Below are 121896 nucleotides of genomic sequence, written 5' to 3'. Positions count from 1 at the left end.
GTGCAGGGGGAATCTGAAGTCTTCAGCTCCAGGGCACCTGGGTGGTTCAGTGGGTTAAGCATCTGCCATCAGCTCAGGTCATGATCCCAGGGTTCTGGGATCAAGTCCCACATCAGGCTCCTTGCTCAGCAGGGAACCTGCTTCTCCCCCTGCCCCTCCCCCTGCTTGTGTCCTCTCTCTCTCTATGTCTAAAAAAATAAATAAATAAAATTTAAAAAATTAAAGTCTTCAGCTTTAGTTCATCTCTGGAGATCCAGAGCTCAAGGCAGAAACAAAGAGGAAAGGGTGTGGGGGTGGCACGGGGAGTGACCTGGTTCCAGCACCAAGAGGGGCTCAGGCTGGTCTTCCTCCAGCCAGGTGGAGCCTGAACAGAAGGATGGAAGGTGGCCACAGGGATACCAGAGAGCAGATTCCAGAAGCCATGCCTGAAGGGTGTAGGGGAGGGAAAATAATTTTCCCTCTACCCTCCTAGGTTCTTGGCGGAGACACCCCTGTAACAGAGAGACCGATGAACAGGAGAAAAATCAACAAAAGTTTAATAACACATAAACCTCCTATACACCTGGGAGAGACCCAGACAAACTGAGTAGCTCTCAGAAGTGGCCTGAGCCATTCCCCAGAAGACCATCTTCAGCTAATGACAAAATGGGAGGTCACCAGGAAAGCACAGAAAACAAGGGAGTGGTAGTTATACAGACGTAAGTCATTGCCTTCTCCTTTGATAAGTTTCCAGAGATTTGGTTCATGCCCTTCTTCCTGGTACAGTGAGGGAGGCATCCTTACAGATAGAGATTTACCTACATTCATCAGTGTCTCATACAAAAGGGTAACTTCTAGGTTTTCGGAGCTGCTCCTATATCTACAGATTTTTTTTTAAAGATTTTATTTATTTGACAGAGAGAGAGATAGCGAGAGAGGGAATATAAGAAGAGAGAATGAAAGAGGGAGAAGCAGGCCCCCTGAGGAGCAGGGAGCCTGATGTGAGACTCAACCCCAGACCCTGGGATCATGACCTGAGCCAAAGGCAGATGCTTAACCACTGAGCCACCCAGGTGCTCCTGTCTATAGGCTCTTAAAAATAACCAGCTTAAAATCATCCTTATGCCCGAGAAGTATGTTTTGGGATGACAAATTCTGCTCCTCTTCAGGGGGCCCTGGTTTGAGCCTCATAGAGGCCAAATGCGAGACTTCATGGACAGAAGGGGCTTGGTGAGAAAGAGGACGGGCCAGCCCTGGGGATTGCATCAGCACAGGGTGCCCAGGGAGAGCACCTAGGTGGTTTGAGAGTCTAGCACCTGATACTAGCTGGGAAGGGAACTTCTTCTTCTTTTTTTTTTTTTTACTAGAATTTATTGAAGACAAAGATATATTTCTTTCCATACTTCTTCCTGTTAGTTCTTTTTATTTTTTATTTCTTTTCAGTGTTCCAGAATTCATTGTTTATGCACCACACCCAGTGCTCCATGCAATACGTGCCCTCCACAATACCCACTAGCAGGCTCCCCCAACCTCCCACCCCCATCCCCTCCAAAACCGTCAGTTTGTTTCTCAGACTCCACAGTCTCTCATGGTTTGTCTCCCCCTCCAATTTCCCCCAATTCACTTCTGTCCATCTCCCCATGTCCTCCGTGTTATTCCTTATTCTCCACAAATAAGTGAAACCATATGATAATTGACTCTCTCTGCTTGACTTATTTCACGCAACATAATTTCTCCCAGTCCCGTCCATGTTGATACAAGAGTTGCGTATTCATCCTTTCTGATGGAGGCGTAATACTCCATAGTGTATATGGACCACATCTTCCTTATCTATTTGTCTATTGAAGGGCATCTTGGTTCTTTCCACAGTTTGGCAACTGTGGCCATTGCTGCTATGAACATTGGGGTACAGATGGACCCTCTTTTCACTACCTCTGTATCTTTGGGGTAAATACCCAGTAGTGCGATTGCAGGCTCATAGGGAAGCTCTATTTTTAATTTCTTTTTTTTAAAGATTTTTTATTTATTTTATTTATTTGACAGACGGAGATCACAAGTAGGCAGAGAGAGAGTGTGGAGGAAGTAGGCTCCCCCCTGAGCAGAGAGCCGGATGTGGGGCTCGATCCCAGGACCCTGGAATCATGACCTGAGCTGAAGGCAGAGGCTTTAACCCACTGAGCCACTCAGGCGCCCCTATTTTTTTTTAATATTTTATTTATTTGACAGAGAGAAATCACAACTAGGCAGAGAGGCAGGCAGAGAGAGAGGAGGAAGCAGGCTCCCCACGGAGCAGAGAGCCCGATGTGGGGCTCGATCCCAGGACCCCGGGATTATGACCTGAGCCGAAGGCAGAGGCTTTAATCCACTGAGCCACCCAGGGGCCCCCAGGCGCCCCTATTTTTAATTTCTTAAGGACTCTCCACACTGTTTTCCAAAGTGGCTGCACCAACTTGCATTCCCACCAACAGTGTAAGAGGGTTGCCCTTTCTCCACATCCTCTCCAACACACGTTGTTTTCTGTCTTGTTGATTTTGGCCATTCTAACTGGTGTAATGTGGTATCTCAGTGTGGTTTTGATTTGAATCTCCCTGATGGCTAATGATGATGAACATTTTTTTCGTGTGTCTGTTAGCCATTTATATGTCTTCTATGGAGAAGTATCTGTTCATGTCTTCTGCCCATTTTTGTCTGTTTTGTGTGTGTTGAGTTTGAGGAGTTCTTTCTAGATCTTGGATATCAGCCCTTTGTCTGTAGTGTCATTTGCGAGTATCTTCTCCCATTCCATGGGTTGCCTCTTTGTTTTGTTGACTATTTCCTTTGCTGTGCAGAAGCTTTTGATCTTGATGAAGTCCCAAAAGTTCATTTTTGCTTTTGTTTCCTTTGCCTTTGGAGACATATCTTGAAAGAAGTTGCTGTGTCCAATGTTAAAGACGTTACTGCCTATGTTCTCCTCTAGGATTCTGATGGATTCCTGCCTCACGTTGAGTTCTTTTATCCACTTCGAGTTTATCTTTGTGTATGATGTAAGAAAATGGTTGAGTTTCATTCTTCTACACATAGCTGTCCAATTTTCCCAGCACCATTTATTAAAAATACTGTCTTTTTTTCCATTATATATTTTTCCCTGCTTTGTCGAAGATTATTTGACCATAAAGTTGAGGGTCCATACCTCGGCTCTCTACTCTGTTCCTCCGGTCTATGTGTCTCTTTTTGTGCCAGTACCACGCTGTCTTGGTGATCGCAGCTTTGTAGTAAAGCTTGAAATCAGGCAACGTGATGCCCCCAGTTTTGTTTTTCTTTTTCAACATTTCCTTAGCAATTCCGGGTCTTTTCTGTTTCCATACAAATTTTAGGATTGTTTGCTCCAGCTCTTTGAAAAATGCCAGTGGAATTTTGATTGGAATGGCATTGAAAGTATAGATTGCTCTAGGCAGTATAGACATTTTAACAATGTTTATTCTTCTGATCCATGAGCATGGAATGGTCTTCCACCTTTTTGTGTCTTCTTCATTTCTTTCATGAGTGTTCTGTAGTTCCTCGAGTACAGGTCATTTACCTCTTTGGTTAGGTTTATTCCCAGGTATCTTATGATTCTTGGTGCCATAGTAAATGGAATCAATTCTCTAATTTCCCTTTCTGTATTTTAATTGTTAGTGTATAAGAAAGCAACTGATTTCTGTACATTGATTTTGTATCCTGCCACGTTACTGAATTGCTGTATGAGTTCTAGTAGTTTGGGGGTGGAGTCTTTTGGATTTTCTATATAAAGTATCATGTCATCTGCAAAGAGAGAAAGTTTGACTTCTTCTTGCCAATTTGAATACCTTTTATTTCTCTTCGTTGTCTGATTGCTGTTGCTAGGACTTCTAGTACTATGTTGAAAAATAGAGGCGAGAGTGTACATCCTTGTCGTGTTCTTGTTCTCAAAGAGAAGGCCATCAGCTTTTCCCCATTGAGGATGACATGCACTGTGGGTTTTCATGGATTTTATGAAGTTGAGGAATGTTCCCTCTATCCCTATACTTTGAAGCATTTTAATCAGGAACGGATGCTGTATCTTGTCAAATGCTTTTTCTGCCTCAGTTGAGAGGACCATGTGGTTCTTCTCTCTTCTCTCATTGATTTGTTCTTTCACATTAATTGATTTGCGAATGTTGAACCACCCTTGCATCCCACGGATAAATCCCACCTGGTCATGGTCGATAATCCTTTTAATGTACTGTTGTATCCTATTGGCTAAGATCTTGTTGAGGACCTTGGCATCCATATTCATCAGGGATATTGGTCTGAAAAATCTCCTTTTTGGTGGGGTCTTTGCCTGGTTTGGGGATCAGGATAATGCTGGCTTCATAAAAAGAGTCTGGAAGTTTTCCTTCTGCTTCAATTTTTTTTAAACAGCTTCAGAAGAATAAGTATTATTTCTTCTTTGAATGTTCGGTAGAATTCCCCAAGGAATCTGTCAGGTCCCGGGCTCTTGTTTTTGGGAGGTTTTTGATCACTGCTTCAATCTCGTTACTAGGTATTGTTCTATTCAGGTTGTCAGTTTCTTCCTGATTCAGTTTTGGAAGTTTATAGGTTTCCAGGAAGGAAACTTCTTAACTGGTGAAGAGAAACAGGCCACTGCGCAGTATTTGGTTGCATGGCGCCCTCTTCTGGCGAGTGTCTGAATTGCATGCACCTGTTGGCCACCAAGAAAACTGGCCTCCGTTGATTCCTCCTTCAAGTTACCAGGCACGGAAGACATATCCCCAGTAACAAGTAGTCTGGGAGCTAAAGCTGGGGGTGATTTTTGGTGACACATTATCAAACTTCAATTCATTTTGCACAAACACTTCATTTAAAAAGTATTTAACAAACATATGTCATGCTTATTCCTTGCCAGGCACTATTTTAAATACTTTACAAATGTCACCTAATTTGTTATTCCAAGTAGTTCTGTGGGTAGGCTCTATTAGTGCACCCATTTTACAAATCGGAAAACTCGTGCCTGGGGCCACACACTGATATGCTTTGTGAGTGGCGAGCTGGGGTCAAATCCAAGCAACCTGACGTCAGTCTGTGCTCTTAACCATCACGTTACCGTAGAGAACAAGTTGGAGTCACTCGCGTCAAGCAGTGGCTCCTGTCAAGCAGTGATGCAAGCAGCCAACGGTGTTGCCACTAAAACCAGGTATTGCTGAAACCAGCCCAGGCTGATGACATCCAGATCCGATAACCAGTAGAACCAGAGAAGACCTGCAAAGCCCCAGACTGATTAAACCCCCTTTTAAAAAAAAGATTTTATTTATTTACTTATTACAGAGATCACAAGTAGGCAGAGAGGCAGGCAGAGAGAGAGGAGGAAGCAGGCTCCCCACCGAGCAGAGAGCCTGACGGGGGACTCGATCCCAGGACCCTGGGATCATGACCTGAGCCAAAGGCAGAGGCTTTAATCCACTGAACCACCCAGGCACCCCTGATTAAACCCCTTTTAAAGAGAGGACTTTGCAGCAAACTGTCAGACTCTCCAGATGCTGACCTTTCCCATCAAAAAGACAGCTGCCCCCAAAGGCTCTGCCCCCTTGATCTCAGAAACCTCCAACGCTAGACAGTCAAGCAGCAGGTGCCAAGAGATGCCCAGAACCAGCACCCCAACTGTGTGCCCTTCACCCCAGCTGCGTGTTCACAGACTGACTTCGCATTTGGCTCGTTAACTTCTTACCTCTTGTTGTATCACATTTGCTGGGTGACTTTGTCTTGTGCGTTGCTTTGTGTGACGTGTATGAAGCCAAATTAAACGTGTCGTGAAATGCCCTTGAACTTGGAATCCGGACGCTGCTTTACAATCAGGTTGACCTTGCTTTAGGATCAAAGCAAGTTGACATTGCAGAAAGACATGCTCGTGTGCATGCCTTCATAGCGTGCTTGCGACAGCTGGCACGGTCCGCAGGATTCCGTCTCACGAGCTCACGGCACGTTAGGCAATTTGTAAGAGTCAGAAAAGACTCCTAGAGCCTTGCTTGAACTGACTGTAGCAGAATTAAAAAGTAATAAATTGGGGAATAGATTCGTGTGAATACAGACTTTCCAGGCATCTCACTTGGGGTAAGATCCTAAGGTATCAGCAAAGGCTGGTGAAACCAAAACTGGTTCCGTGCAGGGTGCAGTCGGCAGTCGGCAGTGGAAGCTCCCTGGGGGGTTCACCCCTGTGCGAGCAGGGCCTGGGGCAGAACTAGCCAAAGCCAGACCCAGGGAAGACCATTTCAGGAAGGCACTTGGAGGGCTAAGAAAGGTCAAACCAGGAGTGCCTGGGTGGCTCAGTCGGTTAAACATCTGCCTTCAGTTCAGGTCATGATCTCCGAGTCCTGGGATGGAGCCCGGCCTAGGGCTCCCTGCTCAGCGGGGAGCCTGCTTCTCCCTCTGCCCGCCTTCCCCCCCCCCCCCCCCGCTCATACACGCTCTCTCTCTCTCTCTCTCTGGCTGTCTCTCAAGAAAATAAATAAAATCTTTTTAAAAAGAAAAATCAAACCATTTGGAAACATGACAAAGATATATGCCGCCAGTGACCAAAATAATCTATAACTTGGCAGAAAGGTGGGGAAATATGTATACATATCCCAGGTATAAGTGGGAAATTCTATATAGCAGCTGCTAGGGTACAAAAATGGAAGAAAAATGTGGGCACTCCGCAAATGCCTTAAAAAGGTGGGAAGAGGGGTGCCTGGGTCACTTGGTCAGTTAATCATCCGACTCTTGATTTTGGTTCAGGTCATGATCTCAGGGTCGTAAGATTGAGCCCTGCGTGGGGCTCCACTCATGGAGCCTGCGTAAGATTCTCTCTCCCTCTTCCTCTGCCCCTCCCTGCTCTCTCTCTCAAACAACCCGGGGCACCTGGGTGGTTCAGTGGGTTAAAGCCTCTGCCTTCAGCTCAGGTCGTGATCCCAGGGTCCTGGGATCGAGTCCCGCATCGGGCTCTCTGCTTGGCCGGGAGCCTGCTTCCCTTCCACTCTCTCTGCCTGTCTCTGCCTACTTGTGGTCTCTGTCTGTCAAATAAATGAATAAAATTAAAAAAAAAACACAAAAAAACAAACAACCCAATAAATGTGGGACAGGCCAAGAGACAGAACACCATATTTTGCTCCGTACCCACAGAGTTACTAGTCAGAAAGAAGCTCACTACCAGGACCTCAGGAGATGTAACCACGGATCTGAAGGATCCTAAAAATGTAAAGCCCTTATTGTCCTGAGCACCTCCTGCCATGCTTCCCATCGTACCAGTGAAAACCATTTTGAAGACAGACCAGGACCAACAAAGGGGCAAAGATAGGATTCCATCACTAATGAAATAATAAGGAAGAGCAAATGAAGGCTTTAAAAGACAAAACACCCTTGGGACCACCCATCCTGAGGACCCAGGAAACTATGATGGAGGGGGAGGGATTATCAAAGTAGACCTATAATTACAAGGAAGAGTGTTAATTTTTTTAAGGATTTATTTATTTTATTTTAGAGGTAGAGAGTGAGCACGAATGTTGTGGGTGAGCAGGGGAGGGGCAGAGGGAGAGAGTCTCAAGCAGACTCCCTGTTGAGTATGGAGTCACACACGGGGCTCAATCCCCCGACCCTGAGATCATGACCTGAGCCAAAACCAAGAGTCAGATGCTCAACCAACTGAGCCACCCAAGCACCCCAGGAGGAGTGTTTAATTAAATCATAGCAAGGACAGCCCATAGAAGTATCACAAGACAGAGAATGTACTTGTGCGGAGATTCAAAAGATTAGGACAGGTTTCTGCGAAAAAACATCTCTCTGCTGTAGACTGGCTGCTCCCCGTGCGGATAACGGAGCAAACACAAGAACGCTGGCAGTTACAGAGATGCTCTGGGCATGTGCTCTTAGGGGCAGCAGCCTGGGCTGCTTACAGCACTGCTTGATGAGTGACTCCTTCCTGCTCTCTCCATCACCAAATCGACTTTCTATGTCCCAAGATCCTTCCTGACTCCCGGAAGCTTGCTCGTGAAACTCAAGAACCAGTGGAGCTCCTTTCTCTCTGTTTTGTGCCAATCTCTCCATCCTTTCCTGGAGTGGAGAGTCCTGGAAAGCCAGCTGGATTTGGGAGAGGACAAAAGATAAAAGGGGATGCTGGACCCTGGGACACCAAAACTAGTGATGGTTAGCATTTACAGACTGTTAGCCCACCATGCCCCCTAGAGAGGGAACCCGGGGAACAGAGAACAGGGCCAAGCCCTATGGCTGACAGGTGTTCTCTGGTATCTCTAGGAGGCCAACTTCAGCCAGAGGGAAACCCTGAACAAAAGGCACCTTATGCATGTTTGCAGTCCTAGTGTCTAACACAGTGCCGGAGGTGCTCGGTGAATGCATGTGTGGAAGAAAGGAGACGGCAGAGGGCAGGAGATGGGGCCAAGGAGCCCCGAGGGAAGAGGAGAGGTGGGTGCGGGTGTGTACTGCCTTAGCTGCTGTGCCCATGTCCTCTATTCTTCAGACCACCTCTCCAACCTTCTTTGATGGCTCAGCCATCAGTAACGATTTATTTATTTATTTATTTTTAGAAGAATTTATTTATTTATTTGTCAGAGAGAGAGAGAGTGCGCACAAGCAGGCAGAGAGGCAGGCAGAGGCGGAGAGAGAAGCAGGCTCCCTGCCAAGCAAGGAGCGCGATGTGGGACTCAATCCTAGGACCCTGGGATCATGACCTGAGCCAAAGGCAGCGGCTTAACCCACCTCATGAGCCACCCAGGCATCCCAGTAACGATTTTTTAAAAAAGAGTTGAGCATCAAGCCCCATTTGTATATTTATGTATTTATGTCAGCCAATCCCCACCAATGTATTTCTCTACTATATGCCCATACTTCCAAAAAGGTCATCAAATTGGGGTATGCAGGCCGCTAGGGGTTGGAAATCTATTTCTTGTTCTACAGTCACCATGTGTTCTCTGTCCTAAAATTTGCTCTGTCCAAGACTGAACGTGCTTCACTGAAGCTCTCCCGCCTAACAGAAGAAAGCCACCCATGTCTCACTCTATCTTGGGCACAGGGTCTCACCCAGAAATGACTGGGAATGTGGCTTTGGGAAAGCTCCTTTGATGACTAAAATCAAGGCACGTATGTGCTCAGAACCTAGTGTTTTCCCATCCTTTCCATATTTCTGCAGGGGTGAAGCATTGGGAGGGAGGCATCACAGCCTATGTGTAGGTGTTCTGAATTCAGATACCAGGGACAGTGGCAACATGGGAGGGATGGCAATTCTCGTTTGGTAGCCTGTCTTCTTTCATAAAACACATAGACATAAAATTCATCACTGTTGATGGAGTGTCCCTGGAGAGTAAAGCAAGCGAACATTGGTAAGAGATCCTAAAGTTGAAAATAGATTTTTTAAAGTGTTGTCTAAATATTAGCAATTTTTTCAGCTAATCTCCATACTTGTCCTCAGGATGAAACATAACTTAGGGCAGCCAGAATCATATTAATTTATGATACTCTTCTCAGTATAATTACACTGTTTTCTGGGGCTACTCAATATTGCAGATGCTTTAAGTAAAATAAAAACCCAGAGATGAAATTTTAACATGGTTTCTTTCAGATTCAATATATGTTCTTCTATGAGGTTGTTGAAACCTGCTTACCTAGTCATACGAAATACTGATTCCAACCAGAGTCAGTCCTCATCTTGTTTTTCTTTTAAAATGTTTTATATTTTCTCCTTCCCACTTCCAAAATTATACGTGCCAGGAAGTTTCAAAAATTCACACATACACACATTTACCAAAGGAATGCCATACATTTTATCATAATCCTTGCTTCACAGAGAACTTCCATTCTTAGCTATGTTACACTGCATTATTAAAAATTAATTAAAGAGAAACAAAGATTAACTTATCTTGTTTTGTAACAAGATAAATGGTTATAAAATGGATACATTAATTCTTCCCATTTTATCTTAACTGTCTTTGATCATTCTTACCAGATCTATTCTGTAATTTATTTCTAAGGAGTTTTAGAAAACAATACCCTTTGCATTACATAATAAGAAGTTTATGTAGTTGGGGGCACCTGGGTGGCTCCGGAGGTTAAGCATCGGCCTTCGGCTCAGATCAGGAGCTCAGGGTCCTAGGATCGAGTCCTGCATCAGGCTTCTTGCTCAGCAGGAAATCTGCTTCTCTCTCTGCCCCTCGCTGCTGCTCTCCTACTCTCTCTCTCAGATAAATAAAACCTTTTTAAAATATAAGTAAATCAGGAGCCCCTGCCTGAAGGGGTAGTAGAGATCATGAATCACGTTTTGATATGTTTTGGTAAAGCATTTTGGGTGCTTTTCCCAGAAACTGAGAAGGGGAGTGAATTCCGTGACTGGATAACAGATCCTTTCGTACATGCCATGTTTTCTTTGCAACCGCCTGGAAGAAAGACTGAACACAAGCTACCACTGATAATCGCTTTTGCTAATGGGTCATTGTGTGATCTTTGGTATATGACACAAAAGGACTTAGAAGACTTGAGTGACATTTTCGTTACTAACTTCTTTCTTGTCCCATTTATGTGAAGAAGAGTTCTCAGCCCAAACACCTGTAGAAATGACAGATAAGAAATAGGATTGATGAGGCAACCCTCCCTCGTTCTATCAATGTCATCATCATCCACAGACAGACGATGTCAGGGGAGACGTGCCTGTCTGCTCTGTTCTACCAAAACTTCAGGAGCTCCTAACGTGTGCCCAGCTTGAAGACCTCTGGAGCCGCTTCCAATGCTGAAGGCTGTGATTCTAGGGTCGGACCCCTGACTGATCAGGGCCACTGCATCGGCCAGCGCCCAGCCAGGACATCAGACACCACTCCAAGCACTTGCAACAGAGACTTAATGCAGGTCTGAGAAGCTGCCACAGAGCAGGAGGCAGCTTGGAGATTCACAGCAATGGGAAGTCCCTGTCTCCCCTGGTGTGGGTGGACAAAGGGAGGTTTGAGACCCCGGGCCTGTCACTCTGTGGGAGCTGGAGCCATGTTTGTCCTGAGCAGTGAGCACCAGAGCCACAGTGGCTATGCGGCTGCTAACCCAAGCATGGAGGCCGAAATGCAGGGAGAAATACTCCTGCTTCCTCCATTTCTCGCCTCTGTTTTCTCACCAGAGCTGCTCATTAACCTAACCCGGCTGACACAGTGGCCTGGAGAGGGCAAGCAATGGATCAGATGTACCATTATTATCCTCTTGAACATATGGGGAAACTGAGGCAGAGAGCGGGAGGTGACACGCCAGTGTCTGAATAGCTGGTATGTTTGGCAGAGTAAGGATTCCACAAGATGTTCATATCCTAATCTCTGTAACCTGTGAGTATGGTAGGTTACAGGGTAAGGGGGACTAAGGTCACAGATGGAATTACGGGTACTAATCAATTGACTTAAAGATAGGGAGATTAGGTTAGATTATCTGGGTGGGCCTCATGTGATTGCCCAGAGTCCTTAAAAGTGAAAGAAGAAGGGGGTACCTGGGTGGCTCAGTTGGTAGAGTGTCCTATTCTGGATTTCAGCTCAGATCATGATCTCAGGGTCTTGGGATCAAGCCCCGCCTGGGGCTCCAGGCTCAGCGTGGAGTCTGTTTGTCCCTCTCCCTCCACTCCTCCTATCCCACCCTGCTCTCACTCTCTCAATAAATTAATTTTTAAAAAGTGAAAGAGGGAGGCAGAAGTGGAGTCAGAGAGAGATGTGAGGACAGAAGCAAAGCCAATGTTGCTAGCTTTAAGATGGAGAAGGGCTACAAGCCAGGGACTGTAGGTTCAAGAATGAAGCTAGAAAAACCAAGAGTATGGATTCTTCCTAGAGTTTTCAGAAAAGGCTACATTAAATTTGTGGTCATTTCTTACAGCAGCACTAGAAAACCAAGACAGCAATAAGTGATGGAGTCTAGATTCAGACCCGAAAGTTCTGATGCCCAAATCTGTGGCTCTCTTCCCTATCCGGTTAAGTTGCTTCTACTCTAATCCCTCCCTGAGCCTCTGTTGGGAGTAATATGTCTGTTTTTCACTTCTTCACCATATGGTGTCTCCAGTCTCCATCTCTAGCAGCTCTCACCTCAGGGCCTTTGCACTGGCTGTTCCCTCTGCCTGGAAAGTTTTTCCTCTAGATATCTGAATAGCTTTCTCTCTAGTTCCTTGAGTCTTTGTTCAGATATCATCTATTTAAAGTCAGAAGCACCTACCACATTGCTGCACAATCTCTATTCTTCCTCCCTACTTAATTTTTCCCAAAGCATTTATCATCACGTAGCATGCTTATTAACTTGTTTATTATAAAAGTCATTAGGAAAAAGATTTCTGTCTGTTCGCCGCAGTATCCTCAGACCCTGGAGGAGAGCCTGGCACATGGTGTGCTCAGAAGTTATTTGCTGAATGAATTGTGAGATGGGATGATGAGGTAGGAAATAGGTAGTGATGGGAAGAGAGGTGAGATGATGAAACATGACAGAGTCAAAGCAGCAAGACTTGACCACTGAGCTGGCTGGGGCTGGGAGAGGGGGAAGGGGAGGCTTCTGGCTTAGGTCTCTGAATGGTGTCATTAGCCAGGATAGAACATAGGAAGGGTGAGCAGGTCCTAGAGGAAGATGTTAAGTTTGGTTTGGGATAACTTGTAGGGCATCAATGCATGTGTGTGTTTGTGGGTGTACAGAGATAAAGAGAGGGGAATAGATATACACACATACTCAAATACAAGTAAAAATATAAATACATATGCAACTATATATAGTGTGAAATTCAATATTGTGTTTAAAAACCTGGATATTCTAAACACAGCCTAGTCTATTTATAAAATATTACTTCTACGTGTAAGCAAGACAAAAGTAACTAATATGACTCTTCACAATTTTCTGAGGGATTTAGCCATTCCAAATGACCTTCCCAGGTCCACCCTTTTTTTTCTAGGGCAAAAGGATATTCCCTGATTAGGCCCAGTTCTTCTGCCCCTTTTCTGCGAGAAATCCATGAAACTGGTAAACCATAGCTAAAACTAAGGAGAGTAGAGAAGTTTAGTTCATCTACATAATAAGTAGCTAAGAGGAAGCAGGAAGGAGATGGAAAGGTTGTTTGGAGAACTTGGTGCTTGGGGAGGTTGGAAGCTGCAAAAGTAGGGGTTGCAAAGCTGGCTGTCAATGGGGTGGAGAGTATTGACAGGGCCAGTGACAGGGAGAAAAGAGACAAATGTGTTTGTTGTGCATTCAGGCCCTTCTCAATGCAGGTCCTTCTGAATTTTGGTTTTCTTCCATATTGATTATCAGTCTGTGTTTGTTTGAATGTGACACCACCTCAGGAACTCTCCACTTCTTCAGGTATCCACAGTTGGCTTAGACATTCCATCCAGCTCTGGCATTTCTCTCAGCATTCATGAGGGAGAACTGTCCTGCCCCCCACGTGTCATACCATTTCATGTCTCATGTAAACACCACATTTGCTAGTGGAGGTCAAAAGCGTCAAGACTTTCTATAACAGTATTTTATTTTATTTAGATTTTATTTATTTGACAGAGAGAGATCACAAGTAGGCAGAGAGGCAGGCAGAGAGAGAGAGGAAGGGAAGCAGGCTCCCTGCTGAGCAGACAGCCGACATGGGGCTCAATCCCAGGACCCTGGTATCATGACCTGAGCTGAAGGCAGAGGCTTAACCCACTGAGCCACCTAGGCACCCCTATAACAGTATTTTAATGATGATGAAAAAGAAGAGTAATTTCCCATATTTTGTACCTGTTGGATACAAATGAATTAGTGAAATATTCTAATTTAAATTTTAATTAATCTAATTTAATAATTTTAATTTAATTATTTTTAAAATTAATTTTTTAAAAATATTAAATCTTAATTTAATAAATTTTTAATATAATAATTTTGTGAATTAGTGAAATTTTTTCGCATTTCACAACTAAAACCCCTAGATTAATTAGGAGTAGGGAAAACAACAAACAAACAAAAACAAAAATGAATTCATCTCTCCAGTTCAGCAACATGCAGCATTTCGAATACCTGTTATAGAAGTTTCCAGAGGCTAAAGGGATGCTTGCCGTCTTTCTAATGTCCTGGTGAATGTAGTAAGTGATGAATTTTACCAACTAGGCGCAAGATTAGTTTTTTGAGACAACATCTGGCGTCATCACAAGTCACAAATCAGCAAAGGAAAAAAAGAAAACATCTAGTTAACTCATTAGACGAGGAAATACTCTCAGATGATCACGTTTACTCCAGAGACCAAATAATAGCTTAAATATTGGTCCAAAAGTAATTGTCAACTTTGCAGTTCCAAATCCCATTCCAGTTCTTGGAACAGTAAGTGAAGTTCTCAGTTATGATTTTTGCATATTTTAAATACTTTATACTTTCACAATTGTCTTAGCTCTTTTTTAGTCTAGGTCCTTGTCTATAATTGTTGACAACAGACGAATAACTTCTACTTAATTTTTTTTTCCAAGTGAGATACTCACAAAATTCACATTCTGCTTGTAAGTTATACCGGTACCCCACCGATAGCAGCTCTGGGAGCGCGACTCCCTCAGCGAGGGATTTGGTTCCCGTCGGCTTCCGTAGAGTCTCTCGGCAACTTCCGCTTCTGGCGGTCGCCTCGGCAAATGCACTTCCGGTAGCGGTGGTTCGAGCGGCCGAAGCAAGATGGTGAGTGACTAAGGGTTTCAGCTGGTGGTCGCGGCGCGATAGCGTCGGAGCGGCCCGAGACGAGAGGACGAGGTGGCTGCCCGAGGCACTCGGTCCGCCTGCCCACCGGCCCGTCTTCTCTGGGGACGGAGGCTCCTGGAGACCGTGCTTGGGTCCGCCACGGCCTGGGACGAGAGGGCTCGGCGCGAAGGGTCCCCGGGGCTGTTAGAGCGGCATAGGGCCCCCGGCTTTGCTCCTCTGCCGACCTGGCCCTGCTGACTAGCGCGGGGAGTTTCTCCCGAAGCATCTGGAACGAGTGCTTTGGGAGCCGCTCAGGTGAATGGCCGCGAGACTAGAGGAGAGGGAGGGATTCGTTCCAGCTGCGGAGGGGAGAGCGCAGTCATGGAGGAGAGCTCCGAGTGGGGGCATTTGGAGGAAGCGTTGAAGACTGACGCTTTTATGACAAGTGGAGCTCGGAGGGGACGCTCCTGTGGTGCGTTAAGAATAATAAAAACAGCATTTATTCGTTGGTCCACCAAACAGGTATTCAATGAGCACCTGCAAATTGGGGTGAGGGGGCGCGGCAGGCTCTGCTCTAGACACTGAGCGCACAAGGGGTGAGTGTGACCGGTGGTCTCTGTCTAAATGGAACTTACATTCTAGACAAGGCCGACAGAACACCGAAAAAGAGACATGAATATGACGTGGAGCGGGATAGAGATGGGTGGGATGGCCATTGATGGGAGCGGTGGCTGTTTTACATAGGGTGTCAGCAAAAGTTCCTCTGAGGAGGTGACATTTGAGCAGCAGAGGCCTAAGCAGAATGAGAGAGTAGCCCATGCAAACATCTGAGGGAAACGTGGTCCGGGCGGACGGAAGGAATAGTAAGCGCAAAGGGCCGGAGGTGGGAATGTGTTGAGCCCGTTTCCTGAACACCAGAAACGCCTGAGCACATAGTGAGATAGGTCTCATAAGGACTTTGGGGTACTTTTCCGGCGTTATTATTGAAGTATACCTGACACGCAGCGTTACATTAGTTTCAGGTGGACAACACAGTGACTGGAGTAGGCTGTACTATGCCGTGCTCCCAAGGGTAGCTACCATTTGTCACTCTACAGTGCTGTCGCAGTATTATTGATGATATTCCCTGCACGTGCTGTACCTTTGTACCTTTTATCCCGTGACTTACACATTTTATACCTGGAAGCCTGCACCTTCCACTCCCCTTCACCCGTTTTGCCCATCCTCCACCCCCTTTTGTCTGGTGGCCACCAGTTCTCTGCGTTCATGGGTCTGTTTCTGCTTTTTTTTATGTTTTTGATTCCACCTATAAGTGAAATCATGTATTTATCTTTCTCCGTCTAATTTCAGTTAGCTTAATACCCTCTGTGTCCATTAATGTCGCAAATGGTGAGATCTGTTTTTTTTTTTTTTAAGATTTTATTTATTTATTTATTTGACAGAGAGAGGGAGATCACAAGTAGGCAGAGAGACAGGCAGAGGGAGAGGGAGAAGCAGGCTCCCCACTGAGCAGAGAGCCTGATGCGGAGCTCCATTCCAGGACCGTGAGATCATGACCTGAGCCAAAGGCAGAGCCTTAATCCACTGAGCCATCCAGGTACCCCTGGATTTTTTTTAATGGCTGAGTAATATCCATGTGTTGGATGTGCTGGTGTGCATTTACACACATCTTTATCCTTTCATTGTATCAGTGGGCACTTGGGTTGCTTCCATATCTTGGCTACTGTAAATAGTGCTGCAATAAATGCAAGGGTATTTTCCAGCATTTTCTTATTCTCACAGCAGTCCCTGTAGTAATTATTTTCTTCACTTTACCAAAGAGGACTGAGATACAGTAAGTGACTTTGCTATAACACAAACCCTGTTAGTGTTTTCTAGAGGACATGTAGTAGAGAAACACACAGATATTGGGGGTCTATTACACCTGAGTGTTTCCCAACGACATCTCTGACAAGCTCTGTGGTAATAGGCAAGTCACTTAACATTTCTGGGCCTTGGTTTCCTTATCCATAAACTAGAGGTAATGATAGTACCAACATCATGGTGTCTCTAAGAGTTAAATGAGATGATACTCTGAGAAGGTACACTGTTTACCATATAGTAAGGCCTTATAATGGGTATATTTCTTATTGGAGACTGAGAAACATCATGTAAAATTCCCCACACTTGAATAAGTTTGGGACCCATTCAGGAAAATGTCCTCCTGTGGGGCCAGACTTGCAGGATCACCAGTGAGGTAGATGAACGTGGGAAGGGTCAGTTGTAGCCAGTTTGGCAAGGACCAGAATGCCACTGTAAAAAGTTTGGTTGTTACACCATAAATGCTAGGGAACAGTTGAAGGTTTTTGAGCAGAATGAAAGGAACAGCTCTTTGTTTTAGAAGGTAACAGCTGTATTGGTGAGGAGAGAAACTGTTGTGGGAATCTCCATTGGGAGGCTGGCTAGAGTACTGGATAGAAACAGATGGCGGGGGGTGCCTGGGTGGCTCAGTGGGTTAAAGCCTCTGCCTTCGGCTCGGGTCATGATCCCAGGGTTCTGGGATCAAGCCCCACATTGGGCTCTCTGCTCAGCAGGGAGCCTGCTTCCTTGTCTCTCTCTCTCTGCCTACCTTTCTGCCTACTTGTGATCTGTCAAATAAATAAAATCTTTAAAAAAAAAAACAACAGAGATGGGATCAATAAGAGAGTGACGAACTAAACCAGATAGGTTTCAGAACCCAGATTTTGTAACCAGATTGATAATTAAAATCCTGACCCTAACATTTCTTTTTCACCAATAATATTGTATTACTAGTAGTTACTTTGAGTCATGCAAATGGGGAGTGGTTGTGTGCATTACCTCATTTTCAGTAACAGGAGCTAGTATCATCCCCACTTTCCACTTAAGGGCACCAAGGCTCAGGGAGGTGACCTGACTTACCTGAGGTCACATAGCCTATTAGTGCTGGAGTCAGAATTGAAACCTGGATGCATCTAATTCCATAGCCCATGTTCTTAGGCTTGTTTCAGTTCCTCATCTAGAAAATGGGAATAATGAACCTACCTTGGACGATGGTTTGAAATTAATGAGATAGTGAAGGAGAATGTCTGGTATAGACTTAATCACATAGTAAGAAACCCACAAACATTAGCTGCCCTGGCCAACAGCATATTTCTTTAGGAGGTAGAAGTAAGTGTTAAAGGCCTATTATTTGGGCTGCCTATTGCAGTATAACTAATTCTGTTAACCAAAATTTCTTAGAGCCCTTAAATAACTTCAGAATAAAGCACAAAATTTTAAGAGTCCTGCATGCAGGGAAATACATTTGACCCTAACTCTTTTAGGTAACCATGATGTATTTAGAGGCGTTTATTTAGAAATAGTTTGAGGGGAGAGGGTCCTTCTATTCAAGTAAGTTCATTATTACTTAAAATGCCATTATTTTTGAGATACTGTTCTGTGTTAAGCATTGCCCTGTAACTGAGTGGTCTGTTTTAAAGTCCAGAATCCCATGAGCTTATTAATACACTGTATTCTCGATACCTTAAAGTGATTCAGCTTTTCAGGTTGGCAAGAAAGACCTGCCCAAGAGCCCCAGGCTCTAGAGATGGGAGGTATATAAGTTGGTACTGAAAGGAAAATCTCCTGGGTCTCGGTGTGATCTTAGTAAGGAGTAAGTGATTGATAAATGATTGTTGACTAGGTAAAATGATTTAACTCTGATGGCCTAATTTCATGAAATATACTCAGTTGAGTAGTTTTATAATAAAGAATGTAAGCTCTCTATTTTCCCCTCAGAAAGGGGCAGTCTTAGAATCCCAGCCTCATCGTGACACAGAAGTTACATCAGTTTCTTAATAGAATTGTCCTTGTGTAAGATGCAGTCAGTTGCAAGGTGCAACTAACAGCTTTTCAGGAAAAAAAAAGAAATTCTACCATGCTAATGTATGTGTTGACTACAGGGGTACACCTTAAGTTCAGAAATGTTAAAATGAGGGGCAAGTCTTGGTGTCTTAGAATCACAGGAAAATAAAAAGGATGTTCTTTTGAAGTGATCATGTTCTGAATGTATACTTCTGATTTCTTTTTTCAGGGTCAGAGTCAGAGTGGTGGTCATGGCCCTGGAGGTGGCAAGAAGGATGACAAGGTAAATAAGCCAGATAGATCTGTGATACAGGTAGATCATGACATATCCTTGATCTCAGCTGAGAAGTTCTTTGGGGATTCATGACTTTGAAAATGCAAAATAAGTGATTCAGTAGTTATTACCTGCCTGGCCTACAGATTCAGTGCCCTCTTCCATGTTTTAGAGAAGATTACTGACCTGTCAAGTAAGTAGTTATGAATTAATGGTTTTTAAATGTATACTATAACATTACAGAGTTTAAATTACCTGTAGTTTTAGTGTTGAATATCTTCAGATGTGAAGAATTGTCTCAAATTATTTCAGCCCAAACTTCTGGCATATAATTCTGAATTCTGACCTTTAGTCCTTATTGAATAACCCATCACTGTATATTATCAAAAGAAAGATCAATTATGTTCACCAATTAAAATTGCATGAATGTAATATCTAGTTTTTTTTAAAGATTTTAGTTACTTGAGGGAGAGAGCAGGGGGAGGGGCAGAGGAGGAGAGAGAGAGAGAGAAACACTCCCCACTGAGCACGGAGCCCGATGTGGGGCTCTGTCTCATGATCCTGAGCCAAAACCAAGAGTCAGATGCTTAACTGACTGAGCCACCCAATTAACTTTATTTTTAAAAGGACAGTTTTTAATAGCATTCTGAAAGATAAGGAAAATTACAGCCACTAGAAATACATGATGGTACAACAGAAAGAAGTTTGTGTTTTGATATGATTTGTGTGGTTTTTGTTTTTCCTATTGTTCTAAAAATTCAAGGACAAGAAAAAGAAATATGAACCTCCTGTACCAACTCGGGTGGGGAAAAAGAAGAAGAAAACAAAGGGACCAGATGCTGCCAGCAAGCTGCCACTTGGTAATGACCTAGTCCCTCCTTGCTGTCTCTTGATTCATTGGGAACCGTCTGTGTGTATGTAGTTTAGGGGTCTGAATGTGGAGGCAGGAAATGGAGCTGAAGCTCTAGTTCTTATGTTTGGCAGAGTTGTGTACAAACAGTATACAGCTGTGTCTCACTTTAAGAAATTCCACTAATTTCCTTTAATGTAGCTCCTCTAATATATGAAAAGTGTAGTTTTGGGTTAGAAAACTCAGGTCGAGCTTGAATAACTTAGAAACACGTTTTGTTCTTGAAGAAATGGAATGCCAGCGTGTTGGAATTCACATCTTGTGATGCATGAACAAACTGTTTCAGTGACGGTACTGAACATAGACTAAGCTTCAGACCAGGTGACCTGACGCAGGCCACCTCTCCAATCTCAGCCCCTACTGTTCTCCTTGCTTCTTGTTCACACAGCCCTGCCTTGTGTTCTTTGACTCCTATGCACATTAGGACTTTTTTTTTTTTTTTTTGGAGAGAGCGCACTCATGTGCTTGGGTGGGGATGTGGAAGCAGGGTGGGGAGGGGCAGAGGGACAGAGAGAAAGAGAATCAGACAGGCTCCATGCCCATTGCAGAGCCTAATGTGGGGCTTGGTCTCATGACCCTGAGATGACCTGAGCCAAAATCAAGAGTTGGATGCCAGAGCAATTAAGCCACCCCAGGTAACCTACACATTAGGACTTTTGTCCTTTGCTTAAAAATATTCTTCCCTTGGGGCACCTGGGTGGTTCATTCGGTTAAGCATCCAACTCTTGATTTCAGGTCAGGTCATGATCTCAGGGTCATGGGATCAAGCCCCATGTTGGGCTCTGTGCTCAGCAGGGAATCTATTTCCTCTCTCTTTCCCTCTGCCCTTCTCCTCCCTCTTCCCCCTCCCCTATGCTCTCGCTCTAAAAATAAATAAATCTTTAAAAAAATGTTCTTCCCCCAGTCTTTCCCAAGGCTGGCGGCTTCTTACACTGCAGTTCACATACCTCCCCTACTCCCATCTAAACAAGTCTCTTCTTGCTTAGATGAAATAATTTTTAGAATATTGCTTGGTTATGGGATTGGGAGGGAGACAAACCATAAGTGACTCTTAATCTCACAAAACAAACTGAGGATTGCTGTGGGGAGGGAGGGTTGGGAGAGGGGAAGTGGGGTTATTGGACATTGGGGAGGGTATGTGCTATGGTGAGTGCTGTGAAGTGTGTAAACCTGGCGATTCACAGACCTGTACCCCTGGGGATAAAAATATATTATATGTTTATAAAAAATTAAAAATAATTTTAAAAAAAGAATATTGCTTGGTTAAGAATGAAGGGAGCTAGACAATGAAAAACATGCCATTAGTCTACCATAATGAATCAGTATGGTATTGGTAAAGAACAGATCATCAGATGGCCAGAAGAACATAGGAGTCCAAAAACAGTCAAGTTACATGGATAATGACTATATGGTAAAGGTGACTGAGTTCTGTGGGGAGAGGGTGAGTTGTTTAACAGAAATGGCTGGCATCTTTATTTGCTGTTGAGAGAAAATGAAATTAGACCCCTCGCTTTTTGCCAGATGGATTATAGATACGAAAATAAGTACATAAATGAAAAATCAGAAATATATTTAACCTTAGGGAAGGAGAGACATCTAGAAGAAAACCAGAAACCACAAAAGAAAAAATTGACATTTTTGTCTATATATGCTAAAATCCTATGTAGCATGAGACTTTAAACCAAAAGAAACAAAAGAATATGGAAAAAATGCTTGCCACATATGTTAATATCACTAATATTTCACAGTTCTCCAGGGCCGGGGGGGATTCCTCAGCTTGCCTGCAGCAGTGTATTCTGACTGGACAGCACTTTTACCTATTTTTATAAACACAGATGAGGAATAAAAAACCAAAGTAAATGATCTTTGAGTTCGTTCTTTTTTTCTTTTTGAGTTCACATAGCAGGTGTCATTCAGACCTCATCCCTTGTTTTTACCTGCTTGCTTACAACTGCCAAAATCCCTTTTCCTTTAGCATCTAGGCATCTGCTTACTTAGGGTCACCAGACCTTGAATTTTTCAGTCTGTTCAACTAAAGTAAGCTTATTTTAAGTCTTAACATTTTTTCCTTAAGAATGAATTAATTGCTAACTTCAAGCTCCAAATAGAATAAAACTTTCTTTGTAATTACAGTGACACCTCATACTCAGTGCCGGTTAAAATTACTGAAGTTAGAGAGAATTAAAGACTATCTTCTCATGGAGGAAGAATTCATTAGAAATCAGGAACAAATGAAGCCTTTAGAAGAAAAGCAAGAGGTAATTCAGAAATTACTATAACTTTTGTTTTCTAAATTAACAGTTTTTGGTACTAACTAGAATTGAGTGAATAAATAAAATTCAAGTAGTTGACCCATTCAGACTGGCTGCCTTTTAAAAGCATCACCTGCGTTGTAAATGTAGTAAAATTTGGTAACTAGTAAAACTATCAGCCTTGTCTGCTTTTTAGGTCTAATCTGCTTTTCCTTCATGGCATATTCTTACACAGGAGGAAAGGTCTAAGGTGGATGACCTGAGGGGGACCCCAATGTCAGTGGGAACCTTGGAAGAGATCATTGATGACAATCACGCCATCGTGTCTACATCTGTGGGCTCCGAACACTATGTCAGCATTCTTTCCTTTGTAGACAAGGATCTGCTGGAACCGGGCTGCTCCGTCCTGCTCAACCACAAGGCAAGTTGATGGTCTCTAAGCCCCTAGGAGTGCTTTCTCCTTCCTCTCAGATCTGTCCATTGGTGCGGCTCTGTGGTTGGCGTTGCGTTGCTAGAGTGGATTATGTGAACCTCACGTTTCTGCGTTAACTTAATGTTCTCTCTCAGGTGCATGCCGTCATAGGGGTGCTTATGGATGACACAGATCCCTTGGTCACAGTGATGAAGGTAGAAAAGGCGCCCCAGGAAACCTATGCTGACATTGGGGGGTTGGACAACCAAATCCAGGAAATTAAGGTAAGTCTAAGAGTCAGCTCTGGGTTTCTAGATTTCGGTTTCTTACTTCTACCTCATTTAGGGTACTTAGAGTTATTGTGCATGTTTTGTTTTTTCCTTAGTGATCAAACCAGTAACTGACTCAGAGCCAGTCGTGGAGTATTTTACTTGTTAATCCTGAGTTAGTTAATAGAAGCAACAAGTTGTATGATTGTTCCTGCAGCAGCTGCAGCTTCATCGTTCTTACATGCAATGTTCCCTTGTTATCTGGGTGGATATCTAATGTTTCCGTTTGTGTTGACTTCAGCCTTGGCTGTCTGGAAACCTCCAGTGATGTGTGGGGTAGTGCGAGTGGGGTGAAGGGAAGTGGTCATTCAGGTTGGCTGGGAGCCAGCCATCTCATCTGCAGGTGCTTCATCTGCAGGGGGGTCGTGCAGAGCTGTCACCGGTCACAACCGGTGACCTCGGAGACGGCTGGGAAGTAGCCATTATGTCCATTGGTATAACAGCAATCAGAAAATCTTGTCTCTGGTTTAATTGAAAACAGTGTATTTTCACTTTAAGTTCCTTTTGCTCTGGTAGAGCTTAAATGTTGCTTCAGGTTGATTTCTATGAGAAAGTGAGAGGGAAACTGGGTGCAGTAGGAAAGGGAACTCAGCGAGGACAGATGTCGTCTTCCATCTATCCCTGCTGCTAGACAAAGTCAGGCACACTGTCTCTAACAAGACTAAGTGACATTTTAGCTTACTGTTGAAAGTGAAATATATCCAGAATGCCAATTCGTGGATCTGATCATTTCAGTGAGAAAACATTTCATTTTTACCAAGTATTTGTTTTCTGTAGGAATCGGTGGAGCTTCCTCTCACTCATCCTGAGTATTACGAAGAGATGGGTATAAAGCCCCCGAAGGGGGTCATTCTCTATGGTCCACCTGGCACAGGTATGTATGCTCTGTGTTTGACACTTTCTGGGCACTCAGCTAATCTCTTGAGTTGTAGCATTAGTTTGCTATAATTATTTAATTTTTGAGTAAGGATGCCACAACTCCTTAGTTTAAAACAAGGTTTTCTAAACATTTTGTACATTTTCTGAGTAAATATGGAAATATATGTATTACATAAAAGTATATTTATCTGTATAGTTGATGCTAAAAAACTCAATTACCTTAGACTTAAAATTGTAGACCTAACAGATTTAATGTATTAAAAACAGTAGGAATTGCAACAAAAATAAGCACAGTAGGGAAACCCTCCCGCTCCAAAATGCCTGCTTAGTGTGAATGCATTTAGTTTCTTAGAACTCCTCTCTCCACTCAAATATATTAGATTTATGTGCTATAAAACATAAAACTTTAAAGTATTCACAAGAGTAATGTGAATCTATTAAAAAGTTCATAAGGGGCACCTGGGTGGCTCAGTGGGTTAAAGCCTCTGCCTTCGGCTCAGGTCATGATCCCAGGGTCCTGGGATTGAGCCCAGCATCGGGTTCTCTGCTCAGCAGGGAGCCTGCTTCCCCCCTCTCTGCCTGCCTCTCTGCCTGCTTGTGATCTCTGTCCGTCAAATAAATAAAATCTTTTAAAAAAAAAATTTATAAAACAAAATAAACTGGGATGCTTAACCTTGACTGTACCCTGGAATCACCCTGGAGCTTTGAAAAATACTGATGGTCCCATCCCTGAAAATTCTGATCTGATCTGTTCATCTGGAGTGTGGCCAGGTATCAGAGCCATGGTGGGAAACTACAGATTTAAAAGCTGTTCTATGCTGTTCAGATTGGGTTCACTCTCTGGTCCACTGTACTGAGTGAAGAGAATATTGGATGAATAGATGCATATACAGATACATATTTGGTTCACTGTGCACCTAGCTGACCTGAGTAAGTTGTACAATCCAGGACTTAGCAGTTCACTGCTGTGGAAGTTGCAGAGGAAGCACAGTTCTTTGAAGGGGTCACTGAGGGCTGCCCACAGTAGAGGCACCGGGAGACAACTGAGCTCAGAGGCATGGAGCTGTTGCAGTTCATCATCTTACAGCACAGGCAATTCAGAGAGGCGGGTGACTAGCCTGGGGTCGCGGGAGCCCTGAGAGTTGAGCAGGTAGCGAGGCTGGAGCTGGAAGGCAGGCCGCCTGACCAGCAGCTGTGGGCCGCCTTCGGTGCACGTGCACTGCCAGGGGCCGACATGAGGGGCTGGGCTGGAGCACAGAGTGGCAGGTCGTCAGGAGGTCAAGAGCCTGGCTTGGTTATCCCACTGGCCACCGAAGGGACCCAGTAGCTGGCCGAGGCTGCCTCTGGAGGGTCAGAGGCCATCTGCTTAGGTGGTCCTTTTTGTCTTCCATTCACCATCCTTCACTGGTACTCTCAGGGAGAAGTGCATGCTTCTAAGCCCTCACATCTGCCCCTCCGCCTATCTGGCCAAAAAGACATCATTGCCATGTCTTATTCTCAAGCTTGGTGCCTTGCCCCCCTTCCCACTTGAACTAAGTCTGTGCCACTCACCAGCAGCCTCCCCCTGCCCCCCTGCAGGCCTGAGCTTGGTCCTTTACTAGCTGCTCGTGTCCTAACGCCACTGCTTGGCCCTGTGCCCATGTTCTTACCATCAAAGGGGCCAAGGTCTTCCAGCCCTAAAGTTCAAAGGGTGGCTGCCACAGATGTTTTTTACCTGAAATAGAAATACCAAGGAACGGGACACTTGGGTGGCTCAGTCGGTTAAGCCACTGCCTTTGACTCAGGTCATGATCCCAGGGTCCTGGGATCAAGTCCCGAGTTGGGCTTCTAGCTCGGCAGGGAGCCTGCTTCTCTCTCAGCCTCTGCCTGCTTGTACGCGCACTCGCTCTCTGACAAGTAAATAAAACCTTTAAAAAAAAAAAATAAATATCAAGGAGTGGAGAATTGGAAATGTTTGAGATTGTCCCTGAGAGGAATGATCCTCACAAGGGTATACCAGAGACTGAGAAGTCTCTAGAGCTTTCAGCAGTTCTCTGTCATGGGCTTCACCGGGAGCTGGTCCTGTCTCAGCTGAGCCCTGGGCAGGCCCACCCAGCACAGCCCCAGGGATTGCAGGCCTGGTGCTCCAGGTCAGGTTCCTTAGGTCAGATCTAGGGTTTGCAGGCTGTTTCTCATCACGAATAGTTTCACAGGAGTTGAGTTTGGATCTCTAACCCTGGTTGCATGAGTTCGGTTAATAATCTATGCACCTTTGAATAACCCAGTAAAATGTACTTTCTGACATTGTAATGAAGAATTAGGAAGATAGTTAAAAATAATCAAAACGTTATTTAGGTTTTTCTCAATTTCCTCTTACCTGCCTTGGAGAGCAGAATGTTAAGACCCCGGAATGGGGGCATACCTCTTAGGGATCTGCTCATTTCTTTTTTTTTTTTCCTTTTAAAGATTTTATTTATTTATTTGAGAGAGAGAGATCACAGGTAGGCAGAGAGGCAGGCAGGCCCCCTGCTGAGCAGAGAGCCCGATGGGGGACTCGATTCCAGGACTCGGGGATCATGACCTGAGCCGAAGACAGAGGTTTAACCCACTGAGCCACCCCGGTGCCCTGGGATCTGCCCATTTCTGATGCCCATTTAAGTGACAGAGTTTTTAAGTTAAAATAGCACTTAAGGGGGTTTTTTCCTTTCTCTTTTTCTTTTTAAATCTAAAATAGGTAAAACCTTATTAGCCAAAGCAGTAGCAAACCAAACCTCAGCCACTTTCTTGAGAGTGGTTGGCTCGGAACTTATTCAGAAGTACCTAGGTGACGGGCCCAAACTCGTTCGGGAATTGTTTCGAGTTGCGGAAGAACACGCACCATCCATCGTGTTTATTGATGAAATTGATGCCATTGGAACAAAAAGGTACATTTCTCTTTTTGTGTTGAGCGGAGATAAAAACCCCAGAGCTCTTCTCTGAGAACGATCATTGAGTACCCCCTGGATGGCCTGCCCGTGGGTTTGCTACAGTTCCTACCGTCCCATGGTACTCTGGATGCTTTAGGCTCTGCTCTCCCAGGTGCCAGGTAACAATCACAAAGGAGTTGTGACTGCCTGGAGATTAGTCCGGGGCAGTGTCTCAAGCATTTGCTCGGAGCCAGGCATCATCTGGACTTTAGGCACACAGCCACTGTATGCAAGCCTCTGCCCTTGAGGAGCTCCCGGTGGGGTTGGCAGCTCAGATAGCAAACAGGGAGACTGAATTGATATCTCAGGCATGAAAACTTCTACAATTTAAACAACATGATAGGAGGGTGTGATTTTGTAGCTAGAATGGAGGGTGTCTAAGTTATCCTTCAGCAGATCAGTTAGGTTTTCATTCCTTCTCTTCTTTTTCAAAGATACGACTCAAATTCTGGTGGTGAGAGAGAAATTCAGCGAACAATGCTGGAGCTGCTGAACCAGTTGGATGGATTTGATTCGAGGGGTGACGTGAAAGTTATCATGGCCACAAACCGAATAGAGACTTTGGATCCAGCTCTTATCAGACCAGGTCAGTTTGCTTTTTCTACCAGGGACAGCTGTCGTGTCTATGTGTGACTGTGTTTAAGTGCATGGGCAGGGGATTTAAGAACGATGTGTATCAGGGCACCTGGGTGGCTCAGTGGTTTGAGCCTCTGCCTTCAGCTCAGGTCATGGTCTCAGGGTCCTGGGATCAGGCCCTGCATCAGGCTCTCTGCTCAGCGGGGAGCCTGCTTCTCCCTCCCACCCCACCCCGCCTTTTGCCTGCCTCTCTGCCTATTTGTGATCTCTCTGTCAAATAAATAAATAAAACCTTAAAAAAAATAATATGTATCAAGGCAAACACGTGACTGAAATGCAGAGTAACTTACTAAAGACCTCGTCCTCTGAGGTCGTGGTTAAGGACGTGGTGCAGTGGGTGTATCCCTTCTAATTCTAATCTTAAATTGTGATCCTTTCTTTCCCATAATGGATATTCTTCTTTCTGAAGGAATAATTCATATGTTAACTCAGGTTCATTTTTTTACATTCAGATCGCACCCGTGGCTAATTTGTTTATGCTTTCATAATGTTTTTAACACAGTCTGTCCTATTCCACTACGTAGGCCATTCAGGAGCCATTCCTTTATTTCTAAGGGTACCACAGTAGAGTGGATCTCTTTCAGATTGGATGAATTGAAATGCTGACATTTACAAACTACAAGAGGGATGTTCACCTGGACCCCCCCCCCCCCCAGGGTGCTGTCTGACTGAAACAGCGTGAGTGAGGACGTGGGCTCAGACTCTTCCTGAGCCAGAGCCGAATCTGGAGGCTGCGCAGCGCTGTGACTAGAAACCTTTTCTAACCACAGGTCGCATCGACAGGAAGATTGAGTTCCCCCTGCCCGACGAAAAGACTAAGAAGCGCATCTTTCAAATCCACACAAGCAGGATGACTCTGGCTGATGATGTGACCCTGGACGACTTGATCATGGCTAAAGATGACCTCTCGGGTGCTGATATCAAGGTGAGAACCTGGGCTGGGTCGTACCTCTCAGTTTCATGGGGCGGGGGTGGGGGGAGGCTGGCAGCGCCAGATCTGGGTCCAGTCTGCTCTTTAGGTGAGGACCTGGGTTTTTGTCAGGTGTAAGTGCCAGGGCAAGACGGCACATGTGGGGCCTTTTCACGCTGCTGCCTGCACTGAGCTGTGTATCCTTGGTCTCTGTAGAACTAGGTTAGTGTCTGTGTTGGTGAATAAAAAGCTCTTTTTAAAATTGAAATTATTTTAAAATTTTGTACCAACTTTGTATTTTGAAAAATTTGAAGTCTTCAGAGAAGTTGCAACAATAGTAAGTACTAGTATACCCATCACCTTGATTTATCCAATGTTACCATTTTACTGCTACGCTTTATCTTTTGTTCACAAATACACTTTATTTTCTGCTGAACCATCTGAAATATCCTGAGGGCCATAATCAGATAAAAACTTCAACGCCAGGATTGTGTTTCTATCACATCATGTTGAATGGGTTTTTGTTTTGCTTTTGGCAAGTGATGACTAAGGAAATACATGTATCATAGTAAATGCTGTCCTGAGACAGCTAGCCAGAATCCATGATACGTGTTCTCTTCTGACTGGGTACATGAACTGAATGGATGCTCTGTTGCCGCTAGTGTCCTGGTGTAATTGCATCTGGTGCCCAGGAAGGAATGTGGCTCCTGTAATGAGTGGAGCAGAGAACTTCCCCACCGGGCCATCCTGCTGGTTAGAACCCGAGCCAGGCCTCCTCCTCAAAGCCACCTCAGATCCTGAGAAAGTAATTAGAATGCGTAAAACATTGAAATGATCTACTCTTTCCCCAAACAGTTCAAGCACTTTCTTTAGTCTGAGGGTCTTATACCTGATTTCAGAGTAGCTCCCGAATGGATAGAGCACAAGTGAAAGTATTTCCCTTTCTGAACATACTGTTCGTTCTTACAGGCGATCTGTACAGAAGCTGGTCTCATGGCCTTGAGAGAACGCAGAATGAAAGTGACAAATGAAGACTTCAAGAAATCTAAAGAAAATGTTCTTTATAAAAAACAAGAAGGCACCCCTGAGGGACTATATCTCTAGCAGACCACAGCTGCCTTCAAGGAAGTGGTCAGGGTTGTTCCGACCCCTTGAAGGGACGAGGTTGGGGAAGTTGCCCAGAGGAACCCATGTTCCAGTTGATCTTTCTTATTAGCAAAACGTCCTTGTGTACTTTTCTGAGCGTGTAGGATGCCCCCCAGGCTGCCTTCACCTGTTGGTCCCGTGCAGTGCTCTGCCTCCAATAAAGCGTGTTCCTTCTCACACTTGTTTCTGGAGCATCCACACCTGGCGCTCAGCAGCGATAAGCAGGGGGCCCTGGGCGGTAGCGGGGCTTTGGCACCTCTGGCCCTGCCTCACCTGCCCAGAGCTGGTGGCAGAGCTGGACAGCAGCTAGTGGGAAGGCGTGACACAGAGCCAGTGGTCTCTGCAGTGGAAGAGTGTGGCTGTGGCTTTTGAGGGAAACAGCTTTCCGTTTTGGAAGGTGTGTGGAGCCTGCGGGTTTCTCAGCACTCAGGCAAGAAAGAAGCAGTGGTGTTCCTACTAGGAATCTCCACAGGCCTGGGCTGACGTCTGCCACTCACCACCCACGTCATCCCATGTTCTTCGGTTCGGAAACCTCATCTCTCTCCAGGATGTTCAAAACCATATCAAAGCTTCCCCTTCCCTGTCTGTCTGGCCCTTCTCTCCTTCTGGAGCAGGTCCATGTCCAAGTCCGTGTGTCCAAGCCCGGCAGGGTAAGTGTCCACTTGGCTGGCTGGTCAGCCACCTTCCTCAGGGGCTCTAACTTGTCACCCTTCTTTTCCAGCTCTTTCTAGCCCAAATTCTGTTCCACAACACTGGTTTTTCTGGATGGGATGAGAAGGAATGACAGCTTCAGCAATTATAGGCATCAGGGTTTTGGTTGTTTAAGAGCAGGGGCTCAGAGAAGATAAAGCAATTGCCTTCCAGTTAAATATTAACAGATAATAACTGCAGGCATGTCCTTTGCAGAAGAAAGTGGTCTGAACGTAGAGATGTCCATTTCATTTCATTCATAACCCTCAGGCACCTACTGGCCTCTGTCTCTACACCCGGACGAAGGCTGCCACAACCATCTTGTGGGCAGCGGCAGGGGGTGGTCTGGTAGGAAGCCGCAGGCTCCATTCTGCACTCTGCTCACATGGCTGCCGGCGTGCTTCCTGCAGTAGGGGTTCTTTCCACACTTGGGTGCTCGTAGGTCTCCAGGGGTCCTGTTATAGTGCAGCCAGACTCAGAAGGGCTGAGGTGGGCCCACAAGGCTGCATCTTTGCCAGGCACCCAGTTGGTGCTGCTGGTCCACAGCTGGGAGGCATCAAGAAGAGCTTAGGGACCCTGAGGAACTTAATGCACTTGATATAGGCCAGAACACCAAGTTTTAAATGACTCCACTGCTTGGCCTGAAGAGAAGGGCAAAATCTGCTCTCCTGCTAACCAGCCTGGGGAAGAGGTTCTAGAGTCACCAGACCTTTCCTGTCATGACTGCAAGACCCAGAAACCCTGGCAGGACCCCCAAGAATGCCAACCAACGGGGCACACTCACTCTGGGGGAGCTGGGTAGGGAGCAGAGGAAGAGCACAAACTCGCACACGCCAACCACGAGAGGTTTCCTTATCACTAGGTGTGATTCTTACCTACATATTCACACATGTAATGTGTAAACAACAGCTTCTGTGTCATTTGCACATCCAAAAAAATGTGCAAGAGATAAGAAACCGATGACCCAGGTACAAAGTACTAAGAAAGCTAGACTTCAAAAGCAGAGCTCCCGGAACACACGAACCCAGGCGTCACCAGTCTCGTGCATCCCAGCTCCGGCAGGGCAGGCGACGAAGCCTGGAAGGCAGGGCCCGTTCCCTCCTGGTCTCTAGTCCTCCAGCAGAAGGGCCAGCTCCTCCAGGGGCAGGCGCACCCGGAGCTCCTTCTCCGTCATCAGGTCCAGGACCTCCTGCATCTCTTCGGGGAAGTGCTCCATGGCATCCAGGTACAGCGCCTAGGACAAGAATCCCACATTAGCCAGCCTGCCCTCCCCGTCGCCGTCTGGACTTGGCAGCACCCGGGCACCAGGTTCCAGAAGGACACGGAACTCATAAAGTTGGGGCTGGAAGTAAGTGGACCCGAGCGAGGCCTTCTTTCTCTAAAGTGGGTCAGGACTTGGTGGATGGGACAGTCCCCAAATGCCGCCTGACCGGGCTCGGCAAGGCAGACTTGGGCCACGGGCCCCCACGCTGAGCACCTGGGCTGAACCCCGGCAGACGATGGAAACCCCTGCCTGCAGCCAGGCTCCCTTGAAACTCCAGCCCCAGCACAGGGCATGCACACGTGCCCTTAAGCCAAGCCTCCACTGAGGACAGGTTCCCTATGACGTGGTCCAGGATGTGCCCTGTCCCTAGAGACAGGGACAGGCGGGCCCCGAGGCTGGAAGGGCACTGGGCATGTGCAGGTCTCATGGTTTCTGGGACTTACCTTTGCCCAAGGACAATTCTGAAGTGCTTTGTAGAAAACGCCTTTGCTCCTTTCTTTGTTTCCCAAGGAAACCTGAGGCAGGAGAATTACAAAAAGGATTAACTGAGGCAGAGAGCCTAAGGCCACAGAAACCACCCTGTCCTGATCTGCATGGGGGCTCAGTGGTGGCCAACCAGCCCATGGAGGGGGGCAGCTGGCATCATCACGGTGGCCGCTGGGCAGGGGTCCAGGTGCCACGGGGCACTCTCAGGGCCACTGCTGCGCAGCATTTCCCCTGTACTGATGATGGACCCAGAGGAGACTGGGCCCTCTGACTTCTGACCAGTCTACCTCCTCCTCCACTGGGGACCACGGTGCCTTGTGTCAGAACGGTGCCTAGAGCGAGGCCGCGTGTGAGAGACAGGGCTGATGACTTTACACACACACAATGTCTGCCGTAACACTTGCCGTTTTCTAAAACCTTAGAGGAATGAGACAACCAGCATCACCGAGTCAGCACCTCACTAATAAAAATAAACTCCTGGTCAGGAATTTCAGTCTGACAGCCTGCAAGTACTCAGCATGTTCTCTTTCCAGGTGTAAAATCCTTGGTCTAGCCCCTAGACACACTGCTTCAGTTTCCAGTGGGCATGGAAAGAACACATGTGTCCCCACCATCCCCTGCCCCCGGCATGTCCCAGTCCCAGGAAGGGATCTGTCGCTCAGTAGCTCCTCGAAGGCACCACAGCCCCGGAGGGCCGTTCCCTTGGCCGGCAGGCACCAGCCGGGCTCATGGAGCTCAAGTCTGTTCCTGGGCTTTCTCCCCACCCAGCTCCTCCAGGTTCCCATTCCTAGAGGGAGAGCCTTCTAGTAGCCACTGGCTCTTCCTACCAGATGGCCAGTGCATGGCCGCTGGCACAGGACGGACTTGCAGAACCTGGGGGACGCATTTCGAGACTGTGGCTCAGGCTCTCTGTCCGCTGGGGACGGCTGCCCTTCCAGTTCCCTCAGGTTAACCCCCACAGAAACAGACTAACTTGGGCCACAGCCAGCACCTGGGACAACAGGGCTTTGCCACCCCCAGAGCCAGCCACCGGAGCCCAGGGGACTCCTGCCTTCCCTCCCCTCCAGCCCTCCTGAAGCTGGACTTCTCTGAATTCACACACAAGGAACCAGTACAAGCTGGCCTTCCTTCACATGCCAGAATACCTCAATATCCTCTCATAAACTTGGGACACTGTTTCCTTGTTCTTGAAAGAAGGAAAAATTGCACAACTGTCCATTCTCAGGCACTGTATCTGTGGGGCTCACTGATAACCCCAGAACCCAGCAAATTCAGCTACACCGGTTAGCAGGACTCGAATGCAAATTGCTCCCACGATTCCCTCCATCAGCCACTGGAGAAGGCCTAGGCTCTCAGGTTCGGGAGGGTTCGATGGCAGGCCATCGATGGCAAGCCAGCTTGGTGGTGACCCCTGGTTGTCTCCATGCAGGATCTCCTATTCTAAGACCCAGCCTTGTAGCCACCCGCTCCCTCTCACGAGCACAGAGCCCTGGGAACACAAGCCGCCCTGGCTGTCTGCGTCCTGCCTCACACTCTAGGTTTCCTTGTCTTGACAAACCATGACTTCTCGTAGTTCCCTAAGCCCAGGCTAAAACAAGGGTGATGGGCGACCCCAGCATCAGGACAGGAATCGAACACAGAACTGAAGGGGCCGCTCTCTACATGAGCACGACTGATCTGCAAAGGGAAGTGGGAGCCCGGGTTGCCCGCAGAGGCCGTTCTGGTAAGGAAGGGGGCCTCACATCCCCCGCCCCAGGAAGGGCTTGGCCAACATGACCCTGGTGAGCAGAGGACGCAAGTCCTTGCAAAGGTCTGGCATTGTGGGCCCACCACCCGGACCCCAGCACAGAGAGCAACACAGCCGTATGCGGGGGGGCCGCTGCCCCTACACCACCAAGTTGCGTGAGTCCCTATTCAGAGACGTGGCTGGCGCCCAGTGAACGCCTGTCTGGGCCCCTGGGTCCCCTCTTACGTGGTGCTGGCCACCTCCACCTGGCGGAGGTAACATCAGCGGCAAAGGGAAAAACCTGAGGGCATTTGGGCTTTGGTATGATTTGATTCTCTTTTCTTATCTGACTGTAGACCCACCCGAGCAAGCGGCTTTAGTGAATACAACTTTTTTAAAGTAATTTGACCTGGGGCCTCTGAGTGGCTCAGTGGGTTAAGCCTCTGCCTTCCACTCAGGTCACGATTCTGGGTTCCTGAGATCGAGCCCCACATCGGACTCCCTGCTCAGCGGGAAGCCTGCCTCTCCCTGCTTGTGTTCCCTCCCTCTCTCCCTGTGTCTCTCTCTGTCAAATAAATAAATAAAACACTTTAAAAAATAATTTGACCCAACTGATAACCCAATCCAAACAAAAAGCCATGTTTCCACAACACCCTGAGTGTTCCTAGGAGGAGAGGACAGTCCTGTGGAAGCTTCCGACCCCCACCCCACAACCAGCACGGTGAACTGAAGACAACTCTTCGCCCTCCCAGTGGCTCTTCTGAGTGCTGGCCTTTCCCTACAGGCTGACCCGCTGACTGCCAATCCTTTCCTTCTCCCATGTCCTCCGTGGCCAATGAGCAGCTCCAATCCCATCCATCACTTTTGCAGGAGAAAAAGCAAGTGTGGAAACAGGCTCAAGTGTGTGTAGATCTGCATGTATGTGCACGTGCGCAGAGAAGACACACACACACACACACACACACACACACACACACACAGCACAGCACCAGCTCTCCTCCGCGGAGCCGGCTCGCTTCGGATCTCTCCTCACCTTGCATTCTGGCCCTAACTGGAGTTGCTCACAGGGTCATCAAGGCCTTGGTGGCCAACCCAGATGCTTCAGGAGCTGCGAGAGGAAGTCCTGCTCAAACTTGTCCTCGCTCCAATGCTAACCTTTCCAGAAAGACAGAAATTCCTTAAGGGCCCCAATCTTTTCTCCCAAGTGAAGGAGAATTTTTCTATGACCCAACCAAATCTGGCTCTTGGAAGATTCTTTGTAAAAATACCACCAGTCCATCTTTGCCCTACCCGTCTCTACCGACAACCACAGGGGGAGTTAAACGGGCAAGTCCCTCCCTTTTCACATTTCAAGGTCTTGCACTTGCTAGAAAGACTCACACGATATCAGCACTGGGAATTTTAGGGAGCACCTGCTCCTAAAATGGGGCTGGGTGGCCCCAGCATAGGAACGGCAGTAATGCAGCAGAAGGCCGGTTCTCCTGACCGCTCTCTGCCAAGCTGCCCTCCCTTGCCCCGATTAACAGGTGGCGGCCACCGATGTGCTGTGACCACAGCAGCATCTGGACTTGCGAAGGTTTCCGTTTCGCACACAGACGCCAAAACCTAAAACCTGAGCCTTTGGGTCTGATGAATAAATGTTAGGGAAAAAACCACACACAAACTTCTGGGGCGTTTAGGTGGCTAAGTCGGTTAAGCATCTGCCTTCAGTTCGGGTCGTGATCCCTGAGTCCTGGGATCGAGCCCCGCATCGGTCTCTCTGCTCAGCTGGGAGCCTGCTTCTCCGTCTCCCTCTGCCTGCCGCTCCCCCTGCTTGTTCTCTCTCTGACAAATAAATAAATAAAATCTTATATATTAAAAAAACAAAAACCACAAAGACTTTTGGGTTAGTTCAACTCGATAATGCTTCAGTCCACAAGGCTGTGCGTCCTCGTCCTCAGTGTGCCAGTAAGCTGCTGTCCTGACATCCTGAGTCCTCCTTGTCACTCAGGCCTCTGAGAGCTCAGGGGAGGCCCAACAAGCCAAAGTCTGAAGTCTAAGATGGGGAAGGCCCAAAGCTCTCCTAACCTGTAGTTTACTTTCTCCACATCCCTTTATACCCAACTCTGTCATGTTTCTATTGGAATAGTTCAAATACTTTGACTGCCTTGAGAATTTATCCAGTGGAAATAATCAGAGAGACAAGGAAGGTCATTCCTGGCTTCTGAAAAGTACAGCATTCATCAGCGATCACTTGGACAGGATTTAGTAGCCTTTAGTTGAAACACTCGAGTGGCCTAGGAGACTACATTTCCAAAAAACCACACAACTTGGCAGATATATTCCAGGAAGTGAGGTCCATCCCAACGCCAGGTCCTTAACAAAAGACAAAGTTAACCCACAGACTCCACGAGGCCCAGGAAGCACCTTCCAACCTCCACACGCACATTAACACGATCAAACGGCATCTCTGCATCTTCAGTCACCAACTATGATATTTTAAAGCGAAAACAAAGCTCCTCCGTCAAAAGGAGAAAAAGACCCATTGTCAAAATTACATTCTAGGGTGAATCTCACGTTTAACGACAGAACAGAATCAGGGCCTTGGAATTCTTATGAACAGATGACAGAGAATGAAGGTCTCTTTCTAATGAAAACTCTTAGGCCACTTCCAAGTTGTTGACTCGAGGAAGTCAACCCCAAGAGAGCCACACTACGTTCTGCTGCAAACCGCCCAGCGATGATTCCCATCACTCTGCCAAAGCCCCCAGGAGCAATGCAGCCTGCGTCCCCCTCCCACGTCCAGAGCGACCTGACATGACTCCACCAGGGTCCTCGGAAGGGTTCAACAAGCTGACAAGGTGTGGGGGAAAAGTAGGCCCCTGCCAGCTTTCCTGGCTGGTGGTCACTGGACACCTGCATGTTCTCCCCTACACGGAGGAAGCAGTGGAACTCTACAGAAAAACAAAAACACTGAATATTTTCTTACCAAAAAGTTCAAATACATTCTCCACAGCAAGGGGCACAGGCGGCCATGGTCACTCTGCAACGCGCTTTCAAACAGGGCTCTGATCCGATGAGGCAAGCCGGTCTCAGGAATCGTGGCATGGACCTCTCTGCCATCCACCCTGCAAGACAAAGGCTCACGTGACTCCAAGACCAGTTTTCGTGCCCCCCACCGCTGGCGCCGGCGGAAGAGGCGCGTTAGTGACCGCCAATGTCCGCTCCGGCAGGATTGGGGGGGGGGGTCTGGGGGCACAGGCTGCAGACATGATGGGGCCCCTCCAAGGCAAGAAGGCCAAGGACTCTATGCCAGAGTCCACCTAGAACGCACACACGATCTCCCTGCATCTCCGCTCTCTAGAGCCAAGCCCACCCTTTACTCAGCAGAATGCGAATCCTACCTGATGGGAGGAAAGTCCTTTCGACTTAGGAGACATAGAGTGAATAAAATCCCAACGGAAGAAATAAAAAACAAAGCGACACACTCTTCAGAGGCAATGCTGAGTTGTCGGCTGATAAGAGGTCAGAGCGAAGCCACCGTGATAGTCACTTAACCTTCGGACACACACTCACCGGATCAAGAGACGACACATAGAACGCGATGCCGTCATCACCAGTGATATCAACAGAGACCGTAACTCTCTCACATTCCCTCTTGCTCAGCCCCTCCCTGCCTGGCCCCTCTGAGCAGTCCTCGCAGGAGGCTACCGTTCACCTTACAGAAGGGGAACCTATTCGAGGGGACGAGACTTGCCCAAGGCCACACAGCCGGGATGTGGGAGGGCTGGGATCTGAATCCACAGTCCGACTCTGGAGCCCCTGCTCTTGCCCATCGTGCTATCCCCACCACTGCTCAGACAGCAGAATGCCTGACCGGCCCCCCAACGTGCCATCAGCAACGTTCAGGAGCCCAAAACGCATGGCCCGGGTCACAAGAGCCCCTAACAAAGCCACTGCAGTCCTCTTCCAATAGGTCATCTTATGTCACCAGGACACCCACAGCAGCGCTCTGGGCACTGGCCCGTATTTGCTTCTGGATCCCGGAGGCCTCACAGGGCAGCGGGGTCACAGCAAACATACCACAAAGGCTTGTGGATACACGGACAAGACGTCCAAACCTACCTCTGAACGGTCTCCACCAGCCTCTTCCTCATTTTCTCAGCTTCAATCGCGAACAACCAAGGCTCCAAGGCTTTGGCGGACCTGGTAACGGCATTGAAGAACCTTCTGATCTTACTGGCTGCGTGAGACTTACTCTGAACCTGTACGTAGGCCCTCCAGAGAAGCTGGTTGTCTGGGTACAGCTGTATCGCCTCCGAGAGCGCCTGGCGTAGGGGAGCCAGGGGGTAAACGTGGACCCTGGTGTGGAACCGAAGCAGGCCCGTGTGCAGCAGTGTGATGGCCTCGAGAGCGCCGCCCGGGCACACCGAGCCCCGCAGCCCCGCACACACCTGCTCGTAGAGCCGCACGGCAGCCTCGATGCCTACAGTCACATACTGGAAGAGCAGGAAGCACTTGGCCAGGCTCGCGAGGCGGTGAGCGGGGCCGGCAGGAGCCGGAGCAGAGCCGTAGCTCTGCCCCAGGCAGTCCTGTAGCGCATGCTCGTAAGCCTTCCGGGCTTTCAGGACATGAACGGCTGAGACCGGCCCCGAGTAGGGCCCATAGGGACCATTCTCCGTCAGTCTGGTCAGTACGTGTACGGCCCGGGCCGCAGCAGCCCCCCTCACGTCGGCTGAGAGCTCCAGTTCCAGCTCCAGCTGCGCATAGAGGAGGCCGAGCTCCCAGAGCTCAGACCCCCTCGGTTCCTCACCGCCTGCCAGGCTGAGCGCCGAGTCGAACACCTTCCTGGCGTCCTCCGTGTTGCCGAGCAACCACTCCAGATGTGCATACTGCTTCCAGAGGCAGAAATCGTTGCGGTTTTCTGGCTCCTTAAGGAGATTTTTGGCGAGTTTTTTGCAGTTCTTTCCTTGTGACTTTAACCGCTTCTTGTTTTTAGTGTGCAGACACCAAATGACCTGGAAGTAAAAAGAAAAGGACTCCTGAGTGCTCTGTGATTTTCAAGCAACCCCTTTGTCCTGTCCGCTTCAGAAAGCCACACAGGTGTTTACACTTCCTGCATCCCATGGTTGCCAATCACTTGGGATCCCTGAGCTAGACAACAAATCAGGATTGAACCAAGGCTACCGGCACCCCCAAACAACCGCCTCCAGGCTTCCACTGGAAACCTCAGTAAACGAGGCTCATCTGGTCCAAGTATCCTTCTCCAGTGACAGGGGGCCACCAAATTTTCTCGCACATTATTTTCAGAACACGTCACGGTGTGTGCAATCTGTGTAGTTTAAGCACCAGAGCTCTCTGGGCGTTAAGATTCAATACTAACCGGTGGCCAGCAGAGGGCAGAAGAGTCCATCCTAGAAGAACACCTAACGGATCGCTATGAAGAACAAGGTAAGTAAGTAGCAGTTTTATCTTTTAATAAACCCGGAAGCCCCCAACCCCCGCCTAAGCTTGGTTCTTCACAGTAACTGCTCGTATAATCCCACACATCTGGCAGAAGAGCGAACACAACAAACAGCTCCAACCACTGGCGAGCAGCATACACAGGGCCCTTCCAGGCCCCTCAGCAGGGGCAGCCACATACTGGGACCTGGGGGGTCCCAGAACAAGGAGGGGCCGAAGCCCAGTGCTAAGGAACACCAAGAGCCCCGCGATCGTTTCTGAAGCCCCCGCACGGAGCAGGGGAGGCCGGAATTACCTTCGCCATCTCGTACCGTAGCCAGGAGAAGCAGAGCTGGGACCTCTCCTGGCCTGAAAACAGAGGCATCACAAGGTGAAAGACGTTGCGGATGAACTCCTCGCCCTCTCGACTATGACCACGGGTCCAGCGACGGCAGCCCAGGGGGTCTAAGCGGCCAACACAGCTGATGCCATTAAAGGACAGGTTGAGGAAAGTCAATGGCTTTTCATCATGAAGCCCGTTATCGAAGATGCTGTTCTCATCCATGGCCAAGTAGACACAGGAGGCCGGGGTGCTGAAGCCACAAGGCACACCCAGGAACTGCAGAAAGGCCGTGACCAGCTGGAACTGAAGATCCGGGCTAGAGAGCTGGATCAGAGACTGTGCGATGTCATCGAACAGCACCTGTAACAAAAGACGCGGTGAGGCAGCCCGCCCCTCACTGCCACGGACCAATGACAAGGCATCATGACTTTCCCTGGGGCCCTTTCGTGTGGGTGTGCTGATGATACAACATGATTCCTATTAAACTTTAAACAGACAAGAGCTAAGTTTCCTGCAAGATGCAAAAAAAGCTAGAGGCCTCACCAGGCCCCGGAGATGGGAGGGGAGCTGGCGGGGGGCTGGGTGGCACTGTCACGCTGCCCAGGCACCCTCAGGAGGAGGGAGTACCATGAACGGGCTTAAGTCAAAACCTTCCAAAGGAGGCTAACGAATTCATAGAAAATCTAGGATCATACTCACTCCTGAAAGCACACATAACTGCTTTTGTAGTTACTCTGATAAATTACAATCGCCAAAACTGTTTATTAAGATAGAAAATAAGAATTATTATTCGGGGGCACCTGGGTGGCACAGTGGGTTGAGAATCAAACCCTTGGTTTAGGCTCAGGTTCTGATCTCAGGGTTGTGAGATCGAGCCCTGCATCAGGCTCTGCGCTCAGCACAAAGTCTGCTTGAGATCCTCTCTCCCTCTCCCCCTCTACCCTTGCCCCCTTCTCTAAAAATAATAAATCTTTAAAAAAAAAAAGAATTCTATTATTTAGTGGCGTCTTCATACAAAATTTCTTTCAGAAACGAAAAATATGCTCATGGGGCGCCTGGGTGGCTCAGTGGGTTAAAGCCTCTGCCTTCCACTCAGGTCATGGTCTCAGGGTCCTGGGATTGAGCCCCACACTGGGCTCTCTGCTCAGCAGGGAGCCTGCTTCCCCCTCTCTCTCTGCCTGCCTCTCTGTCTACTTGTGATCTGTCAAATAAATAAAAATCTTCAAAAGAAAAAAAAGAAAGAAAAATATGCTCAAAGGTAGATAAGCAGCAGCAAGGCAGGAAGAAAACTCCAGCAGCCATCGGCCGTGGCAAGCGCAATTCTAAGGCCGAACGCTAACTGGACCCGGCCGCGGCTGATTTCAAGTGTGAGGCCGCGGAGGCCGGCCTGTCTCAGGGCACGGCTGACCTGCTTGGTCTCCAAGGCTCCCAGCAGAAAGGAAGCCAAACCGTGAGCACAGAAAAACTGGACTCCCTGGGGTCGGCCCCCTCAGAACTGTCAATTCATCGGTAAGCTTCTCTCCTCCAGGCTCTGATTAGAAAAAAAGCTAAGGAACAAGGAACTGCTCAGAGCGGAAGTTTGTTCCAGAAACGAGCTTGCAGAAAACCAGCAGCACTCTGAGCCTCAGACTAACTTCTGGCCAGGTGACCCTGAAGGCTAGAAAACCGTCGACCACCGCACACCTTGCTCTTCCTGACACGCGGTGCCGGCCAGGAAAGGGACGCCCTGTGCACACTCGCCGCAGGCCACGCGCCCAGCATCGCAAAGCTGAGCCGTGGCTTCCCTGGCATCGGCCCCTCCTTCCCACCCAGAGCTCCCCAGTTCCCTGGGTCCCAGCCATATGCACCACTCCTCAAACATTCCGGGCACTCGTGTTGATCGCTGTGCCTGGAGCAGAAGACCCGGCATCAAATAGTTATTCGACATCCGGGAACGTCAACTGAGCAGTCAGCACAGGAAAGACACGGTCCGTGCACCGGTGGTCCTGCAGGGAGGGAAAGGGGCAAAAATCCCCACCCTGGCAGCACATAAATTACAAGGAGGGTCGCAGACGACAGACCAGGCCAGAGCTCGTGAGCCTCGTGACCGCAAACACCTGCTGGTCTGTGCCTAGAGCGCGTCGCATGGCAAGCAGTACGGCCGGGTCTTAGGAAACTGGGTTTCCTAACGTCAGGCTCCAAGGAAAAGCTCTTCCTTCATTGTAACATAAAATGTCCAGAGCTGCCGGCCACCAGTGCAGCACGGGCCACGTCGTTCCACAAAGTAAATGAGACAACATAAGTGCCTGGTGCAACAGCGGCTCCAGGAACAGGAGCTGCTTCCCCAGCAGCACCAGCCATGTGGCGACTGTCCGGCTCGGCCTCTATACCCAGGTCCCCTTGTCCTCCCGAGTCAAACCTATCCGCCACCTCTCTGAAGTTACAAGAGTGCGATAGGGAACATGGACAGAGCTACATAACCTAGGACAGCGATACCACGTTTTGAAAACCCTGAGTCCTCAGGCTTCCGTGAGAAAAATTAGCCGGATAACCGAAGACCATCTCCGGAGAGGACTTGCCTCCTACTTGGGAATGGGAACTATCCGGTCAGGTTCCTCCACGCTCCCACATCACCAGCCGGCGGTGAGGTTTCCAGAAACAGGGACAAGAGGTCAGGAGCCAGCTAACCTCTCCCAAGCCAGGCTAGTGCCCCAAGCACCTGGCAAGCTTCCTGCAGGCAAGCAAAGCCCGTGGGAATGGGCAGAAGGGAAGGACCCGGCGGCTGGCCTCCCACCCGGGGTGGGACACTCGCCTGTCTCTCTGGGTCCTCACAGTCTTCCTCGGTTTGCTTCCTGGTCTTATCAGGGCGCCACGGCCGCCAGTGCCTCTGGTCTCGGGACCGCTCAGCAGCAAGCCAGATCTGCCACCTGGGCAGACTCTTATCTCGTATTTCCTGGTCCTCGTCTTCTGGCTCATCATCATCATCATCTAGATGAGAACAAAACTTTTAGCTCACCTCACCAGCAAATAAAACCACCACTTACATTCCACCGGTCTGTGATGCCACCTCCTGCGGTGGGTCTCTGGAATGCCAAGATGAGTAAGACCCAGGCCCAGCCTTCTGGAATATTCAGGGACTCAGAGGCACTGAGGGACTCTCCTATCACCAGTGAGGTTCCCAAAAACCCTGTCAGGTTAGCCAATGGAATCAGATGATTTTTAATGTTATCACAGCAATTAAAATGGGAACACACCTATTCTAGAACAACACTACCAGAACTTTCTACGATGATGACATACTATATACCTTATGTGTCTACTATGGTAGCAACCAGCCACATGTGATTTAGTGGGCACCTGAAATGTAGCTGGCAACACAACCCAATTTTTTTACTTTATTTCATCTTAATTTAATTAAAATGGCCACATACGGCTAATGCCTAATGTACTGGACAACACCATTCCAGAAAGCTGCACGACACTTAGTAACAGCACTGGTTTAGATTTCCTAAAGCCATCGGGATTTTCAGCCAGTGGCCTTATGATCACAACTTGTGTCTTCTCCAAAAAAGTCAATTCAAGATACCCTGTACTTTCACTTTGTTTCCTAACTCTGAACATGCAAAACAGGAGAGGAGAAAAGTCTTCAGTCTTCTATAAAGTTTAATATTTAAAAATGAACAGGGTATAGAAAATGGTATGGCTACCCCAGAAAACAAGTGGGCAGTTTCTTATATAATGAAACATGCATTTACTACAAGACCTGGCAACTGCACTCTTGGATGCTGATCCCAGAAAAATGAAAACCTGCGTACACACAAACACCTGAACGCTAATACCCACAGCAGCGTTATTCATAACGGCCAAACTCTGCAAACACTCCCAGAAAAATGAAAACCTGCGTACACACAAACACCTGAACGCTAATACCCACAGCAGCGTTATTCATAACGGCCAAACTCTGCAAACACTCCCAGCGTCCTGCAGTAGATCAACAGGGAAATTTGACATCTACACCATGGACCATTACTCACAGTAAATCACCCTGAAAATCTACAGATGCATTCAGCAATTCGGACAGATCTCGAGGGTGAGGCTAAGTGGAAAAAAGCCAACTGTAGTATGTTATACAGAAAACATATGTTGGTGAGAATATGGAGAAACTGGAACCCTTGTGCACCAATGGTGGGAATGCAAAATAGTGCAGTCCTGCAAATAGTCTGGCGGCTCCTTAAAGGTTTTCTTTTTTTTTTTTTTTCCAAAGATTTTATTTAAAAAAAAAAAAGATTTTATTTATTTGTCAGAGAGAGTAAGCATGAGCAGGGGAGAGGCAGAGGAATAAGGAGAAACAGGGGGAGCAGCAGGCAGAGGAGGAAGAGGGAGAAGCAGGCTCCCCGCAGAACAGGGAACCCGACTCAGGGCTCGATCTCAGGACATCTGAGATCCTTCTGAGAGGCCTTCTCCCTCGCCACAACCCCCCACCCCACCGACTGTGCATGCAAACGCACTCTCTCTCAAGTGAATAAATAAAATCTTTTAAAAAATAAATAAATAACAAAAACTCCACAGAATTTAAATGTGTGATGTATATATTAACTTTTTAAATCCAATATTCTATCTAAATGCTCTTCTGAATTCTCAAAGAAAACTAAAATTTAACCATTTATCACCCTTTTCTAAAGACGTACATGCAAGGTAATCCTTTAATCACACTGAAAAAAACCCTAAGAGAAATTATCTTGTGAGTCACACATCCAGCTTAGATATCTGAATTTATTACATTAGAAATTCAAAAGATTACATGATTTTGGAAAGACACATATAAATATAAAACAATACAGACCAAGAGAAAATGAGGGTGAGAGAGAAGAAATAAGTAGTGATATATGAAGAAGAAATGCCTCAGAATCAATGACAAATACCAACTACTCTCTAAATGCCAACCTCATCGAGATGGGACAAAGAAAACTTAAAAATAAAGGAAAAACAAAGAATAGTTATCAACTAGTTTTCTGGAAACAGTGTCCCCAGGACACTGCTGTGAGAATTCTACTTCAGTCTCATAGAAATGCAGAATATGATGAACTTTAGAACATAAATTCTGTGCATTCTAGACTTGCTCATTAAAACAAAACAAAAAACAAAAGGCCCTAAAAACAGAGAACCACCTTGGGCTGGTATCAAAAGTCACTACTAAAAAGACTTCTCGCGGAGTCTGGGTGGCTCAGTCGGTTGAGTGTCTGACACTTGATTTCAGCTCGGATTGTGACCTTGGGGTTGTAGAACTGAGCCTGGTGTCCGGCTCCACGCTTAGCATGGAGTCTGCCTGAGAGTCTCTCCCTCTGGCCCTCCCTCCTCTCCTCCTCTCACCAGCCACTCTCTCTCTCTTAAAGAAAAAATTTTGACTTCTATTTTTGGGTCCTTCATGTGGTCTTGCAGACTTCTGCAGTAGCTAAAAGGGTAATATCTACTCCCACTTTGCCTTGCAACTTGTTTTTCCTCATATATGAAACCACTGGTTAGCCTGAGAGTGATTCCAGATCTTTCTGGGAGGGAACACTCCAGGAAAGTCAAAATAGCCGAGTCAAGGGAGGATTGACCATCCCTGCTGGCACCACAGAGAAAAATGACTCCCAACACCCAAAGGGCCAGAGATGCCACCTGGTCTGGAACCAGGGCTAATCCCAAGTTTTCTTTTTTTTTTTTTTTTTTTTTTTTAATTTTTTTTTTCTTTTTTACAGATAGAGAGAGAGAGAGAGAGAGATTACAAGTAGGCAGAGCAGCAGCCAGAGAGGGGAGGAAGCAGGCTCCCTGCCAAGCAGAGAGCCCGATACGGGGCTCGATCCCAGAGACCCTGAGATCATGACCCGAGCTGAAGGCAGAGGCTTAACCCACTGAGCCACCCAGGCGCCCCTAATCCCAAGTTTTCATTCCTCGAAGAAACCAAGGCCCAGGAAGGTGACATCTGTGAGAAGAAGCCAGTCAGGCCTGGGCCTCGCTTTCCCTCTCACTGTCAACAAAACCAGGGGGAGAAGCAATTCCTGAAGAGCCAGGTGTGGTGCCGACCAAGATGGCAGCGGCACCCACATGGCCACGGAGCACTTGGAAGCAGCTAGTCTGAATGAAACATGCCCTAAAGTGTAAAATACACTCCAGATTTCAAAGAGTTCATACAAAAAGAAAAAAAAAAATAAGCAAAATATCTCAATTTTTTTTAACAGTCACATGTTGAATTATTAAGGTTTTGACATATGGGGTCAAACAAAATATATCCTTGATATTAATTTTACCATTTTACTTTTTTAATGTGGTGACTAGAAAATGTGAAGTTACTTTGGCGGCTTGAATGATGTTTCTACTGGACAGTGCTGTCTTAGGGTGTAAATCCAGAAAGTAGTTTGGGGTCATTTAGGATGACAGTCACATAAATGCTAGTTAATGATTATTTTTATAGTATTCCTAAGTAGGGAAGGGTGCTTCAAAGGACCTGATGGTCTGTACACTGCCCAGAAAACAGACTGTCCTTAGGACACACTAAATGGGGGGCGGAGGGTTAGGGGGATTCATAACAAGATTACTTCTTGAGGAACAACTTTTTGAAAAGAAAAATGAAACTTCCTTTCTCTGGAGGGAAACTCAAACCCTCCACAGGACGGGGCGTTGCCTGAAAGACCGTAAGGATGACAGACGGTCTATATTCTCCCAACGCTTCCACTTAGCGTATTTCTGATATTTTGATGTTCTACAAGGACTGACAGAAGAGCTTATACATATAAACAAATAATCAGGAAGACATGAAAACACATTCCAGAAGACAAAGGCAGAGGCGTGCGCATCCAAGCCGAGAGGGGCCTCACCTGGACTGATGACCACCCAGCCGCCTCGCTCCTGCTGCTGCATCCACGCTCTCCAGCCGCGGGCGCCCTTCTCCCCAGCCCGGGGCTCCCCGCTGTCCCAGAAGGGCTCAAAGAACTCCACCTGTTCAGGTTTAAAATATGGAGGTGAGCCCAGCTTGTACAAAACCGCTGAGCCACTGAGCCAAGTGTGTTCTCATCGGCACAAGAGGGGCTCGTGGCTGAAACCCTGCTTGCCCTGTTTCCAGTAGATTTAGGATACACCCCAAAACAGAAAAAAAAATGAGCTAGTATGGTAGGAGGCCTCCAAGATAGCCCCCTGTGACCCTACCCCTGAGTGTGGGCTGGGCCTTGTGACCTGTAGCAATCCGATACAGCAGAGTGACAGGCCACCACTTCTGAGAGTCTGTTACAAAAAGACTGGCCACGGTCTACGAAAAGGGCCTCCAGCTGGGTAGGAGAGGAATGGTTTCCCAGCTCTGACCCTGGGAGGCCAGTCTAACTGAGGACAGGAATACAGCCCGTTCCCCTAAAGCCACTGGACCCCTGAATACCTGAAATCATGTTGCTTCCAAGACCTTCCAAGGAGAAGGGGATCCAAAGTTTCCATAGGACAGACCGGGGGCTGCTGAAGGCGTGACATCTCAACTCTGTGTTCCTAAAACCTGGCACAGTGCCCAATACCTAGTGGGGACTCAGTAAACACTTGCGGGCACAGCGCTGTGCATGGCAGGTACTCAGTGAATAAAAAGGTCTGCGTGTTAAAGCCAGACCTGTGATCACACCTCTGCTCTCCTGCATTTGGGCATCAAGTCTGCTGTTGCGGTGACCAGTTCAGTGCAGTAAATAATTCCCTACAAACCGGACTGTGAACCCAGCAATGAACAGGAAAGCAATCGTGTAATCAACTGATGATAAGGACTTTATTTTTTTTTAGCTGTTTAAATTCTTTTTTAAAAAATATTTTATTTATTTGAGAGAGAGACCGCAAGCATACACACACCAGCAGGGGAGCAGCAGGCAGGGGAAGCAGAGGCAGAGGGAGAAGCAGGCTCCCTTCTGAGCAAGGAGCCTGACATGGGGCTCAATCCCAGGACCCTGAGATCATGACCTGAGCTGAAGGCAGGAACTCAAGCAAATGAGCTACCTGGGCACCTCAACAATAAGGACTTTAAAAGTGAGCTAATGACTTGCTTAAGGAAAGCTTCTATAAGAAACATTTAGAAGAGGACGAGGCTTCTAGGGGCATGCTGTGGGCCAGGAGCCGCAGGACAGTTCAGCCTGAGCCTGGGGCAGTGCCACACATGCCTGTAAGAGGGCTGTGTCCAGGACAGCCCTGGAAGGGCAGGGCTGGGCAATGGGCCAGGCATGGGCCCCATACCAAGTGCCTGGCAGCCACCTCAGGAAGAGGAGCTAGAAAGACCACGCTCCCTCTTCACAGTCTTGCTTTTACAAGAGGGACAGAAGAAAGCACACTCCAGAAAAAGAAGGGTGTTTTTTTTTAAATGTAAAAGTTACAACCAATTTACTTATTCCATAGAAAGACAGACCAGGGGGCACCTGGGTGGCTCAGTCGTTAAGCATCTGCCTTTGGCTCAGGTCACGATCCCAAGGTCCTGGGATTGAGCCCCACGTTGGACTCCCTGCTCTGTGGAGAACCTGCTTCTCCCTCTGCCTCTGCCTGCAGATCCCCCTTCTCATGTGCTCTGTCAAGTGTCAAAAAAGAAAAAAAGAAAAAAAGAAACACAGACCAGACTCTGTTTCTTTCATGCTATACTACTGTGTCTTTTAACAATGTCTCTCAGTTTTAAAGATATGGAATGTCCTCAAAGATAAAGTTTTATTTCAAAGTTGGCTGGTAAATGCTTTGGAACTACAGGTGCTGTCAGTACTAAAAGCCTTAAGAGCGTGCAGCAGGCTCTGCGGACACTTGAGGGCCGTGGCTCCCTGCTTCCCGGTCCCAGGCTCCGCCCTCCCCGAGCGGAACTGTTCTCATCACAGTCTATGAACGTCAGCAAAGGGCTGGGATGACGGCCATTCTGATCCTGACCCAGCAACCACACACCCAGGGCCCCCGCGGTCTGCCAAGGTTCATTTCCATAGCATGGCATAGTCTTAAAACAGCACACCGTGTCTTAAAATAATTTTGTTAACTGGCTCATTATACGACTAATCAGGTATACTAATATTAACCAATATTCTTTAACCCAATTTCATCTAGGAAAAAAATAGATAAAAATAATGATGATAAAAATAGTCTTTAAGGGCAATTCAGGAACATTCCACAAGATGGAGATCTTAGCCTCCTGAGGCCTCTGTAAGTTCACTATAAATTCAGATATTCTATCCATCTTCCACCAGACCCCCTATGCAAAGTAGGAAATGGAGATTTCTTTCAAGGAAAAAGCGAGAAGGCGGCTTTCTTATATGGGTAGTTTTATGATGAGTTTTTTTTAATTGCTTCTACATCACAAATATGGGCACTGTTCACTTGTCATCTAAATGACAACACCTCCCCAGTAAGGATCAGTGTTGACAAAGTGTCAACATGCACTATCGCACTAGCGTTTGCAATTCCCGCAAAGATCTTACGTAGTGGAAATGCTAACTAGGAAAAGACCCGGCTTGGAATGCACAGAGGGAGGAGACAGTGAGACATCGTGCTCTAAGAGGCATGACCATGGTTTCTCTCCCTGATGGGGATAATTAGCACTGAAACGAGGCCCATAAGGACAAAAAAAAGGGAGGGGGGGGACATAGTTGAGCTTATAATGGGGGAAGTGGATCTTTCATCTCTCCAAGTTTCACTACCTTCATTATGGAATTTTCCTTGGATCACCAGCATATTCTGAGCAACAGTTCTCAGCAGGGCTGATACAAAGGAGGATAGGATTTTAAAAATACTAACACCAGTTCCCATTATCCACACTATCCCCCCAGAAGAGAGAGAAGGAGAAAGAGAGGGGGAGGGAGGGAGGGAGGGAGAAAGAGGGAGAGGGAAGGAGGGAGGGGGAGAGGTCAGTTTCACAAGGACCCACACCTGTCCTTTGGTAGCCAGGTCTTTCACGCTGTCAGGTTTGAAGAAGGTGAAGTCCACCATGGCCTGGAACAGAGCGACGGCCTTCTCCGAGTGACCAGCCTGCCGCAGGAAGTGGCAGTGCTGAAGAAAGAGAGCTGAAAGCAGGGACAGCAAAGAGGGAGTCCTGGTTAACACCTTTCAAGGGAAGGAACGCAACTTCTAAAAACGTGCATTTCAACACCGAGAACATCTTTTCTCCGAAATTAGTTACTGTGATCATTTCAAAGCTGGAATAATATATGTCCTTGTTAAAAGGACTCATCACAGAACTATAATCAAAGCACATTTATTCCAGTTTTTATATGAAACCATTGGGGAATACAAATATTAACAAAAACTATACATGCTGCATGAAAGTTGTTCTGGACAGTTATCAAATACTCAAAGCTCATTGTTACCAGAAAAATTCTAGGAAAAAGGATGGTATACATTTTCATCAGAAAGTAAAGATCTGGGGCGCCTGGGTGGCTCAGTGGGTTAAAGTCTCTCTGCCTTCGGCTCAGGTCATGATCCTGGGGTCCTGGGATCGAGCCCCGCATCGGGCTCTCAGCTCAGCAGGGAGCCTGCTTCCCTTCCTCTCTCTCTGCCTGCCTCTGCCTACTTGTGATCTCTGTCAAATAAATAAATAAATAAATAAATAAATAAATAAATAAATAAATAAAATCTTTTAAAAAAAAGAAAGTAAAGATCTGTGCTCAACTGATCGCAAGGCCCCAGAAGGGGTGAGATGAGCAGACAGACATCTCAACAGGGAAGGCCACAGACAGCCACAACAGTCGAGACTTGACTACGTGTCCTTGGCTAAAAGCAGGAAAGCTGGACCTTCTCGACTAGGGTTCCTCTACCAACCTGACAGACTCTGATGCCCACTCCTCAACTCCACCAAGAAGGTAGAGAAGGAAAAATCTGTTCTAGTCCAAAGCAGTCCTAATACTTTGTTTAAATCCATTGCATCAATTCTGTCATTTCTAAAATAAACCAAAAACACATCTTCACTTTTGACTACAGCCAGAAGCCAGTGTAAGTGCCCAACACCCATGGCTCTGGGGCTCGGCTCTTACCGAACACTGCCTCCTCGGTGCCGGGCAGCGCCGGGTGCGACAGGATGCTGCCGTCCAGCACCGCGGACAGCGTGCTCAAGCACTTGCCATAGAGACCATGGATCTTGGCGACGGTGAAGGTGCTGAACTGGCTTTGGCAAAATAAAAGGTACTTCTGCCACAGGGCTGTCTTGTTGGGGTGCACAAATATCAGCTTCTGCCACTCCCTGAGCAGTGCGGAGGGCTCCCAGAACTCGGCACACAGCTCCAGCTTGGCCAGCTGCAGTTCCACGGAGCTCTGGTTGCTCTCGATGGCCCTCTCCAGGATGGCCAGCTTCCTGTCCAGCACCAGCTTCTGAGACCTCTTCCGCTTCTCCGGCTCTCCCTCCTCGAGGGCGTACAGGCCGGGGCTTTTCATGACCTCGTCCTGGGGACAGAAACATCATTTTACAAATGGGAGTAGGGGAGCCTCAAAGTCCCGCCACGGCCACTGAGCTCCCCGCAAGCCCTGCTCTAGCGTCTCGCAGACCAATCATCCTTTGGATGTCACCACGGGCTAGCCATGATTTTTTCTGAGCAGAAACTCTGTTCCTGGGGCTCCTCTGTCACCTGCTACATTTGACGTGTGTTTATATCACCTGACTGACCTTCGCGCTCCATCGCGGGGCAGGGGGGTCACATAACAAGAGCGAGCATGCAGTTTCCCAAGAGCCAACGTCACCCATGACACAGCCAAATGTGGGGCAAGACACAACCGTGTACACGGTTCAAAGGCAAGTAAGTAGGACGAAGACAAAGCCGCGTGCTTCAGAAAGGGAGCCTAGAGCCCCGGCCGGGTCACTGGAGAAGCAGCGCCTTCTCTCTCCCAGTTCTGCACATCCTGCACCCCGTACCCCGGTGAACAAGGGTGCTTCTTCCCAGATCTTGTTTAAATTTCACCTTCTTTTAGCCGCCCTTTCGTGCTCCCTCAAGGCAGGTCACCCCCACACGCCAGCCCCAAATTACACATGAAAGCACTTGCCCTTCACACATCAGGCTTCCTCGAAGGCTTGGAGCAAGCTCAGGGCAAGGGCTTCAGTGTCATAATCTCCAAATGCCCAGGGCCAGGGCACCTCCCAGGGGCTCCGGAACGGCAGGAGAGCAAGTGGGTTTGCCCCAAAACTAGCACAATCATTCCGAGTAAGAGAAGCGGGATGGCGTTACTTACCTGAAAAGCAACAAAGGCCATCCACAGCTCCACGTCGCGAGGACTCTCGCGCACTCTCCGGTTGAACTCCTCCACCTTGGCCTTGAGCAGCGCGCTCTCTCTGTCCATCTGGGAGTCTGGCTGCTTTGATTCTTGCTCTGAAGGACCCTGTCCTTGTAACCACTGCGTGGTGGACTGATCGTAAATACCCAGAGGGTTCAACCAGGTCGTAACGGGAGGAAGCGCATCATCTGGGCCCTTCACGGGGATAAAGGAGAGCGACTCAGATGACGGAGGTTCAGTTTTGCTGCCAATGGCAACTCCGTCAATGTTCATCAATCCCACGCTCTTCTTCGTAAAATAGCGCTCAACATGCTTGTGCGAATGCTTCTTTTCCGTGGAAGCCCCCTCCCAGGATATACACTGCTTCTTAGGGTTAATGCCAAGGCAGGAGTCTCCTTTCCTCTTGTATCTTGTATTTGAGAAAGAAAGAAAGTTACTGAGGCAAGAGGTACACTGCCATCAAGGCTCAGCTCAGCGGACCTGAGCTCTTGCGAGGCAACTTAACTGCACGATTTCAAATTCACCTTACCTTCCGACAGTTTCTATTCAGAGAAATATGACAATTAGCAATCAACTTTTTCTGTGTTCAACTTATTCCTCTAAATACTTCAATTCCTTATTAACATCACGTGAATTTAAGATCAGGCCTGTCTTCCAGACTCTGGTAATTTCTAGTAGTTTCTATTTTCTTAGAGTTCTGTAAAGTCTGTCCCATACATTACGTCATGGATCATCACAATCATATTAACAGACAAGGTGGAAATCCTCATCCCCTCCTTTACACGATCCTTAAGGACACCAGAACCTTGGGTGACAGTGAGTCACCTGTCTCCTACACTGGTCCTTTTTCCTGTCTAGTCCTGTGTTCCCACGTAAGAAGAAAACAGGGAGGGCTAAGATTGTATTTTTAAGCCTGAAACAAAATAATTAAGATTACACTTGGCTGTCTTCTACTCTAGAGGAAGACAGGCTGGGCTCTAAAAGGCCTGTATAGAGCGTGCAGGTGCCCCCGGAATCACACCCGTGACTACGGAATATGGGCACGAAGGCTGCTGCGGGAAACCATGCACTCTTCCGTGTGTTACACAAACCAACAATCAAAGAACAGCAAAGGATCTGAACGGAATTCACCAAAGACAACATGAAGGGCCAATCGGCGCATGTGTAATCGCTCAACGTCATGAATCGTGAGGAAATGCAAATTAAAACCACAAGGAGCTATGCCACAAACCCACCAGAACCGCTAAAATTAAACACCAACAATAATGACCGCCAGCGAGTAATCTGCCGGGGAACCGGGTCTCTCACATGCTCTTAGTGAGAATGGAAACTGGTACAGTCACTTTGGGGAAAGGTCTGACAGTTTCCTGAAAAAACTAAACTTAGACTTACCCTGGGACCCAGCAATTCTATTTTAGGCATTCCCCCAGGAAAAAAGGAAACCGCATTTCTACACACAGATGTGTGCACAGACACTCTCGGCAGCCGTGTTCCTAACAGCCGAGTGCTGCAAAGGGTCCGGGCGTTCATCAGCAGGAGAACAGACGAACGAGCGGTGGTGTGGCCACAGGATAGAGCGCCACCAGCAGAGAGAAGCCACTACTGACAAATGCCCCAATGGGGCTGGATGTCGAAAACGTCACACCGAGTGAAAGAAGCCAGACCCAAAGCGTGCGTACTATAGGACTCCAGTTACATGGAATTCTAGAAGAGACAGTATTGAGTTTGGAAAAACTTAGAACGGTAACTGCCCCTGGGGAGGTGGGATGTGGACTGAGTGGAAGAGAGCAGGAGGAAATCTGGGGGGGAGTAGGGGTCACGGTGATGTTCTATATGTTCACTGAGGGCTGGCTTACACAGGTGTATGCACGTGTCCAAACTCAGCAAATGAAGATCTGTGTTACACTGTATGTAACTTTTAAGTCCAAAGGAAAAAACTAAACGAACCTGAACTGCAGTTAATGACACGCATGCTGAAATATTCAGGGAGCGGTACACTGAGGCTGGCACCAAACAGGCTGGACTGAAGGACAGATGAACAGACGGACATGTGACAAGGCAGGCACAGTGCACTATTCATGGTAGAATGTAGAGGGTGGGATTAGGAGCATTCACTGTAAAATTCTTTCAACTGACACTGTATGTTTAAAAAATTTCCACAATATCATGCTGTCAGGGAAAAAAAAGGAGAGAGCAGTCGCCATCTTTTGTCATCTTCCAGAAAGTTCTGCGTCCCCCTCCCCCTGGTCCAGGCCCAGCACCTCCTCTGCTTCCCCACAGTCAACAGGGGCCTGAGAAGTTGCCCTCCCAGCTTTCACATGCACACAAACCCTTCTTCTCCATCCTCCCCACAAGGCCCTCCTAGGTTAACTCACAACAACTGTCCCCAGTCCATTTGGAGTCAAAACAACTTTAACGAAAGGTGAGGAGATAAAATAGTGCTCAGGAGCTCTACACACGTCTATCATTCTGTAAGGAGCAAACTCTAAGTAGAACTAGTTCTCCCCGTAAGTACTATTTTATTTTTACTAAAAATCAACAGTATTTCAACATTCACATAATCTTTTTTTTTTTAATTTTTTTTTTAATTTTTATTTATTTGTCAGAGAGAAGGAGAGAGAGAGAGAGCACACAGGCAGGCAGAGGTGGAGAGAGAAGCAGGCTCCCTGCCGAGCAAGGAGACCATGCGGGACTCGATCCCAGGACCCTGGGATCATGACCCGAGCCGAAGGCAGCGGCTTAACCCACTGAGCCACCCAGGCGTCCCATCATTCACATAATCTCTTAAAAAATGTTTAGAGTTTTCTGACTTTAAAGGTGCATTTTGGGGGCACCTGGGTGGCTCAGTGTGTTAAAGCCTCTGCCTTCGGCTCGGGTCGTGATTCCAGGGTCCTGGGATCGAGTCCCGCATCAGGCTCTCCGCTCAGCGGGGAGCCTGCTTCCTCCTCTCTCTCTCTCTGCCTGCCTCTCTGCCTACTTGTGATCTCTATCTGTCAAATAAATAAAATCTTAAAAAAAAAAAAGACATAATACCATCATTTAAAAAAAAAAAAAAGGTGCATTTTGGGGGCGCCTGGGTGGCTCAGTGTGTTAAAGCCTCTGCCTTCGGCTCGGGTCGTGATCCCCAGGTCCTAGGATCAAGCCCTGCATTGAGCTCTCTGCTCAGCAGGAAGCCCGCTTCCCCCTCTCTCTCTGCCTGCCTCTCTGCCTACTTGGGATCTCTGTCAAATGAATAAATAAAACCTTTTAAAAAAAAAAAGTCCATTTTGTAAAACTGATTTTAATAGTTGCATTTTATAGCAGATGAAAATGATAAAGGGAAAAAAAGAGTCTTACTGATCTGTATTATTAAACACCTACTTTCAGATATGTGTTTTTGTGTTTGTATGTGTACATACACCTTTTTTTAAAAATAGCTGATACACAGCTTTGGGCTTTCCTCCCTACTTTTGTGCATTTCCCTGAACCATTTGCTTTAGAAAATACCATTTTTATTGGCTTTGAATCGGTCCGGTGGAGGGGTAAGCCCTCATCTACTTAATATCTCTCTGCTGTTGGACATCTGGGTTTTACCTAATTTATCATTTATCATAGAATCTTTTTTTTTTATTTTTTTATTTATTTATTTGACAGAGAGAGATCACAAGTAGACAGAGAGGCAGGCAGAGAGAGAGAGAGGGAAGCAGGCTCCCTGCTGAGCAGAGAGCCCGATGTGGGACTCGATCCCAGGACCCTGAGATCATGACCTGAGCCGAAGGCAGCGGCTTAACCCACTGAGCCACCCAGGCGCCCCTATCATAGAATCTTAACTGGGAACAACCTAGGCTGTAATTTAATGCAAACCTTCATTTGGGGGTTTTTGGGTTTGTTTTTGGTAAAATCCTTATCAAATAGTCAGCTGGACTTATATGGAACAATTCCAGAAGGAGGGAACCCCAGTTTGGAGGTTCAGTGAATGATATCATACAGATATTTAATTTAAATTAATTCAGCTACAGGAAAAGGGAAGGGATGGGAAGAGAGGAAAGAAAAGAAAGAAAGAGGGACAGGGTATGGGAAAAGAATATATTTAAATCGAGCACACACTTCTGCCCGGAATTCACTCGGCAGCTCTGAGCCCCAGAGAGAGCTGGGCAGAAATAAATTTGCCTCTCCTTCAGTGACTTTAATTCACGCACGCTCTCATGGTGGTCGTCCACCCGGGTCCAAATTCCAACCCCATCATTTACTAACCAGTTGACTCTGACCAAATTATTTAAAACAAAATCCCCCAAAACCTGTCTGTGCCTCAGTTTCCTCATCTGTGACATGGGGATAATAATGTTACCCATATCACAGAACAGCAGGGATGATCAAAAAGTTTATATATTTCAAGTCCTTAGCCATACAGTAAGCACTAGACAAGTTAAAGTTATTATTTCATAAAACTTTGGTCCTAAACATAATGCCCACTATTTCACCTGGTGTATAGCTAAACAACAGTCCACTCCATAAATGGAGAAAAAGCAGAGCTGAACTTCACTGAGAGCTAGTATATTAGCCCTAAGGAATTTTCCAAAGGTAATTTGGAATCCCATGAACTCTAAGCCCTGCTCACCACAATACACGAATGCATACCAGGTCACTGCTGGGAGGCTCACACTACTAGAAAATTTGCTTTGATACTGAGTCAGATCTCACTTTCTAGAACTTCCACTCATTGATCCTGGTTCCACCTTCCTGAGTTACACTGAACACTGCCAATCCACCGTCTAGAAGGTGGTCCAGCAAAGCTTAAAAGACACAGACCATATTGCGGTCACAGGCCCAGGACCCACAGGGCCTCACCTGGTCCTCACAGGATGGTGCCAGGAGAGTCCTCCCAACGCTCCTGGTTTGTCAGTGCCCTGCGTGAAGTGTGAAAATTCTCGACCTGACAAAACATGCCCCCCGTCCTCTGACCAACTCACAGTGCCACGGGACCAATACTGCCCTAAATCTGGACACTAACAGTGGTACAGCTATTAATCCGGGTAAGACTTAGCTCAGCTAAGCTTCGGAATCTACTGGGAAATCACACAATGCCCCATGCCCTTCCAGCAGCATCCTCAGAGTCTACATTAGTAAACTTCCCTCGTTAGTCTCCTCCTAAGACCTGGGCCTCTCATTAACAGAGATTTAAGAGCTGGTCATTGTGAATATTTCTGCTTTTTCATCTTTTAAGAAGTAATAACCCTTTATCTTTGCAAACTAATTTTTTTTTAAAGATTTTATTTATTTATTTATTTGTCAGACAAAGATCACAAGTAGGCAGAGAAGCAGGCAGAGAGAGAGGGGGGAAGCAGGCTCCCTGCCAAGCAGAGAGCCCGATGCGGGGCTCGATCTCAGGACCCTGAGATCATGACCTGAGCCGAAGGCAGAGGCCTCAACCACTGAGCCACCCAGGAGCCCCTGCAAACTAATTTTTTTTTGTAAAGATTTTATTTATTTATTTGACAGAGAGAGATCACAAGTAGACAGAGAGGCAGGCAGAGAGAGAGAGAGAGGGAAGCAGGCTCGCTGCTGAGCAGAGAGCCCAATGCGGGACTCGATCCCAGGACCCTGAGATCATGACCTGAGCCAAAGGCAGCGGCTTAACCCACTGAGCCACCCAGGCGCCCCTGCAAACTAATTTTTAATTCCTATAGATGATGTCTGATATCCGAGTGTGAGGCACAGCAGGAGTTAACAGCAGGAGGAAAGAGAGGCTCAGGCAGGATTAGAGACTCAAGTGGGATTACATTATGAGTCAGGTGAGAATGAGAACCAGAGTTCTCCATTTCCCAATCTAGAAAGCAGCCTACCACACAACCCAGCTCATCTTCATTTGTGGCCCAGAAAAGAACATTCGAGGTTAGAGGAACACAGATGCCCCAAGAAAGCTGTTGCCTGGCAGCATGATCCTGAGAGGCCACTGACCCTCTCTGAGGTTCCCTTTCCTCGTTCCTAAAATACGAGTGTGACCCTCCTCGCAGAGCAGCTGTGAGGATCACACAGGCTAACAAGCACAGGCTCACAGTCAGCGTTTGCTCGCCTCCCCTTTTCCTGGGTCCTACCACGTCTGTGGCCCCACATCACCGGGCCATGGGGAACCGAACAAGACTTCAAGGAGTATCAAAATTATTCAAAAATGTATGAAAACATTTTAAGTCATTCACTCTCAACCATAAGGTTTTAGGAGACAGCACGTAGATACAAATATTCACTGAAAAATCACAGATATAAACATACCATAAAGGAAATCTTAGTAGGAATTGCCTATGTGGTGAGGTATAATGTTGTGACTAATGACAAAATTTGGAGGTGCAGCTATGTAATGGAAACCGAAATTTATTTAAAAAAGTAATTACCCTATAAAGAATGATATTGGCCTCCTCTTGGCTTCACATTCCAATATTCTCTACCTTCAATTTTCATTACCTGTAAGCTTCTGGGAAGAGAGATTGTGTATGACTGCTTTGTGTTCCCAGCAGTGTCTTATAAACTACTCAGTGCCTAAGGGATTTAATAAGTACTTAAATATTTTTTTAAATATTTTATTTATTTATTTGACACAGAGAGAGATCACAAGTAGGCAGAGAGAGAGGGGGGAAGCAGGCTCCCTGCTGAGCAGAGAGCCTGATGCAGCGCTTGATCCCAGGACCCTGAGATCATAACCTGAGCTGAAGGCAGAAGCTTATTTAACCCACTGAGCCAACCAGGCGCCCCAATAAGCACTTAAATATTTTTGATTGACAGGGTGGAGGAGAAAAGTTTAATAAACTAATTACTGAAGTGAATACCATCGCCTCTTTTTTCCTCTGGTGACATATACTGGGAGCATTTTGAAAAAGTCATTACCACTTAATGTCACTTTTAAAATGGCTTACTTGGGGGACAGATGAATAAAAAGTGCTCACGACTTTTTAAAATGGCATATAGACAGACCAAATGGTTTCTAGATAGTTTGTCACAATTATTTATTTCAAGGTATTTTTAGATTCCCTCATTCAACAATTTACTAAAAACCTACTACGCCCGGCACAATGCCAGGCACCACGGATAAGTGACTCAGACCTGGATCCTGACTACAAGGTTTGAGCTTTCACTTCAGAGTGTGAGATAAGACACATGCCCGAGCAGCCCAGCGATGGGGGACACCCACCCACCGGAATCCAAAAGGGAGGGGGGCAGACAGAGACTGCACACAGAGGGTTCAGGGGAGAAAGAAGTCACTTCCCACCAGTGAAAATCAGGAAAGACATGGTGATGCGTACCTTGCTATGTCTCCTCGGTAGAGAGACTTATACTCCCAGTTGGCCGGATCTGGTTTCTTATCTGTTCTGAAGGTTTCTCCCGTCAGAGCCTGCACGTCCTCAAGCCAAACAAAGCGATGCCCAACATCAGCAGCAGCATGACCTTCTTGCCTGTGGGACACAGGAGTGAGGAACAAAGAGGGAGAAGCACTTTGGAACCTTCGAGCTACATCGTCCACCTTTTAAGAAAAATGAAAGTCAAACATTTCCACACTGATGCTAACATAGCATCAAACACACTCAAGTACGTAACGCGCGCTCGTGCCACAGACGAAGACGACGCCTGCTGTGGAAAAAGCTTTAAGATAGGAAGCAAGAACTGTCAACGCTAAGTGGCACTTCACCAAGAAGTCACCTTATCTCAGAAATTAACCTGACACAAGAGTTTTTATTTTTTTAAAGATTTACTAATTTACGTTAGAGACAGGGAGAGAGATGCAGCATGCAGGGAGGGTAAAGAGGGAGAGGAGACTTCGACTCCCCAGAGCATGGAGCCCAGAGTTCGATCCCAACGGCCCTGAGAGCACAACCTGAGCCAAAATCAAGAGTCAGATGCTTAACTGACTGAGTCACCCAAGCGCCCCTAGATGTTCTTTTTATTTTTAAAGCTTTCATTTATTTATTTGACAGAAAGAGATCATAAGCAGGCAGAGAGGCAGGCAGACAGAGAGGAAGGGAAGCAGGCTCCCTGCTGAGCAGAGAGCCCGATGCGGGGCTTGATCCCAGGACCCTGGGATCATGGCCCGAGCCGAAGACAGAGGCTTCAACCCACTGAGCCATCCAGGCGCCCCTAGCTGTTCTTTCTAAATATTCCATTAAATGACTGTAACTAGAATTTTAAATATATTTATAAACAAGTTCTCTTAAAAATAAATAAATAAAGTGGGTTGCCCTTGCTTACCCTAACTCATTTGAAAGTGCTCAGCTTCTTCCAACTCAAACCCGAAGGAAAGCGGCAGTTCCGAATGGGTGGGTCTCACATATCATTCAGGCCTGGCCTAAATCTCATTTTTTTGTTGTTTTTTTTTTTGTTTTTAAGATTTTATTTATTTATTTTAAAGATTTATTTATTTATTTATTTATTTGACAGAGATCACAAGTAGGCAGAGAGGCAGGCAGAGAGAGAGGAGGAAGCAGGCTCCCTGCAGAGCAGAGAGTCTGATGCGGGGTTCAATCCCAGGACCCTGGGACCATGACCTGAGCCAAAGGCAGAGGGTTAACCTACTGAGCCTCCCAGGCACCCCTAAATGTCGTTTTTATAGCCCAGGCTCTGTGGACTGCCCCCCTCCTACACCAAGGCCAGAGAGAGCCCACTGTGAGACAAGACCCTTCCTTATCCCTCTGAGCCAACCTGAGAGTCGGCGGACTTCCAGCTGAGACACAAATGAAACCGCTTGCCTAGGAGTCAAATGTGAGAGGGAGGGAAAGTTTTTCTGGCATCTAGTATCTTCTCTCGTCTAAAGAGAAGCAGCTCATCATGCTGCTGACACAAGAAGCTGCCAAAGTAGTCAAAACAGCCCTTAACCTTATTCCATCATAGCCCAGATAGAAATAAAGATTCTAAAAGCTTCTAAGTCATCCTGCGCTGGGAATACAGAGGAATGGCATTTTGAGGACACAAAGTAGCTTGCAATCGGCGTTTGCTGAATAGGTTAAAATACATGATGATCTTTAACACATTCCCCCTCAGGACACCTGTGGAGGGTTTTCTGTCCACAAACACTGTAAGGGGCAGCCAAAGGAAGGAATGAGATGGATGCATTCCAGAAAGAAATGGAAAGCCTACGGGAGAGGGAGGAGGGAGCAGACCACCCCTGGGGGGTAAACAAGCTCTGATGCTCTCCTGTTGGGTACTGAGGTAGGAAGCAGGCTGTGGTCTGGGCTGTGCGCTAGAAGAATATGCCTCCACCAGGAGGTGAAGAGCTCACCTTAGGAGACAGAGGTCCCTGAGAAGCCCCAGGGGACGTCGTCCCTCCCCCACTCTAAAACAGAGCTCCTATATGGTGCCCGATACCTCCAGGAACCCACTTTCCTGACATCACGGAAATTGTCTCACAACTCATGAACGTCTTAGTCCTTGTCTCCAGGTCATCTTCCCAGGAAGATACAACAGAAGTCCACAGTAAGAAAGTAAGCGAGAAGAATAAGAACAGTCAATTTTTATCTTAATGGGGATATTCTGAAAAATATCAATGAACTTAAAAATGCCATCTGCATCACAGACCCATCAAGAGGCTCTAAAGCTCACCCCTGATTGATTATGCACAGGCTGAAATTAATTACCTTCCAGCTTCTAATGGCAGTTCCTGTGTGGGTTCAGAAAATCCTTTATAACTCATTTTCCTCAACTCTTTAAAAAAAAAAAAAAGACAAGTAGCTAATACTGAGTTTTCAGAAGAAACAATGATTAATATATGTTGCTCTGAAGACATACTGAGAAGCAAAAGCATCAATAACGTATCCATTCATTCACACAATAGAAATGTATTTTTTCCCCAGGCCAGCTGCTGAGAGGGTACAGGGACAAGCTAGACAGGAGTGATTCCTGCCCACAGAAACTCAAAGTCAAAACCTCCTTATTTTCCCCTCCTAGAGCAAGCCTGTGTTACAGACAGAGCCTGGAGGCACAGAGATGGTTAAATCCAGACACCCTGAGCCACAGTGGTCTGCAAGGCTCTCCACAGGTCTGGTGGCAGAAGGATCCACAGGAGGACTCAGCATCCACCTGTCTGATGCAGACTCCGTGGGTCAGATTCCAGACTCACGGCACCACAGAGCTCTCACTGACGTCACTGGGACATCTAAGCAAATAATCCCTGAAGAGTCAAAAAAGTCTTAGTAGCACTAAATTTTTTGAGTATGCCTTGGACAGGGACTTCAATCTTCTCTCCTCTAGCCCATACGAACAAAGAAAAGGAAAAAGTGAAGAAATAACTCAATTCCACCCCATGCAGCCTGTCGTGGGCATGGGAGAAGGGCCCCCCGTGGGGGAGCAGAGGAGACGAGGCAGAGGGGAGCTACCGGTGAGCGCCTGTGCAGCCCTCACTGCAGCACGAGGGGAGCAGCAGGCTCAAGGGAGACGGAGCAAAATGTGGGGAGAAGCAAAACCCCCAGAAGAGGAAACACTGTGGTCACGGGCCAGTCCACACCTTCCACACAGTGCTGGAAAGTCATGTGACCCGGGAAAAGGCCAAGAGCAACGATGATCCTGTTACACGGCGCTTGACCAAAGAGTGTGGGTCCCGGGTGGCTGATGTGAGTGATGAGAAGGAAGAGAGAGACTACGGAAGAGAAGTAAGACGTTCCTCTTACTCTGACCCTCACAGACGGAGCCTCAACTATGTAGTAAACTGGCCCAGATTCCCACGGCCTGGCACATCAGCCATCTTTCAAAATCCCAAAGACCTTTCATCTGCATCAGATTTTGATACGATCATTACTGTGTCTAAATAACATTTCTCAAATAAAATCACAGCCCTTATTTAAAGAAAACGTGAAAGTTTTCTTTCTTTCTTTCTTTTTTTTTTTTTTAAATATGACCTCATGGTACAGCTCTATTTGGGTGTGTTTTGGACTCCGTTTGACTGAGTGGCTAAATAGTCATTCAAATGTCTCACTTGTGGCAACTGAAGGGAAAAAACACAAACTTTGAAAAGTCACAGGTATTTGAGAATAGAAATCCCACCCTGGCTTCTCGGATTCCCTTCTACTGTCTCCAGCGCTTCTGGAAGTTTTGTCCTTTTCAGGCTCACTGTCCGGCTCCGAGCCACTGCTACCGGCCTGCCCACGTTTTCTCTTGGTTTTCTTGTGGTGATGCTTCCTTCTCTTCTTCTTCTCTTTCTTCTTTTTCCTGCTTGTTTGTCTGGGCTTTCTGTTAGTGTCACTTTCATCTGAAGGCTCTGATTTCAGATGACTCCTATTTTGGGAAAATCAACATTGGAATTATTTTCAGATGAGAAGTCGGGAGAAGACTATGTAAATAAGAGAACAAATGTGTAAAAGAGAACTCCAGAAATGCCCACGGGGCTTACTATTCGCCCATATACTTGTATAGTGCTTTCCCAGGTCACAACTCCCCTTAAGGATTTAAGAGTTGGACCCCACCCCGACCCCAGAAAAAAAAAAAAAGAGTTGGACCTAAACCAACAGTGGGTGAAGAAATTCTAATTTTAATAGCTTCTAAACCTGGACTTTCACATCTGTACATTTTTTTTTTCAAGATTTTATTTATTTATTTTTTTTGTCAGAGAGAGAGAGCACAAGCAGGCAGAGAGGCAGACAGAGGCAGAGAGAAAAGCAGCTCCCCACTAGGAAAGAAGCCTGATGCAGGACTCGATTCCAGGATCCTGGGATCATGACCTGAGCCAAAGGCGGCCTCTTAACCGACTGAGCCACGCAGGCATCCCACATCTGTACATTTTTAAATGAAAATAATTTACCAGTTACTTTATCAAATATAGTATTTTCTGAAGCAATGTTATAAAGGGTTTATTTTCAGTCCTACACATTAGGGCAGCATGTCCTAAAAAAAAAAAAAATTTTTTTTAATTAAAAAAGGTTTAATTCTGGTCTTGTTTTTAAAGGTTATGATGAGCCCTTCCGCGTTATTGAAATATCTATGGACAACTCTCCCTCTGGCACCAACTAGTGTCCATTTCTAAAGGTTTCTTGCCCTTTCGAAGGACTGCCTTCGCGGGCCTCCTTATCTTTTTTTTTTTTTTAAAGATTTTATTTATCTATTTGACAGACAGAAATCACAAATAGGCAGAGAGGCAGGCAGAGAGAGTGGGGGAAGCAGGCTCCCTGCTGAGCAGAAAGCTCGATGCGGGGTTCGATCCCAGGACCCTGAGACCATGACCTGAGCTGAAGGCAGAGGCTTAACCCACTGAGCCACCCAGGTGCCCCCGGGGGCTCCGCATCTTAATGAGACAACCCAGTTCATATTTGCGACAGGGCTCACTTCTCAATTCAATGCTCTACCACAGCTTCTTTCAAAGCTTGGTGTAGATGTGTGCCCTTCTGCTGTCCCCAAAGTTTTCATGAGATTTTATCCGATGTTGTATTACACCAGCCTCTTCCATTTTTCCCAAAATGGTGAAAATGCAACTGAGGGAACATTGGAGTTACAATATTCTAAAGGTTACTAGCGAGGTCAGTCAGGTTACTCAACAGTCACAATGGTGCCATTTCCCTCGTGGCCTTGTTACTGGCGCCGTGTCACACACTTGCCACTACAAAAGGCAAAGCAGGGAAAGAGGAATAAATAATCTTTGAGTGAGGAGAGGGGAAACAAAGGGCACCTCATTAGTTCGAGTAAAAAGAAGAGTTGTAATTTGTTCTTTTATCACAGGGTTTCCTAAGGAGTGTTTTTCGAACCCAGCGACAGACAACATACAGACAAAAACGAAAAATCCATCTTTCAGAAAAACTACCTCGTCGGCGATGACCCTTCAGAAACCAGGGCAGTGGCCTCCTTAGGCTGTTGGCTCAGAGAGGTTACGGCTTCAACACAAAAGCTCGGGTTGCTCAGCCAATCTAATTCTGTGCAGGCAAAATGGGGAGAAAATATCAATGAAATTAGCTCAATGTGATTTCGAAAGCAGGAAATCCATCTCACCAGCTGCCATCCTCATTCCCAGCCGGTGTCGGCCAGACAGTTTGCAGAGGCCGAAGGGAAGTCATGAAATTTTCATTTCACTGGCAGAGGGAACACTGCCCATTTCATCGCACACCCAAAAGTGTTTAAGACTGAAATCCTCTTGTGCGATCAGGCTGCAGCGTAAGCAAAAGCCATGTAAAAGTGTGGCTTAAAAAGCAAGGGGGCTTCATGGATTGCATCCACACGCTAAGAAGCAGGGATGTTTCCAAAGTATTAGGACTGAATGACCTCAAATCTGAAGCAGACAATCCCAAAAAGCTTCAAAATCAAATCATGCACAAAACCCTCCATGTTTAATATCGTTACAGAAGATTAAGACATTTCTCTTCAAAAAATATTCTGTTCTCAGTAACTTAACATAGGCCTTTCCTTATAACAGTATTCCTCTTTGGAAATAAAAACACGAGGTGTCATCTTTGCTAACGCTAAAATGATATAAAGTGTTCATAATGATTATCTCTGGGTGGTGAGATTAAATGTACAAAATTTTTCCTCTTTCTGCTTATCCACTAATTTCCAACTCCTCTAGAACGAAGTCTTTCTAAGTTATTTATTTCCTAACCTTTTAGGAGTCTTAACTGTAAAGGAAAGGAAAAAGCCAGGGGATGGTGGGATGATGGTGGCAAGGGGGCCTCAAGAGGGGTCTGGAGGTTGACCTGTTTTGTTCTAGGATGAGGCCAGAGCACAGGTTCGGAGACAGAAGGGGAACTGCACTTAACAGTCATCCTGGGATATAAAATCTACACACAAGGTTCAGGCATTTAAAACGTACAACCCGTGGTCTTTGGTATATTTAGAATCGGTCACAGGGCACCTTGCTGGCTCCGTCAGTGGAGCATGCGACTCTTGATCTTGGAGTCATGAATTCAAGCCCCATGTTGGGCACAGAATTTACTTTAAAAACAAACAAACAAAAAAACCACATCAGAATTGTTCAACTATTACCATAAAATAATTTTAGAGCATTTTCCTCACCCCAAAAAGAAACCCTATACGTATTACCAGTTACCATCGCTCATCTCCGGCTCTCCCACCCCAGGCAACCACTAATCGGTCTCTACAGATCTGCTGGTTTGGGACGCTGAACGTAAATGAGATCACACCATACAGTCTTTCGTAACTGGTTTCTTTTACTCAGCATAGTGTGTTTAAGGCTTATCCATGCTGTGGCATATATCCATGTTCTATTCCTTTTTATTGCCACATAATATTCCATTTTATGGACAGCCCACATTTTGTTCATTCATTCGCTGATGGACACCTGGACGTTGTTTTGGTTATCGCGAACAATGCTGCTGTGAACACTCAAGTATGTAAGTTTTTCTACGGACATGTGTTTTCATTGCTGTTGGCTGGATATCCAGGAGGAATGCTGGGTCATGTGGTAACTCAGGTTGAGCGTTTTAAGGAAATGCCAGACTGGTTTCCAAATTGGCTGCACCACTTTACAGCCCCAGTAACAATGTGTAAGGATTCTGATTTCTCCAAATCCGTAGCAATTTGTTACTGGCTGTGTTTGAGATTACAGCTATCCTATATACTACTGGCTGTGAAGCCTCTTCTCATTGTGCTTTTGGTTTCCGTTTCCCTGGTGACTGATGTGAAGCTTCTTTTCATGTATTTATTGACCATTCACATTTGAACAGTGATAGTCAAATCCTTTGCCCATTTTTTAATTGGGTTGCCTTTTTAGGACTGCGCTGGAAGAGAACTTTCTATGTTCTGTCTGCTAGTCCCCGATGATTCCCACATCCTAGTGAGGAGATGCTGAAACATGTGCTCTGTGATGACAGGTACTTTGTCTGACTCACTGTTGTATCCATGAGCAATGCCTGGCAGGCGTCAGGAGGAGTTTAATAAACGTGTGGAAAAGAGGGGAGGGAGGCAGGAAGGAAGGAACATTCCTAAAGAGGAAAGGTACATTAAAAGAAAAGGGAGGGGCGCCAGGGTGGCTCAGTCAGTTGAGCGTCCAATTCTTTTTCTTTTTTTAAAGATTTTATTTGACAGAGAGTGACACAATGAGAGAGGGAACAGAAGCAGGGGGAGTGGGAGAGGGAAAATCAGGCTTCCCGCCGAGCAGGGAGCCCCATACGGGGCCTAATCCCAGGACCTTGGGATCATGACCTGAGCTGAAGGCAGACGCTTAATGACTGAGCCACCCAGGTGCCCCCTAAGCATCCAATTCTTGATTTTGGTGCGGGTTATGATCTCAGAGTCATGGGATAGAGCCCAATGCTCAACAGGGAGTCCACTTGACATTCTCTCTCCCTCTCCCTCTCCCCCTCCACCAGCTGCCTCACTGGCGTGCTTTCTCTGTCTCAAACAAATAAATAAAATCTTTTAAAAAAACAGTCGGGGGAGAAGAGAGGGATTCTAACTTATTAAGTGCCTACCGCAGGCCAAACACCAGGTAAAGGGCTTTCCATCCTTAAGTACCAAAACAACTCCCTATGGAAGGTATTACGGTCTCCACTGTACAGAAGACTAAGGCTCCAAGCAAATAAGTGATGTGTAAGGTCATACCCAGCCAGTGCTGAACAACAATTCAGGCAGTCACTCTTCTATTGTCTTCTTCTTTCTAACATTGATTCCCTTCCTTTGGGTCTAACTCCTGGCAAGAGGTAGGTCAAAATAGTTCCTGTTGCTCAGAGATCATGATCATTTCCACAACTGGATCTTCCCATGAACAAGGGAAAAGTGAGAAAAGATAGAGCAAACAATATGCAAGGAGAGATGCTTCAAACGATTCCAGTATATTTTTCCATAAATATTGTAGATAGTGAGGATAGCTTGGAGAAAACGTAAAGAAACCCAGATGTCAAAACAACAAAGTGTGTGACTCTCAATCCTTCAGAAAGTACAAGAAAAAGGGTTTTTAAGGGAGCAATTAAGACTCTGCCATAGAAGACCACTGTGGAAAAAGAGTAGTATACACAGAACTAAAACTCTCACAGTTCTAACCCAAATCATCACTGAATTTCTCCGTGACCTTCATCTCACTCAAATGACTTTTTGTCAGAACAAAGGGTATTTGCACCTGACAAGAAGCGGCTGCTGCCTTTTTTCTTCCTGGGAGCACAGGAGTAGTGAACGTGGAATGTCAGAAGTAATCATCATTGGATGCCAGGCATGCAGGAACTTTGGAGATCATCTAGTCTAGAGATTTTAAAACTCTTTTTAGCCAAAGAAAACATGCTCAAACAAAATGTTTCGGAGAAGCCCAACAGGCAGAACAACAGAAGTAGGGCTGCTCCTGGGGGTCCGGGGTGGGGGAGGGGGGGGGTGTGCGGCTCTGAGAAGGCTCTCTGCGGCACAGATGGGACACCACCCCCTCACTTACAGATCAACAGCAGGGGGCCCAAAGAAGTTCAGTCACAGGGCCAAGGGCACAGACCTGAACCGGATCTGCACTCCTCTATCTGGTCTCTCCACCACACCAGGGTGCTACCCTTCCTTCCCTCAACTAAGGAGCTGGTTTTCCCGAAGTCTCCCCGCAACAGGTACATGAGGCTCTCGTGGCAATTTTCACATTACAATCACATTATCTGCATGGCAGTCTTCCTACTTTATGCTAAGGCAAAAGGTAAAACAGCTCAAATCCTTACAGGGACCAGATTAGTAATGATCACTGTGACACTGTAGGGAGTGAGAATGGAAAAAAGAAAAAGACAAAAACATTTTGCCAGCTGAACAAATCCAGCAAACCGGTTTCCAGTGCTTGCATCCAAGTTTCCAGCTCGCCTACCCTCCTCCCATTCCTTTCTTTCTAAACTAAATGCAACAGGAGGGCAGAGGTCATGACTACTCACTCCTGTATTCCCAAACCCCTAGCACAGCACCTTGGCACAAAGTAACTGGAATCAATAAATATTTGTTGAGTCAATAAAATGACTGGGGACCTGAGCCAGATCTTCATATCTCTGTATCCCCAGCACCTAATTGACTGCACTGAAGGAATCTGAAATCATCAAAAGCATGCCATTACCTAGGTATAAATACAACTATTTTAATTCTTCCAGTCTTCACTGTAAATGGAGATTTACTCATTAAAGGATGAAGTACTGAATACCGCCTATGTGCCCAGGCACATCCCAGGCTTTGGGGGTACAGTGGGAATAAGGCAGGCCAGTCTCTGCTCATGCGGGATTTATACTTAATGATAAACTTAACTGTTCACGTAATACATGTAGATATTAGATTAAATTTTGGTTACATGGTATCCTGGAAGAAGTTACTTGACATTAAAAGATAATTTATTAATCAGATTGCAAAGGGTTTTTTCTATATTTACCTACATCCTCCCGCGATTTGTAAGTTCCTGTGATAGACATCAAATACGTATTTAGATCATTGTGTCAATACCAAGCAGGACATAACATATTACAGAAGGACGAGCAGGATACAACATGCCTAGGGTTTAGATAGAGAAGCTGACTGGCTGACAAACCTTTTGTCCCTGCAGGTTAGTAAATAAGCATAGATTGAACCTGTCTGGAAATCAGCACTCTGCTACACACACACACACACACACACACACACACACACACAGTCCTAGGATAAGAAGGGTAGAAGCATTAGGCAGAAAACCACTTTACAACCACCGCCTAACAAAAATCAGGCAGGTATCTGGAAGAACTACGCATGTGTAATTTTACAGAAAATTATATAATGAACATCCCTAAGTTGACACCTTTTTATGATAAGTTCATGATAAGTTTATGATAAACAGCATGCTATTTTCCCGTTGCTAGTGAAAATGCTTTAATTCAATTCCACTGGATGGAGGGATGAAGAAATCACCATGAATCATTTTAAATTAAAAAAATTTTTTTTGAATCACAATCGGATAAAACATCCCAGTTCACCCCTTGCCCATTCTATTATAACAAAACAGCACTGATTACTGGTTTCCGTGAACTCCGGTGAGCACCATGCCTCCAGGAATAACTCAGAAGACACTTCCAATGTTGACGGTAATGAGTTAGCATATATACTAGAGAAGGGGACTGTTCCTTTAATAAGAGCGAGCCAAGCTCTTCATTTTGATCAAAATCCTTCTTTTCCGACAAGGAAACTGAGCACACTAACATCTATACACAAAGCACCAGCAAACGTGGCTAAAAACTGCTTTTAAGATGGTGATTACAGAGTACCCAGCCAAAGTCAGCCCTTCTCCGGAGTTAACCTACAATTTGAAGAGACCCGGGGATCCCAAAAGTAATGTTTAAACAGTCCAAATCCCAACATTCTAATATCACAGTGTGATTTATAATGCAAGTGTCTAAGCTAGAAGGACCTGTGTTCAAATACTGGCTTTACTGTTTACTGGTAGTGCAACTCTTAACAAAATACTTAATCTCGGACTCTCTTTTTTTCACTCAGGTTGGTTTTTTTTCCTTACTGAAAGCTAGGCACTGTTCTTGGAGCTAGGGACACACAGCAAATAAGACAAACGCATCCTGACCCTGGGGCACTGACACACTTGCAGTCACTTACATGCAAAGTGACAAATGTCAAGACAAAGAAAACACCCAGGGTCTAATGGGAGCACATGATCTGGACTAGGTATGGGTCAGAAGACGCTGCCTGGGAGAACAGCTCGGCAAGACCAGGAGGAGGAGTGAGGCTAACCTGCTCCTAGGGAGAATCTAGGTAGAAGAAGTGGCAGTACAAAGGCTTGAAAGCGGTAATGCAGGGCTCTGGAAACCAGCAGGAAGCTGTTACATCTGGACCACTGGGAGGGAGAGCAACTGGGGGCCCAGTGAAGCTGGAGAGGCTGGGGGCCTTACAAACATGTCAGAGTTTGGGCTTACCCTAAAAGCAAGGGACAGACACTCAAGAGCTCTGCACCAGAGGGACAAAGTCAGATCCAGGATTCTGAAGGGCAGCGGCGAACAGCAGTCTGCAAGAGCGCACGTTCGAAGCTGGACTGCCCGAGCTCAGATCCTGGTTCTGCGGCCGCCAGCCACCTGCCCGCAGACGGGTTACTTATGGGCTCTGTGACTCCACTTCCTCCTCCTTAAAACCCAGAGGATAGTACCAGCTTCATAGGGTTACAACTCAGTGAGTTAATATTTGTAAAGCGTTCATACCAGCAAATGGCACATAGTATTTTTTAAACAGTTTTTTTTTTAAGATTTTATTTACTTATTTGACAGACAAGGAAGCAGAGAGGCAGGTAGAGACAGAGGAGGAAGCAGGCTCCCCGCTGAGTGGAGAGCCCGATGCGGAGCTCAATCCCAGGACCCTGGGATCATGACCTGAGCTGAAGGCAGAGGCTTTAACCCACTGAGCCACCCAGGTGCCCCGGCACATGGTATTTTTAAATAAATCCACTTTAACATTCTGCCGACAGTGTGGAGAGTGATTCAGGGAGTGAAGGTGGGACTGGAGACAGGGAGACTGTTTAGGAGGCTGTCGTCACTCCAGGGGGTGAGGACGGCCAAAACTGGGAAGTGGCAGTGAGAACAGGGGTAAGCTAGTGAACCGAAGAGCTACCTGGCTCAAGAGAACGTTAGCGAACTGAATTCAACAGTACGTTGAAAGGATCCTACACCATGATCAGGTGAGATTTATTCCAGGTTTGGTTCACAATCCACAAATCAATCAGCATGATACACATGAACAAAATAAAGGATAAAAACCACACCACCTCAATGGATGCAGAAAAAGCATTGAACAAAGCTCAATATCCTTTCATGATCAAAACTCCAGCCAGGGCTCCTGGGTGGCTCAGTGGGTTAAGCCTCTGCCTTCAGCTCAGGTCATAATCTCAAGGTCCTGGGATCAAGTCCCGCATTGGGCACTCTGCTCAGCAGGGAGCCTGCTTCCCCCTCTCTCTGCCTGCTTCTCTGCCTACTTGTGATATCTCTCCTCTCTCTCTCTCTTTAAAAAAAAAAAGAGAGAAAAGAAAAAAAAAAAACAACTCCCATAAAGATATAAAGAATATATCTCCACATAATAGGGGCCATATAGGACAAATGCACAGCCAGCATTATATTCAATGGTGAAAAACTGAAAGCACTTTCTCTAAGATCAGGAGTAAGCCAAGGATGCCCACTCTTGCCACTTTCATTTAACACAGTACTAGAACTCCCAGTCACAGCAAATTAGTAAGGAAGAAGTAAAACCGTCACTGTTTGGAGAGGACATGATACTATATACAGAAAACCCTAATGACTCCACAAAAAAACTTTTAGAATAAATGAATTCAGTAAAGTTGCAGGATACAAAATTGATATACAGAAACCTGATGTGTGTCTATAAACTAATTACAAACTATCAGAAAGAGAAAATAAGAAAACAATCCCATCTACAACTGCATCAGAATGAATAAGATGCCTAGGAATAAATTTAACCGAGGAAGTGAAAGACCAGCGCTCCAAAACCTGTAATACACTGATGAAAGAAACCGAAGATGACACAATGGTATAAAAGATACACTAGGTTCATGTCTAGAATTAAAATGTCCATACTACTCAAAGCAATCTGCAAGATCCAATGCAATCCCTATCAAAATACCAATGGCATTTTTCACAAAACTAGAACAAAATAATCCTAAAATTTGTAGGAAACCGCAAAAGCCCTTGAATAGCCTAAAGCAATCTTGAGAAAGAAAAAGAAAGATGGAAGTATCACACCCCAGATTTCAAATTATACTTCAAAGCTGTAATAATAAAAATAGTATGGTACTGGCACAAAAACAGACACCAAGATCAATGAGACAGAATAGAGAGCGTAAAATAGATCCACATTTATATGGTCATTTAATCTGCAACAAAAAAGTCAAGAAAATTCAATGAGGAAAAGACAGTCTCTTCAATAAATGGCGTTGGGAAAATGGATAGCTACGTGCAAAAGCACAAAACTGGGCCACTATCTTATACCATACACAAAAATAAATTCAAAATGAGTTAAACACTTAAATGTAAGAACTAAAACCATAAAGTTCCTAAAAGAACACATCGGTACTAAACCCTTGGTCATCAGTCTTAGCAACATTTTTTTGGACCTGTCTTGTCAGGCACGGGCGACAAAAGCAAAAATAAACAATTGGCACTCTATCAAACTAAAAACCTTCTGCACTGCAAAGGAAACCATCAAAAAACCAGAAAGACGGCGCGGACCCGGCGCCATTTTGGTGGCCGGGCGCGGAGGTGATTCCACACTGAGGAGAGCGCGGCGGCCGGGGTGGCAGTGGCAGCATTCGTGTGCTCTAGTGTGAATCGCCGAGGGAGAAGGCGGTGGTGGAAGAGGTGGCGGCGGTGGCGGTGGTCGTAGCGGTGGCGGAGGAGGCGGACGAGCAAAAATCAAATTAAAGTAGATCTTGTAGACGAGAATTTTACAGAATTAAGAGGAGAAATAGCAGGACCTCCAGACACACCATATGAAGGAGGAAGATATCAGCTAGAGATAAAAATACCAGAAACATATCCATTTAATCCCCCTAAGGTCCGGTTTATCACTAAAATATGGCATCCTAATATTAGTTCCGTCACGGGGGCTATTTGTTTGGATATCCTGAAAGATCAATGGGCAGCCGCAATGACTCTCCGCACGGTATTATTGTCATTGCAAGCCCTTTTGGCAGCTGCAGAACCAGATGATCCACAAGATGCAGTAGTAGCAAATCAGTACAAACAAAATCCCGAAATGTTCAAACAGACAGCTCGACTTTGGGCACATGTGTATGCTGGAGCACCAGTTTCTAGTCCAGAATACACCAAAAAAATAGAAAACCTATGTGCTATGGGCTTTGATAGGAATGCGGTAATAGTGGCCTTGTCTTCAAAATCATGGGATGTAGAGACTGCAACAGAATTGCTTCTGAGTAACTGAGGCATAGAGAAAGCTGCTGATATAGTCAAGCTTGCCCCTTCTTGAGGAGCATCAACATCTGTTATTTTTAGGATTCTGCATAGATTTCTTTTAAACTGGCATTCTTGCCTAATGATGTTATCTAGGCAACATTGGAGACTGAAAAAAATCCCTGCTCTGTAATATAAAGCTAATTAAACGTCTGTGTAAATTTAAAAAAAAAAAAAAAACCAGAAAGACAACCAATGGAATGGGAGAAGATATTTGCAAATGACATATTTAATAAGGTGTTAATAACCAAAATATATAAAGAACTCATTCAACTCAATACTCATAAAACAATCCAATCAAAAAATGCACAGAGGACGTGAATAGATATTTTTCCAACAAAGACATCTGGATGGCCAACAGACACGTGAAGATGCTCAACACCACTCACCATCCGGGAAATGCAAATCAAAACCACAATGAGCCATCACCTCGCGCCTGTTGGAACGGCTAAAATCAAAAAGACAAGAAATAAGTGTTGGCAAGGATGTGGAGGAAAAAAACAACCCTCACGCACTGTTGGCAGGAATGCAAACTGGTACAGCCACTGTGGAAAACAGTATGGAGGTTCCTCAAAAAATGAAAACTATAAATACCATAGGATTCAACAATCCCACTTCTGGGTATTTATCCTAAGAAAAGAAAACCTAATGCAATAAGACTTATGCACCTCTATATTCATTGCATCATTATTTACAGTAGCCAAGAGATGAAAGCACTTAAACATCCATCAACGGATGAGTAGATAAAGATGTAGTGTGTAGGGCATATGGGTGGCTCAGTCGGTTAAGAACTGCCTTCAGCTTAGGTCATGACCCCAGGGTCCTGAGATTGAGCCCCACATCAAGCTCCCTGCTAGGCAGGGAGCCTGCTTCTCCCTCTCCTCCCTGCTCATACTCTCTCTGTGTCAAATAAATAAATAAAATCTTAAAAAAGAGATGTAGTGTGTGTATATGCACGCGCGCGCGCACACACACACACACACACACTTTCTCTCTTTAGGGAATATCACTAAGTCATTAAAAAAAAAGTGAGATCTTGCCATTTGCAACAACATAGATGAACCTAGAAGGTATTACATTAAATAAGTCAGAGAAAGACAAATACCACAATTTCACTTCTATCACTTATATGTAGAATCTAAAAAACAAACGAACAAACAAAAGAGAATCAGACCTATAAATACAGAGCACAGACTGATGGCTGCCAGAGGGGAACAGGGTGGGTGAATGGGCAAAATACATGGAAGGAATTAAGAGGTACAAACTTCAGAGATGGGAAAAGAGTTTTCTGGAAGGATGGGATGAACAACTAAATGGGGGGGGGGAGGAGGAGAAGTCAAAGTATGGGTCTCAGTGCTGGTTTGGGGGGAATAGTGGTGCCATTTTCTGATATGTGGAAACAGGAAGAAGAGTAGGTTTTAGAGAAAAAAAAGTGAGTTTAGTTTCCTTCCCCAATATGGATAATATACCTGCTTCATATATTGTTATGAGGATTAAATGAACGGACACGACATCTTCCCTCCTAACTCTGTCCAAATATTCAACACCCAAGCAACAATGTTGTATAAAATCCTAATAAATAGTCTGATGGCACAGAAGGAAAACTTGAGAATTGGAGGGGTCAGACGCTGGAGGCTCTCTGCTGCTCCTAACACAATGGAGGTACTACATGCCTATTTGTTGAAAGAGTGAATGTTGCTAAATTTCCCCCCTCAAACCTCTTACTGAACGATGCCTACTTAAATCCTGTCCTAATGCTTAACTGTTACCGCCAGAGTGAGGAGCAGAGCTGCTGTCACTCACTTGGGTACTGCCTGTCTGTCCTGTCTAGCAGTTAAGTTTTTTTTCTTTTTTTAAATTAAAAGTCTGCACTACTATTAAAGATCTTACATTTTTAAAAAGATTTTATTTATTTATTTGAGAGAGTGAGTGAGAGGGAGAGAGAGAGAGAGAGAGAGAGAGAGAACACACGCAGGAGTAGAGCAAGAGGGAGAGGGAGAAGATGATTTCCCCGCTGAGCAGGGAGCCCAATGCAGGGCTTGATCCCAGGACCTTGGGATCATGACCCAAGCTGAAGGCAGACCCCTAACCAACGGAGCCACCCAGGTGCCCCAACAATCTTACATTTTTATAACATTTTACAGTGTAAGGCAAGAAGTACCAAAAATGGGCAAGGACATGAATAGACAATTTTCCAAAGAAGACATCCAAGTGGCCACCAGACACATGGGAAGATGCTCAACATCACTCATGATCAGGGAAAGGCAAATCAAAACCCAAGAAAACCACCTCACACCTATCAGAATGGCTAAAATAAAAAGGCGGCAAGAAATAACAAGTGCTGGCAAGGATGTGGAAAAAGGAACATTTGTGTACTGTTAGTGGGAAGCAAACTGGTACAACCAATATGGAAAACAGTATGGCGATTCCTCAAAAAATTAAAAACGCAAATACCATACAATCCAAAAATTCTACTCCTAGGTATTTACCCAAAGAAATCGAAAAGACATATGCACCCCTATGTTTCCTACAGCATTATTTACAATAGCCAAGAAATGGAAGCAGCCCAAGTGTTCTTCAACAGACAAATCAGTAAAAAAAGATGTGATTTGTATATAAAAATATAAATAATAAGGAATTTCTACTTAGCCATAAAAAAGGATGAGATCTTGCCATTTGCGATAACATAAATGGACCTAAAAGGGTATTATGCTAAATGAAATCTTAGAAACAAAAATACCACATGATTTCACTTATATATAGAATCTACAAAACACTGCATAAACAAAAAGCAAAATTGTTTATAAATACAAAGAACTGAGAGGTTGCTGGGGGATGGGCAAAATGGGTGAAGGGGAGCAGTAGATACAGGCTTCCTGTGATGTAATGGATAAATCACAGGAATAAATGGCAGAGGGTAGGGAACTGAGTCAATGAAACTGTAACAGAGGTGCGTGGTGATGTGATGGCTTGCAGCGAGTAGAGCATAAGGCATAAAATGGGTGAATCACTATGTTGTACACCTGCAACTAATGTAACATCATGTGTTAAAAAAACAGTACAGTGCTTCTATTTATAATAGCAGAAGAACGGAAACAGTCTAAATGTTCTTAATAGGAATCTGTCTGATTAAACCATATGGCATCACACGATGGAGTTCTATCAGTCAAAAGAAATGAGGAAGATCTCATACTGTAGAGGGCACAGACTGTAGAGTTATCTCTGGGATTTCAGCTAAAATGCAAAAGAGACAGGGCACTTTTAATTTCAGCTCAGGTTGTGATCTCTGGGTCATGAGATCAAGCCCTGTCTGGCTCTGCACTCAGCGGGGTGTCTGCTTAAGATTCTCTCTCTACGGAGCTCCTGGGTGGCTCAGTGGGTTAAGCATCTGACTTCAGCTCAGGTCAAGACCTCAGGGTCTTAGGACTGAGCCCAACATCCAGCTCATCACGCAGTGGAAAGTCTGGTTGTCCTCTGCCCCTCCCCTGCTCATTCTCTCTCTCTAATAAAATCTTAAAAAAAAAAAAAAAAGGATTCTCCCTCTCCCTCTGCCCCCCCAATCTTGTGCTGTCTCTCTAAAATAAATAGATTTTTTAAACAAATTAAAAATTAAAAAATGCATATAACAGTGGGGTGCCTGTGTGGCTCAGCTGGTTAAGTGTCTGACTCTTGATTTCAGGTCAGGTCATGGTCTCAGGGTCCTGAGATCAAGCCCCGCATCAGGCCCTGTGCTCAGCAGGGAGGCTGTTTCAGGATTCTCTCCCTCTGCCCCTCCCTCTGCTTGCTCGAGCTCTCTCTCATTCTAAAATAAAGAAGTAAATATTTATTTTTTAAAAGATTTTATTTATTTGACACAGAGAGAGACACAGCAAGAGAGGGAAGACAAGCGGGGGAGTGGAAGAGGGAGAAGGAGGCTTCCTGCTGAGCACTTAACAACTGAGCCACCCAGACGCCCAAGAAGTAAATCTTAAAAAAAAAAAAAAAAGAGAGAGAGAGAGAGTGAAAGAAATAAAATGTAGAACAGTCTGCATTTAAGGTAGAGAAAGAAATGTAGTTACTTGTATTGAGAAAAAAATGGAAGGATATCATTGATTGACTAAAATTCTAACCCATAGAAAAAAGAAAGTAGCAGGCAGGAGGAACAGAAATGAAAGCCTTTTTTTTTTCTCTGAATATACCTGGTTTACATTTTCAACCTCAGGACCATGCAAATGTTTCAGAACACTATAAAACAGGATCAATTCAAAAACAAGAAAAAAAGCAATCCCTAAAAATTAAAAACAACTATACCTAACTATATGTCAAACTGGTGACAAAATTATGACAGAGAATTATTTCAAGTGATTTTAAAACACGGCCATTTGACCACACATCTGCTGCAGGATACATCCTAAGGACAAAAAGAACCACAAAGAAATATTGAACTATTGAGTATTAATCATATTACTACGGTTATTTTGAACATATACACATTAGGAACTACGACTTTTTTTTTAAGATTTTATTTTTATTTATTTGAGAGAGAGAGAATGAGAGAGAGCAGGAGAAGGGAGAAGGTCAGAGAGAGAAGCAGGCTCCCCACGGAGCTGGGAGCCCGATGCGGAACTTGATCCCAGGACTCCAGGATCATGACCTGAGCTGAAGGCAGTTGCTTAACCCACTGAGCCACCCAGGCGCCCCAAGACTTTTTTTTAACAGATGTTATTTTTTTACCTCCACACCCAACATGGGACTCAAACTCACAACCCCAAGATCAAGAGTCGCACACTCCACCCACCAAGCCAGCCAGGTGCCCAGGAACTAAGATTTTCAGCATCACAGGAAAGAAAAATAAATAATTAAATGACAAATGTATGTATAAATCACAAATTAAATTATAAAAAGAAATAAAGTAAAAATCTCACAATCTTAAATTCGGCCTGGAAATACCAAGGTGAATTCATGATATACTTCTTCCTGGTTTTGACTAGGTTTTGACCAAAATGTCTAGAAGTAATGACAACCCAGCACAATTGGTACTCCAGACACCAACTTGTGGTTTTAACCTTCCCATATCATTTTCCACTAAAAGAAACCATGTTTTTTAGAGACAGCCAATTCCAGGCCCTAACAAAACATGTAAGTGATGAGCTCTGGGCACCTTTTAGGCCAGAAAGCAAGGAAGTAATTAAGACATTTGGGTCATGTCAAAAAGACACACACCAAACTTAATTAGGCTTCCAGTAGCCACAGATGGGACAATTCGAGCATAAGAAAAACAGTATGTGCAGTGGATTGAAATACAAGGATTAAAAATTCAAGAGTTCATAATGAAGAGGATCTGAGACCTCTAAAAGCTGCAGGGACCCCAACTCATTTTCTGAACACTGAAAAGGGAAAAGAATCAACCATTCATCCCATCTTTCCTGCCTGAATTCTATTTCAAGGTATCGCAGTAGTGTTGACAGGAAGTTTATAGAATAACTGATGCTAATATAGGAGGAAAATTTTAAATTAGAAAATAACTATTTTGTGACCCCAAAGAAATAATGCCTCTAAGCAATAATTATAAATGGCTGCAAAGATCATTAGGTAAAAGACTGATGGGCAGCTCCATAATGCCTAAGTCAGGATGGACCAAGAAATCACTGATCAAGCTTAACATTTCTGAAAGAAAACTCGACAGCCCATCCTCCTGACTGGAGTCAACAGCAAATACCCTGACCAGGTATTTTCAATTTAGAAAATTATATCTGAATCTAATTAACTCTAGATCTAATTGCCAGCTCACAGGAAATACAGGGATAGAGAAGCATGCTAAGTATCACCAGGAGGATCTGGTGGGAAATGTCTAAAGGACAAATGACCCATTTCCCTCAACAAATATATCACAAGGGAAAATGGAGGGGAAGGAGAAACCGTTTCATATTTTAAAAACACCTAAGAGATACATTCACAAATTACAGTGTTGTATCCTTTGGGGATCCTGACTTGAAGTAGCATTAAGAGGCCATTTTTTAGACAACTTGGGAGATGTGAACACTGACTGGAAATCAGATGATATTAAAGAACTACAGTTAATTTCATCAAGTGATAATATTCAAATTTTTTAAAACTACAGTGCTGCATAAAAAGTTCTCCTACAAACATTATACTGCCATTGACTGCCCGAACATGTCCGATAAATACTGGTTAAGATAAATGACAAGGGTGACACTCCCCTGTAAACTTTTCATCTCACCCTCCCCAAATAAAGGATAAACCCCTGACCTGTTACTCAAGTCACCACCCTCCCTCACCACCAGTCCCAGCCACATTTCCCAAAAGGATTCCCCTTTATGCCTCTGTGTTTTCAAACAAACTGGGCTATCAGCAATTTTCTGCATAGGTCACACAGTTTTCTTCCTGCATCTCTTTGAAGACACTGGAATGTCCTTCCACTATCTCCATCTGTCCAAATCCTACCTTGATGAAGACCCATTGCCAAAGTTATCTCCTAAATAAACCTTCTTTGAACCTCCTCTCAGAAGTCAGTATTCCTGTAGTTCACCTGTGACACCTGTAACATCTCACCTTTTCTGTTACCTTTTAAAAATAAACATTGATGTAGGGAAGAAGTTAGGGTTCAAAGATGAGGGCCAAGAAAGAATTCTTGAGACTCCTTGGTGCAAAAAGCTAGTTTTATTAAAGCATGGGGACAGGACCCTTGGGCAGAAAGAGCTGCACTGGGGTCACGATGAGTGGCCCACTATATACTTTCAAGCTGGGGAGAGAGTTAGGGATAGCCTGAGTCGCTAACGAATTTTGGAAGCAAGGTTTCCAGGGCCTTTTGACCTTAGCAAAATATAAACATTGAGTTCCTAGTTCCTAGTTCTAGAACATTGAGTTCTAGGAGTTCCTAGAGGAAGAGCCCTCTACTTGTTTTAAGGACTTGTCAATGCGCTGTAGGTAGTAAGGAAATTTAATAATTTTTCTCCTGCCTTTGTTTCCCACATCACCTATTACAGGTCTGTATATTCAGCAACCATTTGTTGAACACCTACTATACTCTAGCTTATGCTCAGATCAAAGTATGTTACAATGTATAGACACTATCCCTGACCACATGGAAGTTACAGTCTAGTAAAGAACATCCAAAACTTATACTAATTATATAAGAAATTACTCAAAATTATGAACAGCATTACCAAAAAAGAAGTGAAGGAACTATGAGAGGATATAAAAGAGGTATTAGACACAATTGGACTCTGCCACATAAGTGCATGATCTAGGATTAATTTACTTTTTTAAAAAGATTTTTATTTATTTATTTGACACACAGAAAGAAAGAGAGAGAGAGAGAGATCGATCACAAGTAGGCAGAGAGGCAGGCAGAGAAAAAGGGGGAAGCAGGCTCCCTGCTGATCCAGAGAGCCTGGATCCCAGGACTGAGACCATGACCTGAGCCGAAGGCAGAGGCTCACCCACTGAGCCACCCAGGCACCCAAGGATTAATTACTTTAAATGACAATCCCTGTCGCAATCTTTAATAATGCAGATAGCCTGGGAATGTTTAAGGCAAAATAGAATATGGAATGCCATCACTTGGCGACCCTCAATAAACAGTTCTGATTCCCTGCATCTGTGCCCCTCTGGAGAAAAACTGCGTTCGATTAGGCTTTGGATCCTAATCCCTAGCTCTAGGTCGGCAAAAAGCTATGAACCCACTAAGAAGTTCAGAAATAAGTAAAACGGGAAAGGAAGAAAGATGTAATAAGAACATCCAGCATTTGCATCAGAAATCTCCTTGAGATGTGGAATACTATTATCTCCGTTTCACAGGTGAAGTAACTGAGGCTCAAAGCAAAAATGGGGTCCAAGAGCATGACACTATCGAAGCCCCAGCCCCAGGGGCTCTCCTCCGTCTCTCTTACTCCGTCTGTTGCTGTGCAACCCAAAGCCGAAGCCAGGACAGGGCCAGGAGGCTTCCCTTCCCAGAAGTCTTCGCAGCGCCGCGGAGAACTCTGGGATAGAGGTGGATAAACAAATGCAAGCCAAGGGCCCAGGCCTAGGACTGAGAAACTCCGCTGTATGCCCGCCAAGTGATTCATCCCTTTTGAAGGCTTACCTTTCCTGGCGCTGCCGCTCTTGGGACCCTCACCAATGCCCGCAAAGGCCGGGAACAGCGCCATGATTACAGGCCACACTGCCGTTCCCCTCTACAGAAATGGCGCCGGAGAGCGGACGCCGATAGTGAGGCCTTCGCGCTCGCGCTGCACTCTGGGAAGTGTGGTTTGTTGTTTTTTTTTTAAACTCGTCCCAGACCCGGGACGGGGCGGGGCGAGGAGGGGCGGGGCGGGGCGAGGAGGGGCGAGGAGGGGCGGGGCGGGGCGAGGATGGGCGGGGCGGGGCGAGGATGGGCGGGGCGGGGCGGAGCCACTTCCCTGAAATGGATACCTGAGGACTTCTGTGAGAATCGGGAAAATGTAGAGACCCCGAAGTAGAATTGTTCAAAGCCAAAAGTAGCAGGAGCTGGATCCTAGTTCGACCCCTGAACTCACATTATCACTATTGGGTTAAAGTAATCAGACTCTGTAAACTTGTTTCCTCTTCTGCAAAATGTTCATAAGATTAAGTGAGCATTGTAAGTTAATGTACTTAGTTGTAATTGTGCCTGGCCGACGAGAAGCACTTGATAAGTTAGCTATTATATGAGTTGTGACTGCAGATCCATCTCAAACCCAAGTGAGATGACCGAATTCACTTTACCACCCGGCGCCTGGGTGCTTCAGTGGGTTAAGCCTTTGCCTTCAGCTCAGGACATGACCCCAGGACCCTGGGATGGTGCCCAACTCCGGCTCCCTGCTCAGCGGGGAGCCTGCTTCTCCCGCTCCCGCTCCTGCTCCCCCTGCTTGTGCTCTCTCTGTCCAATAAAGTCTAAAATATATGCATATATATGTGTGTGTGTATATATATATATATATATATACATACAGATATAGTATAAATAGTTACAAATCTAATCAAGGAACAGGCTGTACTTGAGAAAGCTACAGACCTCGTATGAGTCCAAAATGAGCACCCTTCATGCTTTGAAGAATACCGGGCATAGTATTTTTTAAAAGGAGGGGTATAATGGTAAGGGTGGTAAAACTGCCTGTCTGCAACTTAAGAAAACTCAGGTTCTACCAAAATCTCTGGCTCTAAGTTACCCCAGTTAGTTGGGGCAACATCTGCCTCCTTAGCCAATCACTTTGCATAACTGGAATGATGACAGTCTTCAATGCTTCATATTTTTCTACTCCAGAAAAATAATATGGAACACGTGGGAGAATCAAAACCATCCCAGAGGGGTGCCTGAGTGGCTCAATGGATTGGGCCTCCGCCTTTGGCTAGGATCCTGATCTCAGGGTCCTGCTTTCTGCTCAGCGGGGAGCCTGCTCCCCACCCCCCACCCCCCTCCGCCTGGCTCTCTGCCTACTTCTGATCTCTGTAAAATAAATAAATAAAATCTTAAAAAAAAATCACAGAATTGGTTCTGTAATCAAAAGGAAATCTGGGCATGTTAGATATTTTCTGTGCTACAAATGTGTGAGAGAATTTGGCTTAAGAGACCCTCCTTTTAAGAAAAATTTAAAGGGTACTCAAGGGGTGCCAGGTTGACTCAGTCGGAAGAACTTGCTACTCTTGATCTCAGAGTCATGAGTTTGAGCCCCACAGTGGGTGTGGAGATTACTAAAAAGAATAAATAAATAACTTTAAAAAAAAAATGGGGCACCTGGGTGGCTCAGTTGGTAAAGCACCTGCCTTCGGCTCAGGTCATGATCCCAGGGTCCTGGGATGGAGCCCCACATCGGGCTCTCTGCTCAGTGGGGAGCCTGCTTCCTCCTCTCTCTCTCTCTGCCTGCCTCTCTGCCTCCTTGTGGTCTCTGTCTGTCAAATAAATAAATAAAATCTTTTAAAAAATAAAATAAAATAAATAAAAAATAAAATAAAGCAGATAATTGAGTAACTGATATAAACCTTTGATTTTAAGTTGAAATCTCATGTAATTTAGGCTGAGTTTCAGAACATCTAAGAGAATTTAAAGTTTACTATATGTGTTAGTATAATTACTTAGCTTTATAAAAATTAATATTTGACAGGTAATTGAAGTACCTGTAAAAGAAATAATGTGTACATGTACTATTTTGGCCTTTTTTGCTGAAATGTAGAAATGTTCTATAATATAGAATTTGTAAACTAAAAATTCAAAACCTCAATTTTTATTATTTTTTAAAGATTTTATTTATTTATTTAATTGACAGAGAGATAGCAAGAGAGTGAACACAAGCAGGGGGAGCGGGAAAGGGAGAAGTAGGCTTCCCACCAAACGAGAAGCCAGATGTGGGGCTCGATCCTAGGACCCAGGGATCATGACCTGAGCCGAAGGCAGATGCTTAATGACTGAGTCACCCAGGCGCCCCCAAAAGTTTACTTTTTTTAAAAGGCAAACAATAAAAGGGAACAAACTACTAATATACAAACAGTATGAATGAATCTCAAAATCTGTAGGCTGGGTGAAAACCGGGCAGACATAAGAGTACTTAATATATGGTTCTATTTATATAAAGTTCTAGGAAATGCAAATTAATATATAGTAACAGAAGCAGATCAGTGGTTACCTAGGGCTGTGGGAGCAGAGGGAGGGATGCAGAATCTCTTCAGAGTGATAGAAATATTCTGTATCTTGATTGTGTTGGTGGAGATTTCAGAGAAGTGTTAACTATCACCTGGTTTTTTTTTTTTTTTTTAAAGATTTTATTTATTTATTTGACAGAGAGAGATCACAAGTAGGCAGAGAGGCAAGCAGAGAGAGAGAGAGAGAGGAGGAAGCAGGCTCCCCGCCAACCAGAGAGCCCGACGTGGGACTCGATCCCAGGACCCTGGGATCATGACCTGAGCCGAAGGCAGAGGCTTAAACCACTGAGCCACCCAGGCGCCCCTATCACCTGGTTTTTTAAAAGCTTAAGAACACAACAAGGTTTTGAATTTGTTGTTTGAATAAATTAAACACTAACCTTTTAAACTGTTGGTCCGCAAACTTTTTCTAAAAAGAGTCACATAGTATTTTAGACTTAGCAGGACATACCCATCTCTGTGGCAACTACATGGAAACTTGAATTTCATACAGTTTTCACATGTCACAAAGTATTCTTTCTGTTTCTTCCAACCTTTACAAAGGTAAAAACTATTCTTAACCCATGGGATATATACAAATCAGGAGTGGGTCAATTTGACCCATGGCCATAGTTTGCTGGATCCTTGCAAACTCTATCATAAAATGAAAGTAAAAGTAAACTTTCAACTAGTCTTTTCTCCATAGGAAAATCCACTCCAGAGTGCATGGAAAGAGCTCACTTTAACTGTTGTTATTATTATTGTTGTTATTGACTTTGGGTATTTCCAGGGCCCATGGCAGGGATTTCTTACAATCAACAAAAAATGGTTTTGAGAGAGAGAGAGAGAGCGCGCAAGCTAGCGAGCACTTGAGCAGGGGGGAAGGGCAGAGGGAGAGGGAGGATGCAGGGCTCGGTCTTAAGACCCTAAGATCATGACTTGTGCTGAAATCAAGAGTCAGATGCTTAATAGATTGCGTCACCAAGGCACCCAAAATAGCGAACTCTTAAACTGGTACATCTCCCCAAATGGCCTGAAAAGATTTTCAGCTTTTGTTGTCATAAGAATTCTTCCACAAAATGACATATGCTTTATAGTTCTATTGAAATGGAAGAAGTCAACAATAAACTTTCTTTTTTAAAATAATTTTTAAATAAGCAGAGTTAAATCTCCACTATTTGGGCTGCCTTTCTTTGACTAGAAAAGTGACATATTAAGAACTTGTTTGGCCTCAGTCTCCATTTAAAAACTCCTTTATCTTGTTGACTTTGTCTCTCTGGCCCACGGTCGCTTATCTTTTAAGTATGAGGCAGGAGTATCGCCTCTCCCTTCTCTTCCCATCTACACCTCTCTTTTCACGGCCTCCTGTCACAGCCCAAAGAAACAAAAGTGTGGATTTTTTTTTCCCCTTATAAATTCCCAGTTCCGGTGAAAGTATCTAAATTAAACTGGTTTCACCTTTTGCCCATTTGTGTAGGAATGCAGATAGAAGTATCTTTCCCATTTTAAGCATTCAATACATGCTTGATACAGAAAAAGTTTTAAATGCAGATATATATGAAGAAAATGCAGAATAATCATCCATATTTCCAATGTCCAAAGACAAATACTATTTCAGAGTATGTCTACACAGGCCTTTTCTTTCTTTCTCTTCTGCTTTTCTGGTATCTTCTTTATGGGTATATTTTTTCATCATAGTTGTGATTACTTTTCCTCCTAATGTAAGCATCGCTCTGTTTTATACAAATGCCATAAACATGTATTAGATGTATAATATTGTCATCCAGTGAATGGAATCACAATATACTTAACCGTTCCTATTTCTAGATATTTAGCAAACCTCCAATGTGTTATCTCATTGACTTTATCCATGAGTTTGGTTTTTTTAAGGCTTTATTTATTTGACAGACAGAGATCACAAGTAGGTAGAGAGGCAGGCAGAGAGAGAGAGGAAGGGAAGCAGGCTCCCTGCTGAGCAGAGAGCCCTATTTGGGGCTCCATCCCAGGACCCTGGGGTCATGACCTGAGCCAAAGGCAGAGGCCTTAACCCACTGAGCCACCCAGGCACCCCTGACTTTATCCATGAGTTTTCTAAAACATGAATGGCCAGATGGGATGTGAGTCACAAGATTGCAAATGGTAGATTATCCGCCAGTGGCCAAGAGGGGATGGGTTGATTAGGTGTTTTTGTTTCTTTGTTTGTTTGTTTTAAGGTGTATTTATTTTAGACAGAGAAAGAGAGAGCCCATGAGTGGAGGAGGGGCAGAGAGAGAGGGAGAATGTCAAGCAGATTCTGCAAAACAGGGCTCAATCTCACGACCCTGAGACCATGACCTGAGCTGAAATCAAGGGCCAGATGCCGAACTGACCCAACCACCTAGGAGTTCCTCAAGAGGGGCGTTCATGATGATGCCCCCTGTTGGGGCATGAGGAGTGGGGTGGCAAAATGGCGGTGAACATAAGGACACTTTCTAGGAAGACAAATATAACTTCAAATAATAAAAAGAAAGCTCCACAAAGCATTACTTCACAAAGTCACGATACTACATGCCAACAGTAACATACCGACTCACCAGCAAATAATTCTGGCCTGAAGAGTAAGTGCGAAGATAATCTATAAATGAACAAGGGGCACTAGTGACGCAGGGGGTGGGGGGTTAACTCTCTCTGTCTGGCTCCATGGAAGTAAAGCTGCTCACCTGGGTCTTGACAAATGGTGGAGTTCACTGAATAGACCAAGGACAAAACCAAGGTAGGCAGGGGAAATAACAAGGGCAGGAGTCCAAATGAGAAAACAGCCAGGTGTGTCTGAGAACCCTCAACCGGAGCTGTGTGGTTGCTGTGAAGGAAGAGAAGCTGTGGCCAGTTCCTCACAAAGGATGCCATGTGAGGTATAGTAAAAAACTTCGTCCTTGTCCCTGGTCCTTCCTCAGAGGCAAACACCACATCCTTGGAATTTACCAAGTGATTCTTTGTTCTTCACAACTGCTCCTGACCACACCTGGGTCTATGCCAACAAGATGACTCAGGCTGTTGATCACTCGTGAGACCAACCATGTGACTGGAGGATTGGGGTTTTGAGCCAGCTGACCTCCAGGGAGAGGATAAGGTTGGAGGCTGAGTTTAGTCACATGGCCAATAATGCAACCAATCATGACTACATAATATAACCCCAATAAAACTCCAGATACCAATTCTCCAATGGGTTTCCTGGTTGATGAACACATCGATGAGCTGGGAAGGTGATACTATGAAGAAAGTGCCCAGAAGTTCTACAGGCAGGATGCTCCCAGAACTCACCTATGCATTTCTTCATTTGGCTGGTCCTGATTTCTATGCTTTATAATAAAAGGATAATCATAAATATAGCACTTTCTTGAGAGTTCTGTTGTAGCAAATTATCATACCTTGGGTGTCTGAGGGACCCCGTGAATTTGGAGCCATTTTGTCATGAGTGCTGGTTCACCCAGGCAGCCCTAAACTTGTGGCTGTCATAGAAGGTGAGAGCGGTCTTATTAGGGACAGAGCCTTACCCCCTGCGTCTGTGTTAACAGGTGATTTGCACAGGAATCACATCTTGGGATTGCACCATGCTAAGGAATTTGAACCTTATTTTCAAAGATTTTAAGCAAGGGAATGTCAAATATTTGTGTCTTAGGGGGAAAGAAAAACCCACTCTGTAGCAGAGTGGAGAATGGATTAGATGGGGGAAGAGTATGAAAGAAGCTGTTAGGGATTGCTGGAAATCAGAAAGGAGCAATTAAGGGGTGCCTGGGTGGCTCAGTGGGTTAAGCCTCTGCCTTTTGTTCAGGTCATGATCCCAAAGTCTTGGAATCGAGCCCCATGGCTTTGGGCTTTCTGCTTGGCAGGAAGCCTCCTTCTCACTCTCCCTCTCCCACTCCCCCTGTTGTATTCTCTGTGTGTGTGTGTCAAATAAATAACATCTTAAAAAAAAAAAAAAAAGGAAGGAGCAATTAACTAAGCCAGCACACAGCAATCAATACTGAGCATGAATTACCTAAGATCCCTGTAAGACAAGCCTGTGAAGTTGCAGATCAAAGAGCAGCATCTGGGGCACCTGGGTGGCTCAGTGGGTTAAACCTCTGCCTTCGGCTCAGGTTATGATCCCAGGGTCCTGGGATCAAGCCCCGCATTGGGCTCTCTGCTCCGCAGGGAGCCTGCTTCCTCCTCTCTCTCTGCCTGCCTCTCTGCCTACTTGTGATCTCTCTCTCTGTCAAATAAATAAAATATTAAAAAAAAAAAAAAAAAAAAAAAAAGAGCAGCAACTCCAGGGCTTGGTTTCATGAGGGTGTATTCAGCCTGTGGTGGGACAGACAATGATGGGTGGGACAGATGTTGATGGCAAACATCACTTTCAATCATCAGCAAGCTAAAAGATTTGGATCTTACAAAAAAAGAAGAAGAAGAAGATACATTTTCCTTTTGAGTCTCCCAGAAGAGTTTAAAGATACAGACTAATATAGCAAATCATCACGTGCTAACCCCCCACCTCTAATTTAGCACGTGGTCACATTTTCTTCCCGTTTCTTAAGTTGCTCTATTTAGGCTTATTTGTTTTTTTGTTATAAATCAGTGGCTCTCGAGGTGGGGAGGAGGGGCAACTCTTCTCCCCAGGGGACATCTGGCAATGTCTGGAGGTGTTTTTGGTTGTCACAGCTAGGGAGGGCGATGGGCATCTCGTGGATAAAAGCCAAGGGTGTTGTTAAACATCCTGCAAAGATCAGGGCAGCCCCCCACAACAAAGAAGTATCTGGCCCCAAATGTCAATAGTCCCCAGGCTGAAAAACCCTTATTCAAAGAAAAGAAAAACAATGCTGTAGATAAAATTGAGGTCCCCATGGCTCTCTCCCCAAATCCAAACCCACTGCCCATCTGCCCTCTCCCCAGAGTTAAGCACTCTCTTGAATTAGGTAGAAGGATCGAGGTTGGTTTGTTTGTTGTATTTATTTTTCCAGGTTTTTTTTAAGTTCTTAAAACATTTATTTATTTGAGAAAAAGAGAGCGAGAGAGCCCAAGCAAAGGGAGCAGCAGAGGAAGAGGGAGAAGCAGGCTCCCCACTAGAGCAAGGCGCCTGATGCGGGTCTCCATCCCAGGACCCTGGGATCATGACCTGAGTCGAAAGCAGACACTTAACCAACTGAGCCACCCAGGTGGCCCTATTTATTTTTATTATTATTATTTTTTTAACTAGGCTCCATGCCCAACGTGGGGCTCGAACTCAAGATCCTGAGACCAAGAGTCAGCATGCTGCACGGACTGAGCCAGCCAGGTGCCCCAAGATGGTCTAATTTAAATGAGAATTTTACAAACAATTTACAAACAGATGTTTGTGTTACAAACAACTCATAAGAATTTTGGATTAATTAATCCAAGAATTCGGGGTTGGTGCTGAAATGATGCACCAATGCAAAAAAAAAAAAAAAAATCAATCAACTAAAATAAATGAAAAAGATACCAAACAATTGGAGAATGGGGCACCTGGGTGGCTCCGTCGGTTAAGCATCTGACTTTGGCTCAGATCATGATCTTGGGGGTCTGGGATAGAGTCCTGTGTTGGGCTCTGCACTCAGTGGGGAGTCTGCTTCTCCCTCTCCCTCTGTCCCTGCCCCAACTTATTTTTGCATACTCTCTCTAATAAACAAATTAAATCTATTTTTAAAAAGATGGAGGGGCCACCTGGGTGGCTCAGTCGGTTAAGAGGTTAAGCATCTGCTTTCGGCTCAGGTCATGATGATGATCCCAGGGTCCTGGGATCGAGTCCAGCCTCGTGCTACTCGCTCAGCCCAGAGCCTGCTTCTCCCTCTGCCTGCTGCTCCTCCTGCTTATGCTCTCTCTCTCTGACAAATAAATAAAATCTTTAAAATACATACATACATAAAAAGATGGAGAAAAAAAGTATCTCTTCATTTTTTATTAAAAAAAAAGGCATTAACACCTTTCAAATGCAAGCTAAGTGCTGTGCTCTGCACAGGTGATGAAATGTCATCTCCAAGTGACATAAATCTCACCTAAGACGCCTGCAAGGACCTCATGATCCAGAAGGGGAAACACACATTAGCAGGTAACGTTCATAAGATGATATGAAGGGACAGTGAAAGAGAGGTTTTCTCGGTTCGGGTGCAGCAGAGATGAAAGTAAAGACTCAGTCAGTAGTAGCAACACCCTCCTTCACAGTCAAACTGGTGTATAACCTTGTAAGACTTGAGAACCATTTAGATTAAATCAGTCAAGTAAATTTGCCTTACCAGATGGGAAACACATTGATTTAATAATCCATAGTAATTTGAAGAGCATGTCACTGGTTTAGAACTTGGTGGACATAATAAAACACAAGAGAGATTATAGAAACAGAATCTGGCCTCTCATAAGCACAGTATTTCAAATCAGTGAATGGAATAGATTATTCAATAAATGATCTTGAAATAAACTTTAATTTGGAAGAAAAATTATATCCCTAGTTCTCCTTAATATCAAATAAACTATAGTTGGATCAAAAATTAAATAGTTAAAAAACATGCAACGTTGAGGAGAAAATGTAAGTATTTTATTTGTTTATTTAAAATATTTTATTTATTTATTTGACAGAGAGAGAGAGAGATCACAAGTAGGCAGAGAGACAGGCAGAGAGAGAGGAGGAAGCAGGCTCCCTAGCAAGAGAGAGCCCGATTCGGGGCTTGATCCCAGGGCCCTGGGGTCATGACCTGAGCTGAAGGCAGAGGTTTTAACCCACTGAGCCACCCAGGCGCCCCGAAAATGTAAGTTTTAAAAAAATCTTTGAGCAAATATCCTTCTAAACTGGACACCAAAGCTAGAAATTCCTTAAAAATGTTGATAGAGGGGCGCCTGGACGGCTCAGTTGGTTAAGCAGCTGCCTTCAGCTCAGGTCATGATCCCAGGGTCCCGGGATCGAGTCCCATGGCGGGCTCCCTGTTAGCAGCGAGTCTGCTTCTGGCTCTGCCGCTCCCCTTGCTTGTGCTTTCTCTCTGGCTCTCTCCCTCTCTCAAATAAATGAATAAAATCTTTTTTAAAAATGGCAGACTTTACTAAACTAAAATTTAAAACTTCTGAACTATAGACAACTCTCAAAAACAAATATAAAACACAAAGCAACAATTTAAAAAAAAAAAAACTACATCATCTGGGGCATCTGGTTGGCTCTGCTGGTAGAACATGGGACTCTTGATCTCAGGGTTGTAAATTCGAGCCCCACATTGGATATCAAGATTACTTTAAAAAACTAAATCTTGGGGTGCCTGGGTGGCTCAGTGGGTTAAAGCCTCGGCCTTCGGCTCAGGTCATGACCCCAGGGTCCTGGGATCGAGCCCCACATCGGGCTCTCTGCTCAGTGGGGAGCCTGCCTCCCCCACTCTCTCTGCCTGCCTCTCTGCCTACTTGTGATCTCTGTCAAATAAATAAAATCTTTAAAAAAAATTAAATCTTAAAAAAAAACTAGATCATCTGAACTAATATCCTTTAGATAGATTTTAAAAGCTGTTATACATAAATAAGAAAAACATGACTCTCCCCCATAAAATGGAGAAATGAGATGAAAACTCATTTTACCAAAAAAAAAAAAAAAAGACATGCAAATAGTCATGTGGAAAAATGCTCTAATAGTCAAAGAAATGCAAATTTTACCACAATAAAAGATAGTGAAGATTTAAAAGATGGAAACTACCAGTGTGTGCAGAAAGCAGACATTATACAGTGACGGTGGGAGGATACCTAGGTGGAAATCTTCTGGGTGGCAATTGGGTAATATGTGTAAAAACGTCACAGGAGAAAAAAGAAATACAGGCAGTTCTGGGAGCCGGAAGTTGAAAGGGGTACTTTTGAAATAGCTAGCCTTTTCTAGAAATTTATCTTAAGTGTGCATCTCTTGCCTTTGTAATAGTGTGTTAGTCAGCTCAGGCTGCTCAGTCAGAATGCAGCAGACTGGTGGCTGAAATAACAGAAGTTTATTTTCTCACAGTTCTGGAGGCTAAAAGTCCAAGATCAAGGCACTGGCAGGGTCTGCTTCTCCCCACGCCTCCCTCCTTGGCTTGCAGATGGCAATCTTCTCCTGGGTCCTCGCGTGACCTTTGCTCCCTCCTTTCTTCCTCTCCTATGAGGACACCAGTCATTCTGAATCAAGGCCCCACCCTTATGACCTCAATTACCCTTCGTTACTTCTTTAAAGGCCCCATCTCCAAATAGTCACCTTGAGAATTAGAGCTTCAGTGTATGGATTTTGGGAAAACAGAATTTGGCCCATAACAAATAATGAAAAATTGGAAACAACCGGAAGGTCTATATAGTACAATATTATGCAGGCTTAAAAGTGATAAAATAGATTTGTATGTGTTAACGTGGAAAGCTGTCACGATACATGACATGTTTCTGTTTTTCAGGATTTACTTATTTATTTTAGCGGGGGGAGCACGCACACGGGTATGTGAGTAGAGGGAGGAAGAGAGGGAGAGGGAGAGAGAGAATCCCAGGCGGACTCCTGGCTGAGCACAGAGTTCAATTTGAGGGCTCGATCTCACAACCATGAGAACATGACCTGAGCAAAAACCAAGAGTCAGACGCCCAACCGACTGAGCCACTCAGCCGGCCCATACATGACATGTTTCTTAAAAGGCTTTAAAACAATAGGCTAGTGTGACCAGATGCATACGCATATTTGAAAAACAAAGTTCAGGCACCCCAAAGTAAACAAGATAACCTCTGAGTAGTGGAGTTGGGGGAAATACACACATTCAGCTTTATATTTTTATGAATAATACGTAATGAGTATGTTTACCTTTGTAGAAAGAAGAAAAAAATTATTGTCTTTTTAAAAAAAATGTTATTGTAGTGGACGTACAATGTTATGTTAGTTTCAGGTGCATGACATAGGGACTTGACTGTTCTATACCTATTCAGAGCTCCTCCTGATAAGTGTGAGAAAAGTCATTTCCCAAAGGACACTTCAGCCCCAAATTTATGTCTTTGAGGATCATTGAAATACATTTTGATTTCTGATTATTAATTTCTTGCATAAATAATTGCAGCCTATGAGCCGAAGTGTCTCTACAGAGTATGGCAGCAAAGAGGCCACGGATGTGAGGCATGTTACAGTCTTGACTAGAAGTTATTCATTTGCAGGGAAATTATGAACCAAAGTAAATAGTGATTACCCGATAGAATTTATGGATACTCGGCAATTCTCTCTCAATTTGATCAGTATAAGATTAAATAGATCATTTAAGCCAAAAGGCCTTTAGAGTAAACAAATATGCTGACCAATTTCAAAGATAATAAATTCTTTTTCTAGCAACTTGGAATCGTGTGCGTAATTTCAATACCAGCCGAATGGAATCCCTCAGCTAAATCGACTTTTACAGCTAGGGGAAACAAACCCAACACAACAGTCTAGAGTATGTTGCTTTCATCCTTGATTTGTTTATCAATGAATTCGGCCCCTAGAGTGACAACTCACTCCTTTTAGTGAAAAATCACCCCAGCTTGCTGCTTATTTTGAGTTAGGTTTTGGTTGAAAGAATCAAAATTCAAGTCAGATCCCTCAAATTCTAAGACCTCAGCGGTGAAAGGTCCCGTGTCGGTGATGGTCGTTCAGATGGAGCAACACGCCCAGGACCGTTCCTGATTCTGCATCATCAGTGATGCTCATGCCATAGACGGAAACTTCTAGATGCTGCTGGATTTGCCTCAACCTGAGAAACAGAGCTTTTTCCCGGGAGACTGGATTGTGGCATCAAGGGTGCAAATTTATTGCCTGATTTCTCACGGTTCCCACACGTTTGGTGAACTGATTGATCAGAACAAACAAAAGCAGAATGTCTTTCCACCTCTTTTCAGATAACCAAGCAGCTGATCGCAATCTTCCACGACCTTCAGCATGGGGGTTACAGACTCTACGGGAGGGTCCTGCAAAATATGCTAAGAACGGTTTCCTCTGTGACATGCAAGTTAATTATCACTATTGAATCTTTAATACTTAAAAAAAAGGCAGTGCTTAATTTGTTCATGAATCAGTGGTTTAATAAATGCCAGTGTATATATTAAATTCTGTTAATGTTTAACATCTTTTTCAAGCAGTCAAAAGTGCATTAAAAATTAAAATAAAATTAATTCCCACTTTCCCATTCTTAACACTGTAGGTAATGTTATTTTACACTGTGCTGTAGTGTTCTACAAATTGATGTTCGGTGCTTTGAATTAATGAACTTTGTGATTTATTTACTGCCTGGGGTGCTATTCATTAGTTTTTCAATTACAGTGAAACTTTATGTAACATGCTATGAGACGCTAAGCAATCACATGAACAGTACTGGGGAGTTTTGCTTTTAAACAGGATCATGTCATAAAGAGAGAAGGCTAAATCAGCAACTCTAACAGGCCAGCCAGAGACACTGGATGCCAGGCTGGTAGGCTTGTGAAAAACCTTCCAGAAGTGAATCTTTCAGAGTCAGAATGCTCAGGAAAATCCCACCTCCAGCCCTGAGGTGTAGTGAGCCATCTTTGTCCACAGAGCTCACAACAAGAATCTCTAGGATTCAGCGTCTTAGCAAGAAGCAGCTGGGATTTGAAATCCTGCCACATCCTATCATCCTACAAACTTTTAGAACTGCCAGAAATGACGGTTATGCTTTGCACCAAGGCTTAAAGGTGTCCATGTGTCTGATTTCTTTCCATGTTTCTTTTGGTAAGCTGTAACAAGATGCCTGGCACCGTCGCTCCGAGTTTTCTGAATCTGCTGGAAACACTGTCATTTCCAGGAGGGACATTCCATGCAGAACACAGTCCCTGCTGGAACACTCACAGGGAGGTGAAGCTGAGGGGAAGAAAGTGTAGAGGGGGCCTCGCTCAAGGGCTCCCACAATCACAGAAGGGCGAGAAGAGCAGCGGGGAGTGAGGGGAAGCTGTGGGCAAGGCGACAGAAGCAGCTGATATGCTTGGTGGGAGCCCAGACTAAGCACCAGCAAGGGGACTGGCCCGGCGACCACACAAGCACGGGGCAGGGGGCAGGTTTCTTGCTGCTAACTCAACCCCCTTTGCCCTGTGACCCAGAATCGACGGGTATCTCAGATGTGCCAACAGAGAGGGAAATTTTTTGTCCAGCACAAGGGACTTACCATTCAAAGGTAAGGATGAAGGCAAGAAGGAAATGCTTGTTATCTTCGCAGAAAAAAATTGGCCTGAGGACAGGACACTGTGCTGCCAATTAACCAGGGCTGGGTATCCCCTCGGCTACTCAGACCACTTGAGATCAGCCCATACAGAGTACCAGAAGGAAGCCTGTGCTGTGGACGGTGGGGGCAGCTATGTAACTCATAAGCACTTATCAGTCTTTTGCAAAGTTATACAAAATACTCACAGCATGAGGAGACTTCTAACTTCAATTTTAGGGATTTGATTTCTGTATGGAAAATATCACAGAACCCCAGTTTTCTAGAGTTTTCCTGGTTAGTCTGTTCTGGCTTATCTTAGTTGGCCAATCTGCCCTCACCCCCATGGTCACCACCATTTAAAACAGGTCCCCCCCAACACCATTGCTCCTGGGTCACAAGGCTGGTCCCACTTCACTCATCTGTCATACAAAGCATCTGTCTGAACTAACCTCTCACTTCTTATTCCCTGAACTCTTTCCTGCTTACAGCCTTCCTGACCCTCTGACCTGATGCTCAGGATGGCTTCTGTGGCTCTCAACCCTGTCTTCATGATTCTTCCTTGATTTAACCCATCCCTTTGCTATGCCTCTCTAGGAGCCCATCACCCAGGACAAGTCCCCACCAAGCCAGCCCTGGTTCCTCTAGTTGAACAGACTAAGGCATTTCCGGAGAAATCTGGTTTTGGGGGGGTCCAGGGGGAAAAATCTGCTTTTTGCTTCAGCTTTTTCTTTTTTTAAGATTTTATTTATTTATTTGACAGACAGAGATCACAAGTAGGCAGAGAAAGGCAGAGAGAGAGGAGGAAGCAGGCTCCCCACTGAGCAGAGAGCCCAATGTGGGGCTTGATCCCAGGATTCCGGGATCATGACCTGAGCCAAAGGCAGAGGCTTTAACCCACTGAGCCACCCAGGCACCCCTTTGCTTCAGCTTTTATTATAAATAACATTTCTAAAGACCTCGCGGATTTATTGTCTGATACCACCTCAACGATGAGAAATGGTGTGTATCTCCCCAACATCAGGGAAGGCTACACACGGTCACGGTTCGCCCAACAATGTGGTTAATAAGGAAGTCCTATCAGCTAATAGGACCCGACACTGGGATCCTTGGCTCGAGTCCCCTCTCCAGTCATTTGATGTTTTCCGACAGGAGACAAGCGCCATGAAAATAAGCAACAGATGCCCGTTGCTGCAAGTTTGGGGGAGTGGAGTTCTCTCAGGCTTGTTATACTGTATCTTCCAAGTAGATCCCAAGCTATGTAGCCCCTGGGAAGTCAAGGTTATCTGGGGTCTCTAAAACTACACAGACAATTACCTTGATAAACCCATCACTGTCTCTAGAAATACTCCAATCATTTGTACAGCATCGGTTTTCTGGTTATCTGAAAAGGCTGGATGCGGAGACCTAGCACAGGTTAGAGGGGCTAGAGGGTGTAGGTTCTGAGGAATTCATGACCAGTGCTCACTTCCGTGGTGCCTCATGGGTCCTGGGTGGCCGGTCCCAGCCTGGACCCGCGCAAGGCTCCACGTGGTTTGTCCAATGGCCACCAGACCCCTTTGGGAAGGGTGACTGAGGGAAGAGTCAGGGCTGGGCCCCACCTTGGTCTCTGGAATAGGTGTGTCATTTTGGCCCCAGTCAGGAGAACTGGTGAATTCCCCAAACCCATCTGTCAGAGTGATGACTTCCTATAGAGCAGGACCAAACCCCTGGATGTCCTGGAAACTAACCGTCTGGTTTCCCCTTATCTCTTCTGGGAGAGCGCTCTACTTCTACACGTCTGCTCGTAGGAGATCAGACCCCAGAGAGCTTCCATTCGAGTGCAGCCTATGGGGTCAAAAAGCGCCTTTGCCTCAGCCGCCATCTCCGGGTGATGTTGGCAGAGAACTTGGAACAGGAGGGATGTGGTGTTTTGACTCCCACTGCTCCCACTGCAGCATACAGACACCAGGAAAACGATTTTGAAAAGTCTAGACATCTTGTTGTGTCTGTTCATCTGAAGCTTACTTTAGTAACTATAATTTCAAATGGTGAGCTTCTCTCCTGATCTTGATGCTTACAACTTACACTTAATTTTTTAAAGTTTTATAATGAATATTAGTGAAACGATTTAAATGGGAATTTGTCTAGTGTCTGTTTCTTCATGTACTTTTTTTTTTTATGAGAGCAACCCCAAACTGCTCTAGGAATATTACTGGCATATTTATGGCTCCCATTATCTCTACTGGGAAATACTTGAATGCCTTCTGCTGTTTTGTTAACTCAAGGAGCTCACTTACTTTCAAAAGGAAAAAAGTCTTTTTTTCTTAAAGATTTTTTTTTTTAAGTAACCTCCACACCCAATGTGGGGCTCAGTCTTACAACCCCGAAATCAAGAGTCATATGCTCCACTGACTGAGTCAGCCAGGCCCCCTTTAAAAGGAAAACTCATGCAATCAGATCCAATGACTCAGGTCTCCCCCTCCAGCCACACTGCTGGGCCGCTTCTCACACAGCTCCAGACACACGTGCGCTACCCAAAGCATATCTCCACATTTCCACACGTCCTGTTGTTCTCTTCTTCTGTAAACGACTTCCTTTTCCAAGTCTCCCTACTGACTTCCACCAGCTACACTGTGCTATTCCTATTTCCTTTGCAGATCCCAAATCCACCTGTCTCATCACCCACTGCGACCCACGAACCGCCCCCAAAATAACACATAATGCTTAGTGCACGTGTGCTTAGTTTTCTGGGGAGAAGACCCATAGCTTTCGTTCTATCCTGAAAGGGTCCATGACCCTCTCCTCCAAAAGGATCGAAATGGTCTGTCGTTTTAACCAATACGATCGTTACACTATACTTGAAACATTAAAGCAACCTCCCGGCTGATTCCCCTACTTCCAGTCTCCTTCCAGGCCATTCTGCACACTGACGTCATCGCGCTGTTTCATCCTGCCCCTCCTTCCCCATCCCAAGACTTAACTGCTTTGGTTCTTTCTCCTCCCGCCTGCAGTACCCACAGGAGCCTGACGGTGGCGCCACCGCACCATTTTTATTGCCAATTCGCCGCCGCTCTCCAACCTAGAACACACACCTCCCCCGCCCTCTTCCCCCACACACTTCAGGCCCCGCAGAAGATGCTTCCCAGACTAAGACCAGCCCAGAGGAAGAGTTTGGTTTTAGACGGCGCAATACCCGAGTGGGGATGGGGGCCTGGAGGTCTACAGGGCTGGAAATGTCAACTGGAGAGTTGCCTGCCTAGAGTTTAGAATCTTGAAAAAAGACGAGCTCTCCAAGGAGAAATAAAAACAGAAAACATTCAAGTGCTTACCCTCAATTGCTATAGCTCCAAGGCTCAGCAAAGAGCAGCTCTGGAATGCCTACAGAATGAATGTGGAGTGGGACATTCAAAACAAAACCTATCTAAGCGGGTGGGAGATCATGAGATCAGAATTTGCCGGGAAAATATTTTGAACAAAATGCTCTATACAAAAAGCAGGTGAATTCTTTCCCTGATCTTTGCATCAAAAATTTATAAAAACATTATAGTTGATAAGCAGTTTTAAGCAATGCACTAGAGGTCAAATGACATCTTTAATGTGTGTTAAATATACATCTTTCATTAACATGTTTCAAACACATGATAGTAAAGTAAATTTAAGGTGGAGAGAGAAAATACATTGAATTAATAACCAGCAAATAATTATCTCTGGTATTTGCTCAGTTACTGTTACTTATGCAACTAACCCTGGGCATAATTATTTAGGGAAGAATTCATGTCCTCTTAGCAATACATTCTAAACCGACAGCGTTGGTCTCTAAGACGTAAATGCGTCCGCAGGTAAGTTAGGTGTTTAATAGTATGAGTCAGTATTAATATTTGACTTGGAGCTGAAGAGAGAACAAAAGCCAGGCTGGTGCACAGCGAGGTAAGCACACGATGGTCTGCGATTTCTGCAGGCAGCTGGGGGATGCCGCATTACAGGTTACTGAGATGGAAGACCAGGCGGGAAGCCAGGGGCTCAGCAAGCGGGGCTCCTCCCTCCCAAAAACATTGCTCAAAAATATACTACTCCCACTTGATCTTCTTTTGCAGAGGATAATGTCAAGGTCAGGCAAGTTTGGTCACTAAAACAAGGTCCCAGCCTGTAGGCACAGAGTCAGGAAGGAGCCAGTCCCCCTACCTAACAATCTCCTCCCTCCCGAATTGGCAGCAATTTATCTTAAGTTCCCGCAGGGCTTAACCATGCCCTTTGGTCCTCTGCACACAGGAGTCTTTTAAAAACCCTTCAGTTGGGGTGCCTGGGTGGCTCAGTGAGTTAAAGCCTCTGCCTTTGGCTCAGGTCATGATCCCAGGGTCCTGGGATCGAGAGCCCGATGTGGGGATGTCAAGCCCCACATCGGGCTCTCTGCTCAGCAGGGAGCCTGCTTCCTCCTCTCTCTGCCTGCCTCTCCGCCTACTTGTGATCTCTCTCTCTCTCTCTGAGTCAAATAAATGAATAAAATCTTCAAAACAAAAAACAAAAACCACCTTTCAATTAAGCTCCTAAGAATTCCTCAAAACCCTTATCCCTAAAGGGGTCTGCTTGCAGCATTCTCCCCATGTTCAGACCACACGGCTCAACTGTGCCCCAAACCTACATGAGGATTTCCAAGCTAGAGAGCCTGTGACAGTAACCTCTCCTTTCATTTCACACATGACAACATGGGGGCCTGAAAACTCCAAGAGCTGACCCAAAACGGTGCAGCTGGCTCAGGACACGGCTGGGCCAGAACCCCCACCTTCTCCCAGTCCAAGGGAGGCTCTGCTGTCTCCCACTTCTTCCAGCTGTTCGTGGGGGTTGGGGGGGCAGGATTCCAACCAAAGTAGGTCTGGCTTTTCAGGAGATGAAAGTGGGGTCCTTTAGGAGTCCTGAGTACTGGGGCCTTTGACTTGTTGGGAAGGCCTTGTTCCAATTTACTGGAATTTTTTTCTCTTCACAGACTCCCTGCCCTTGCCAACCCTTCCCATTCATTCCTTTGCAAAAGGTCTATCGTAACAACTCTTGACATTATTACCCAGTTGTGGGCACAGGGACTCCTGTCTACTGGACATCCTTGTATACTTAGCACAGGCGAAGAAGGGGAGGAAAAGGTTGGAGCTCCTGAGGTTTTATGATGCAGCCAGTGGCCAGATCCTCGGACCTGAACCCCGCCTAAGGCGTCTATGTCTTCAGGAAAGGCTTCACACGCTCAGAAGAGCCCTTCAGGTGATAAGCTTTGCGTAGTCCCTCAGCTGCCCTTTTCCACCAATTAAAGCTCCCTCACCCCCTTCACCTTTCCTTCCTTCTATAGGCAGATGGCCCAGTTTGTCAGCAACGAAAGCAGAGACGAAGGCTGAGCTGACTCATTTAGGAACAATAATTCCTTCCAGAGAAGATTCCCCATTCATTTAGACACTGGAGCAATTATTTGCTGGCTGACAGTTGTAATTACTTTTTGCTGCAGGTAGGTAACTGTTCCAGAAGCCAAACTAATAGGATTACTGGTTTCTGAAGGGCTTTTGGAACAAGTAATTTTCAAATAGTCAGCGCAGTATGTTCAGTGAACTTTCCACCAGGGGTAAATTCCTTCCTCTGTGGCTCCCCACGGCAGGCAAGGCATTGAGTTCTTGGATGGGGGGACTTTGGAACCGCAGGGACATTTTTCTTCCAGGCTCCTTCGAAAATGGGACCTGAGCAAATCATGCTTGGAGAGATCTCATGAGCTTGCCTGTAATCACTCTAATTTTCAAGTGTTCTGAGACTTGCCACTAAATTCTATCAGGCAACCAACCAACCTTTTTGGCCATAGTGGGATAGATCACTTTCCCAGTCATGGGATCCCAGGGTAACGTCTCCCTCCATGCTACCCATATCTGAAGGGAAGTGATAGGGGAAAAAGGGCCCAGACAACGTTTTCGTTAAGGTTTCTAACAAGATTACTAACTGTTGTGGACTGTAGATAAGGTTTTGCAACAAGGTTTTCTCTTTGGTAAGAAAAAGCCCTTTTGAATGCGTATCAACATCTGACTCTACCACACGGTTAGACATTTAACAGAAGCACACCCAGGCGGCACCTGGGCGGGTCAGCTGGTTGAGCGTCCGCCTTCTGCTCAGGTCATCATCATGGGGTCCTGGGAGCGAGCCTCTGCTCATTGGGCTCCCTGCTCAGCGGGGAGTCTGCATCTCCCTCTGCCCCCCCCACCCCCCACTAGTGCTCACAGTCTCTCTCACGCTCTCTCAAAAATAAATAAATAAAATATTTAAAACAACAACAACAAAAAAACCAGCCCATCCATGGTCTGCTGGGACCACAGTTTGTTTTACTGAAAAGTTTGAAGCATTTTTGTTACTGTTATCAATGGCTCTGTTGTTAAACATCCCCGTGTCCTGCATTGCCATCCACTGATTAGCTGAGCTCTGGTCTTGAGCGGGTCACACCTGTTCTTTCTGCGTCTGACCTGTCCAACAACACGGAGATGCTGAGAATCAAGAGAGGATGTTCTACCCAGACTGTGGATCTGCAGACTTTTCCTTTTTTTTTTTTTTTTTTTTTGCTTTACTGAAAGGTAACTGACACAACACGGTATTCCATTTAAGGTGTAGAGCGAGATGACTTGATACATGTACATACTGTGAACTGTTTACCACACCACGGTTCATCACCCCCACATAATTACCTTTTTCAGAGGTGTGTGGTGAGAACATTTAAGATCCACTCTCTTGGCAACTTTTGAGTATACAATACGCTACTGTAACTATAAACTACAGTCACCTCGCTATACAATAAATACCCAGGATCTATTCATCTTATAATCGAAAGTTTGTACCCTTTGACCTACATCTCCTTTCCTCCACCCTCACCCTCCCAACCCCCAGCAACCTGTACTATTTCCATTTCCAGGACTGTGGCATTTTTAGAAACCACATAGATGTAAGATCATACGATATTTGTTTTCCTCTGTAGAGATTATTTTGTAGAGTTTTTGACATATGGTCAATGCACAGAAGTTTGCAAAGGATTTTATTACAAGTAATTTGTGCTATCAGTTTGGTGTACTGATATGCAAATGCATTAGAGTCTAGGATCCCCAGAGACGGAATCATAACTCTAAACCAAACTTCCTTCACGGCCCTTCGAAATGGAAAATCTTTACTTATTGCTAGGAAAATTGGAAGTATGCTAGATAGCTGTCCTCAAAGCCTGAAAATACTTAGCTGAAAATTGTAGAATAAGTTCAAGAAATTTTTTACTGTTTAATATCACACAACCTTCAGTATGACCACCACCTTTGCAAGTCATTCTGGTGGGGACACTAAGGTCACCCTCAGCTGTAGGACCCCAGCTCTAAAAGATTAGGGGAGTAAAATTTGCAAATGAGAGTATAGGAATCAAAGTGCATGTTTGAAATTAGGGGCAGCTGGCTGGCTCCCTTGGAGGAGCAGCAACTCTTGATCTTGGGGTCATAAGTTCAAGTCCCATGTTAGGTATACAGATTACTAAAAAAAAAAAAAAACCTTAAAAAAAAGAAAGCACAAGTTTGGAATTAGATGAAACTGGATTCAAATCCCGCCCTACCACTTCCTACCTGTGCGCAATCGTTATCTACCCTGCAAGGGTGAAACACTGAATACCGTGCCTGGCAGGTAGGAAATGCTCAACAAACCATGATCAACACATTAATTATACCAATGAATCATGCCTCCTTCAGTGACATAGGCTGTTAACATTTCTGAACGCAGGGCACACCATTTGCTCACCAAGCCTCCTTCGGGGAAGGGCTAATGTTAAAGAAAATTCTAAAGGATCTACCAGACCTAGGCTATCACAAAAGGTCCTTCTGGTCACTGATCACAAAATGTGGTCACCCATGGCAGCAAGATCAGTGATGGTGTATGTTTATCAAACTGGCTTCTCGGTCCCACGGACGGGCAGGTTGTATTGGTCAGGATTGGGTAGGCTATGGTAACGGACACGCCCAAAAAGCTGAAAGGTTTACTTCTCACTCATGCCAAGTCCACTGTGGCTGAGTGTCCTCCAGGGAAACACATGTGAAGCCGGGGTTCAGACAGGCAGGCTGTTTCTCTCCTTTGTCTCCGCTGGGGAGACGAGGCCTCTCACTGGTGATGTGGCAGGTGGAGAGACAGTCAAGGTGACTCTTGGCCCATCTATTCACAGTGCTATTGGCCAGAAGTTGTCACAAGATATCCCCTCCCCTGCCATCACCAGGGGCTGAGAAGTGGCTATCTGGAGAGCATTACATGTCTCTGGCTCACCTACCTATTGAATCAGCCCCCCAGGGGTGGGATCCAGGATTCTACACTTTCAAACTCCCCCAGTGACAGAATTCAAAGTTGCAGCGCTGTGATTATCTGCTGTGGGCAATGTTCCTTTATGGGATAAATAATCTGAAATAATGGGAAAGACAGTAGCTCCGTCGATATGCTAATTTATTAAAATGAGCATCTAAGGGTCTAAAACAGGTTTTTTTCTGGCTGTCATTTAAGTGTGCCTCTTAGATACAGATGACTCTCACAGTGATTTCTGGTCGACACCCCCCTACCCCTCTCCAGCCCTCAGCCCCGTATACACTCAGCCAGGGGCTTGCAGGTTCCTTCGGCTGTTTGTTTATCCCTCCCAAGTCTGTCCCGTGGCCAGGGACAGTGCCTGTACCCACCCTTCCACGTGACTCAGGAGTCTCCCTTGCCCCTTTTCTTTTGGATCTGAGAGCCAGGCATCAAGACTGTATTTCTGTCTCTTACGTATTATGTCTGTTCTTGTCTCTTCCTTCACTGCTATTCCGTCTAGGGCCCTATCATCCATCACTCCCATGGTCCCCCCACCTCAGTCCAGAGCTTCTGTCCTGTCTCCCATGTTGCTGCCAGAGCGATGAATTCCCTTATATGATGAGCACTTCCTCACCTTTCATGATTCAATGAAGACTCCTCCCCTCTATAAGCCGTTTCTGATTATATTCTTTTCCCCTCCACCGTTCTCCAGCATAACTTCTCGCATGCAGCTATACGCACGTCTTTGTCTCTGCCTGCTGCAAGGCCTGTGGGGGCCGACAACAAGTTTGCCTCTCTCCAGGTTATCTTGTCATAGTCTACATCGTGCTCAGCACATGGCAGGCGTGAAGAAAGAAAGGAATGGGGACGGGCAGCTGCATGGAGCCTGGCACACAGTAGGCACAATATAGAAGCTTGTTGGGGGTACCTGGGGTCAGTTAAGACTCTCACTCTTGGTTTAGGCCCAGATCGTGATAGCAGGGTCATGGGACTGAGCGGCACATCAGCCTCCAACGTCAGCATGGAGCCTGCTTAAGACTCTCTCTCCCTCTCCCTCTGTCCCTCACCACCCCGCCCCAACCCGCATGCTCATGTAATCTCTAAAAATAAAGATCTAAAAAATAAGTAAAATCTTGTTGAATGAAGGAATAAGTCAATATCCAACCATCCTCCTGTGCTTAGTTAGCTGAAATATCCACTAGTTTCACCAAGCTCATGGTGATAAACTAATTTAAACGGACTATTCACCTACATGGGTACGGCACTTCTTTTTTGGAAGACATGATTAGGCAAATCCATGGTTTCTTCACTGGAAACCGTGTTCTGCAGCTGTGATCAAAGATGAGAATCAGGCATGAAGCAAATCATCATGTTCAGGGCATCTGAGTAATACTGTTACCAAAGGAGCATTCCACTTTAATAGGCAGAAAAAATGTTTGAGTAAAATAAGGTGAACTAAAAATCAAATGAATTAAAAATACACTGCATGAGGGGTACTTGGGTGGCTCAGTGAGTTAACCAACTGCCTTCGGCTTGAGTCATGATCCCAGGGTCCTGGGATCAAGTCCTGCATCAGGCTCCCTGCTCAGCAAGGAGTCTGCTTCTCCCTCTCCCTCTGCCACACCCCCTGCTTGTGCTCTCTCTGTGTCAAATCGGGCTCTCTGGTCAGTGGGGAGCCTGTTTCCCCCTCTCTCTGCCTCTCTGCCTACTTGTGAACTCTCTGTCAAATAAATAAATAAAATCTTTTTTTTAATGAGCCAGAAATATTCTCAAAATTAAATTATATATTTAAAATTATTTCATAATTTCAAAATTAAATCATAATAAAATTTTATTACAAAAGTTTGAGGTATTTTATTTTCTTACTTCTAAGTCTGTTCTTCCATTTTTGTTTTTGAGAGAGAGAGAGAGAGAGGGAGAATGTGTGCAGGAGAGGGAGAACACAGAGCCCAAAATGGGGCTCCATCTTACGACCCTGAGATCATGACCTGAGCCAGACATTTAACTGACTGAGCCACCAAGGTGTCCCTGTTCTTTCATATTTTTAAGGCAAGACTTAGCACTTCTATTCACTAAAGATTCCCAGAAAGTGAGCCCCAAATGGGAAACTCTACAAAAGAGGGTAGTAATGCTTTAATATGTAGGTATAAAGAGATGAAGAAAGATCAATGACTTAGAAATAGGACTTGAGGAGCACCTACGTGACTCAGTTAAGTGTCTGCCTTCGGCTCAGGTCATGATCTCAGGGTCCTGGGATCCATCCCCACATTGGGCTCTCTGCTCAGTGGGGAGCCTGCTTCTCTGTCTCCCTCTGCCCCTCCCCCTGCTTGTGCTCTCTCTCAAATAAATTTTTAAAATCTTTAAAAAAAATGGTACATTAAAAATATGAAATTCCTCAAAAATAAATGTTCATAATACATGAAATATTTAAGAACTATAGACAAGCAAAAATAATAAAATCAGTCATAATCCCCCCAAACCAGATAACTGCTATTAAGGTTTAGGCCTTTTCCACCACGAACAAGCATATTTTAGGGAACACAAAGTAGGGGCATCACAACATGCGTGATGCTTCAGAATTTGATTTTTTTTTTTCATTTCACAGTATAGCATGAGATCTTTGCCTGCTTATCATTTCTACATCAATGACATTCTACAAATCCATTACAATGACCTTCTTGTACCATGATTCATGGATCACTTCTCTCTGGTAGAATTTATCCCACTTTTAAAATATTATAAACAGGGGCGCCTGGGTGGCTCAGTGGGTTGGGCCGCTGCCTTCAGCTCGGGTCATGGTCTCAGGGTCCTGGGATCGAGTCCCGCATTGGGCTCTCTGCTCAGCGGGGAACCTGCTTCCCTCTCTCTCTCTCTGCCTGCCTCTCTGCCTAGTTGTGATTTCTGTCAAATAAATAAATAAAATCTTTTAAAAAAATAAAATATTACAAATAAGCCTGAAATTAGTATCTATAAATTAAACAATTGTGCAAATCCATCATTATTTCCTTAGGATGAATTCTAAGAAGTAGAATTTCTGGGTCAAAGGTGATGTGGGAAACAAAGGCAGTAGAAAAATTATTAAATTTCCTTACTACCTACAGTCCATTGACAAGTCCTTGAAACAGGTAGAGGAACATTCCTCTCTAGATTCAACTGCCAAGATGTTGATACTTTGCTAAGGGCAAAAGGCAATCCTAGCCCGGAAACCTCCCTCCCTGCCTCCCAGGATGCTGTAAGTCCATTTTAACATATAAAAATTCCTTTGGACCCCTGGGTCTAATAATACATTATATGTTTATTAAAAATTTTTTTTAATTCCTTTGGAAACTTCCTTTGTCTCTAAACCCCCCAACGTATGTATTGGCAACCATCCCCCAAGCATATGACCCACTGATACACATCTGAAGGGTCTCATGACTCAGGTTTTATTAGGCAGTACTAAATGACCTTTTCCCAACAGTAGCTAGCCCCCTCAAGGTCCTGGAAACCTTGCTTCCAAAATTCCTTAGAGACCTAGGCTACCCCTAACCCACTCCAAACTTGAAAGTATATAATGGGCCACTCCTCATGACCCCAGTGCAGCTCTTTCTGCCCATGGGTCCTGTCCCCGGGGTTTAATAAAACCACACGTTTGCACCAAAAACACCTCAATAATTCTTTCTTGGCCATCAGTTTGAAACTCCAACGATTTCCTACATCATAAAGGAGTAAAACCACTTTTTTTTTTTTTTAAGATTCCATTTATTCATTTGACAGAGAGAGATCACAAGTAAACAGAGAGGCAGGCAGAGAGAGAGAGAGGAGGAGGAAGCAGGTTCCCTGTCAAGCAGAGAGCCCGATGCGGGACTCGATCCCAGGACCCTGAGACCATGACCTGAGCCAAAGGCAGAGGCTTAACCCACTGAGCCACCCAGGTGCCCCGGGAGTAAAACCATTCTTAATATACATGGTTTATTACCTAAAGCTGATGAGCTCCAGAAATATTATACCAATTTATATTTAAATACTTATAGTTCTTCGTATTTTCCTCTTTGGTAAATTGCTTAACCATGACCTCTTGCCCATGTTCCTATTGGAGAGTTTGTCTTTTTCTGATTGTAAGAATTCTTTATTTTTTTTGGTAAGAATTCTTTATATGTACATATATGGGCTCTTACATAGGCCTATTGTATATTACATAAATATATTAAATATATTGTCTCGGGTTTTTTTTTTAACCTTAAATTTTTGTTTATGTTGGTTTCTCTTGCCTTCGGAAAGTTTTTATAAATTTCCTTTTAGTCAAATCAATTCATTATGTTTTGCTGTTTCTAGTTTTGGTGTCAGGTTTAGAAAAAATCAAGGCCAACTCTAGAATATATAAAATTTATATCACTTGGGTAAAGCCTTAGAAGAAGTTAATTTCCATTTAAAGAAACTGAGCGGGTATAGCAGGTGTTGTGTCCTCCTTCAAAGCCCAGAATTTTAGATTTCTGTTCTCCAGAACACAGGTGTTGGTGCTTCTCCTGAGATCCTTTGCTTTTGCCACATTTGCGAGGTTTCTTGGTTCTCTGAGGGAACGGGAAAATGCCAGCAGTGGTTGCCAAATTGCCCACCCAACCCCCAGCACCCTGGGCACCTCATTCCTGAAGCTAGGAAGACTAGTCAAACCAGAACAGGGAGTTCTAGAGCAACATGGTTAGAGGTGGGTGGGGGTGGGGAGAAAGGGCGCTGGAAGACATTTTCCAAAAATTTAAATGCATTTGTCCAGGATACTGCTTCTTTGAATCTAACCTAAAGAAGTACATTCACATATGGAGAAAAATCTACAGGTAACACTGTCTGCTGCAACATTATCAATTACAGAAAAAAAAAAAGAGTACAAAATTGATTACATAATGATACATCTATATTATGGCGTCCTCTGCAGTGATTAAAAAGAGTAAGAGGGAGGGAGGAGGGGCAAGAGAAAGATGGCAAAAAAAACGTATTAGAGATGCAAATCCCACTTGGGAAGTAGCAAATGGAATTGGTAAGGAGAATGTTGGGGAAAGGGATAGCAGATAGTTTTTTTCACAGCTTGCTTTAAATACTTCTGTATTTTAAAAAAATCCTTTACAATAAGAATATCTTCAGGAAGTGTTTATGCCATTTTTTTTTAGACAAAAGTAAAAATACAAAAAAGGAAGACTTTCATGGAAATCCTAAGCCCACTTATACCAGTATGAACTAGAGTGTTCCAGAGTTGCCAAATGGCTCGGCCTTTCTTATCAGTAATTTCAACACGCCCAGGCAGGTGCAGCTGAAGGCCAGCCCACGAATGCATACCTGGGACATGGCGTTTCATACAGGAAATGCAGAATGGGATACATAAGAACAAGAAAACATAGAGGCAGCCCAGAAAGTTTTATATTACGGACCAAGAGAGTCCGGAATTTAAAAAAACAAAAGGAGCTAGGAAGGATGAATAGAACAAAATGAAACATCACCCAGACAGAGAGAGAGAGGACTAGATGAACTTTGTTCTGGGTTGGACTTGGCTATACCATGGCATTTTTAAAAAAATTATATAATTTTGTTTTACAACCCCAGAATAAAAACAGAAAAGGTGTGCTTTGAAGTCACCAAAAATCCAAAGTTCTAGTTTTAAAAGTGGAAATGATCATCTATTTTGATACCGTGACATATCTTATGATTTACTGGTAGATGACCAACACTGAATTACTCCAGACGTGGCCTTCGTTCCTCCTGTATTTATAGCAGCTGTCAGATTAGACTCTATCAGACACACGAGTAGAGAACACCTGCCCCAGCCTGTAGCATCAGCCTGGGGCTGAGGACTATCTGTGACAGGAGGGGAAGTCCACTTTGCTTTGTCACACAGGAAAGTCAGGGAGGGGAAAATCCTAGAGTCTGGCTAAGTAAGGAAATGTCTCCTCTTCCACCTAGGGCTACCTTTTCTGTCTTATCCTGCTGTAAGCGACCGATGACCTTTCTCTCGCTCAAATGTTCGAACTTTCCCCCTCAGCTGCCACTCTCAGCAGCTGAAGGCTCTTAAAAAAAAAACAAACAAACAAACAAAAAAAACCAAACCACCTTCAATATCACCTACATGCCAATGACTTGGACTTTCATCTTCAGCTAGGACCTTTCCTCTAAGCTGCAGACCTACAGATGCCTATTTGACAGCTGTACTCGGTATACTCTAGGCCCAGCATGTCCACAAACATCTTGCAATTTTGCCCCCTAACCAGGTTCTTCCTCAGTGTCCCCCAACATGCATCCAGCAAAGGAGTTGGAAATCTAGGAACGAATCATCCCTGGCCATTTCCCCTTCCATGCCATGTCTGATCTAGTACCAAGGCTTACTGATTTGACTTTCTATGACCACTGCCCTCCATACCTCTTCCTCTCACCCACCCTACTGCATAGCTGCTTCACTGCTACATCTGCATCCATTCCTGCTTCACTAACCCATTCTGCACATTGTAGCCAGAGTGAATTTTTGCAAACTGCAAATCTGATCATGCCTATTCCTGCTGAAATCCCCCAGTAACGTTACTGACTGATGCTTTTACATTATGACCAAGATCCCTAACATAGGTCTAACAACTCATCTCACGTCCTTTCCAGCTTCTTCTCATACCACACTTCCCACTCATTCTCCACACCACGCAGGCCACGTTCCCTCCCGCCAAAGGACCTTGGTGTGTGTTCTGTCTCCCTTGCCTAGAATACTCTACTCTTCTACTCTTTACCCGGTTATGGGTTGAACTGGGGTCCCCAGAGAGGCTAAAGTTCAACCCCCCAGTACCCCAGGATGTGACCTCTTTGAAGACAGGATCTCGGCAGAAGTAATCAAATTGAAATGAGGTCATTGGGGTGGGTCCTGATCCCACATGACTCATGTTCTTATTCAGAAGCAGCGGTTTGGCACCGAGATAGACACATGAAGAGGGAAGATGATGTGAAAGCACAAAGGGAGAAGACAACCTCGAGTGGCATGTCTACAGGCCAAGGGACACTGAGAATGGCCAGCAAATACCAGAATTTAGAAGAGGCAAGGAAGGATTCTCTCCTGGAACCATCAGACATCTTGACATCTTCCTGACATCTTGATTTTGGACTTCTAGGCCCAGAACTGTGAAACCATACATTTGTGAAGTTTTCAGCAACCCAAAGTTTGGTATGTTATTATGGCTATCCTGGGCAACCAAGATATCCTGCCATTCTTTTTGTCTCATTAACTCCCCCTCAGCCAAACTCTCTCAGGGAGGGTGTCTGGGATCTCCTGGCTCGGTCGAATCCCCTATTATATATACACAGCCCTCTGTTCCCCCCTCTCCTTCGTAGCATTTACCACAATTATAACTTGACATTTATTTATGCAATTATTTGATTATCCCACCCTCTCAGTAGACTCTTAAGTCCCTTACCATAGGGACCTGCCTTCTTTAGCTCACTGTGGTATGCCCTGGACCTGGCCTAGTACAGGACACACATTGGTGCACCACAGATATTTGCTATACTGAGTAAATGTAGCAAACATATTGAATAAATGAATGAGAGAAAGAGGTATGAGGGGCATGCTGGAAAGGAGACTACAGGTGGTGAAGACCTTAAGAGGAGGTAGGCCGCGAGATCATTTAATGTGACAAACTTTCCACAAGGGTCCCCAAATACCTCTGCTGTCCGCTGATGCTGTCATTGCAACCAGAAGAAAGCTCTGAAATGCATATATCCCTGGGAGAGATCAGACATTAACCTAAATTTGCATTAGCATATTAATAACACATCTTTTCCAGAGAGCAAGCTGGAGGAGAGGGTGTGTTGTGAAGAATACTAAACTAAATCAAGACTCTGAAAGTCTAGAGATGGAAGCTGTCCCTCGGTGACCAGGGACGAAAAAATGAGAGAACCAGGGTGAACGGTATAAAAAAAATAACCTTTCTTACGTCATAGCTTTGCTGAGGGTCACCCTCTGCTGATCAGGAACAATCCACCAGATCACAACCTATCTAGGGTCAGCAAGACCCCTTCCTGGGCGTCTAACATGCTTCATGGACCTTTGGCAGGCACCGGCAACCAGGGAAGCGATGATTTCCTCTTCAGCTAGATGGATGCTGGGGGACAGTGGGAAGTTGTACAGCCGGCTCCCACCCAAAGGGTTCTGATCACAAGGTTTTTCTTCTGGAATTAATATGGAAAAAGCTTCAGTATTGATCCTGATCCAGATGCTACAGGGTACTGGCCACCACATGTGGCCACTTAGCACAGGACAGTCATTTTAGGGGGAAGGTCAAACTCCACGACCCAATAATGACAGAAGTGCTCCTCACATTCTATTCAAAAAGGACTTGAAGATCAGCAGACACAGAAGAGAAACTGGAAATGGATAACTATTTTTACCCATAACTGCTTTATTAAAGCACTACTAGAGCTACAGGAGCTCATTTCTTCCCCTCTACTGTCAACATGCCTTTAATGATAATGAAAAGGGATTTTTCCTCCGTTGCTCCAACTCAGGATATAGTTCCAGAATAATGATTAAACACCCCCCAAATACCTCCCATTCTGATATTGTTATGGTAAATTCCATAAAGTATTAGTCTGAAGTTTACTAAAATCTTAGACTTTCAGAGTTAGAAGGAATCGCTGAGAAAATCTGGCCCAACCCCACTCCAGTGAAAAAATATGTTCTATAAAGTCTCCAACAATGACCCCAACTTAGGCTTGAGCTTTCATAAACAATGATCTAGTTTACTTCCGTTTTAGCCAACTTACTCCATTATAAAGCAATACTACTTAAGCTTTTCAAATATATCTTACGACACGGAATTCTATAAAACCAGGTGGCTCAATTTAAATTTTACACTGGTATCTTATTCTTCCAAAAATAATTGCCCAAATAAAAACTTTTTTTAAAAAAGATTTTATCAATTTGACAGAGAGAGAGGGAACACAAGCAGGGGGAGGGGAAGAAGCAGCTTCCCACCAAGCAGGGACCCCAATGCGGGGCTTGATCCCAGGATCCGGGGAGCACAACCTGAACCGAAGGCAGACACTCAACCAACTGAGCCACCCAGCTGCCCCTCAAGTTTTACATTCTTTGGTGAAACTTGAACCTCACAGAACACTTACTTGTGAGGTATGCTTCCTACAGTAATTTATTTTTGTGAATAATTTTATTTCTATAAGACATATTGTCGGCACTTGGTATAGTTGTTTGATTTTATTATATGACAGCATATTTTTTTAAAAAGATTTTATTTGACAAACAAAGATCACAAGTAGGCAGAGAAGCAGGCAGAGAGAGAGGAAGGGAAGCAGGCTCCCCGCTGAGCAGAGAGCCCGCCGCGGGGCTCGATCCCAGGATCCTGGGATCATGACCTGAGCCAAAGGCAGAGGTTTTAACCCACTGAGCCACCCAGGCACCCCATGACAGCATATTTTAATAGTAAAAACAAATGTAGATTTAGAAATTTTGAAACATCAATTGAGCAACTGGAAGTAGAACCAAATGCTTTCTCAAACATGTTTTAAGTAAACTATTAGAGCCAGACTACAAAAGAATACTTTTAACTTGGAGTAGGGTTTTAAAATATTCTAAATATTTGTAAAAATCTTAAAATACATAACCAAAATAAATAAGAAAACATGGATGTCACAGACGTTGATTGGGCTGAATGTGGACATAACACTTTGCATTGTTTCCTGAAAGTCAACAGGGCCAGTCAAACCAAGAAGAGAAAAGAATCTAAAGAAAGGGGATCTGATTAATTAAATCACGAGATGATCAGAAAAGCATTCACCTTTCAGGAGGCAGTAGGAAGAATGTAGTCTCAGCCAACGTCTGTGGTTAACAAAAAGGGAGCCCTGAGAAGCTGAAATGGATGCTCTGCTATAGTTCTCCATGACTGATACCAGCTGCTGATGTCAGATTCAGATGGAAGGATCCATACTGGTGAAAATTAGTTGCAGCAAGTAAGTACTTGCACTGTCAGCCACGTCCAAGTGCTGCCTTCTACTGTACTATAATAATCGCGTTTCAACTTGAAAGGGACTAAAACCGCCACAAATACTGAAGCATACTGAAAATAAATTGAAAACCGGTGGGAAGTAGAACACAGTTTAAAAAGCTTCGTGAAATCAGCAACCTTAAAGAGGAGCATTACTGTTTTTGCCCCAGAGAAAATTTTAGAATGCCCGTTAGAAGCGACCTTCAGGATATTTCAGTGTCTCAAATTATATTATTGGGAAGGGTGGCTGAACGATTTTATTTGGATCTGTTTTGGACAAAGCAAAGCGTAACTAGAGACAAATTCCATCATTTACTTGGGATGCAGTCTTTCTGTCCTTGGTCTTTTCTTTGCAATATTTTAGAGTCACAGTTTTGAAAGAGTTGAAAAATGTTTGCTACTGTCTAACTCCCCCATGTTCACTGTTAACAAAAGTTCTGTGTTGTGAATTTTTTTACATGACAGAAGATAAATGCCATGGTGTGTCAGCAAGCGATGGAAGGAATAAGTTCCACAAATGCTCATCCTAGTTGCAGGGGAAAACCATCTATTCTCATTCCTCTGCCATATGAAAGAAAAAAAAGAAGACTGTTACATTTCACAATCGTGGCTGATCACAGCTTTCACAAAATATGTACACCAGCACTTCTGCACCATCATTTCAAAGAACATTCTTTTGTCCCAAGCAATTTCAAAAGCAAAAGATAGCCATTTAGAAAATGAAAGGCTGCCTGGAAAATAATTATCGGGATCAATAAAGAATTAAAATTGGAGGTAGGGACTTTCTTAGATTTACTTCAATTCTTTACTAGAGGGTTAAAACTAAGAATTATCAAAGAAAATTGATTTCAAGATACTGTACAAACTCCTTTGGAAATGAGCTACACACACGTAAGCAAGTATTCACTTGATGTGTGCAAAAATCATCTCCTAACAGACCCTGTATTTCGGTAGTACCATTCAGGATCCATAAGATGGCAGGCCTAGATTTCACAGTGCTATTCTTTTCCTCCCCCCCACCCAATGATATTCTTACAAGCATAAATATACTCATTGCCTTGAAATAGATACTGTGTATTATCAGCAGCAGGTGGCTAGTAATAATATATTATGAGCACCTTCCAGATTAAATTTGTAAATTATGAAACATGGGGACCATTAACAAGCTAATGCCTTCCATTAGTTCAATATGAATCACAAAACACTACAGTCAAAAGGAAACTTACGGTCGCTTATTCTGGTATTGCATTTCTCCGGATAAGGAAACCCGAGTCCAGATTTCAGAAGTGCTTTACCCAAGGCAAAGGGGGTAGCAGAGAAAGACCCAGAATTCTGGTTTCCTTCCTTCTAAATCCGCAGTGCTCTTGTTCACTGTATTTCTCCAACTCCTCATGGTGGCATCAAAGTCCACATGACTACTCTTCGTGGAGCCCCACTTTGCACTTCACAGACTGCCTTTCACCTGTCAGGGCGTCGCTCACAAGTTACCCTGAGCCTGGAATTCTGCAACTCTCCTCCCGGGTCTGTCCATGTGTTTCTCAAACTGGGGTGTGCTGATGTACAGGGTATTTGAAGCTGTAAGAAGAATAAATCCTCCTAGATGATCGGGGCTCAGGGAGGACAACAACATCTTTTTAATTAAAAGAAACATAAAATGTGTATGCATTTTAAATACATGAAGTTTCAAAGAGGTGTGTTGCTTTGGGTAGACTCACTCAGGCTAGACCCTCAAGCCTGCAGTAGGAGACACCCTCGGACCCCAATCCTGTTGGGATACTTTAGTGGAAAGGTCAGAACAGCACCTGGTTAAAAGTTTCCTCTCCATCGGAGCCCACCTTGTCTACTGTAAAGCACATCAGTAAGGTCACGTTACACTTGTGTCCTAGACAAATTGTCACACGGCTGTCTAAACCCTGTGTACATGATCCCAAGGTAAAATCAGAGTCTATATAAGAAAAACATTACATTAAAAACATTATAATATAAATCAAATATCAACTATTATATAGCTATTATAGATGGCTGATCACCACCAGATAGAGATCGCCAGTAGGCAGAATTCTATGGGCAGAGATCAAATTAATAAAAATAAACCAATGTACTACTTTCAGGGTTTTATATTGACTTTTTTCATTAGGCATATATGCTAAAGACAAAAGTACAGGGATCCAGGAAGCAGGAGAGCTGGAGGGCTTCTGATCAATTAATTATCTAACCTGTCTTAGTCTGTTTTCTATTTTCTCTTAACAGTGGATTGTGTCACTATGGGGGTGGAAATGTCTAGAATTCTAAATTGCTTTTTCTCATCCTTTGCTCTACCATTTCTTTGGGTGTTATTTTTTAATGAATGTAAGATAAGATAATCAGCACCTAAACCTTTTCCTGTAGGTCTTGACAGTGATTAATTCAGTTACTTGAAAATACTTAGTTCCTTAAAAATTCTCAGCATACTGATTGGTTAGAAATCAGTAAATTAGTCAATGCTGTGAAAAACAAAGACAAAATGTAGAAGGATTCCACATTAAATGAGACTAGAGATGTGCCACCTGAATGCAATGCATGATGTGGGATTTTCTTTTGCTGTAAAGAACAGTAGTAGGACAACAAATTTTGACTATAGATTAGACAATAATAAACAATGGTATTACGTCCTTCTCCTGATTTTGGTAACTGTACTATAGTTATGTGAGACAATGGCCTTATTTCTGAGTTATACACTGAACTACTTAGGGACAAAGAGGCATGATGTCTGCCACAAGAGAGAGCGAGCACAAGAAAACATGAGCAAATGTGCCAGTGTAAATGTTAACAGGAAAAACAGGGGAAGGGTACATGAGAATCCTTTGTACTACTCTTGTAACTTTTTTTTTTTTTTTTTTTTTTGAGAGAGAGAGAGAGAGTGAGCATGAGCAGGAGGAAGGGCAGAGGGAGACAGAGAAGCAGACTCCCCACTGAGCAGGGAGCCGGACAGGGCGCTTTATTCTGGGACCATGACCTGAACCAAAGCCAGAAGCTTAACCAACTGAATCACCCGGCGCCCCATTCTGGTAACTTTTCTGTAACTCTGAAATTATGTCAAAAAATAAAAAATTAAAAGAAATGAGGCAGACAGTTTGTTTGAAAGGCAGCATATAGAACTGCAATGGAAACCAGATGTGTAAAGATTAACAGGAAGGGTAAAACTGTCCAGGAAAGGAACCCTCTTCATTTATAATAATTTTTTGGAATTCAAGTTTATGCTACTAGACATGATACGCTATACTACATATCGTCCGAAGGCATGCTCCTAGTCAACACTGGTGTAACAACTCTTGTTTGAGATGATAAATGTTGCTATAATGCCATTCTGTTAGTCTTGTCTTTATTTTTATGCTCTGCTTCGGTAAATCTTGACTTATACCCAATGTTAGAACTTAAAATCTCTTCACTGACAACTCAAAGGAAGAGTTGCCCTCTGCATCCATGTAAAAACATACCCCAAATTATGAAAGACAGTGTTGAGACTGAAATAGAAAACACGTAAGACAAATTAAAAAGCCACTTAAAGCAAATTTTAAAAAAAAAATGACTTTTCAAAAATCATGTTACGGAGTGCCTGGGTGGCTCGGTGAGTTAAAACCTCTGCCTTTGGCTCCGGTCATGATCTCAGGGTCCCGGAATCGTGCGCGGAATCGTGCGCGGCGTCAGGCTCCCTGCTCGGCGGGGAGCCTGCTTCCTCCTCTCTCTCTCTGCCTGCCTCTCTGCCTACTTGTGATCTCTGTCAAATAAATAAATAAAATCTTTAAAAAAAAATCATTTTACAAGAGGGAAGGCAAGGCAAAACAAGACACTAGAAAATGAACTCTAGTATCTGCCTTCTCTGTGTGTGTGGCAGACTGTGCTGATGTCCCCCAGGATTTCGCACATAGAAGTAACCTTGCTTACTATTTTCTGATGATATTCAAAGGGCCTGTAATAAATGACCTTCCACATGACTATTATTAAATGTATCTGTTTTTCAATTGCTTCCTAAATGTGTAATTTTTTCTTTAAGGAATCTTTAACACATTACAATTAAAAAAAAAAAGATTTATTCATTTTAGAGAGAGAGAGCACACCTGAGAGAAGGAAGGGGCAGAGGGAAAGGGAGGGAGAGAAGCAGACTCCCCTCTTGTGGAGCCCGACTGGGGGCTCAATCTCACAACCCTGAAATCACGACCTGAGCCGAAATCAAAATCAAAAGTCTGACACTTAACAGACTAAGCCACCCAGGAGTCCCACAAATGTGTAATTCCTGATAAAGAATTACATAGATTTGCCTTCTGTAAATCCTTGTTTCTGATTTTTTTTTAAAGATTTTTTATTTATTTATTTGACAGAGACCACAAGGAGGCAGAGAGGCAGGCAGAGAGAGAGAGAGGAGGAAGCAGGCTCCCTGCTGAGCAGAGAGCTTGATGCGGGACTCGATCCCAGGACCCTGGGATCATGACCTGAGCTGAAGGCAGAGGCTTTAACCCACTGAGCCACCCAGGCGCCCCCTTGTTTCTGATTTATACATCTCAAAGTTAAAATATTCCCGAATCAAGAGTGCAGTTTGGGCTGGTGGGGAGGTGGGAGGATGACATTTGGAAGTTATTTCCCATAGTATTGGTAAATTTCTAGTTATTTGAATAGGTGGTGGGTTAAGCTTATTAATTTACATTTACTATATATATTATTTTGTATGTGTTCAATATTTCTAAAGGTGTTTTAAAAGAACATTATGTAATATTTTCCTTTTTAAAAGCTATATTACAGAATAGCAGCTTTCCTTTTATTTAACTCTCTCTTTCTCTCCAACTATTTTAATAGCTGTTGATTCAAATGTTCAACATATATTTATTTAGGAACTACCACATGCCAAACATGGTTGTATACTGAGGGTATAGGCCAATATAAACATTACAAAACCAACATTAATAAAAACATGGTCCTTGCCTGTAGGCAGATGATAGTCTAGTTGTGAGCACCTAAAGGGCAGAGCTATGTGTAATTCTTTGCAAGCCTGGTACCTCCCATAGAGCCTTGCCCATGTGAGACCTTCAATACGGTTCACTGATGAATGATGCTGTTCGCACCATTTATAGGTCTTTTCATTGACAGATTTTTAAAATCTTATTATTTTTTAAAGATTTTGTTAGAGAGAGAGAGAGCAGGGGGAGGTGCAGAGGGCAAGGGAGAAGGAGAGAAGCAGCCTCCCCACTGAGTGTGGAGCCCAAGGCAGGGCTTGATTCCAGGACCCCGAAATCATGACCTGAGCTGAAATCAAGACCCAGATGCTCAACCGAGCCACTCAGGCACTCCTTAAAGATTTTATTTTTAAGTAATCTTTACACCCAATGTGGGACTTGAACTCACAACCCTGAGATCAAGAGTCATATGCTCTTCCAACTAAGCCAACTAAGGCACCCCAGTGAAGTCCATTTTAAGTGGCAAGATGATCTGCACACAGCATAAAGAATCTTCTAGCAGGGCATGTGTTTGAGCCCCACCTTGAGTGTAGGCTTAATTAAACTGTAATAAATGAGTAAAAGAGACTTCATTCAGTGACAAGGAAATCCACCATACTGGATTCCTAAAAGCCAGTTAGAATCTCATCCTTTTTGGGAATCTCAGCAGCCTTGTCTTACTGAAATAACTATCACTGCAACAAGTTTCCAGGCAGAGGTAAAGAGTTGTAGATGTTTGTGAATTTTGTCTGGTGTCCAATTATCCCATCATAAATTATTCAAGAGAAGAAATTCTCAAATGGCAGGTTTTGTTCCCTCTCTGCACCTTTTAAACATACAAGTTCTACACAAATTTATAGATTATGACAGATAATCTGTCATAATCTTTATGACAGTCTTTATCAGTCTTTCTGTAATAAATTTAGCAAATACTGACATTAATTAGGAAGAGGAGCACAAGGGAATACAAAAAACCCACTGGGAAACCATTCTGAAAATAACTCATGCAGTCACTACTCTTCAAAATAAATGAACATTGATTGAAAACATCAATTGTACTAAATATTATGGGAAAATGTGCTACAAAAAACTCACTTATGTATCTTGTTTTTTAGTTGAATCATACACATTTCGGGTGGCACAAAATTTAAAATAAAAGAGACTAGAACCTCAAAGTTTCAAAGATTAGGTCTACCAACATGGCTATTATAATTTGAAAAATGTTTTTATCAGTGATGAATTAGAATGCTTACCTTAATGAATAACGGTGCTATGATGTTTCATCTTCCAAATTCCAGTAGTACAAAGATGACCATTTTTGCTTTAGACCGTGTTAAGATTAAAAAAAAAACAACCAAGCAGGGATGCCTGGATGGCTCAGTTGGTTAAGCGTCTGCATTCAGCTCAGGTCATGATCCTGGGGTCCTGGGATCGAGTCCTACATCAGGCTCTTTGTAGGCTCTTTGCTAAGTGGGGAGTCTGCTTCTCCCTCTCCCTTTGCCTGCCACTCCCCCTCCTCTTTTTATAATCTTCAATGATTGGGAAGATAGTACCAAGGGGAAGCAAGTAATCCAGTTGTTCCTCAAGGCACAGTCACTAGCTCTTTCTCCTTACCACTTTTTTTCTTAGGAAGGCAAAGTGGGTGGGGGTGGCAGACTTGACCAAGAGCATAGGAAAAACCATTCCTATGGAAAAACCATTCCTCCAGATCCATTAAACATCTTTAAACAGATACTAGCCCAAGAAATCTTTCACCCAAGGCAAATACTTTGAAAAGTTCTAGTTCACATTCAGGAGACATCCCCCAATAGATCTATTTGGTAGCATAACTTGGTAAACCTCCAAGACAGTGCTTTTGCTCCTTTCTTCTGTGAGGTTTCTGAGGAGTCCAAGTAGAAGGCCAAGGCCAACTAGCATCTAAACCCTTTCCCCATTTTGGTATTATGAGTTTTTATAAACTGAGGCAAAACTGTAGCAACTATATTTTGCTTACTGGTGTCTTACTTCTTCACTATAGGAAAGTATGCAGGAGATACACAGTGAGATCAATATTTAAGAAGACAGTCTCAGGGGATGCCTGGGTGGCTCAGTGGTTGGACGTCTGCCTTTGGCTCAGGTCATGATCCCAGCATCCTGGGATCCAGTCCCGCATGGTGCTCCTTGCTCAGCCGGGAGCCTGTTTCTCCCTTGCCTGCTCTACCTGCTGCTTCCCCTGCTTATGCGCGCTCTCTCTCTCTGACAAAGAAATAAAATCCTTAAAAAATAAAAAGAAGATGACAGTCCAGGAATTTAGCCCAACCTTGGTGGTATTTGTTGCTTTTTCATTTTTCACCTCAAATATAAAGTAAAAATATACTACTACATAAAAAGAGTATCATTTCTTGAATCATCTCTAATTCTACTGCTAACATTTTCAGATTATAGTTAACTCGTGGACCAACTACAGCAGGCAGTTATGGTTCAACTTCCAGCTCTGTCACCATGGGTGAACCTGGACGAGTTCTTTATTCTCTCTAAGCTTCGATTTCCTTATTTGTGAAAAGGAGTGAATAATGGGGTTTTTGTGAGCAATAGACAAGATACTACAAAGATACTGCACAGCATTTTTTTTTTTTTTGCACAGCATTTTTTTTAAGTGCTCAATAAATATTTGCCATTATTCTCATTGCTATTGCCTTTATCAGTCTCCCCTCTACAGTCTCTCTCTATAAAATTCACCTCCCACTATGGTGCCACATAATTATTCTTGAATCACCTTTGATTTTGTCAGTCTCTTGTCAAAACGCTGCAAAGGATTCCATGCATACAGGATAGTCTTATCTTCTTGCCTGGGGCATGTTGCTGTTCTCCGTCAACCCTTAACCAACCTGACACCAGCCCGATCTCTCATGAGGCCCCTTAATAACAGATTAAACTTCCCCTTCCCCAACACATGCTGCTCTTTTCAGCCTCCTTGCTTTGTTCTTGGTATTCCCTCTGCATGGAATGCCTTCCCATATAGGCTTGAAGGCCACTTCCTCCACAAAGTTTTTTTGTGATCTGTTTAGTAAAATGAGTTTTCCCTTTGCACTTCTGAAATACTTGATTGTTTTCTTCTACCTTGAAAACACATTTCTTAGATTTGCATTATCTCCCAAACTGAAATGCAAGTCCTTTAAAACTAGTGGACAAATAAACTGTTGGGTCTACATCAAAATAAAAAGCTTCTGCACACCAAAAGAAACAACCAACAAAACTAAAAGACAGCCTACGGAATGGGAGAACATGCATGCAAATGACATATTTGATAAAGGGTTAGTGCCCAAAACCTATAAAGAACTTCTACAACTCAACACTAAAAAATAATAAAAATCCAATGTAAAAAATGGGCAGAAGACATGAACATACATTTCTCCAAAGAAGACATACAGATGGCTAACAGACACTCAACATCACTCATCACCAAGGAAATGCAAATCGAAACCACACTATCATGTCACATCTGTCAGAATAGCTAAAATCAAAAACACAAGAAACAAGTGCTGACACGCATGTGGTGTGCTATTAGTGGGGAAAGCAAACTGGTGCAGCCACTCCAGAAGACAGTACCAAAAAATTAAAAATAGCACTACCCTATGATCCAGTAATTGCACTATTGGATATTTACCCAAAGAATATGAAAACACTAATTCAAAAGGATATATGCACCCCTATATTTATTGCAGCACTGTTTACAACAGCCAAACTATG

The 121896-nt window shown here is 44.9% G+C and overlaps 3 protein-coding genes and 2 long non-coding RNA genes across 6 annotated transcripts; 2 read left to right on the top strand and 3 right to left on the bottom strand.

Moving 5' to 3' along the window:
• Positions 1-10166: 10166 nt before the first annotated feature.
• On the bottom strand, positions 10167-14492 carry LOC123944714. The gene is made up of 3 exons (XR_006818840.1): positions 14430-14492; positions 13975-14092; positions 10167-10539 (listed from the first exon to the last, which is right to left on the bottom strand). It is a non-coding gene; the product is annotated as an uncharacterized LOC123944714 (long non-coding RNA).
• Positions 14493-14561: 69 nt separating this feature from the next.
• On the top strand, positions 14562-29329 carry PSMC1 (proteasome 26S subunit, ATPase 1). The gene is made up of 11 exons (XM_046008411.1): positions 14562-14616; positions 18689-18742; positions 19497-19593; positions 21777-21901; positions 22131-22316; positions 22463-22591; positions 23414-23510; positions 26229-26418; positions 26895-27046; positions 27867-28021; positions 28976-29329. Exons 1-11 carry the CDS (start codon positions 14614-14616, stop codon positions 29108-29110), a joined length of 1323 nt encoding a protein of 440 aa, XP_045864367.1. The 5' UTR covers positions 14562-14613; the 3' UTR covers positions 29111-29329.
• On the bottom strand, positions 28409-29031 carry LOC123943913. The gene is made up of 2 exons (XR_006818702.1): positions 28896-29031; positions 28409-28803 (listed from the first exon to the last, which is right to left on the bottom strand). It is a non-coding gene; the product is annotated as an uncharacterized LOC123943913 (long non-coding RNA).
• Positions 29330-29477: 148 nt separating the features above from the next.
• NRDE2 (NRDE-2, necessary for RNA interference, domain containing) lies at positions 29478-81347 on the bottom strand. Of its 2 annotated transcripts, XM_046008409.1 has the most exons (15): positions 81209-81347; positions 64029-64137; positions 62282-62512; positions 58558-58707; positions 51242-51692; positions 50056-50461; positions 48956-49089; positions 45919-46039; positions 41874-42049; positions 39056-39442; positions 38681-38734; positions 37423-38315; positions 36287-36425; positions 31550-31621; positions 29478-31076 (listed from the first exon to the last, which is right to left on the bottom strand). In XM_046008409.1, exons 1-15 carry the CDS (start codon positions 81270-81272, stop codon positions 30951-30953), a joined length of 3513 nt encoding a protein of 1170 aa, XP_045864365.1. In that variant the 5' UTR covers positions 81273-81347; the 3' UTR covers positions 29478-30950. The 2 variants fall into 2 exon arrangements, with proteins under 2 accessions (XP_045864365.1, XP_045864366.1); XM_046008410.1 differs by lacking the exon at positions 38681-38734.
• LOC123944778 (ubiquitin-conjugating enzyme E2 K-like) lies at positions 70813-73249 on the top strand. The gene is made up of 3 exons (XM_046010124.1): positions 70813-70820; positions 72453-72473; positions 72559-73249. Exons 1-3 carry the CDS (start codon positions 70813-70815, stop codon positions 73091-73093), a joined length of 564 nt encoding a protein of 187 aa, XP_045866080.1. The 3' UTR covers positions 73094-73249.
• Positions 81348-121896: the final 40549 nt, after the last annotated feature.

Source organism: Meles meles, chromosome 6 (genome assembly GCF_922984935.1).
Source record: "Meles meles chromosome 6, mMelMel3.1 paternal haplotype, whole genome shotgun sequence".
Lineage (NCBI taxonomy): Eukaryota > Metazoa > Chordata > Mammalia > Carnivora > Mustelidae > Meles > Meles meles.
The sequence above is the reverse complement of the archived record's forward strand: the minus strand, read 5'-3'. Positions and strand labels throughout refer to the sequence as shown.

Excerpts from the sequence above, each read along its gene's own strand:
- PSMC1 (XM_046008411.1), top strand. Across the intron at positions 19,594-21,776 it reads TGCCAGCAAGCTGCCACTTG|TGACACCTCATACTCAGTGC; the intron begins GTAATGACCTAG and ends TTGTAATTACAG. Across the intron at positions 26,419-26,894 it reads GATGCCATTGGAACAAAAAG|ATACGACTCAAATTCTGGTG; the intron begins GTACATTTCTCT and ends TCTTTTTCAAAG.
- LOC123944778 (XM_046010124.1), top strand. Across the intron at positions 72,474-72,558 it reads GGCAGCATTCGTGTGCTCTA|CAAAAATCAAATTAAAGTAG; the intron begins GTGTGAATCGCC and ends GAGGCGGACGAG.
- NRDE2 (XM_046008409.1), bottom strand. The coding sequence starts at position 81,272 with ATGGCGCTGTTCCCGGCCTTTGCGGGCATTGGTGAGGGTCCCAAGAGC. Across the intron at positions 46,040-48,955 it reads ACCTGGCTACCAAAGGACAG|GTGGAGTTCTTTGAGCCCTT; the intron begins GTGTGGGTCCTT and ends AAACCTGAACAG. Across the intron at positions 31,622-36,286 it reads GAATGTATTTGAACTTTTTG|GTTTCCTTGGGAAACAAAGA; the intron begins GTAAGAAAATAT and ends CTCCTGCCTCAG.